We start from the raw sequence: 144,179 nt of genomic DNA, 5'->3' as shown, positions 1-144,179 counted from the left end.
CTCAAAAAAGGTGGGACTTTTTGGTGGAGTTGTGATATTCCACACACCCTGGTAGCAAGGTAGGTGTGCCCATGTATCGTGTAGGCAGTTGATGTCAGCTTCAGCCAGAAATGCAAGTGCTGCCTTACTTTGTTGGGTCTTGGTGATTCCAGCCACATTCCAGGTCACTATTTTAGTTGTTCTGACTGGCATTTCACTCTCCCCACCTCCATGTAATGCATGCTAGGAATGTCACAATTTCTCTCTTGCTAGATTAGTAGCAATCGCGACCCATGCATTTATGTTGTTTGGATGATCGAGAGAAATGCCCTGTGGCGTCATTACCCATCAATCTCCGGCTGGACTTTCTGTCTGGTACTGGATATTACAATTTGTGTATCTTGAATTGACTTCCCCACTTTTTGTTCCCATTAGGATCCCATTCTTTGTACTATTTTTGGTCTGATCTTTTAAGATATGAGGATATTTTTCTCGTTCCAACATATGTACTTACAAACTGCTCTTTTTCACGGATCACTTTTTTTGACAGGCTAGCATCGCGCCACGTTATAATTGTCGAGTCTTTTGATTTATCTTGACCTATGAGGTCAAATTTTACTCTCCCTATGTCTTCACTATTAATGGATGGCAGTGAGGGGAGGAACTGCAGAAGTTTTAGTCTGTTAGATCGGTTAAGAATGTCCAAGGTACCTCTTGATGATACATCCTGTGAGGTGAGCCTAATTTTAAGTAATCCAGCCCCTTCTTCTGAGTTGAAGCTGGCTGTTTCATGTAGCTGGGGGTGGTCGATTAATAGAAGTGATTGGGGTGAGGCAGTTTTGCGTGCATGACCCATCACTGGCCTAGTATTTGTGTATGGTGGGATAGTGCCTCGATCTGCGTACCCCGGGGTTAGTACGCGGTTGCTTTCCTCCAGCCTGTCGATTGTTGTGCATTTGGAGGGCTCCATGGTTTCTTAAATGTTAGACGTCCTGTGTGGACCTACTGCGCTGCCTCCTTTAATTTCTTTATTGGTTGTTAGTTTTGTGGCTTCTGTATATTGTATTTCCCTATTTAGACTGAACTTAGTTGGCTGTATGTTAGTCACCTGCCTCTCATGTGATCTTGCAAACTGGTTTTTCAGAATTGCTCCTGGAGCTGTGGCTTTGGGCCCATCTGCCTAAGTGGGGATTTCCCTGCGTTTGTCCAATTGACAGCTCATCTTGGACTCGTGTTATTGACTGCTGGGTCTGCTTATTGGTGTCTGGTGTGTCTATGGAGTTTATTGATTTGTTGCTTTCCCTGGCCAGCTGTTGAACGGCCAGGGCATATGTGATCTAATTTGTAATCATGGAATGTGCATCGTCCCCTGCTGGTCCATGTGTAGCATTCCATTTAGGAATATTGGGTGTAAGACTGTGTAAGATTGATTTCTTGGGCTTCTTAAGGTGTTTTTTGCTCTTTGAGTTAACAGTGCAAATGTGTAGTGTTTTGCCCCATCATATACACAGTCACTAGTTTCCCTTTGCTCTTTAGGGTGTTCTTTTATGTGTTTACTTGTTCTAGGGTGTGCTCTTTGGGCTGCCCCCTCCTCCTCCGCCTGACAGTTTTTTGTTGTTGTTTGTCCGAAGTCATGACTAGGCCCGGGCAGAGTTTGTGGAGTTACGCATACCGGAACTCCTCGAAGTGACCAAAAGCTTCTGTTGTGCTAACCAGAGTTCTGCAAGCGGTGGAGTTGGTAAGGTCGTGCACGTTCATGTTGATTTGTAGCACCGGGTGTTGGTCCCACACTCAAAAACCAGCTTGAACGGCACCATGCACAGTGCAAGAGGGTGTTGCTTCCAGTAAGGCGCCTGGAGGGAGTGCTGCTGGGTGGTAATGCAGAGCAGGGGAGGGGGAGGGTGGGGGTAGTAAAGTCCGGATTATGACCATACAGAGGTAAGTATACAAATAAATAAACAAAACACATTTCATTGCGCTCGCTGCATCGCATTTGGTGATGTAGCATGCGCAACAAATTTCATTTTATTTATTTGTATACTTATCTCAGTAAGGCCATAATCCAGACTTTACTACCCCCACCCTGCCCCTCCCCCACCCTACGTCACCGTCCTGCAGCACTACCTCCAGGAGTCGCTACTGGTTGCTTCTTTCTTCCACCCGAGTAGATTTTCTACTCAAGCGGCAGCTTCTCAACATTAACAGATGATTTCCAACATGAGGGGTCGCAACCATCTGCCACCATCCGCGTTGAGAAATGTCACTGGGATGTGGTCTAGCATTGTATTTGTCTCACTCGCACTTGCAGGAGCAAGGAAAAAACTCTGCTTTGTGCAGCGGAGTTTTTCAGAACTCGATGTGCTTTGTGGAGCGGGAAAACTCAGCAAACGGAGCACAGTTTATTGCCCAGGCCTAGTTATGACCTGCGTGTACATCTTGTATGTCCAACCTAAAATTACCCCAGTGCACTGCATGCCTCGACGAGTTTTGTTAATTTCTTTCAGGTCGAAGACCAATGTGGCCTGAACGGTGGTTAGCATGGACCAATTTTCCACAATGTCTTGGCAGGCACAGGCTTGTGTGGATGTCACCTTTTTGTTAATGTCATCGATTTTATTGATGTTCCTGGCCATATCTGTCATGGTGAGCACCATTACTTGTAGGGTTTCCATCTGTAGTTCAAGTTTATGCGACTGCCATGTAGGGCATTTGAGGCTGCCATCAGTGAGGAGTTGATGGACCTTAATAGATTCTCCTGCTTATGAGCGAGGTCAAGAGGAGAATAAACTGTGGATCTATGTAGGGACTCCGACAACTCTGGGTGGGAAGTTTATTCCTGGTGTTTTACTTATGGGGAATTCCGGATATTGGGGTGTGCCACTCATAGCTGATCCTACAATTTGACTTGTGTCCCCTAGCAACCTACTCACCCCTGTCTCGTGCCCATGATCATGATGGAACTGCACAACAGTTGGCTTCCTGTATTGGGCTAGGTTATAAGCGGTGGATCCATGCACCTCATATTCCATATTTTTCAATGGCAGTAGGTATAGTATTATTGATGATAGCTCTATTATTGAGCTTATATCCCCCAGTTTTGGACATGAAGTGTCCTTCTGCTTTTTTCATGGATTACCAGGCCCTATGTCTTGGTCTGGCACCAATTGGACTGGCGTGAGTGAACACAATGTGGAATCCTTGTTCCTGGGTGGTTGTACCCCTGTCCTTTTTCACAAAGCATACTGTAAATCCACTGACTGCTTTTGTGCTTCTGCGCATGTTACTTCCCTATGTGACAGAGGGTTTTCCTAATCCCATTTGCTACTGCTCTCATGAGTATGGGATAGCTTCCATTATCAAAAAGGGAAAGTTCCTCGTGATCCTTATGCTGTGTTTGTTTATTTGTGTATTATGCTGTTCTTGCTCCTGGTGGATTGGGTTTCTCATTTGGGCCATGAGAGAGTTTCACCAAAGGTCAACAGGCTTTGCCCCCTGTTTGGGGCTCATTGGGGAGATTAAAGCGGTGGCAGGTGTCTTTTTAACAATTGTGAATAATGATGTCTGGTGTCTGAAATGGTGATGTCTCTGATTTTGTGACCAGGTCAATTTGCAGCTAGCAAGATTTTATTTTGTTTGATACGCCCAAGTTTAAGTTGGTTTAAGTTGGCTCGAGGTCTGTTAAAGTCTGTTATGTTATGTTATGTTATGTTACAAAAATTTTAATACCGCGCTCATACACCAATTGGTTTCTTGGCGCTCGAAGACAGTGGGAATATGGCACGGGGGATGTGAACAGCTAACCGTGAGCAAGACGGAACAAATGAGTTTTTAAAGATTTGCGAAAAGTGGGGTAGTCAGGAGTGAGCCGAATAGGGAGGGGAAGGGAGTTCCAAGTGAATGGGGCAAGGAAGGAGAAGCCAGCACCACCGTGCTTCTTACGTCGAAACCTTGGAATGACCAGCAGATTGTGGGCAGAGGATCTGAGGTGTCGGGAAGGAGTGTAAGAGTGTAGACAGGAAGAAATAAAAGCAGGAGCAGAAAAGAAAAGAGATTTGAAAACGGTGCAACCAAGTTTGAAAATGCATCGTTGCGCAACCGGGAGCCAGTGCAAGGTTTTTAACAGTGGAGTGACATGTTGATGTTTTGGTTGCTGGAAGATTAATCTAGCAGCCTGGTTTTGCACCAGTTGAAGGCGTTGAAGGTGGTAGGCTGGAATCCCCACGTATAGACAGTTGGCATAGTCTAAACGTGAGGTAACCAGGGCCAAGATGACAAGAATGAGAGCCTCTGGAGACAGGTACCTTCGGATCTTCCCGATCCTGCGGAGATGAAAGAAGCAGGCCGAGGTGACAGCATTAATGTGCGGCCGCATCGAGAGATCACTGGAGATGACAACACCTAAGCTCTTCACGGAGTCAACTGGGCAAGGGGAAGGGCCGAGGGCAGGCGGCCAGAAGTTGGAAGTCCAAGGATGAGGGGGCCCACCGATCAGGACCAGCTCTGTCTTACTAGGATTGAGCTTCAGCTGACTGAAGTTCATCCACTCATAGATGGAAAGCATGGTGGATTGGAAGTTAGAGCGGGAGAGAGGGGAAGAGTCAATAGGAAAGATAAGTTGCAGATCATCTGCATAATTAAAAGTGGTAACAGAAGAGTGACGGAGGGAGACCAGAAGAGGCTGCATATAAAGATTGAACAGAAGGGGAGATAAGGCAGAACCCTGGGGGACACCACAAGAAAGTGAAGTGGAAGGGGCAGAAAAGGAGGATAGGTGAACAGATTGGGTCCGGAGTTGGAGAAAGGACACAATCCAAGACAGGGCCAGGCCCGAGATCCCAGCATTTCTGACACGGTCGACCAAAATGTCGTGGTCGACCGTGTCGAAAGCGGCCGAGAGATCAAGTAGTACCAGGGCCTGGGCCAAGTTCTTATCCGCCCCCTGTCTCAGCGTGTCCATGACCGCTGTCACCACTGCCTCCGTAGAGTGGGAGGGTCTGAAACCTGCCTGTTGGTCATCGAGGAAATGAGTCTCCTCGATGAAAGAGCTAAGGCAACGGGTGACATAGGTTTCCAAGACCTTCCCGAGATATGGGAGAAGGGAAATAGGTCGGTAATTGCCCAGTACCGCGGGATCGGAACCGGGTTTTTTCAAAATAGGTACCACCACAGCGCTTTTGAAAGCATTGGGGACAGAGCCTATGGAAAGTGAGCGGTTTAGGAGGTCCAGAGGAGGGTCAGGACATGCCATAAAGGCATCTCTAAGGATTTGGGGGGGACAGCAATCCTTGGGAGAGCCTGAGCCCACAGCCGAGAGTAGAGAGCGGAAAGTGTCTAAAGAAATCGGGGGAAAAACATTCAGGGAGTGAGGAATGTTGCAAATTGAGGGAGATGTAGAAGTGTGTGGGGGGGGGGGGTGGGGGGGGAGGAGCAAACATTGTGCACGTGAGCTTCTCCGCAGCCTAGCTGGCCGATTCCTTGTGTCCGAGCTCAACCCAATGTGGTGCTCCTAAGCAACCACCCTTGAACAGCACTACCTCTGCTTGGAATTCTGACTCTCCACTCTACAAACTGTTGCCAGCTATTCCACTACTATCACCACCTAGGGTCCCATACTGCCTCTGAAAACCCAGTGCATTCTTTGTCGGTGTCTTTGTCTTGTTCTTTTTGCCCCACCCCAAGTTATTGGCGAAGTGAGTTGTTTTGTTGTTGATCAGATATTTGAAATTATTTAGCAATTAAATTGGTGAATTATTTCCCTTGTTATCCAGTTATCCCCTTCTCCTACAGGGGGGTCTCTTTCTGCCTATATACGAAGTCACCCTCTGGTCAGGGCGAGCAGGCATACATGAATATGAGTAAGGTGGAGCTCCAGCACAGGGAAGATTGCAGGGGTTTTCCAAGTAATTGCTGCTTTGCAGTTTGTTGGTTTTCTAGCTTCTTGCAAGCCCTAACTCGACTCTCACCCAGGCACGCACAATGGGTGGCCAGTGGGCAACTAGAGGTGTGGGGGGCTATGGTGCTAACCTCAATGTCACTTGTCACCAGGGGGTCTTCTGCTGGTTTAACCACCAAGTCCAGCCACTGCTTCTCTTACCATCCCTTATTTTTGGCAGTGTTTAGGGATATTGGTGGTGTCCCTTGTGTACTGGACAATGCGGCGGTGGGGAGACTAGCACCAATGAACCAGCCAAGGACCTGGAGCATCCAACACCAACTTTCACGGGGCTACTTTCATGTGTGCAGCCTAACTTTCACTCATAGCAGCTCTCTCCTGTCTCCTTTTTGTCTGTTGTGGTTCTCTCAGTGGCCTCTCCCACACGTGGCTTTTCCTGCCGCACTCCTTGATGTCATGTGACATTGAAGGTTCAGATGCTCAAGAGAATTATTATTATTACCACGTAGGCCAAATCAAGAAATTTAGATTTTGGTGAAACCGTTCTGTTTCTCGATTTCACTGGACTAAGCAGGATGTAGAAAACATACCTTGACTTCAAGTGACTGCCTCCTGCTTCAGAATCTCTCATGAGGGACACCCTGGTTCAGGGAATGGAGCTGCAATACCCTCTGATCTCCGATGGGAAATGTAGGGTGGGAGGCACAAGAGGGAGCAGGGGCTGTCTGATCATTGTAGCCATAGAGCGATAATGGAAATAGACATGCATGTATTGCTTGGCCAAAGGCGCTGCACAGAAGCAATAAGACATGACTATGCCCTCACAAGAGTGGCCTTGAGCGGTCCACCTCCCATTTATTTATTTACTCAGCTGTGCCCTGCCAAGGGGTGATGTGCTGCATTGGAGATGTGATTTTAGCAGTCTATTGATCCACTACAACCCTTCTCATGTTCGTTTTTGGACACCCCTACATAGCAGGTCTTCCCCAGTACTTTGACCTAAATGACGCACAAATCCTTGAGGGAGCTGCTTGGTGCTGGGTTTGGCCCAGGTCGTATTGTTGGCTTTGTGATGGGTAGTTCCCCTAGTCCTCCCTCTCTGTCACACTCCCTTCTGTTTGATTGGGGAACCCCTCCAGGGTTTAGTTGGGCCCATGGAGGGGAATTGCTGGTGGGACATGATGCTGGTGGGGCCTCATTGCCACCAGCTTCTCCTGTGCCGTTCCCAGTCACCTCCTGTGCCCTCCTCTGGGAGTGGGATTGCCCCTTCAAAGTTCTTGAACTGGGACACATTCCAGGGTAAAACTTTGGCCCCTTTCCTGGTGGTGATCATGGTACACCGGACTTGCGTGTCAAGTCAGGGCCTTGCAGGGATCTCAGATAAGTTATTGGTTTACAAAAGGAGATACCACCGTCTAAGGGAGAATGTTAGAAGAATGTAAGGGACACTGTTAGAATGATGAACCTTTGATATTGAGTGAGATTAATCAGGAGCTGTACATCACTTGAAATTATAATCACTAATATATTTCAGATTATAATGAAAGTTTGGTATGAGTTAATGGGTTTTCTTTATCCTCACTTTTTGTAATTTATTTTTATTAAAATCAACATATAAATAAATTAATATTGATCATTAGTATTATCAATAATCAAAAATATTTATCAATAAATCATATTAAATGTTCAAAGTTCAAAAAGTACTTTATTCGGTTAATAGACAGTAACCATAAAAGCAACAACATGAAATTTCAAATTACACAGGGATATTTAAAAGAAAACAATTAAAATTAATCCAAACCAATATATTTCCGCAATTTAAAAACACATTTAAAAAAACCTAAAAGGACTGCAACAGTTAAAACAGTGTCCATTCTTTGTAGTTCTAAAAACGCTGGGCGACATCTATTTAAATTAATTTCTTTGAGGATTGGGATAATAAATTTCCTACGTGGTAACATATAAAATTTACAAAAAAATAAAACATGGATGTCAGATTGAGATGAAGATTCATCACATGGGCACTTAGGCAATTCACACGACCATGAATTCATTTCTTGGAAGAACAAAAGTCTAAAAACAATATTTAATCTAAAATGGGTCAAGAGAAATCGATCATAGTTGGACATCGGCAGGGTTAAATACGGCTGTAATTTATCACCAGGTAATAACAGTAAATGCGAGGTAACTGTCTTTTTGTTCACTTCCTCTCGGATTCTTTTCTCCTCGAGGTATTCCATACACAATTTTTCAGCAATTTTCTGGGTATGTCAACCATTGTGAGTGGGTCATCATAATAATGTTGGCAATTGATTTCTATAAGAAAACATTTAACATAATTTAGCCATTTGAATCTACTCACATTTTCCAATTTTAAGACGTCCCGTAACATAGCCCGGTTCACGGCACACTCATTTGTTGTCCATACCCTGTGCCACAAGAGAATGGGCTGCGTTCTAATTATATCTGAAATATGCGGTTTTCCGACTTCAGTATGGCAGATATAAGTCGCGACACTTTCTGGTATTGTCAGAATATGCCTCATGAATTTATTTTCGGCTATTTGAATTGAATTTGTGTTGGTATAGCCCCAAAGGCCCGAGCCATACAAAGCTACTGATGAACACGTGGCATTGTATATAGTTAGGATTTCTCTTATTGGTTTTTTACCCAACTTTCTTATAAAATTCTTTAAGGCCATTATTGTTTTTGTGAACAAAAGAGTTCTAGCCTTTACAGCACTTGTCCAGGACCCAGTGTCATGGAACAAAATGCCAAGGTATGGGAAAGTGGAGGTGTTTTCTAGGGGACTATCATTTATGAACATTGTTTTCATTTGCTTCCTAGTTCGTGTACCACAGTTCATGGAGAAGGTTTTACTGCAGTTAATTTTTAAATCCAAGCTCAACATGAACATATCAAAGGATGTTATCAAATTCTGTAGGGCCAAGGGGTTCCGGGCCATTAGAACTGCGTCATCTGCATACAAGAGTGCAGGGATAGATCTTTTGCCAACGCTGGGCATATGCCTGCACTCTTGCAACAGATGAAGCTCAAGTCCATTTATATAGACCAAGAATAAAAATGGAGCCAGGACACAGCCCTGGCTACCCCACGTCCTACCCCAAATGATCTGGAACATTCACCTCCCTTTCCATAACAAACCGTTGCTGTGGCCCCTGAATATAGTTCTCTTAAAAAGCAAATAATAGGATCTTCCACACCCAACCTTTTTGAAATTGCCCATAATTTACCATGGGACACACAGTCGAATGCCGACGTAAGGTCGACAAACGTGAGGTACAAGCGTTCACCCTTTACCCTGGTGTATGTTTTGTGAACAATAAACAAATTTAAACCCTGTTCGATTGTTCCTATGCCCTTCTGAAATCCAAATTGCAAGTCACTTATTATCCCGTTATCCTCTGCCCAATTTTGAAGTCTGGCTAGGATGACTCTTCCAAGGATATTTATAGAGGAGTCTAAAAGGGAGATTGGTCTATAACATGCACAATTTTGTCTATCTCCCTTCTTATATATTGGGACAATGACCGAGGTAAACCATGAAGGATTTAATCCCCTCGCTAACGTGGCATTAAAAAGCTGTACCAGCATGGAGCCCCAGATCTCAATGTTTGCTTTGTACAAGTCGGCTGGGATCCCATCAGGACCTGCAGCCTTTCCCCCCTTTGTTGCTTTCAGAGCCATCATAACTTCTTCCAGAATTACCACAAGCTTCTGAACCCCTACCCCTATATCGGGCGTTGTACTAGGACCTATATTAGATCTTTCATCTTGGGATCTGTAAAGGTTGAAAAAATGTTCGACCCAGTCGTCCTCAGCAATCGCCATCTCTATGCGCGCCCTGGTGTTATCATAAAGAAAAGGGGCGTTTACGGCCCTCCGAAATGCAGATGCATCTTTAGACTGTGACGCTGCGCATAGGACTTCCCAGGCCTCCCTTTTTATAAAATGTTTCCTATTTTTTAATGCCTCATTGTATATTTTCCTTAAACCCCTTATTTGTAAAGGGTCACGTGGTATCCTGTGGATGGCATGTTTCAGGTCGGTCAGTGCCCTTGTGCATGCATTGTCGAACCATCTCCTATTACCTTTTGCCCGTTTGTTTGCCTCCACCCACAGACTATTTCAAAATGAGGATGCTATGATGTTAAAGTGTTCTATTATCTGCTCACTGTCAGAGTGCTCCCCTAGGCAAATTGTGAAACTATCAGAAAAATTTTCCAACAGTTTGCCTAAGAACTTCTGTGGAACCACCTTACCCCATCTGAGAGTATACCCATTTTGCCTCCCAAGAATTACATCAGCGGCTATACGCGTAGGAGACCCATCGTTATGCTGCTCACAAAATGGGTTTTCGTTCTCCATTATTTGTGGCCGATGGTCACTCAATGGCAACTCTACGGTCCTACGCTTCTTAATTTTGCGGCCATAAATGTTCGAAGAAATAATGAAGTCAATAGTAGTCAGAGCTCCTCTGCCAATAAATGTCAGGACACAGGGAGTTGGTTTTTGGGCAATTTCATTTACATATCCCAAGTCATAAGTGAACAGTATTTCATTTAGTAAGTCCCCGATCATGGAGTGGTCAAAGTGTGTAAGGTTAATGTCCTGCTCTAACATTAAACCACATATGCCTTGTTTGCCCTTTTTACAAAGTGGACAATTAAAATAACCCCCCCAAAAATTATTACTTCCCCTTCATTTTTATCTATTTCATTTTGTATATCATCACTCAGCATCTTTAAAGTGGTTAGAGTTTCATTTTTCGGGATATTATTATAAAAATTTATGACAATAAAATTAGTTCCCTTCCTGCTATCTATCATTACTACCTGATAGTAGCTGGACTTTGACGAGAAGCGTACCTGCTCATACTTGAGCTGGTTTGAGAGGTACATGATTAGCCCGCCCTTTGCTCTCCCATGTGCGCCCCCCACTGCCGGAGTAAAAAAACTTCTATAACCATTTATATGCACTGGGTCAATTGACCAAGCTTCTTGCAAGGCCAGAATATCAAGACCATTTATAATACTTTCCCAAGAGGGGTTTTTAATTTTCTGCCTCAAACCTGCCACGTTCCAAAACAAAAGAGTGCAGGATTTCCTATTCTCAGACACTGCATACTCACACAAGAACGCATTACCCAAATCCTTTGTACGTGTCGGGGAACTAACTTCCCCACATTTTTCCCCCTTCTTTTGTTCAAGGTTGCTATTGATCTTATAGTCTTCCTCATTGTTGGGGCAATTGGTCTCTACAGAGGTAACTTCAATTAGGTTAATGTCTACATTACCCTCACACAGCCTTAGGTCTTCTAAGTTCCCCTTAATTTTATTAGGATTCTCCTTTATTCCTAGGGTATTATTGGGAGGAGTATCCTTTGTGCGTCAATCCATATTAAATGCATTAAGTGCGCTCAATAAATGAAATAGTCCCTATTCTAGGACTGGGGAGAAAAGATGTCAGTCAGAACCCATAAAGAGTTCCAGAGAGAGAGAGAACAAGCTTTAGCAACAAAAGCAATTCAATAATCAATAATCTATCAAACAGTTATATCATAAAGAGAGGTCTAAGAGAACTCAGTAGAGTCTCAGAGTACAGTGGAACAAGAATAGGGTAAATGGCAAAAAGGGTCTGTGGTAACCTACTATAGAAACACGCACTCTCATAGACAACATTTTATTAAAGTTGCAAGTTGTCGTTTCTTCTTTCTTCAGCCAGTCAAACATCTTTCAAAGGGAAGCATCCTTTACAACGCAACTTTTACCACGCAGTGCCTTTACGACGCAACTTTTACAACGCCAACCATTACAACGCATTGCGCTGGGGGGCGCTCTAAGATAGGGAATAGGTTTAATTTACTATCCAACACCTTCCCTACTATCCACGGGGACTGGAGTTGGAATAGTAAATTAAACTATTCACTATCCAGCGCCCCAAAGCACTATGCATTGTAAAGGCATGCGTTGTAAAAACCGTGTTGTAAAGGCATGCGTGGTAAAAGCATGCGTTATAACGTCATACATCCATCTTTCAATGCTCTCATCGGGAAAAAGGATCACTCATCATCTTTTCACAGGAACACAATGACACTACATAGCAGCTTTCAATGGCGCAACTATTTCTTATCATCTAACGGTTTCATCTGGTCTACTTGTGATTCACTTTCTTGTTCAAAACTACTCTACCATGAGGGAATTTTCATATCTGTCTTTCTAAATAACAAACTTAGAGCCTGATTTTGATTTTTATCGTTGCTGTATTATCGTCGTTACTTCGTGGTGGAGTGTTCAAGCACTACGTCAAGTTGATGGAATCCAGCTCTATTTAGATGTAATGAATGCTGAATCTCTGTCCAAGTCGACAGAATTCTTCCTGTCACATAAATGGTCCGCTGCTACCTCCGCGGCGGACTTCTGTTCTGGCTAACATACTCCATCGCTGTCAGGTTGGTGGTATTGCACCAAGCCTATTTAGATGTCACAGTTGTGCTGGTGGTGTTCTAGTGGCGGGTTGATGACAGAGTTACTCTGTAGCAGGACGCGGTCAACATTGGACTATTCCTGTGACTTTAGGATGAATGCTAGTGATAGAGCTTCATGATGTTCTGAAAATTGTAGGGGTGCATTATAATCATGGATAGTCCGCTACTGCATATATATTTTTGTGTTGAGCTAAAAACTGATCATTAGAAGGTAAAGGTAATAACAAAATGTGTAAGAGTATTGGTAGAAAACTAGTTTGTGCTAGTTGAGAAAGGAAAACAACATTTACAATGTAAGCCCCTATTGCAAATGCCTAATGAATTAGTTTGTGTGTAATGTAATGCATTAGATTTAAACGTGCACAATTTAAAAGTCTGCACGTATAGGAATGACTATTAATATATGTAATAAAATGTAGTGCTTGCAGACGCAACTTTTATTAATGTGGGCAATTCTTGCTGTGTAAAGGTCTAAAATAAAGCTTCAGGGTTTGCTATGAAAGGCCTATTCGTAACCTTTTATGTTAGCTGTATTTTGTAGGCCCGAAATGTGGTTTCCTTGGTAAAGCTCACATTTGGAGGTAGTCAGTGAAATTCATGTGTGTGCAAGGTTTTCCTGTTCTCATGCTTCTGTTGCAGGTGCAAGGACTCCGTTCTCATTGGTTAGACTGACGTCATTTGCTTTAGGAGTCAGGTATGGAGGATAACTGCAACAAAGTAGCCTGTAATGCTGATAATTGGGAGCTCACTGAAGAAGTCTGAGACTCAAGGACATATCAACCGTTGCTGGACGAAGTACAAGTTTCAGTGGAAAATTACCTACAAGAGGTGTCTGACTAGAGGAGGTGTTGCATGGGGCGTGTTCTAACAATGGTGAATTTTGTATTAGGGACAGTGCCCCGAGGGATGAGTTAGCAGAGGGCCGTGAGGAGGATAGAAGAAGGGATCGATTCTTGGAAGGAAAACTTATCTTTGACTATTGATCCTTACAATATGAGTGTACGTCTAGGGAAGTCTTCACGAGGCGACAACTTTTCTTGATCTTGCCTGGGAGATGCTAAATAGAGATGCGCCTTTAGTGATGGTGTGGGGACAGATTTAACGAATTTCTTTTATAGCCACTAATGAAGACTGATTTAGATGTTGGAGCAGTTATTGCCTGTTTAGTGGTTTTAGAGTTGCTCATTCTTTTTATGCTACACCGGATCAGACTGGTGCATAGGATGAACTTTGTATTAGTGCCCATATATTTCTTCAACCTTGTCATGAGGTGCTTGTATGTTTAGTTATTTTAGGCTTTGTATTAAAATCTCTCAATTGTAAATCGGAGTCAGTGGTCCTTCCAGAGTCTAAGTTGATTGGCCCATATTGGTTATATTTGAATGAATTGGGTTTCTCCTATTCACACAGCAGATTAAAAGGTCCAGTCGGCAGAGGATTCTTAGGAGTGGTAAGATAAGATAAGAATCTGGCACAATCAGTTGGTAGCAGAATAGGATGGTTAACTTTGGAGTTAACGAGCCCGTAGAGCCCAAGGGAGGATTGTCCGGCGGATCGTGAAATGAGGACGACGGCATTTGATGAAAACCGATGGAGAGTGACGGTGCGGCGGAAGCAGCAGTTTGTGGGAGAGTGAGTATGAACAGGGATGTGTGTTGTTAGATTGCGGTGTTGTTTCGATTGTGTGATGTCTTGTGGATTTGGAAGGAGAGTTGAGTGACTGTGGTTTTGGTACGAACACGTGCGGGTCATGAGATTTGATTTTGATATCCCGGGATAAGAGATTGTAATGTAAAAGACATCCAGAGTTTAAATTGTCTGACCAGTGATTGTGGTAGTCATGAGACATCATTGACTAACCCACCAGTGATAGGGAAACGTGTGTGTGAGTGCGTGAGTAATCGATGCAGGCAGTGGGTTACCGTAAATGGATATTTGAGCAGGTGGATCCTATCAATTAAGTACATGACTGTCCCATCGTTCTTGGGCAGATAGTCTGAGGTAGTTGTCCAGTCGTTTCGTGAACAGATGGTTGCCAGAGTTGAGGTCGACAATTACATGAGACTGTCTATTCCTTTGGTGGACAGACAGTCAAAGAAGTGACTGTTCAGTCGTTTTTGTGGACAAACAGTTCTGTCATTGTATTAAAGAGACACATGAGTGTGTGAGAGATGTATTGTAAAGGAGGGGTACTGGTGCAAGTGAAGGAAAAGTGACGTGAGAGGGTGCCAAGATGCAATAGGTCTGTAAGTGTAAAGCCACGCTCGGATTGATGGTTTATCATCAGGAAGTAAAAATAACACTGTGTGTAAGAGAAAGTTGATCTCATCATGAAAAGTTTTAAAGTTTTACGAGATATGTGTAGAGAAGATAGAAGGGTGGTTACGCGGGGAGGAGAAGAAGCCCCGCCTGAGGATACCCCAGCCCATTACATGGCTACGAATGTGAGATTGCATACTATAATTTGGCTCGAAAATTGGCATAAAATGACTGAAGGAAAGGGAGAATTTACTTTTTCGCACTATGGTACTTTAAGGTTTGAAGTGTTGTATCAATTGAAAACATTGATCTCTTCCTTACGACCTCAACCCAGACCAACACAGTTTGAGGTACTACATGCATGAATTAGAGCAGCACATGATAGAAAAAGAGATCTAAGTCAGGAAAGGGTGAAAAAGTCGATCAGGGCATTTAAAGATGCGCGATGGGATGCATTGGAAAAGAGATGGAGGGTGGAAACTTTTGAAGGGGATAGGCTATTCCAATTTATGGTAAAAGTAGGAGACACCCAGAAGCAATGTGGTGAGAAGGATGATAGTGACACCGATGACAGCTTAATAGATAGACTATTATCAGAAAGACCACACCCATATAACCCAGACTCAGAAGAGGGAAAGTCGGTGCCGACAGAGGGGATTGGGGATCATAGGCTCAACCTATTGCGAAAGTAGTTGGGAAAATCTCAACAGAACAGAAGTGATAAGAATGCAGACACCAGCAAGTTCTGAGGCTAACGGAGCTACTACAGTTACAAGGTTACCAGGCGCTCTTACCGTGCCGGTTACCAATGGTCCCATAGTTTCAGTATATGACCTACATCGGATGAGAAATGGGAGGCTGGCATGATCAGCGGTAGGAGAGGGGACTAGATCAGAAGGGAATGGTACAGTGAGTGGAATAGCTCACCTTTCAAAACCTATAGAATCAAGCAAGCTGTTAGACCTGGTACCAATGGCGTGGGTCTCCCTTCCATTTTTGCTGTTGCCTCATGTTGGACTTGGCCCTTCTGGCAGGTTCGCCCCCGGAACTTTTTGCCTAGTGTTAATAAATAGTTAGAGTTATTTCTGGTCTTTGCGCACTTTGACACTGTGGCGCAGTGTAAAGTGCGTGCGCTCCCTGAGTGCATGTGTGAGATTGGCCTGCCCTCCCATAGGAATGCATGGGGAATGTCTGTGTCCCTGGTAGTTCCTGATGCGTGAGGCGTGCATGCTCAAGTTTGGTATGTGCAAACTCGTGAGAGTGAATGCTGCGCAATGGTATGTGCGGCGTGTATGTGTCTAGTGGGGAAGTGCTACTTCAAGACATGGCTGCGTGTGTGCTGTGAAGGTGCTGGCGTATGATTGGCAGGAGCTGGCTGGGATGCCAGGCTCCAGGAGTCTGTGTGGGTCTGCCCCGGTGGTGAATGGAGAGATTAGCATGCTGATGTGAGTGAGGGGCTGCGCCTGTGTCCTGAATGAGGCTGGGTTTTCCCCACACAATGTTGGCTCCACCCCCTTTGGTGCGACTGATGACTCTAGCCTGCCTGATGAATGAAAGGGGTGGTTGAGCCATCAAGGGTACTCCAAAACCAGCTGCGACTGGTTCTCCCCCACCCTGCACCTGAAGACAAAGGGAAAAGGTGTATAAAAGAGGGGCTGTGACCCCATGAAAATGTTCTTGTTGACACTTGAATCTGCCAGGGGCATTCTGCTGCTGGGGCCCAGGGAAAGGCTTGCCCTCCCTGGGCCCTGCCCAGCCCCTGGACTACTGAGGTCCTGGACCCCTGAAGGACTTTGCCGTTTTCCTGCGTGCCTAGCGCTTTCCTTGGGCCCCCGGCGCTTGGGAGCACTGATTCTTGCCCTCTAGCGCTTGGGAGCGCTTCATTCCTGCTACAAGCGCTGAGAGCGCTTTGTTCGTCAAGCCGGTGCCCACCCAGCATTTGCCCCGTCCTGGTGAAGGTCGCTGGGCCCCAGCGAGTGCCTACCTCGCTTGATTTCCTATTTAATTGATTCTCGAGGGAGCATACCCCTTGTTATTCCCACGAGTTCACCGCCGCTGGCCCGGGACCCTTCGTGATGTCTTCCCCGGGGCCGCGCCGTGATTGGCTGCCGGCCGGGGATTCCCTGGTGACGTCCGTCCCCGGGCCGCGCCGTGATTGGCTGCCGGCCTGAGGAGATTGCCAGGTCCTGCCCACGGAGCAAGATGAAGCAGGGAGCGGCGGGAGCCTACTCCGCGCTCCTGCATTGCCCCAGAGAATCTGCTGATCCCCCCGGGGCTCCCAAGAGCGAGGGAGAGCCCCGGAGAGCGAGAGGAGGCCGTCAGAAGTAGATGTCCGGTCCGCCACCTGGTTGTGGACGGGGCCGGGAGGACGTGTTTCCGCTTCCCCTGCCTGGGGGAAGCCCTTGCTACTGTGCCGGTCTGCCGGGTCAAGAGGGAGACCGGAGATGTTACCGCCGCCGAGGAGAGCCGCAGACCGCCCCAGAGCCGGTGAGTGTGTGCGGGAGGAGGGGGGGCTTCAGGGCACATTGCCGGTGCCCGCCCCCCTCCAGTGTTGCTGAGTCCTTGCGAGGGGCGCTGAGAGGTCCCCGCGAGGCCCCATTTGCTGTTTGAGCCCCGAGAGGCTCGTGGGGGACGTTTCTTTAGTTAGAGCCCACGGGAGGCTCTTGGCTCATTTCTGTTTATGCAGAGTCCGGGAGGGACTCCAACCAGGGGCATTTGTTCATTTTGAGTCCCCGGAGGGGGGATTCCAACATTGGGGCCATATCTGAGCCGAGCCCACGAGGCTCACAGCGCCGCATCTGTCCTCGAGTCCAGGAAGGACTCCGACGACGCCCCAGTTGTTTGCTTGAGCCCAGAGAGGCTCCAGGCGCCCCAAGTGTTCTCAGGTCCCCCGTGAGGGACCCCACCGCCCAGTGAGGCTGCAAAGGAGGCATATCTCTTTTGTTTAGAGCCTGCAAGGCTCCCCCATCGTGTTGGCCCCATCATATTGTTCTATCAGCTGCCCAGCACTTCGTGGGCAGCTGCCACGTTTAGGCCCCTGACTGTGGACACAGGGCGTCCTAGCCCCAACAAGGCCAGAGGGTCTAGGGACTGTCACCAGTGGTGACTAATGTGAGTTTGGCGCAAATTGTGATTTACTGGCTTATGTGAGCTTTGCCCTATTGTGCTCTCCTGCGTTACACCTCTGAATGGGTAGATTATTCATCATGTGTTCTCCTGTGCTGCACCTCTGAATGTGTTGTTGATGCATCATATGCCTTGTTCCTTACACCGCTGAACGTGTGTTGATGCGTCATGTGTTTCTTACACCGCTGAATGTAGGTTTCTGCATCATGTGTTTTCCTCCCCTACACCGCCGAATGTATGTTTATGCATCATGTGTTTTGTCCCCAGGTCTATGCCCCTACTTGTATTGTGATACTTAGGTGGTTGTTCTTTCTAGTACAGGTGGTGCTAGTGAGGTCCTGGTTCCCTGCGTGACCTGTTCCTAAGGTGGTTAGGATTGCGTAGGTGGTACTTAACCTTTACCAGTGATCACTGGTTGTGTACTTTATGTTCTATTTTTGTGCTACAAGTATTGTATTCTAAGTTCTAAAAGTGCTGATTCCTGACAGTGGTCCATGTGGCCCTGTCTTGTACATATGCCCTTGTAAATTCTGCCAGTGCCTGTTGGCACATTGTAAAGTGTGTGTTTTATCTAATGTGTTTTGGTGTAATACAAAGGCTATTGATATATATAACCTTGTGTGGAGTTTCCTTTGTGGTGGGCCTTGGGTGTTGTTGCTGGGGTGCGTGCGCAAATACTTAACTCACATCGCCTCCAAGTTTAGCCTTGCTGCTCGCGCCACGTTACCTAGTGTGTGAGCAGGGGTTATCTTGGCGTGTAACTCCCTTGCCCTGACTTAGGAGTGGTGGTCTCTGACTGACTTTGGTGCAAGCCCTGGCCAGCCAGGGATCCCATTTCTAACACCTCATGTGTTTTTGCTGGTGTTAGATGATTTGGTCACTGTGCCACTGCTGACCAGTGCCACAGTGTGAGCGCTTCCTACTGTAAATTGATGTATTGATTAGTGGTTCCATGATTGGATATTTGGTTAACTTGTCAGACCCTAGAACAGTGCACTGAGTGTGCACAGAGCATGTAAATCCAAATGCTGCTAGTGGGCTTTCAGCACTGGTTGTGCCACCCACAGAAGCGGCCTTGTAAAACGTGTCTAAGGTCTGCCATTGCAGAGCCTGCGTGCAGTCTAGTACTGTCATGCTGACTGGGCAAGTGCACCCACTTGCCAGTCCCTAAACCTTCCCTTGACTTCATATTAGTCACCCCTATGGTAGGCCAAAGGGCAGGGTGCATTGTAAGTATAAGGTAGGACAAGCCCTGATGTGTGTGGCATGTACTAATGGTGAATTACAGCCCTTTTCGTGTTTCACTATTGCAAGGCTAGCTGTTCTCCATAGGCCAGAATGGGCTGTTAGAATTATTACATTTTATAATCCTAGCTGACTAGGATAAACATGGTAGAAATTCGAGTTTAGTATGCCTGGACTCAGAATAATAAAATACATCTTTTAGTGAAGTTTATTTTAATATTATGTGCTTACAAATACTACTTTTAGAAAGTAGGTATTTGCTTGCCTAACCATTTGAGCCTGCCTCTGCAAGGTTGTGTATTCCTTCGTCTGGTTTTGTGAGTGACAGGGCTGGGGGATTCCAAGAGACAGGCTGGGGCAGCCCGGTGGTGGTTAGGACGATCTGCATCTAGATGGGAGGAAGGAGTTGCACCTGGAACCTGAATAGGACTGTGCCCGCCCCCACAGTGCTGGCTCCACCCTTGGTGTGCGTCTGATGTCTCTGCCCTGCACACTGAAGAAGAGAAGGAAGACTGCCAACAAAGTGCTCCAGGACTGTAATTGCCTTCCACAATGCTGGCTCCACCTCCTATGGGGCGTCTGATGTGCCTGCCCTGCACTGCGTAAGGAAAGGAGAAGTCTGGTAAACAAAGTGCTTCAGAACTGGTTTTGACTGGGCACAGGCCCCTCTCCCCTCAGAGAACAAAGGATTTTGGGGTATAAATATTGGGACCCAAGAAATTAGATCACTTTTGGAATACAAGAAGAAACCTTTGCTGGGGAGAGGAACCTGAAGAAACTGAGGAGAGGCTATTCCCAAGCTGAAGTGCTGCTTGGGGGATTGGCCTGCAGTGGTTGCCTGACTGCCAAAGAGAGGAGAAAGAACTTTGTGGACTTTACTTTCAACTTGTGCAAAAGATCTCCAAGGGCTTGGAAGAGAGCTTGCCCCCTGACGGAAGTCCCAGGACCAGTGGACTTCACCAGCCTTTGTGAATTGTTGCTGGAAACGCTGTTTCACTGGCTACAGAGGCAGGGAGCTGTGACCGACTCTCACGACCGGCCATGTGTCCTTTAGGCACTGCATCAAGCAACGTCCGCCTCGAACAATGCAAGCTCTGCGCTCCCCAACTCCGTCCTGATGCCGTCACTGCTGCTGACTTCAAGTCCTGTAAACGCACCGGAGTTGGGCACCACCTAGCACACTTCGCGATGCACCGCCCGACTCGCACCTCTGTCCAGACTGATCAACGCCAGCTCCCAAACTCCGGCTCTGTCGCTGCACCGCAAGCAGCAAGCACCGAAACGAAGCACTTTCTCACCCTGCAATGCAAGCCTTGGATCCAGAGTGTAATCCCCCTTACTCTGACTAGGGGAGAGGGTCCCTATTTGTCACAAGTACCTACCTGTGCCAACTAGAGACCCCCAATTCTAACACACGCTATTGTCAGCCACCGCAGGTGGATGTAAGAACGGCATGACCATGATTCAGCAGCACCTGAATTGGTGGCTGAACAAGTCAATGGACGAAATACTGTGGTATGCCATGTACTGCAGTGAAGAAATGGACTTGAAACATAGGAAGCTGAAAGATAAGCTGATGCTGGTCCAAATGCAAACCGCTGATGGAGAATTTCAGACACAGCCCATTCGGGGGACGCTAGGGAGAAGACAGGAAAACTATCAAGGAGGGACCCAGAATGTGCAGGGTCACGGAAAAGGGAAACCTGTAGACCCCAAGACAGGGATGGATGTGGCGACTCTCAAAAAGTATACTGCACGTCACCTGCATCACAAAATCGGGCATTGGAAGTGCGAGTGTAGATTAAATCCAGCTAACCAGGTGCAGCAGGAGGAAGAGACAGTACAGGTATCTGAGGTTGCCAATACAGTGACGAGACACAGGTCCATGCAAGGGGGGACATTAGCCCCGCAGGTGCAAGTTCCGCAACCTCTGAGAATTCCGCATGGAAATAGAACATACCAGCAGATGCCCCTTTTTGAGAATTATGATGAGTACAGCTCAGACCCGTTGAAATGACGGTGCCTGAGGGGGGAGGAAGACTGAACTCTTGGGGCAGTCCTAGAGGTAGACCAGAGGGGACTGTTCGTAGAGGCGGATGTTGACGGTCATCCCACCACTTTTCTGGTTGATACTGGTGCTACACGTTCTACTGTGAGATCTGCAGTAGTTCCCTACCTACCCCTCTCGGGACAATCATTCCAAGTTGTAGGAATGGCAAATAAGAAAATGACTATTCCATTGACTGAGCCAATTCCTGTGAGAATAGGAACTTTCAGAGATCAACACCAGTTTGTGGTGTGCGACTCAAGTCCAGCCTGTTTGCTAGGACGTGATCTTTTGTGCAAGCTGAATTGTACCATCTACTGCATGCCCAAGCGAGTGAAATTACATACGAATGATGATGATGCCACCTTTAAGGTTGCCAATCAGCACTTGTGCATTGAGATGTATCCTGTGTTAACAGTGGAAGAGCTTCCACTTGACTTGAGAGACTCTGGGGCATAGTATCAAGGGGGTTTATCTCTGCTTTTTTGGCTTTAAAAGCCAAGAAAGCGGAGATAAAATTATCTCCCTATTACCTAGCTGTCGCTAACACCAGTTAGCGACAGCTAGTAGGAGATAGCGACCATCTTGGGCCCCACTTTGCATGTCAGTGATATTTATCACTAATGACATGCAAAGTGGGTGTGCCAAGATGTTAGCAACTGGAAACAGTTGCTAACATCGCTATCTCCTATTACCAACTTATGGAGATATTTGCGCTAAGCGGAGAAGTGTGGCTCAGGGGTTAGAGGCGGCAGACCCGGAAGCTGAGATCGGTCCTGGACCAGGGTTCAATTCCCAGCCCCGACGGGGGTTGGGCTCATTAATTCCACGGACTTGATAATTCTCACTCCGGTGCCTACTCGACTCACGGGTTCACACTCTGCGACTCTGGGCAATAGCTTGCTTAATCTCCACAACGGCCCCTCGCGGCGGGATGCCTGGCTTTCACCTTGTGGATACCCTGCCGGGGTATCTCACAGGGGAATATCAGGACGGGTTCCCTAAGCAAGCGCATAGATGCCTGCGATGTGGGCGATTTGCGCTATATAAATACATGTACATTTACATTTACATTTACACTTGAGACGAACTCAAGTGCCTGCAGGATGAGGTTTCAGAGCAGGAAAAGGATGTGTGGATCAAATCAGGATGTGAGAAAGGGCATGTTGACATTTGGGTTTCAAGTGATGGTCGGTCAGTGTTACCAGATGACCTATTGAGTCAGATGGCAAGGCAGATTCATGGTGCTGTGCACCTTGGAAGGAATGCGATGGTGCGAGTGTTCAGACAAACGTGGTACAATCCACGATTTTGTGCGGTTGCTGAAGCAGTATGTCAGAGTTGTGTTACCTGTCAACAAATGAATGCTGGAAAGAAGACTGTGGTCACGTTGAGTCTCATTGGGAGGTCGGGAGGACCTTTCAATAGGATACAGTTAGATTTTATTGAGAAGCCTAAGTGCAATGGGTTCAGGTACATTCTAGTGGTGGTGTGTGTTTTTTCACGGTGGGTGGAAACTTTCCCAACACGAAGATTTGACACCCTCACTGTAGCAAAGCTGCTATTGAGGGAGTTGATTCCTAAGTTCGGTTTGCCAACCTCGTTGTCGTCAGATAGAGAAACACACTTCCACAGCAAGATCATGAAGTTGCTGGGTGCTGCTTTAAATGTTGATCAGAGACCCCATTGTAGCTATCGACCAGAGGCTTCTGCGATAGTGGAGCAGATTAATGGAACTTTGAAGGCACGTATGGCAAAGGTATGTTCGTCTACATCTTCAAAGTGGCCTGATGCAATGCCTTTGTTGTTGATGAGTGTTCGCAGTGTCCCAGATAGAAGGATCGGTCTTTCCCCGCATGAAATTCTGATGGGGAGGGCGATGCGATACCGGATAGAGAGTACAAGGGTTCCTCATGGGTTCGGGGGTAGTAGGGAAGGGCACGGGAGGGTAAATAAGAAGAAAAAATCCTCGTTCGTAACCATGCTCCTATTAAGGTTTTTGTTTTTAATGGCAGTACTTAACCTGTTTTCGGTAACTGTTCAGAGTATCCTTTTCGAGGAGGGTGAATGCTGCCAGATATCTAGTTACCACCAATTTTTAGAGAATGGGTAAGCTTAAGATTTTCTCCTGGAATGTGAATGGCCTGCGCACCAAACCTAGGGCGAGTAAAATCTTGCAATATCTTCGAGATGTTGATGCGCGGGTCATGATACTCCAGGAGACCCACCTAATTGAAACCGAGATGGATGATTTGGTTAAAAAGAATGGGTGGCTAGATTCCTCAGTCTCCACTTCACAAAATCTAAACATAAGGGGAGTGACGATTTTGTTCAAAAAACCCATGAGTTTTAAAATCATTAAGAAAAAAGCAGACACAGGAGGGAGGTGGGCTATTGCAGCGGTTGAGATGGACGGGTGTGTATTAACGCTGGTAGGATATTATGGTCCTAATCGTGATGACCCTGCAGCACTTGAAGCCTTATTCTCTCATTTGTTGCATTTCCCAGAGCCTGTAATTATAGCAGGAGATTTTAACATTGTCTTAAGCCCTCAGTTAGATAAATCTCCGACAAGCAGGCAGCAGGTTTTGTCAAAGTCTAGGAGTGGTCTCCTTGGTTTCATGAGCCAATATGGCTATGTAGATATTTGGAGGGTAAGGGCAGGTCAGAAACTGGGATTTTCTTATAGAAATCTTAAATATCGGCATCGATCAAGGATAGACTTCATCTTAACTAGCCGTTCATTGGTGACTCCGTTGCCAATGTGAGCTATGCTCCCTCCCATCTTTCCGATCACTCTTCTATGATGCTGGACTTAAACTGGGGGTCTAAGCAGCCCGATAGAAATTGGTCTTTTGATAGATCCTTTCTTACCTTCTCTGAGGACATGGAGTTTATTAAATCTGAAGCCCGTGAATTGTTTCTGACTAATGTAGGCTCCGCCAAACTCGGTGTTGTTTGGGATGCCTTTAAATGTACAATAAGAGGGCTGATAAAAAATAAAACGGTCTACAGAAGAAGGCAATACCTGGAAGAAGTGTCCTCTATTGAGGTTAGAATGTCAATAGTGCAAACAGATATTGAGGGAAGTAGAATCGAAGATGGTAATGATATATCCCTGAAGCTCGAGGAGTTGGAGGAATTAAAAAATAGGTTATCATCTATTTTGGACAAACGGATCCTGCAGAGGTGGGAGGCCAGCAAGTTGTCTCACTTTCAGTATGGGGAGGGTGCAGGCAGGTTGCTGGCCTGGAAAGCCAAAACTGACAGGGTAAGAAATCATGTAGAGGTAATTACTGTGGGAGGAAATTCCTTTACAAGAGATGAGGATATCAGGGCCACCTTTAAAGATTTCTTCAAGTTAATATACCAGGAGGACCTTAATATAACAGCAGAGAGTATTACAAACTGGTTGGAGGCCATCTCGCTACCATCACTATCAGCCGAGCAAAACCACTTCCTAGACAACGAAATAACAGGGGCAGAGGTAGAGGAAGCTATTCGGGGGAACTAAGGGTAATAAAGCTGCAGGGACAGATGGTTTACCGTCCGAAATCTATAAAAACTTGATGGTTGAGGTTGCTCCTATTCTGGTGTCTTTATTTAACCAGATATTAAGGGAGGGTGAGGCACCACCAGCCTCTTGGGACAACGCCTCAATAACACTTATTTTGAAGCCTGGGAAGTCTCCGGCTGACTGTGGCTCGTATCAGCCTATTTCGATACTGAATGCCGATTACAAACTTTTTGCTTCGATTTTAGCGAAAAGGCTTGGTCAAGTGGCCCCGGACATCTTGCACCTTAACCAAAAAGGCTTTGTGAAGGGGAGGCAGATGTTTGAGCTCATTTATGATCTTATAGGCTCCATCGATATTGCAACAAAGGAAGGAATGCCCCTGTCAGTTCTCACGTTGGATGCCACCAAGGCCTTTGACAGGGTTAATTGGTTGTACCTGTCGGAGGCCCTGTCGAAGTTCAACGTGGGCAAAAAATTCTGTGGAGCGATAAAGTTGCTGTACAGAAGTCCATCAGCCTCTCTGTTGGTCAACGGGGGGCTATCTGAGTCGTTTCCGGTAACGAGGGGGACTAGGCAGGGTTGACCCCTGTCTCCCCTATTATTCGATCTACACATAGAGCCCTTTGCCCAGAAACTAAGAGAAGCCATCTTAGTTGCACCATTTACCTATTGCAATTGGATGAAAAAAGTAGCCCTCTACGCAAATGATGTTATGATCTTTACATCTGATATAAGTACGGCGTTCCCTGCAGTCATTGACCTAGCCTTGGAATTCGGTAGAGTTTCAGGGTACGAGGTCAATGCCTCCAATACTGAGTCTATGTCATGGAACGTTGCCCACAATATTCATGGTGAAATATCAAGAATCAATCTGCGGTATCTGGGTGTTTCAATAGTTAAAGATATAGGGCTGATTGGTCCTTCAAATTTTGATATGGTGGCTGCACAGTGCCGAAAACAGATGAGAGCATGGGCACATCTCCCGATTACCATCTTAGGGAAGGTAAATCTAGTTAAAATGTGCATCTTGCCAAAGGTTACATTTTTATTTAATTCAATTCCGTTGTTTTTTGATCCCAAAACTATATCTAAGTTACAGGGTGAGATTTCCTCATTTATATGGAGTAACAATAATCCGAGAATGGCTTGGAAAAAGATAAGGCTTCGCAGGGAGAAGGGGGGACTGGCAGGTCCGGATCTCCAAGCTTATGCGTGGGCCTTTCAGTTATCCCACTCACGCATGTTGCTGAAAACACCTACCGAAACAGGTGTGGGTGGCATGTTTTCAGCTTTGCTGAGTTGTGAGGGAGTTGGGCAGAGCAGCTTCTTGTTCAAATTTGGGGATCCCAAGTTTAAAAAAAAAACTGAAGGTGTTGCAGGGGATGGCCAATACCTGGTACAGACTGAGATTTTTGATTAAATTGGGGTATTATTCTAACTGTGCCCCAATCTGGGACCTACCTGCACCCCCAGCCTGGACAGAAGATGCACTTGCTTTACCACTTAGAGAGGCTGGAATTAAATCTTGGGGACATCTATTCATGGATGGATCCTTACTACCATGGAATTACTTGGTCAATAAAATCGGGCCGAGATTTTCAAGATTTAAATATGTGCAAATAGCAAGTTGGGCTCAGACCTTTCAAGGACAGTCCACACGGAGTAGAAATCTACCTATAGGAGTAGTAAGTGAGTTAGAGGCCGGTCTGGTCAATAAACCCCCTGCAAAAAAGGAGATCTCACTCTAGTACAAAACAATCTTAGAGGAAACCGACGGAAACTTCTGTCTCCCATCACAACTATGGGGCGAGTTGATTCCGGGGAAGGATGTGGAGGAACTGTGGGGAGCCCCATGCGGGGTGCTCTGGGACTTGGTTAAACCAGCTTGGTTGCGAAGAAATCATTTATTCGCCATGCATAGGGCCTACTATTCCCCGCAGAGGCTGTCGAAGTTTTCCTTGACGGGACCGGTCTCTGGCACAAGATTCGGCTTGGAGGCGGCATCTGATGTGCATATGTTTTTTGAATGCCCGCAAATCGCGGCTTTCTGGAACTCTATAGGCGAAAAACTGTCCTCATGTCTGGGTTGTCCAATATCTATAGATTTGGGTCTTGTTATTTTTGGCCTGAGTGAAAAATCCCGCTCTGCTGCCTCGAACCTTTTGTTTTTCTCTGTGTTGGTGGCCCGCAGGGAAATCTGTAGGTATTGGAAGGATGCTCTGCCTCCCTCTTTTTATGAATGGCGCTCCGCAATGCTCCGAATATCTAAATTAGACCTGGCAAGGGGAGGAAATCAGGAAAGGAGAGCTTTCTGGTACCAGCTGGACTGGTGTCGTTGAGCCTGGGTTTATTTGATTATTTATTTTTTCCCCAGGTCCAATGATTAAGCATTCATGGTTCACCCTTGGGTTGGTCCAGAACGAAGATATTTTCAAGGGAGCCTAAATAGGCCAGACACTATCTTTTGGCGGTCTTAGCCCAGAGGTCGAAGGATTGTGGCCTGCCAGCAGGTGTTGTTGGGATATTGTGGCGTCTATTCCACCAAATTATTCCTGCCAGCGGATGCTGAGACATCACCAGGCACTGCCTACCTTCTTGCTTTGTGGAGAGATTGCTAGTAGATGGATTGGAGCCATGGCGCGAATGAGGATAAAAAAAAAACACAAAAAAAAAACATCACTGATGACTCAATCCTTGATTACTGCAAAGGACCAGCTGATGAGGTCCATTCTCTGTCTCAGCAGGTGCAGGCTGCCGCTGCTCCCGCTTCAAATGATCTTTGCCAAGACCTGTGCCCAGGGGATTGGTTGCTTGTCGCAAGCACTGGAGGAAGAGCTGCCTGGATGCTCAGAGGTGAAGCCCTTATCAGGTGTTACTGGTAATGAACACAGCAGTGAAGTGCGGAGGATTGCCAAGTTGGGAACACTCTTCCCACACCTGCAGAGTTTCAGCACACTTGGAAAAAACAGCTCCTCTCACGAATGAAAATCCAGCTGTGGCAGTAGGGCCATGAGAGGGGACAAGTCAAGCTGTGAGGGTTTCTGGTGAAGCTGGTCACTCACCAGACCAAGCTGAGGAGGGTTACGCTGCCAATAATGAATCCTGGGGAAAGCACTACGCTACGCTCGCGTAGTTTGTGAAGTTTGCGCCCCTTTGCACTACACAAACTGCACGTAGCACAGTGCAAACACGCGTAGCGCAGTGCAGCTGTCATTTTTTGCTTGCTTGCGGTCCTCAACATCAAGTTGGCGGCACCGAGCAAGCAAAATGACATCCCGGCGAGACCTTTTCCTCGAGCGTGGAAAATAAACCTCCCGGCGAGATTCTCAACGCGGGGAGGTCAGGTTTCTTATTGCGAGTGGTCGCGGATGCTCGCAACCGCTCACGATTAGAAACTACCAGTCCGCTTTGAGAACACGAGTAAAAATCTACTCGAGTGGCAGAAAACTACAGTTCACACTGTGCAAGATGACATTTTTAATGATTGCTCTGTGCCAGATGCTTGTCCGCACTGTTCAATCATTGTAAACGGCGTCTTGCACATTGCGAACAGGGTACTACACAGTTCGCGTAGTGCTACGCGTAGCTCGCGTAGTGCAAAGTGCACTTCGCGTAGCTATGCGTAGCGCTACTTCGCGAATTACGCCCAACCCTACCAATAACCCAGACATTGACTGAGGAAGAAAGTGATTTTGGGAGTGGTATAGAGTCAGACTCAGTGGAAGGAAGTAGTGCGCAGAGTGATCGAGAGGAAAGCAGACAGGTTAGAAGCACAGAAGAGGCGTGGCCTGATAGACAGAAAAGGCTGAATTTGAGACTTGCTCCCGAGAGAGATCTTGCTCTTGTTTCTGAGGTCTCTGAATGGGAAGAGAGCAAAAAAGAGCAGATTCAAGGCCTGAGGATATTAAGCAGGACAAGGGTGCCTTGCCAAAGATACACTGCCCCAGAGTGGACTTACTCAGTAACTGATGCCGGGAGTAGTGAGTTTTGGGAGGCTGAGGTCCGTGACAGTAATCAGCAGGAATCCTCTACTGAAAATCAATGTGGGACTGTTAGTTCCAGGACTTGAATAGAAGGGGTGTTGACCATTACGGTTCTGAAACCTCCAGCTTTGAGCAAGGTGCGGATCCTGATCTTGCACAGATTAGATTTCCCAACATTTGAATTTGAACCATCACCTCATGAAATGGTAGATGTTCGTCTTGAAATTTTGCAACATGTTTTAGCTGCAATTAGATCTGAACTTATTGTAGATTAAGAATGTACTGTGTTTTGTAAATAGGTGTTTAAAGAAGATAACCTAGGCCCGAGTGGAAGAAGAATAAAAGTAGGGACTTTCTGTAGAAGAAGAAAGAGGGTTTATTTATTTATTTTATTTATTTATTTAATTTCTTATAAAGCGCAGGAATCAATCCCGAAGGGGTATCTCCGCGCTTTGCCAGCTAAGCCAGTTTATTTTTTAGGTAGAGCAGCCTGAGGTTTATGCGGATGAAAATGCTTCTTGGAAGAGGAGGGTTTTTAATGCCTTTCTGAAGGACAGGTGGTTTATAGTGGTTCTTAGGTTAATGGGAAGGTTATTCCAAAGGGCAGGTCCAACAGCGGAGAAAGCACGGTCACCCTGTCTGGTCTTCTTTGTGATGGGAGGTTTTAACAGGGCTTGATTGCAGGAGCGCAGGGACCTGCTAGGCTGGTACAGTTCAAGAGATTGGGCTAGGTATTTGGGGCTTACTCCATACAGACATTTGTGTACCGTACAACAGATCTTAAAGTGGATGCGCTGTCGTATGGGAAGCCAATGCAGTTCCTTCAGCAAGGGCTTGGAGGGAGTCCTGGCGGGTGCACCCATGACCAATCTGGCTGCCGTATTCTGGACCACCTGCAAACGGCCTACTGCATCCGTACTGGCTAATGTCAGCAGGCCGTTACAGTAGTCCAGGCGGCTGGTTACCAGGGCCTGTACAAGTGTCCTTCTGCATGTGGCAGGAAGGAAAGGAAAGACACGTCTGAGTAAACCAATGGTGTGAAAGCACAGACCAGCGATGTAGTTGGTGTGTTCTTTCATGGTCAGTTTTTGATCAAACTTCACTCCAAGATTTTTAACGTGTGTTTTGGGTACCGGTACTGGGCCAAGGTCGAGTGGCCACCAGTCAGGGGTCCAGAGGATATTTGCTTTGCCAAAGAGCAAGACCTCAGTCTTTGTTACATTGCACTGGAGGCAGTTCCTCGCCATCCAGTGTGACACCGCTCTCATACCCTCCGCAAAATTCCCCTTGATTTTAGGGTCAAGGGAGCTGAAAGGGTAGAGAAGCTGAGTGTCATCAGCGTAGGAAACCGGTATGAACCCGTATACCCGGGTTAAGGAGGTCTTGTTTTGGACTGTGTAAATAAAGAACTAATGTACTGTTTAGGGAATTACCAGCACTTCTGGAGTGGTATCTGAACTCGTTAAGCAGCAACTTGTGGTGAAGAAAGAGACTCTAAGTGTTCATCTGCTGCAGACCAACTAAACGGCGAAAATGGAGGCTGGAAATCCGAACCGTATGTCCAAATGTATGATAGGTACACTCATAGAAGTGGAAGAGGTGTGGCACAGCGGCCAGGGTGCCTGTCTCCGGACTACAGGGTTCACGGTTCGATCCCCTGTCCCGGAGGCAGGTTAACCCAGCATCATGTGACTCTGGGCAATAGCTTGCTTAATCTTCCTGAGGTCCCCCAGCACCGGTCCACCACTTTGGACGTAGCTGTGCGCTTTACAAATGCAGGTATTTCATTTCATAGGGGGAGTCATAGTTTTTAATATTCATAGTTATCATAGTGTCAGTTGCTATTCCACACGAGGTAGAAGTCATAGAGGTAAAGGGAGCACCTACACCTAGTACTACAACCAAGAAGGAGGGCTACATAGGATATGAAAAGGCTAGGCTAGATCAGAATAGTCGTAGGATACATGTAGATTTGTCTAGAGGTGATTTTAAGCTGAATGCATATGCCAAGCTGCTGTATGAATATGTTGAAGCGATGGATGCGAAACATTGTTATGTGTGTATGCAGTTGCCTGCCTCAGTGGATGTGGGTATTAAATAGCATAATCTTCCACTGACTTGTGGATTTTCATGTAGTTTGTGGCTTAGTATATTTTCTAGGAGAGGTCACTATGAGTCTTTCTTGTCGAATTATGTTGCAGTGCTTTCAGAGGTACCAGCTTACAAACATCTGAACAAGTATGATTACTATAAACAGGAGGATATGATTGGAAAGTATTTCATTCCAACTGCAACGTTAGATACAGCTTATGCCCATAGACATAACCTGACGTGCTCGCTAACAGGCGTAGAGAAGAAGTTTGTATATCAAGTAGAAGATAGATGTAGACAACTAATACAAACATGCAATACCGGAGAAAGTTCAGTAGATTGGACGGATGAGGAGATAACTCACAGAGCAAAGGGAAGCTATGGCCCTATAGCATTGGATTTAGTGCAGAAGGGGAATTTGTGAGTGAAACGTGTGCAGACCTATTATGATAAGATCTATGTAGGACAAAGTATGTGCGATCATGTTTTCACTATGGAAGAGTCCGCAAAGAACTTTCTGCAAGGTTCGGTACAGATGGTATCTCTTACAAAAGATTGGGACCCCAACGCCCAAAAGGGTAGGGTGCCAAGAAGACAAAATGTCAAAAAAAGATTCCCTTTTGGGTGCAACCTTATATAATAGACACACTTTCTAACCACACAGCTCATTCATACAGGAGCAGAGAGGAAGAATTGATCAAAAAAGCAGGTTATTCAATTAAACTTGTTAAAAAAGGCTTATCCTATCTTGTCATCAGATATATTTAAAATAATTTTTTCATTCACAAAATTATACACAGTAAAAACTCATTACAGTATACAAGTGGGAAACAGAAGCCAGAGGAGTTGATGAATCCTATTGGCATGAGGTAAGTACATTAGCTGTCAAGCGTTGGTCCACAAGATTCCATGTACTCCGTCTTGAAGTGACTAGTCCCAGTACCTTTGGAATCTAACTGGCGTGTCAAGGAAATTAACTCTTGGCACCACCAATTAGTCCCAAAAGGGAAGGGGAAGTGGAAGAGAAACAAACAAACAACACAGGATCTCTTCTCTGGAGATAACTGTTTCTGTTTCCCTGGAAGTATTCTGGGCTTTTCTCCAATGCTGTCTCTAGGTTGAAACCGTTGCAGTATTGTCCGAACAACAGTAGCTACATTACATTAAATAGAGAAAGAAAACATGTAATCGACAATCCTAGAAATAATACCTAAATATTACTTGTATTCTTGTAGATTAACTTCTAAACATACCACAGTATGAAAAGCCCATTCAAATACTTCGTAGTTGCAAGGTTTTCAGATATTCAGAATTTCTCTGTAAACATTTTCACATTAAAAAGGAAAAGAAGTAATCACAATTGTGGTGAGATTTGAAATTAAATGAAACAGTTTCCTTGAAGTGGAAGAAACAACTACAGATTAATGAGTTAGTTTAACATTGAGTTTTCATGCAAACACTGCACTCTCCTACCTTGCTTTATGAGAGTTCTCGCAGCAACTGGGATTCTGTGATAAATAAAACAAGTAGAGAAAACACAATCTACGGGCATACACCTAGTCTCAATGCAGTTGAAAACGCCTTTTACATTTACAACAAGACCTAGAACCGAACAGTTGTAGTCACTGTTATAATTATAGTAATGTCCAGGAAATATATTTATTTTGCAGTCTTTATATTTCCCCTCTTGATGATACAAACAAGATTCTGCTTTTAAAAGTTCAGTTTGCCTTTGCCAAGGATTGTTTGTAAAGTTTTACTAAACACTAAAGTCTTACTGTCCTTTAGTCCGCAGGAAGAGGAAATGATGGGGACCGCCTTGCTGGAACACGAGTCCGCTCTGTTTGGGGTCCGACGCTGGAAACCGGAAGTTCCGATCTCGGCTTGAGCTCACCCCGACTGAAGGCGGGCGCCGATCTGCAGCCGCGGAGATCCAGGTAAGAGGAGATGGAAGAGGGAGCACGAAACGGGTCAGTGACTAAGGATGGAGACTGGGAGGACAAGGAAAGAACTAAGGGAGGCGACGTGCGAAGGTCTGGAGGCGCTTCATGGAATCCTGTAGAGACGCCGATTCGAGCCGAAGCGAAGCGTCTTTCTGGTTTCCGAAGAGGCTTTTATAGTCTTTCTCATCGGAGCTGCACGTGGTGATTGCTTTTCAGTTAGCGTACGTTAGCACACACGTTCCACGTGAGAAACTAATGAATATTCATGCTTGGGCTACAGTTTGTCTTGAATCTAAAACCAACAAGCCTTGGTACAACAAGCCTTGGTACATGTAAATCAGAACTAAATAATAATGAGGCATACTTCGACACTTTAGAAAGTTTCAGGGACTATATATTTACAGGTAAAGAACAAATAAGGCACACATTGGAGAATAAATAAGGCAGAGTTCAGGTACTTATAACATTAGCAACACATATATTACCGCTATGATATACAACTAAATTTTTCAACCAGAGTTGTTATCACCAGGACTTAAAGTACTTCAACTCAGAAAAAAGGGCATCAACGCGTTTCGGTGGGCACAATGTTTAGAAGCCAACACCTCCTTCAGGATATAATGATTGAATCCCACATAATAATTAAAAACATCTTATACGGAGACAGCTCAAGGTCTCAATTATACCAGATATGAAATGAAATGAAATGAAAATGCGTTTTGTAAAGTGCAAATAGTTGCCCGGAGGTGTCCAAGCGCTATGACTAAAAGGTGTTCTTACAGCAAGGAAGACTTGGGGCCTACTTATTAAACAGAAAAGTTTTCAGTTGTTTCCTGAAGGAGGTTAGGTCTGGATTGGACCTTAAGTGGGGGGGAGAGTGTTCCACAGCCTGGCCACATTTAGGGGTGAAGGAACGGCCTCCCACTCTAGTTCTTTTAACCTTGGGCACAACAGCAAGAAATGTGTTAGCTGAACACAGCTGTCTGCTGGGGAGGTAAGGGGTAATTAAAGGGAGATTAATTGCTGGACCAGTTTCCCAGAATGACTGATGGGCAATGCAGAGGGACTTGAAGCTGATCCTGTCCCTCACAGGGAGCCAGTGCAAGCTTATTAGTCCAGGTTTGGAAGAGAGCCTGCGGGGAATTTGAAGTAGGGTGCGGGCCGTGCAGTTTTGAATAACTTGCAGTTTCCGCAATGTGGAGTCAGGGGCTCCAAGATAAAGTGCGTTTCCAAAATCCAGCCTAGAATGGATCAATCCCTGTACTACAGTTTGTTTGGCCTTGAATGGTAGCAGACGGAGTATCCTCCTTAAAATTCTGAGAAGGCCAAAACAGGTGGCAGATAGCTTGACGGCCTGATAGTTTAACTTTAGGGACCTATCCAGCCAAATGCCCAGGCTTTTAATGGCACACAGGAGCTGGAGCGGGACCCAGACAGGCTCGCGCCTTAGTGCAGTTTTTATACCTGGGCGGGCGGGAGGCGTCCAACAGCTCGAGCGCAACCCTTAATCACCCCAATATGGCGTCCTAGAGCCCTGCCTCCCACAGCGTCAGCACTAGATCTGATGCGCTGGGAGCGGGATCGAATGCGGCAAAAACTGGCTAGAGACTTCAAGATTATTTAAAAGGTTCTAAGGTAACAAATGTGTAAACAGAAATAAAAATGCACACAGCTTAAAACATACAGCCCCCAGCTTCCGCCTCAGAGGTACGCAAACGCTAGTAATCAGCGCGCTCGGGCCTTAGTGCAGTTTTTATACCTGGGCGGGCGGGAGGCGTCCAACAGCTCGAGCGCAACCCTTAATCCCCCCAATATGGTGTCCTAGAGCCCTGCCTCCCACAGCGTCAGCACTAGATCTGCTGCGCTGAGAGCGGGATCGAATGCGGCAAAAACTGGCTAGAGACCTCAAGATTATTTAAAAGGTTCTAAGGTAACAAATGTGTAAACAGAAATAAAAATGCACACAACTTAAAACATACAGCCCCCGGCTTCCGCCTCAGGGGTACGCACACGCTAGATATATGTATTGATGCCACTAAAGTGGCTATCTGACTTTCAGTTTAGCGCAGTCCTAGCTCAATAATGCTTTAAAGGCCACTCTAGCATCCAACAAAGATGTTTTCATCTAATCTTTCACACGACGAATGGACAATTAGCCGAACTTTTGAAACATTTGAAAGACCGTATTTTGCTTGCTTCATCCATTGTCGGGCTACTTAGTAATACCCATTCACAGCTGCCAGCGGTCTGCTGTTCTTAACACAGGTTCCTTGTCAAGGCACATGCTCCATATATTTGATCAAATATATGGAGCGTGTGCCTGTATGAATGAGCTGTGTGGTTAGAAAGTGTGTCTATTATATAAGGTTGCACCCAAAAGGAATCTTTTTTTGACATTCGGTACAGATGGTGCCAGCAGTATATTATGTGTGAGATAGAATGCTTATGTGAGATTGCCTGCAAATTGCTATGGTACGTGTTATCTGGGAATTAGTTTTCCTAAAATCTACCACGCAGAGGAATTAGCACTTTTGGAAGGTGAAAAGCATCCTAGAGCGAGGAGATATGCAAGTGCAGAAGCAGTGATTGGAGATATCTTTGGAGCAGTAATTCCAAGTTTGGAAGTGATTTTGAATGATGTGAAGATTAGAAAGTTGGCGACTGTTGTGGACAGATTGTCAACGAATACAGGTAAGACTTTATTGCTTATGGATGCAGAGATGTTGTCAATAAGGGCAATGATGATGCAGAACCGTCTTGCTTTAGATGTCCTATTGGCAAAAGAGGGTGGGGTCTGTAAAATGTTGATGGTTCAAGAGTGCTGTACTTGTATACCAGATAACAGCAAAGATCTGGAGAAATATATAAGTAAAATCACTGTGATCCATAATGAGATATAGGATCTGACCAAAGAGGGTGTTTGGGAGAAGGTTGGTAAGGGTTTTGATAAAGTGAGAAATTGGTTTGCGAGCTTGGAAAAAGGGTATCCTTGGTTATATTCTGAAGCCCATCATTATCATTGTGGTTTGTGTGGTTTGCTTGTGGGGATCTGCTAGAGCTTATCAGTGGTACAAGGCTAACAAATTGAGAGATCCCTTAGGGAGCAAGAAATAAGGATGGCAAGACTGCCGGACAGTCACTATCAGAATATCCAGAATTTGGAGACGTTCTGACAGATAAGAATGGCTACGAGCTCTATTTCTTTCTCCAGGGAGTTTTTATTTTGTAATTACACTAGTCATCAAAGGAGAAAACTTATAGAGCTTCATGATGTTCTGAAAATTGTAGGGGTGAGTTATAATCATGGATAGTCCGCACCCACAGATATTCTAGTGTTGAACTAAAATTTGATCATTAGAAATGTGAAGGTAATAATGAAATGTGTAAGAGTATTGGTAGAAAACAAGTTAATGTTAGTTGAGAACGGAAAACAACATTTAAAATGTAACTGCTTATTGCAAATGCCCAATGAATTAGTTTGTGTGTAATGTAATGCATTAGATTTAAACGTGCACAATATTAAAGTCTGCACGTATAGGAATGACTATTAATATATTGAATGTAATGAAATGTAGTGCTGGCAGACGCAACAATTATTAATGCGTATAATTCTTGCTGTGTGAAGGCTTAAAATGAAGGCTCACGATTTGCTATGAAAGGCCTGTTTCTAACCTCTTATGTTAGTTGTATTTTGTAGGCCCAAAATGTGCTTTCCCTGGTAAAGCTCTCATTTTGAGGTAGTCCGCGAAATATATGTGTGTGCAAGGTTTTCCTGTTCTTATGCTTCTGTTGCAAGTGCAAGGACACCGTTCTTGTTAGTTAGACTGACGCCTTTTGTTTTAGGAGTTAGGTATGAAGGAGACCTGCAACAAAGTAGCCTGGAAGGCCGACTATTGGGAGCTCGCTGAGGAAGCCTGAGACTCAAGGACATATCAACCGTTGTTGGTCGAAGTACAAGTTTCGGTGGAAAATTACTGACGAGAGGTGCCTGGCCAGAGGAGGTGTTGTAGGGGCTGTTCTAATAATGTGAATTTTGTATTATGGACAGTGGCCTGAGGGATGAGTTAGCAGAGAGCTGTGAGGAGGGTAGAAGAAGGGATTGATTCTTGGAAAGAAGACTTAGCGGTGACTATTGACCCTTACAATGTGAGTGTACTTCTTACGAAGTCTTCACTAGCCCACACCTTTTCGTGATCTTGCCTGGGAGATGCTAAATAGCGGTGCTTGTATGTTCAGTTATTTTTGGCTTTGTAATAAAAGCCCTAAATTGTAATTCGGAGACAGTGGTCCTTCCCGAGTCTAAGTTGATTGGTCCATAATGGTTATATTTTAATTAATTAGGTTTCTTCCCTTTACACTTCACAGCAGATAAAAAGGTCCAGTCAGCTGAGGATTCTTAGGAGTGGTAAGATAAGATAAGATAAGAATCCAGAGCAATCACTAGCATCACGCACCTGATGTGTTTTGCCTAATTGTTTGCACATGCATATCACACTATAAAACCCTCACCATTTCAGACTATGATTGTTGGACTTGGCCCATTTGACAGGTTCACCCCAAAACTTTTTGCGTTCTCCTAGCCTGTTTCTGTAACCTGGTGTTGGTGATTTTAGGCCTCTGCGCAGTTTAGCACTGTGGCCAGTGTAAAGTGTATGCACTCTCTGTGCATGTGTGGTGAGATGGGCCTGCCCTCCCATAGGATTGCATGGGGGATATGTGTGTACCTGGTAGTTCCTGGTATGAGAGGAGTGCAGGGGCGAGTTTAGTATGTGTGGACTCATGAGAATAAATGCTGTGCAATGGTGTGCCAGATTTTTTGTGACTAGTGGAGAAGTGCCACTTTTAGAAGTTCGCATTTCTGTGTGCAGTGTGTCTGACTGCCTGATGTGAATTGCATGTCTGGCTTCTGATTTACAGGGGCTGGCTGGTGTGGTTGGCTCCAGGATCCAGGATGGGTATGCCCGGTGGTGAATAGGGAGATCTGCGTCTAGATGGGAGGCAGGAGTTGCACCTGGGACCTGAATAGGGCTCTGCCTTCCCTCCACAATGCTGGCTCCAACCCCTGTGGTGCGTCTGATGTCCCTTGCCTGTCTTGTGAAAGGGAGAGAGGAGGAGCTGAGCAAAACAAAGTGCTCAGGAGCTCCCCTGAACCAGTTGTATCTGGTTCTCCCAGTGCCTGCACCGTGTAGACAAAGGAAAATGCTGTTTAGAAGATGGGGCTGTGACCCCAGGAAACTCTTCTCTTTTGGATTCTGACAGAGGGGGGCTTGCTGCTGGTGGGGCCCAAGAGGGACCGCCATGAGGGCTGCCTCCCTGCCGGAGGGCCCTGTGTGCTGGCTCCTGGGCCCTACATTGACCCCCTGATGCCTCTAGGACTTATGAGACATTTTGCTCTTCCTTTTCCTTTGTCCCAAGACCCTTGCGCCCCCTGAGAGCGCTGTGCTCTGTTTCCTCTAATTTCCCCAGCGAGAGTAGCTGGGACTGTGCAGAGTCGCACTGCTGGAAGGGAGAGAGAGGGAATCTCCAGCTAAGGGATTCCCCCCATGATGCGGGCCGTGCGAGTGCCCACCCCGCTTATTTTGGTACTTAGAGCGGGTGCCTACCCCGCTTATGGCCGCTTATTTACATTTAATTGCGTGGGTGCCCACCCTGCGACATTGCCGTTATTTGTGTGTCGGGTGCCCACCCGCATCTATGCACGAGGAAAACTCACTGCCGGGGCCGGGAGGAAGTCAGGCAATGTTTTGCCTGATGGCCGGTTGGACTTCCTGTTTTGCAATGGAAGTCCCTCGCACGCCGTTGGCACAAGAGCAGTGAGGGGAGACACCAGTCGGGAGCCCACCCCGCGCTGGACTGACCCGGGTGGGGAGAAGAGAGGCAAGATGTATTGCGGCTGGTCGGCGGGGCTCCCATGAGCGGAGGGAGCCCCGCGGTATTCGGAGAAGCCCCGGGTCGCAGGAGGGGGCCAGGGTGAAGAAGAGGCTGCCGACTGCATTGGATTGAGGGAGAGGGAGTCCCCGAGGAGCAAGGCCTCTCCAGTGCATGACGCGAGTCCAGAGTCCTGCCGGTGAAGAGAGGGAGCCGGTGAGTGGCGAGCAGAGGGGCTGAGGCCATTGCCTTGTTATTCATGATGGGTGCCCCCAGGGCACCCGGGCAGCCATGTGGGTTGGTCTGAGTGGTCCCGCCGTTGCGCAGCGCTCCAACATTAGGCCTGTTGACTTGGAGAGCCTGTGTGGCTCCAATGAGGGGCACAGTAGTCTTTGGGCCCCAATGCGGGTCCTGAGGGCCGAAGGTGCCTGGTCAAGGCACAATCCATGGTGCTAAGCGGCCCCGTCTGGCAGAGGGCTACTCCAATGATGGGCATAATTATTTCCTAGAGGGCCCAGAGGGGCTCATATCTTCCCTGTGGTGTGGCACAGTGGTGCCCATGTTTTTGACGTTATTAGAGAGTCCCTGAGAGATACAGAAGTGGCACAGGGGTGCCAGGCCTCATGTGGAGATCCCCAGCTGCCCAGCAAGTAGTGAGCAGCTGAGACGTTTAAGTCTCTCTTGACTTTGGGGGCATGTCTGAGTTAGGAGTGAGTTGCACTCCTTTGCCCCTGACAAAGCTGCGCAGCACTGACTTTTTTGGACACTGGGTATTGTAGCCCCTTTTCTGAGATTGCCAGTTGGCCAGGGGGATGGTTAGATTTGTAGGGCGCCAGGCCCTAATGCGAAGTGGTGCTAGGAAATGTAATGCATTTAGTATGTTTTACACACCCTGTTTGATACCTTTAAATATGGTTTATGATTATGAGGTTGTTTTGCATATCATTGTTTATGTTAGAGAGATTATGTTTCACTGTGTGATGTACGCCCCTAATGTGAGTTATGCTTAGGAGGTTAGGGTCTAATGTGTTTAGACTTATGAGGTGATTGCATAATATGTTTATGCTGGTGAGGTTGGCGCAGAATGTAATTCGCGCCTGATGTAACTGTGCATAATGTAATTTATGTTACAGGCTGATACTAAGTACAGTGATTACCAGTGTTTACTGGTTGTACGTTTATGATCTGTTTTACTTTTTCCAAGTTCGCTTTGTGATGGTTCTGACAGTGGTCCATGTGGCCCTGTCATGTGTATATAATCCCTTGTAGATATTGCCCATGCCAGTTGGCACAGTGTGTGTTATGTATTTACTATTTTAATGTGCTTTGAGAATATATAGGCTATTTTTGATATAACCTTGTGTGGAGTTCCTTTTGTAGTGTGCCTGGGATGTTGTTGCTGTGTGTGTGCACAAATGCTTTACACATGGCCTCCGGGATAAGCCTGACTGCTCGTGCCAAGCTACTAAAAGGGGTGAGTGGGGTTATCTTTGGCGTGTAACTCCCCATCCATGACTAGAGTGGTGGTCTCTGCCTGGCTTTGGCGCAAACCTTAGACAACCAGAGATCCCATTACCAAAAAATGATCATTTGCCATTCCAGCACAGCACAACATTTCCAGGAGAAGTTCTGTCAATGTTGCCAGATTTGTTTTTGCTCCCTCTGTATCTTGTGCATTTTACATTTTAATTTTGTTTTACTTATGGGTTCACAAAATCATTAAGTTTAATTTCATTATAATGGCAGGGAGGAGAAATCCCAGTTTTACAGAAAGAATGTTCAGTCATGGTGGATGAAATTATAAGAGTAGAGACACAATTGTATGGAGTTCAAGTCCAAAATACATACTTATCTCAGAAATGGCAAATGTGGCCACAATAGTTGACAGAGTCAATGCTGCAGCAAACAACCTGCACGCACAGGAGGAAATTAGGATGAGGTGGAATGGCCTGTGAGTTGGATCACTTTCCCTAGCCTCCAAGCTTCACCTGGAGGCCCAGGGCACTGTGGAGCTTCTCCCATCCCCCTTTACAACTCTTTCTTTGGAGAAGGCCTTGCAGATCCTACATCCTGAATGCTTGACAGGAATCCCTGGTGGAGTGGAAACTGGTAAGTCATACTTTTCAATGTGTTACTAAACCTAAATGTTTTTGTTTTCTTTAGAAAGTAGATTTTGCTAATGTCTTCAGCTTATTTTATTGTGCATAGAAACCTAAATATATCAGGAAGTTTTGTTGGGCTTGTTTGCTTGTATGTATTGTGTTGTATTTAGGATAACAAGTTTCAATTTTCATTACATTTCACCTGATGTCATGATTCTTTTAAGTATTTCTACACCAAAGTATAAATAACACCTATGTGCTTCATACATTCAATGACTGTTTTCTTTTTACTGCAGATTTTCACTAGGTATGTTCAAGTTAAAATTTTGCAGGTGTTGTGAATGTTTCATTGAAATAACTACTACTGCCATGATGTCTTGTTTCTATTTTGTGAAAATAATGGTGCAATGTAATTTTGCTCATTCTCCTTTTTTCTATCATATGTCACATATGGTAAAGTGTCATTTGTTGATCAATCTCTATTTAATGCTCTCTTTCAAAGATTGTGTTGATTTTTTTATGTTGTTCTTTCCTTGTCATGTAATTGAATTGATGGCATCACTGTCACAAATCAAAATATTTTGACCTAAATACTTTAAGGTATGCAAATTTGAATGCTAAATATAAGTGGTATATCTGAAAAATGTACTTTGCACTGTCCATATGATGACTAATACTAAACATCCTTCTATGTTGTGGAAATGTCTATTCCTTAGCTTGCTAGGCCTTGGAATGGTTACTTTCACATGTATCCTCTCTACTGTGTTGTGTTTAAATGGTTGGTAAGATTTCATGTGTAATTTAAAAAGAAAAAAACAGCATTGGACATCTTTTTACCTGTTAAATTGAAGTAGTCTTGTCTGAAATGTAAACTGTTTGTGTAATTAAATACAATACCACTGAAAGCCATAATCATGATATTAAATTAATTTTCCATTTTAGGGTTCTAAGGGCCAGATGTAGGTAATTCATATTTACCGACTCTTAAATACCAAATTTTCCGATTCGGTATTTAAGAGTCGGTAAATATGAAGGGGGGAGATGTAGGTATTACAGATTCTGTAAATACGGAATTGTTAAGATTCGGTAATGCCCATTGATTCCTATGGGCATTGAAGCCCATAGGAATCAATTGGCATTACTGAATTGGTATTTACCGATTTGGTAAATACCGAATCCTGCAAGGGTGCAGGGGGTGTCACTTTGACACCCTCTAGCACCCCAATTCCGGACTTGTGTGCCATGTGGCACACAGACATGCCCTAAGGGCATGTCTGTGTGTTACATTGCACAGGTGTGCATGCACACATGTGCATGCACACCTGAATTCGGTATTTTACCACCCAATTGGATTGGGTGGTAAAATACCGATTCTGTAAGGCGTTTGGGACTCAGAAGAGTCCCTTCTACATCTGGGTTTTACCGAATCAGTAAAATTACTGATTCGGTATTTTACAGAATCGGTAAATTTACCGATTCAGTCATTTTACCGAATCTGTAAAATGGTGCCTCGACATCCCAATCACCAAATACCGGTCGGTAACGGCCGAATTCGGCCGTTACCGACCGGTATTTGGTCTCCTACATCTGGCCCTAAATTCTTTGCTTGAAACCCATTGGGTGGGTAATCCAGAGTTTTTACAATATATTAATTTTTTAACATTCATAGTAGATCCAACAGAAAGAACACATGGCAAAACATCTGTCACTAAGGAAACTTCCACTCAGCCCAGGATCAAGCTTCCAGGGAGGACTCGACTTCTGAAAGTCCAGTTGAAGGGAAGCAGCCTGGTTCATCTGATCTTACTGGGCAGACGGCTCCAGTTAGTCTCACTTGGCCCACATCTACACCTCCCACCCCAGATGTTACAACACCTCAGCTTCTGGATACCTCCACTTCCTGTGTAAAAACCAACATTACACCAATCTTGTGCCCTCCAGTCCTGGATGCTGTTTAGACAACACCACCACCACCACCTCTATTTCAGCCAGGAGCCAACAGAATGGGGCACACTGAGTCAAATTTGCAGGGTAGTGGGGGTAGGGGTTGTGTGATGGAATCTGTGGATCAGGCTTAGTGAGGCCACTGGGTTCACTGTCACCCCGGCCACTATCACCCACATCTTGGGATCCCTTCAGCTGTCCAAAGACATAATGTTACAGAGCACAGGGAGATGAAGCAGTTGAATACATTGAGTGTATGCAATGTACAGATGAATAATCTGAATTCCAATTTGTACTCCCTAACTGGGGTGCTGCATGGCATTTACACAAGGCATGGGTGGAGCTTGTGGTGTTGCACTCCACGAAATTCTGCGGAGTTACTAAAAACTCTGCCAAATTCCACGGAGTTCCATGAGCAGGCAGAGTATTGTGATGAGCATGTTCTGTGGCTTCTTCACACCCCTCTATTCCTACACAAGCATATACTATGTGTGTATACAGATTATCTTGCAATCTCTACTGTCTTCTAGGACTTCAGGGATAAATGCTGCCATTAACCTGTTTCCAACCTCGGGAGGATAGGAGCACAAGTGACTCCCAAGGGCCTCAACAGCAGGTGGTCAATTTGCTGGGCTAGGCGGTGGGTGGGTGAAGTCACTAATACAAAATGTACTGCCTGGAAACCCTTAAATAGAAATACCTGAGTCCAAATGGCTCAATGTTTTCACTTTTCAGTCAAATAAAATATCAACGCAGAAGAACACAGGTGGGCACATGGACAATTGATCCTCCATAGGGCAGCCTTGTCCGCTGATTTACTGCTACATAAACTGACACTATTCTGGTGTAATTTATATTTAGTGAATCACAAAATAGAATTTGCACTTGTAAGTATTGCTAATTGTGCATTTATGTAGCTCTTGGGAGTGCACTGTGCATATAGCTTTGGGGATCCATTCCCCTGGCACATTCATATCGCAAAGCTGTAAAGTGCAACATCTGATAATAATCACTATCCTACGTCAGGCAGTCCACGGCTGCAGCCTGCTAATATGCTTGTTTGTTGTGAAAGCAACCTTTGAATGCCCATTATTCTATTGCACAAAATATTTTCTTTTCTCACCTTGGAAATTCCCAGGTCATCCCTGCCAGTGAGCAGAGTAGGCGCTGGATCTGCTCTCGCTCACTTCTCTAATGCACTCCGCAGTACTGCCTTCCAAGGTCTCCCTGTGGGGCACCAGTACTGCACTCCTGGCGCACCGGAGAAGCACTTGTCAGTGAAGCATAGTACTGTTCTATCCATACACTTAAAGAGGCAGCAGTAGTGTTCTACCTGCGCTTTTATCAGGGCAGCACTACTCTTCAGTGAGGTGTGAGTACCAGTATCTAGTAATACAATAGTACTGCTCTTCCAGTGATTATGGAGAGGTGCCAGTACTCTACACTCTTCCTCTTCCAGTACGCATAATGAGCCAAATGCACTGTTCCACCAGTGCTGCTAGTATCACTATTCAGGTGCTTCCAGTGATGTACCAGTATTATTCAACCAGTGGTTGCCGTAAGACGTGATTCTATTGGTTGCAGTAAGATATCATTCTATAGGTTGCAGTGAGTACCCAGTACTGTTTTTCCAGAAGCTCCAGTGAGGCACCTTTACCGCTGTTTGGGTGTACACTGTGAGGCATCAACACAGCTCTTAGAATGGTTGCAGTAGGGTACCAGGATTTCTCGACCAGTACTCAGGTGATGCACAGGTACCACTATACGGTACAGACACCAGTACTGCTCTTCCAGGGATCGCAGTAAAATCATTTACAAGTAAGAATTCAAACCTGTGAAGTTTGAGGGCAAAGGCTTGCAAATATGTCTTAATTGTAGTTACTACTCTTAAATCACAACATAACATAGGAATACATAGAGACAGTCCTCATTGATCTAGCTCTCATGTGAGTTACAAGGTTAGTAGTACATTGCCTTTCTCCTCCAACACACTCAGCAGTCCACAGTACCATCTCCAAGAGGAACAAATAAGTGTCTGTGCGAAGAAGTCAGCCTCTAGTGCATTCAATTCCTCGTCGGGGATAGACAAATGGAATTTCGATTTCAATGCTTGAGGACAAACAAAGCACAGAGCAACTGCTCAAATCTCTCACCACCACATGTAAAATGGACAAGTCTTCAAAATCACTCGGAAAGGGTGGGCACACACACGGTAACATTTCTCAAAAGTGGGCATACGCAGGTGGCACACAAACAGCTTTCAATTGTGATATTTACATGATGAAACCTGTCCAACCTTTAACAGGCACACTATTACATGTGAATACATAGCATAGTGCACTGGGTGGCAGTCATTCCAGATGTGAACGACAGATGGAGATTCACTCAGTTCTGTAGAGGTTTCATTTCTAGAAGCACATCACTGAACTGTCCCCCCGTCCATTTTGGTGACTTTGTAACCCATCTTTGTCTGAACACAGGACGACCGTTGGAATAAGCGCTTCTTTTCAGAGCTTCAATGAGCCCATCCTCTGGAATTCTTTCAGCCTGATTTTTCCCGCTGACTCACGATCTGGTGCTCTTTCCCATTCATTCCTGATGAAGACCCCGTACTAAGGACTTACTTACCTTGAATATTTGAAGGGGTCAAAACGTTGACTTTTCTCTACGACAAGCTTTGACTACTGAGATTTGTTATCAGGGTCAGCAGCACTATGGTTTCATCATGTAAATATAATGTATATATGGCACATTACCTCTCCTTTCCGTACTACCCCCACCAACACACTTTCCCCCTGAGCACTTCATTCTCTTGTTATCCTGAGCACCTTTATCTTAAGCTTAAGTATATAAATGATTATGATGTCTTCAATAATCAGTTGTTGTGTTGATAAATACATTGCATCGGTTGCATATACATTAATGTGATACAGTGAATTCTCTTATCTCCTTTTTATTGAAATTGTCACTTCTGTGACCACTTTTTTACTGTACTGTGAAGCCAAAGCAGAAACAACCTTCAGAAAACTAGTGAGCCCGAAGTCTAATGAGACAAAGGCTTCGGGTATTTCAGGGTTGATTGTCCCACAGACAGAAGCAGTCTTGTCTTCTCCACGTCATTTCTTCCTATCCTCCCACCTGATATGGGAACAACATGTTATGGATATTCAGATAATGGTGGATTCCGGTGCCACTGGCAAATTTATGGACTTACGTTGGGTACACCGTAAGAACATTCCTCTGGTGTCCAAAACTTCTTGGGAGGAAGCCACAACCATAGACTGCAGTAATCTTAAATCTGGTCCTATTACACATGCTACTAGGGACTTAACATTGGTTATTGGGGAGAAACGTCAAGAAACTATTGCATTTGATCTTTTTCAGTCTCCGCAGTTTCCTAGGGCTGCCTTGGTTGTGCCAGCACAGGCCCCTTATTAACTTTATTTACCCTTCCAGATCACTGGCCTCCTCTTATATCTTTTTTAGACCTAAATGAGAAGGGGGGTCTTAGGTGTGGTATAGACTATAGAGCACTAATGATGTTTCAAATAAGAACCAGTACCCTCTACCACTGATATCCCCCTCTTTCATCAAATAAATAATGCCAAAATATTCACCAAGTTAGATTTGCGAGGGGTCTTGATTGTGAGAATCAAAGTGGGGGATGAGTGGAAGACCGCTTTCTGTACCAAGTTTGGCCTATACGAATATTCAGTGATGCCTTCAGATTATGTAATGCCCCCATCAGCTTTTCAGTTTTTTATCAACAAATTACTAAAGGATATGTTGGACCTCTTTGTTATTGCTAACATTGATAATATTTAGATGTATTCTTCATTAATACAGAGCATGAGATCCATGTTAGGAGAGTCCTCGAGCGCCTGCAAGACAATCATTTATACTTTAAGTTAGTGAAATGTCAGTTCCATACCTCTCATGTATGCTTCCTTGGGTTAATTTTGTCACCCCAAGGAATCAGTATGGACCCACAGAAAGTCGAAGCTATTACACATTGGCAGGCTCCAAAGATTGTTAAAGACATTCAGAGTTTTCTTGGCTTTGCCAACTTTTACAGGCATTTTATTGGTAACTACTCTGATTAGCCTCCCCATTACCAAACTCTTTAAAAAGGGGGGTAGGTTTCTGTGGACCCCTGCTGCTGAGGAAGCTTGTTGTAAATTGAAGGAAGGTCTCACACAAGCACCCATACTGAGACATCCCGATCCTTTTTGGTCTTTAATTGTTGAGGCTGATGCCCCACAAATTGTACCGGGCATTGTGGAATCCCCAGCAGCGGACGCGCTACTCGGCAAGCGCCAATCGGTGCCGACTGGAACAGTGTCCCTCCCAGAGAAAACAAGTAAACAATTCCACGAGTGATTGCCGAATAAGAAACTTAAGTGATTACCGGTGTCTGGTTGTGAGCACACTACCCGAGTAAACTTTCCAGTGAGTGATGGCCACGTAAGACATGACAAGTAACTGACAGTGTCCGTTTGTGAGCTGTGTCTGCAACCAAAAAGTTCTGGAATTGGCCTCCCCTCCCATTTTCTGTTCACGCCCAAGATTGACCGCGACACGCATCTATCCCCAATTTAGTTGGTGTGGGGCATACAACGGTCAAGGACATACTTCGTTCATCCAGGTGTAGGAGGACCAAGGACACCCCCTAAAGACATTTTTTAGGTTCACAATTTGAATAGCTACGGTATGAAGGTTGTGTCATACATGTCCTGAGGAAGACCCGCAGGTCGAGGTTCCCAGTTACCCCTGTACCCCAAGACGGGTCGAAACGTCGACGCTTCTTCTTCTTTTTTAAAAAACAGGACCACTATTTATTGAGAAATTTCATTATACATGCCAGTTGAGACTGTATAAAGGATAAAAAGACTAACAAACAACAGTGGCCTTATTATTATATAACCAGCTGGACTTTTTACAGCTTTGTTTTTCCATTTATCCTAAACCTTATGTCACTTTTACGTTGAGGCTTACACCCTTTTCTTTCAATCACCAATTTTCCTTTTTCTGGCACCCCCTTTTAGAAGCAGGTTGCTCTCCTTTTTACCGTTAGCATCTAAAATGCAAAAAATGTACATAATTAACTTTGTTGTGATGGAGTAATCTATTAAAAACTCCTTTGTGGAATAAATCCAGTTTTTCAGGTAGTTGCTTTATTGTATTTGAAAATTATATCTCACTGATCAATTCTACAGAGTAGATTAATTCAAAATACTCATTGAACAATGAAAAATGTATAACTGTGAGCGCATCATTGATTGATTTAATGAACAATTTCGGTTTGGACCATTGTTTTTTCTGATATATAGATAGATGCCCCACAAATGGCTGCAGAAGGGGTTCTTTCTCAGGTAGACTCAAATACAGGATGCCTTCATACTGTAGCATATTACTCACACAAACTAACACCTGCTGAGTTAAATCATGTGATAGGAAACAAGGAACTGTTAGCTATCAAAATGGTTTTGGAGCAATAGAGGCAGTATCTTTTAGGAGCCAACCAAAGAATAACATTCCTTACAGATCACCGTAATTTACAGTTCTCAAATCCACAAGAGCTTTGTCCATGCAACAACTGCATTGGCCGCAGTTCTTCAGTGATTACGATTTCATTATACAAGTCCAGGCAGGAAAGAAAAATGGGAATCAGACGCCCTATCCTATTTAGGTTACAACCTTGAGGAACCTCAGAATGAGCCCCCTCCTATTATAGCTAGGGAGCGCATAATAGGTGCTATTTGTTCTGAAGATGAGTTCCTGAAAACAGTTAAAGAGGCACAAGGATCTGTAGAAATGGAAGAGGTAGTTAAAACTCATGATGTCACTAAAACTCAGGATTTGTTTTACATCCAAGGGGGATTGGTGCTTCCTACCCATAGTCTCCAGCAACAAGCATTAGAGTGGGTTCACACCCATCTTCTTTCTGGACATCCTGGATATAAGAAAACTATGGAAATACTGAAAATATCCTTTTGGTGGCCCGGTATGGGGAGTGGTGCCAGAAAATACATTCAAACCTGCCATGTGTGTGCACAAGGGAAAGCTTCTCATCAGGCCCACGTGGGATTATTAATGCCATTGCCCACTCCACCTAGCCCTTGGCATAGAGTGTCTATGGATTTTATGATGGATTTACCAAAGAATGCTCAGGGAAACCCTACTCTCCTTGTCGTGTCTGATGTATTAACCAAGATGGCCCACTTTATCCAGTTGAAGGCAATCCCAAAGTCTGACATATTGGCGTCTCTGTTTGTTCAACACAGTGTACGCTTACATGGCATTCCCTCTGTTCTTCTATCTGATAGGGGAGCTGAATTCATTTCCAATTTCTAGGGAGGGATGGGTGCCTTGTAACTTCAAACCTCAGTATATTGGCCCTTACAAAATATGTAAGGTTATAAATCCTGTTGTTATGAAATTAGACCTCCTTGCCACATTAAAATTGTGTTTCATGTCTCTCTTCTGAAACCTGTAGAACCAGGCACGTGTATCCCTGACACTCCAGCCCCCATGAAAGTAGATGATGAACCTGAATAAGAATTTGCGGCAATTATTGACTCGAGAAGGGTGAGACGTAAACACCAGTATCTAGTACATTGGAAAGGATATGGTATTGAAGAATGTACCTGGGAACCAGCTAGCCATGTGCTTGCCCCTCGACTACTGCATCTGTTTCATAGAAGATGTCCTAATAAACCCAGGCCGGTTGGGGAGACTATAGATGGGGTGTACTGTCATGTTTGCGGGTCACACTCAACTGGCAAACTACAAATATGTCTGGCTCCCCCTAACGCACATGCGCGGGAACTGTCTGGGGAGCTCAAATACTCGCTGATTTCGAGCAGAGGCACTTCGCGTTCCTGCTTCTTGTAAGTGTAGTCAACTTCTAGGTCAATTCCCTGTATTTCTGGGTCATCGTTCATTCTGTGTCGGCATCCTTACGTCGAGACGGTATTTCATGGACCAGCGTTCCTATTCCTGGCTTCTTGAGTCATCTCTGGTTCCCCACTGTAGGATTCAGTCCCCTGGGGAGTTTTTCCTAAAACAAAGAGACAAAACAGAGATAAAGCTGCATAAACTCAATCACGGTAACACCACTGTTGCGCTGACTTTACTATCTATTATGTAAATCCTTTTATTACTTATCTGACATGGGCTCCGAGTTCATGCAGGTCTGCTCTTGCTACTGATTATCATTTAAAGTCCTGTAGATTCCTAACACAAATAAGGAATATGGGGCATATTAGCAAGGGCGACAATATCGCCACTTTAGTAGGACTTTTTTCCACGAAAGCGGCGATATTTTTATGCCCCTATTAGCAAACTGTCACTAACAGCAGTTAGCGACAGCTTGTAGGCAATAGCTACAGGTTTGTGGCTCGCTTTGCATGTCAGCGATATTAATCGCTAGTGACATGCAAAGTGGGCTTACCCAACCTGTTAGCGACTGAAAGCAGACGCTAACACAGCTATCGCCTATTAGCAAGGCAGGCAAAGCGATAAAAAAACGTGCGCTATGCGCGCTTATCGCCAAAACCTAACGCCTGCTCAGACCACTTCTTAAACTGTATATCCAATGGGAGGTGAATATTCAGGTCAAGTCCCCATTAGCGATGATGCCTGAATATCGCTGGATTTCCAGCGATATTCACGCATTGAGCCGCTATCGCCAGATATTTTATCACTTTGGAGATAATCGTTGCTAATAGCACGTTATCTCTGCGATAATATCCGGCAATAGCCTGTGATAAAAAAATGCGCTAAGCACATTTAGCGATACTTATCGCTAATTGTTGCTAATATGCCCCTCGGTTAGATCTGCCTGAATTAAGGTGGATATCATACGGTGCATTAAAGAGCATCCCGGTGAACCCTATGTTATTTGGAACAACTCCGGTCAGTTGTTGCATGTCTTTTGGTGTTTTTTTGTCCAGTTTTTCCTCTATATTTTTTCCTATATTTTGCTCTTCAACTCAGAACACTTTATTACTTATATCTTTTTCCCTTTCGCTCCACCGGTTACCAGAATAAACGGAAGAGGGGGAGTTATTCAGGTAGATGCAAACACAAATAGAAAAGACTTCATTGTAGGATTCGAAAAACCATGTATACTTACCACTTCTTCTGTTCTTTCTCTTAACAGAGATTTCTTTTGGTTGACTGGTTCTGTCCCAGAGTGGGGTGCAACTTTTGTTTTCCTCCTTGTTTTCTCCCTACTTCCCCGGGTTGCTGTTGGTACTTTGACTCAGTTGGGTACAATAGGTGACAGGAGAGGTTGAGGACCTTTTATTATTTGCATTACATTCCCGCGGAAACGTGAGAACTTGTCAATACACTCCTTATTCAGAAAATTTCTATGTGTTGTTAATTTTCTAATTTTCTAATTTATTGTAACACTACTTACATATAACTTGCCGTATGCTCAAGCCAAAGCGTTCTTCTACAAATAAATACACAGCTAACTTTTGCCAGTTCTACAAATAAATACACAGCTAACTTTTGCCAGTTATCATTATTTACATTTTCACTTTTTCAACACAAGTCAACAGTCTGTGTTGAAATCTTCTAGTGAGTGTGCCGACAACATATACAGACATATTCTGTTTTTTATACCGCACTGTCTTAAATTTTGTAATCTCTTCTTCAAAATTATCAACTGTAATACCTGTGCCCTGTTTTACAACTCCTCTTAACAACTCCTCAGCCATTAGGGATGACATTTGAGCTAGAATCAAGGCTTTTTTTATTCACTCTGCAGGTTAGGGAGCAGATGATGGATTATGTGACTAATGCTGAAAACGTATAATTGTGCGAAAGTCAGAGCAGCCAAACAGTCTCATAATTCCAGTGGCCCTGCTCATACCTCGTAGTAGGTCCACAAGTGCTCCTCAGCGATTCCTTCTTTTTTTGTCTCATGGAGTTTATGGTTAAGCTTTTATGGAAACAAGGATGACTATACGACATAATTACTCACCATAACACATAATCCCACTCACATAATTCCTATACAATAAATACCACATACTTTCTATCCATATAATTTCACTGCACAACATACCACATAATTCTACTACACACAACGTACATCCACTCCACTCCAAAAAACATTAGTAAAAAACTTTTACATTTACAACGCCAATATCTCTAACTCTCGCAAATTTCGCGTTTAGACGAAACAAAAATCTCAAAAACCATCTGGTCAAAGGTAAACTACCTGAAAAAGGAACCGCCATCCAAAGCTCCCTAACTGGACCCAGCCCTGTGGTTGGTAACCACCAATGTGGTTCCTGCCAAGCCTGCCCCAATGCTATGACAGGCCCCACCATCTCCATCCCTTCCCGCACCAATAACCTCAACAAAATGACTAACTGCCGCTCATCCAATTTAGTGTACATCATCCTCTGTCCCTGCAATCTCCCATATGTTGGGGAAACAGGTAGAGAGATCCGATTCCGCATTGGGGAACACAAGTCGAATATAAGAACTGAAAGGAGGGCTGTTCCCCTGGTGGAACATTGGATCACTAAAAACCACATGGAAAAAGACCTCAGATGGTCTGTTCTGGAGAGAATACGAGCGGATCCTGGGGTTAACCCCACCTCCTTACGGAAAAAAAAGAGAGGTTTTCTGGATTGTCTATCTCAACAGCGTAACCAAGGGCCTGAATGAGGAATGCCCCTGGGTTAATGCCCTCATGTAGACTACTGGTTGCCCCCCTTTTTCCTAAAACCCCACCCCCCATTTTATTGTTTCCCTTAAGAGCTTTGAGACGCCCTATCTGAGTCCACCCTGGGCTAAACGCCCTGTCTTTTTCCTCCTAGTGAGGACGAGTATTTCCCCATCCCTCTGAGACGGTTTAAACTTCTATATTTGACCATACGCGGGGTCCTTCTGATTTTTTGTTTTCTATCGTTAGTCCCCGATCTGCCCTGTCCATTCATGAAAAAAAACGCACCTAATCTAGAACTGATCCGGCTTTACCCTGTGATCCTTATCCATTTTTATCAGTCCATATAACCGCTTCACTACTTATCCTTTTTTGATATCCCATTCCCGTTTTGTTTCTTCCCTTATTCATCCTTGAGTCTAGCCTGCTTTATACGGAACTCCCCTGGATACCCCACTCCAAAATGGCCGCGTCATTATCCACTCCCGACTATACCTCCAGTCCGTGGCGCGTACCAGCCTACTATCTCTTGGTTCCATTTGTGCTATTTCCCTTCCGGGTTACTCACCCGGTGTTCCTATAAACAGTCCCTCCTAACCATTCCCAGCCACCTGTCCTGCCCCGGGTACCTGGTCTGCATATCGAACCCAAAGGAACGCGCCGTGATATAATCTACAGGTAAGAGAGCCCATCCCCTCGTTCCCCTGCAGCGCCCCTATCTTAGCGCCTAAATCCAGTCTGAGCCTTATTTGTGGCTATGTTTCCCTCTCGTTCTATCCCCGTAAGAGACGCCACTACCTCTCCTCTTGATCCCGTCGGGAACCTGTAGGAGAGTGGTCTCCTCTCTTCGGGACTTTATTGCCCCTGACTGCGCTAACGTTGACGGCCTCTGAAAGTTCCTCTCCTCAAACAGGGGAGCCATATAAAACACGCACTTTCCATCTGCCCCCCATTCTCCTGAAAGTGTTTACTCCCGAAAGGTTTCTCTAAGCTATTCATTACATAGCCACTAGATAAGTTTAAAAGATCCGCTCACTATCTTTCTTACGCCTGTCCATGTACTAATCGAAAAAAAACTTTGTCTAAATAACCCCCCCCTGTTCGAGCCGCGTTGTCACGATACTCTATCCATCTAGTATAATTGATACTTACACCCTTGCTTTCAGACTCTTTATTCATCTTGAATGCGGACACTGAATACGGACATAACCGGTGGACGGCCTACTATCTGAAGCTTCGTAGACCTATATAGGTACGAACATGCCTTCTATTTTCTTTGGCACTATAATCTGAAAGGTATTCCCCCATTAATCTTAGACCTTTGCTTTCAGCAATCCGAAACTCTTAAAAAAGTGGACATTGAATACGAACATATTTGCTGAACTGCCCATTGGCGGAAGCTTCACAGATCTATCTAGGAATGAGTATGCCTTTTAATATCTTAGGCATTTTAATCTGAAGGGAACTCCCTTACCAGCCCTGAGACCCCCTTTCTCACCCCCTGTTTAATTTTCCCAGAATCTGACCCCCCAGCGAACTGGGAGACTTAGCTAGCCCCTTTTCCTTTTCCTTTTCCATCCAGGTATAACTCCTGTTAGAAATAGGATTCCTTTACCCTATGAATGTGTTAATGCTCTATGTATATAATACGTCACTATGTCTGTCTTGGCCATTCTGATCACTGGAACTCCCTGGTTTTCTTTGCTATGATATTATGTATCTATCTTAAAATATCCCTGTTTGAAACCTTGCAACTCGAAAATATCCTCTTCTGGATATTCTCTCAATAAATGTTATTTTAAATTTTCCTTACAGAGAACTATCTTCCTACTGTGGCCTCAGTTTCCCTCCTCTTCACCTCCGCCCTGATGAAGGTGTAGCCCGTCCTGGGCTATACACCGAAACACGTGTCGGCATTTGTTCCATCCTTGGAACCTACTTAATAACCTGTTTGGGACGTCATGCCATCTGTCCCACACTCTTCTACGGCAATTGTGTGAAGCAAAGTGTGAATGATTGTGAATGACTGCCTGTATGCTTGGTGATAGTTTGTGTGGAAATATGGGCCCTGTTTAGGAAACAATCCTAATGTTTTAGAATATATTTATAGTTGCCATTGTTGCACATGTTTACTTGTATTTAAAAAAATACTAAAAAAGAAAAAAATGAATTATAACAACCCATAAAAAAGATTTTTGTGATATAATTCTATTTGTGATTTTTTTTTGAGATATCCACATAGGGTTCAGAGGGCTACTTATAATATGGACCTGTTATAGGCCTATCCTTTAAACCTTTGGGCAGGTTCCTTTCTTGCTCTGTCTCGCAAATGTGAAACCTGTTACACTGCTAATGCCTAGTAGTCGCGTTTGCAGAGTCGTGGAGAAATGGGGCTGGGCCTTCGACCAGTGCTCAGGAGTTCCGCTGTGTAGCACTTACAGGAGGAACCAGGAGGGCTTCTTGGCCCCAAAGTCCATCAGGAGTAAAATGGACTTCATCCCCCATGCTGTAGTCTGCCTGGAGGTGCGTTTGCAAAGTGGTGGAGAGAGGGAGCGTGGCCTCAAAAGACATCTTAGCAATCCCACTGTGTGGGACTTACTGGAGATAACAAGAGGGGTAGTTGGCCCCCAATGACATCCTTGGGGGCCAACTACCCCTCCTATTACCTCCAATAAGTCCCACACAGCAGATTGCTAAATTCTCATAGCAGGCCAAGCTCCCTTTGCCCACCACTCTGCAAACACACTCCCTGGTGCGTTCTTGGATGGGGATTGAAGTCCCCTTCACTGTTGGGGGTCCTTAGAGGCCTTCTGGCCTACCTCTCACCTCCAGTAAGCCCCAAACAGTGGGATTGCTGAGAGTTGGACACAGGTCCCGTCCCCTTTGTCCACCACCCTGCAAATGCGCCTCCTGGTGCGTTCTGGTTTGGGGCATTGAGTTCACGTGCCTCCTGAAGTGTCCCTGGGGGACAACTAGCCCACCAGGTACCTCAGGTACATGCAGCTCCCCTTGTCCAAAAGCAATACTGCTTTGCTTTTTGGAAGCGAGAGCAGGTACTCTGCTCTCGATTCCAAGAAGCAAAGCAGCGCTTGTAATGACAGGGTGGGAGCAGCACAGCAATGTAGCCGCCCTGGGGGGTGGCAGGGCCATCGAGGGCTCCAGGAGGGGGGCTCCATGGCCCCCCCATTGAGTGCAAAGCCCCGGGGAGGTGGTGGTCCCCGGAGCTTGGGGTGGCATGTGAGGCACCCTCCCTCGTTAATGAATGAAGCCCCGGGGCGGTGGTGGTCCCTGGGGTTTGGGGGACCCGCGAGGCCCCCCTCATTAATAACAGAAGCCCCGGGGAGGTGATGGTCACAGCGGCCTGGGAGGGCCCATGGGGCATCCCCTCATTCATCAAGGAATCCACAGGGAGATGGTGGACCCCAGGGATTGGGGCCCGGCGAGGTCCCCCTACCTCCCATTATAATAAAGCCCCGGGGAGGTGGCTGTCCCCAGGGCAGCTTGGGGGGGTGGGTTGGGACCTCCCATGCATTTAGTTTTCATGCCCTGGGGAGGTAGTGATCCCCAGGCCTGCGGAGGGCGCGTGCCCCCACTTACAATTAACTAAGCCCTGGGGAAGTGGAAGCACCAGGGCTGCAGGAGCCCCTGCAGGCCCCTGCTAATTACTTAGGCATTGCCCAACAGACCTGGCCCACCCAGGGGCTTATAGAAAATGAAGCACGGGAGCCCACGCTTCAGTTTAAAAAAAAAATTCAGCGGGATTCGAGCACCCTGTGCGAATTCTGCCTTTTTTTATTTAAAAAAATGTTTTTTTTGGGCCTGTGGGTCCTTGTGGGACCCCCTGAGAAGGCCTATGGGGTCAGGGTGTTTCTACCCTACCCCTTTTCTTGTTTTTTTAACTTTGTTTACCTTTTACTTGTTACTCGGTTACCGAGTCACAAGATGGCTGCCAACACATTCTGGTTTAGAGTGATGCCAGCCAATCAGAGTGAAGCTCGTGCCCAGGAGGGTTTGCGAATCCTCTTCGGTGCTCAGATATCGATAATTTAATTTTTTTAATTTCTCAGCAACTACAAAATGGATTTACACCATTTTAGAAACAGCACGCTTTCCTAACGAAGACGAACAGTTTTGCCAAATTTGATGTAGTTCTGTTCAGCAGTTCAGGCTGTAGCTTTGTCTAAAGTTTCCTATGTAAATTAACATGGAGAAAATGCATTTGGGACCCTCCTATTTTTTCGGTCCCCACTTTGCGAATCACCCCGAAAAATTTAACACAGGAGTTCACTGGAGTGCCCCAGTAGTTTTCAATCAATCAATCAATCATCACTTGTAAAGCGCACCACATACCTGCGAGGGTGTCAAGGCGCTAGGAAGGGGGGGGCGCTACTGATCAAACAGTCAGGTCTTGAGTAGCCTCCTTAAGGTCATCAGCTTTTGGGTCTGTCATAGGCTCAGTGGGAGGGTGTTTCATGTCTTTGCGGCGAGGTGGGAGAAGGTGCTCCCACCGGTGGTTGTTCTTCGGATGCAAGGGACTGTGACAATTGCGAGGTCGGCGGAGCGGAGCTAGCGGTTTTGGGTGTAGAAGGAGAGTCGTCTGTTGAAGTAGGCTGGGCCGGTCTTGTGAAGTGCCTTGTGTGCATGGATGAGGACCTTGAAGGATATCCTCTTGTAGACGGAAAGCCAGTGCAGGTTTCTCAGGTGGGGGATGATGTGGCAGTGGCGTGGTACATCAAGGATCAGTCGTGCTGAGGCGTTTTGGATGCTTTGGGTGACTGTTTTTCTTGTATCTGTCGGGATCCACCTGTAGATCTTGCGAAGCATGCGGAGGGTGTTGAAGTAGGAGGATGAGACGGCGTTGACTTGCTTGGTCATTGAGAGCGTTAAGTCGAGGATGATTCCCAGGTTGTGTGAGTGGTCCTTGGGTTTCGGGGCTGCCCCAGTGTCGCCGGCCACCAGGAGTCATCCCAGGCTCAAGGGTTAGAGTTGAGGATGAGGACCTCTGTCTTGTCCGAGTTCAGTTTTAGAAGGCTGATCTTCATCCAGTCGGCGATGGCCTTCATTACTTCGTGGAGGTTGGCTTTGGTGGTGATGGGGTCCATGGTGACGGAGAGGATCAGTTGAGTGTTGTCAGCATAGGGGATTAGGATGAGGTCATGCTGTCAGGCGACGTGAGCGAATGGGGCCATGTAAATGTTGAACAGTGTTGGTCTGAGGAAGGATCCCTGGGGTACGCCGCAGATGATCTTGAAGGCTTCGGATCGGAATGGGGGAGGCGGACACTCTGGGTTCTGCCGGAGAGGAAGGAGGAGGTCCATTCCAGAGCCCTGTCTTGGATTACTGCTGCGTGGAGGCATGCGCGTAGTGTGGGGTGGCAGACGGTGTCGAAGGTGGCGGAGAGGTCCAGGAGGATGAGGGATGCGGTCTCACCATTGTCCAGCAGGGTCCTGATGTCGTCTGTGGCGGTGATGAAGGTGGTCTCAGTGCTGTGGCTGCTGCAGAACCCTGACTGGGAAGGGTACAGGTCAGGATTCTCTTTTCTTCTAGGTATCGGGTTTGCTGTCTGTTAACAATCTTTTCGATGACCTTGGCTGGGAACGGGAGCAGAGAGATGGGCCGGAAGTTCTTGAGGTCTGTTGGGTCTGCCTTGTTTTTTCTTTAGTAGGACCTTGATCTTGGCGTGTTTCAAGCTCTCTGGGAAGGCAGTGGTTTTGAGGGAGAGATTGATGATGTTGCGCAGGTGGGGTGCAATGGAGCTGCTTGCTTTGTTGAAGACGTGGTGCGGGAAGGGGTCTGACGGGGAGCCCAAGTGGATTGTGCTCATGGCCTTGATGGTGTCATCTGTGCTCACACTGGCCAAGGCTATCAGGGGGTCGTGGTCAATGGTGTGCAGAAAATCTGTTGTGTTGCTGTCTGTTAGGGCTGTCTGGGTGTTAAAGCTGTCGTGGATGTCTGCTATCTTGCGGTGCACGAAAGTGGCAAGGGAATCGCACAGAGGTTGCGACGGCGGGATGTTGTTGGTGTTGGAGCGGGGGTTGGAGAGTTCCTTCACGATGTTGAAGAGCTTCTTGCTGTTGTGTGCATTGTTGTCGAGGCGGTCTTTGAAGGAGGTCTTCTTGGCAGTCCTGATGAGGTGATGGAGGTTGCGGATGGCGTCCTTGTGGGCTGTCTGGCTGTCTGTGGTCTGTTCACTGTGCTACATCTTCTCTAGTTTCGGGCAGGCTTGCTTGGAGGTTAGGAGCTATGGGGTGAACCAGCGGGCCCTCTTGCTGGTGTCTCTGTGGGGGGGTTTCTTTAGCGGGCGAGGGTGTTGGCACAGTCGTTGATCCAGCGTCTGAGGCTGTGGGTGGCATTGTTGGTATTGGAGGGTTCGGTGGGTGGGCTGAGAGCGAGGTTTGCATGTAGTTGGTCTTCGGTGACTTTACTCAAGCACCGTCGGGGGATCTGTTGCGTGCAGTGGTGTGAGGTGGGTTTCTGGAAGGTGAAGTGGATGCAGAGGTGGTCAGTCCAGGGGAGTTCGGTGGTGTGGTTGAAGGAGACGTGCGGGCTTGAGAAGAAGACGGGGTTGAGCGTGTGGCCGGCAGAGTGGATAGGTGTTGTGATGTGTTGCCTCTGTCTGAGGTTGGCGAGGTTATCTATCAGAGTTGTGGAGTTGCTGATGTTCTTGTTCTCAAGGTGAAAGTTCAGGTCTCCAAGGAGGATGTAGTAGGTGGAGGTCAGGGCGTGCCTGCTGATGAGGTCGGCGATGGAGTCGGTCAACTGGGGGTGGGGTCCGGGGGTCTGTAGATGAGGGTGCCTCTGAGGGTGGAGTTGGGGTCTGTGTGGATCTGGAAATGCATGTGTTCGGGGATGCTGAGGGTGTCGTCGATGCTGTTCCTGGGGATGATGGCGATTCCTCCTCCAACTCCATTGGTGCGGTCTCTGCGGGTGATCTTGTAGCCGTCCGGGATGGCTATGGCAATGTGGGTGCGGAGGAGTCGTTCATCCCAGTCTCTGTCAGGATAGTGATGTTCAGGGATGTTGTGTCGAGCAGGTCCCATAGCTCGACGGCGTGTTTGCGCGCGGTGGGTGTTCAATAGGATGCATTGGAGGTGGTTGCGGACTTTCTTGGCAGGTGGTTCATTGGCTCTGAGGCTGGTGTAGCTGCCATTCCGGCAGGTGAAGGCACAGTGTGTGCGTTTCCGGGGGTCTTGAAGAAGGTGTGGGTCTGTCCAGAGTTGAGATCGTGCAGTGTGCTGGCATCGTAGTGGCAGCAGTCATCGTGGCGGGTGCGAGGACCAGGGGTTCTGGCGCAGGGCGCGGTTCACGCACCGAAGGGCTTGCCTTAGGCACACCTTTGGCGAGCCAGTGGCGCGGGCACACAACGGCTGGCGTATATGGGGAAGAGGGAGGGAGGGAGGAGAAGCTGGAAGGCGGGAGGTGGGGGAAGCGAATGGGCAGTCAGGGGGGCGGGCCGCAGGGCTACAGTGGGAGCATCGAGGGACGGCAAAGGGAACAGAAGGAAAAGGGCAGAGAATTACAGGGGCAATGAAGGAACAGAAAGCAGAAAAGAGCACAGAACAACAGGGGCAACGGAGGAACAGAAAGCAAAAAAGGGCACAGAACAACAGGGGCAACAAAGGAACAGAAAGCAAAAAAGGGCACAGAACAACAGGGGCAATAGAGGAACAGAAGGCAAAAAAGGGCACAGAAAAACAGGGGCAACAAAGGAAAAGAAAGCAAAAACAGGCACTGAATTACAGGGCAACGACGGAACAGAAAGCAGGAAGGGCACAGAGCCAGAGGCAACGGAGGAACAAAAAGAAAAAAATGGGCACAGACCAAGCACCGGCAGTAAGGGAAGACAGATAATGGCAGTCACAGACACTGAGACAGTGAAGGCAATACAATGGCACTGACTTATGGCCTAGGGCCTCGAACTCGAGCTTCCTCAGCAGCGGCGGCTGGGGCAGGGATACACAGGTGGTGCTGTGCGGTGAGGGAGCGACCTACCTGAAAGGGTCAAGTTTTGAAAATATCACAAAGATTCGTCAACTGGCGCCAAAGATATTGACAAATCAAAAAACGCTTTTCCTATAGAAACTAGGTCCTAACTATAACTCTATATATAAACTTACCTTCTGCATTGGGGAGAGAGGAGGCAATTCATCATTGCCAGAGAACGGGATATGCAGGTGGCCTGGACTTCCTTCTCATCACTCGAGCTGGTGTGAGGTCCATAACCAACATTGATTGGGACATCACTTGATGTTTGGACTTTCCTTTCACTGTATAGGCAGCCATGGGACTTCAACTAAAAGCATGCAACTGCCTGGAAGGGAGAGAGTGAGATGACCACAGACCCATTGATTGGAGGAGGGGCAAGAAATTACCTGATTGGGAGCGGTCGAGATAACATCCTCACTCCGTCTGACCCCCAGAGAGAAAGAGCAGCCCATGGAACTGGCACTGATGAAAGCCAATTAAGGCTGAAACGCCTATGCCAAAGCGTTTCAGGGACTACTAGCACCACGCCAATAACAGCAAATAAAGCCATATACAGGAACCGGGGCTGTGTTGTGCTTTTGAATTGTTTGAGGAGAAAGCAGTGGTTCGCATATCAGGCCAACAAGCAGGCGCTGGCTCAAGACACGCCCTCTCGGTAAAGAGCAGCGCGGTAGACCTGCAACAACTTGGTGTGACATAAAACTGTAACACTCTGGTCCCCCAGCTGTTTCAACCTAATTTGGGACTCACCTTCTGCAATGGGGAGAGAGGAGGCAATACTCCTTGCCTGAGAAGGGGATATGTAGGTGGCCAGGACGTGTTTCTGGGCACTCGAGCTGGTGTGAGGTCTGTAACCAACATTGATTGCGACATCACCTGATGTTTGGACTTTCCTTTCACTGTATAGGCAGCCAAGGGACTTCAACTACCAGCATGCAACTGCCTGGCAGGGAGAGTGTGAGATGGCCATAGACCCTTTAATTGGAGGAGGGGCAGGAAACCACCTGATTGGGAGAGGTCGAGATAACATCCTCACTCTGTATGACCCCCAGAGAGAAAGAGCAGCCCATGGAACTGGCACTGATGAAAGCCAATTAAGGCTGAAACGCGTATGCCAGAGCGTTTCAGGCACTTTTAGCACCACTCCAATAACAGCAAATAAAGCCATCTACAGATCCTGGAGCTGCGTGGGAGACCTGCAACAACTTGATGCGGCACAAAACTGCAACGTGCTGCCGCCCCAGCTGTTTCAACCTCATTTGGGACTCAACTTCTGTAATAGGGAGAGAGGAGGCAATACTCATTGCCTGAGAAGGGAATATGCAAGTGGCCTGGACTTCCTTCTGGGCACTAAGAGCTTGTGTGAGGTCCGTAACCAACATTGATTGGGACATCACCTGATGTTTGGACTTTCCTATCACTGTATAGGCAGCCAATGGACTTCATCTACCAGCATGCCACTGCCTGGCAGGGAGAGCGTGAGATGGCCAAAGACACTTTAATTGGAGGAGAGGCAAGAAACCACCTGATGGTAGAGATTACATCCTCACTCCGTTTCACCTCCAGAGAGAAAGAACAGCCCTTGTATCCAGCACTGATGAAAGCCAATTAAGGCTGAAAGGTGTGTGCCAAAGCGTTCATGGACTACTAGCACCACGCAAATAACAGCAAATAAATCCATCTACAGATCTCGGAGCTGTGTCGTGCTTTTGAATTATTTGAAGAGAAGGCAGTGTTTCGCATATATATATATATATATATATATATATATATATATATATATATATATATATATATATATATATATATATATATATATATATATATATATATATATATATACATATATATTCACTGAAACAACCATAGGTTTCACAGACGTTATAGTTAGGAATTAGCATTTAAAAAAACCTTGCACATTCATTGAAAAAACCATAGGTTTCACATGTTATAGTTAGCTGAACATTTCTCTCATCCAAAACCTTTGAAATTCCTCTGTTATAGTTAGCTCAGCTAACTATAACTTGCGCGCCCGCAATGCACAGCTGATGACGTCACATATTACATCACTCATGACATGGTCAGTGACATCACTCATGACATCACTGATGACATCTCAAATGACATCCCTGATGACATCACTGATGACATCATCCTTGTGGCACACCTCCTCTTACTGTAATATAACCTTTGATGCACACAATCAAAAATAGAAACTAACGTTTTCAAAAAAATGGAGATACCAATTCCAGTTAGAGAAACCTATTGAGTAATCCCAAAATGTACATACACATCCACTCATTCACCAACAGTTCTATATAGTCACTCATACATGTACTGACTCATTATATGTACTCATATTGTTTTTCATACATATATTGTTCCCTGCTTGAGTGCATCAAACTGGCCGTTTTTACTATCTGATGGTGTCTGGATAAGCGCTGGGATGCCCAAGGGTAACTGCGCGCTATATAAAATTTTAAATAATAATAATAATACACCTATATATCCTGTTATACACCAACACTCACCTATAGAATTAGTCACACATATACTCACACATGCAAATAAACTATCAAATATCCATTTACTTGCCTATACTGAATTTCATTGGTTTTGTAAATGATACTTTATAAATGTATTAATTATAATGTCTTTCTTTTTGTACTAATTTCTTATATTTTTAATATAAATATTTATATTTATTTTATTTTTTAGATTATATTTCATATTCTTATTATAAAATAATAACAAAACTAAATTGCAAAGTAATTTTTGAATGAATTATTGCTTGACATCGGTTGCAAGTATAACACAGCTCCAGCAATTCTCTTGCTCACAATGCTGTATCAATTCTTACACCTGTTTCAAGCACGTGCAAGGTTTTGACGCAGCATAACCTCAAAAGTCACTGAATAAAATGTTATACATTTCACTCAGTCCCTTTTAGGAGGCCTTGCTGCACCCCCTTCTGCACAAGAAAGCCTCTTCTGGCGCAGCGCTTTAAAATGTAATGCAGCTTCCAGATGCATCACATTGTTAATAGCACACACCTTGGCACATCTTTTGCACCACCGCTGTGTCATAAAAGTGACGCAACGGCTGTGTAAAAGAGGCACAAGGGGATTGTAAATCCGCCCCTAACACATACAAATTCACAGAGGCACTTTCACCAGCAGCGCAAATTGAAACATAGACTAGTAACATATTTATGTAAATATGATACATCCAAGTGCTTCGGACATACTACAGTATACTATAAACACCTTATAGATTTATGCTGTAGCAGTTCCTTATAGTTCTGCACTTTCACATTCTCCATACACTAGTAACATATTCATTCATTCCTTTATGAACTACACATTCATTCTGACAAACTTTTACACACTAAAATAGAAATATAGGGCCAGATGTAGGACACCAAATACCGGTCAGTATCGGCCGATTTCGGCCGTTACCGACCGGTATTTGGTTTTTGATTTGTAGGGGGACTAAAATTGACAGAATCGGTAAATTTACCGATTCGGTAAGATACCGAATCTGTAAAGTTACCGAATCTGTAAATCTAGATGTAGGTGGCACTGAAAACAGCGCCATTGGCCCTTAAGAATTTGTTATTTACCACAAAAAATTATTTGGTGATAAATAACGTATTCCTGTGTACATGCACATCTGTGCATGTACACCTGTGCCATGTGGCACACATACATGCCCTAAAGGCATGTATGTGTGACACATGGCACACAAGCCAGAATCAGGGGTGCAACAGGGTGCTAAGTGACACCCTGTCCCCCTTGACAATTCGGTAATTTTACCGAATCGGTCTTTACCGATTCGGTAATGGACATTGATTCCTATGGGCCTCTAGGCCCATAGGAATGAATGGCAATTACCGAATCGGTAAATACCGATTCGGTAATTACCGAATCATACTGATTCTGTAAAAATTACCGAATTTTTTCCTACATCTCATTTACCGAATCTAGAATACCAAATCTGTAAAATTCGGTATTCTAGAGTCGGTAAATGAGATTTACCTACATCAGGCCCATAGTTCTTTCTTTCATCAGTGAAAGTAGTTCTAAAAGGAACTGATTTTTTTGTTTTGTATTTTTTTTTGTGTTTTCTTAACAAATTCCAAACAGGACAAAAGAATGAAAAAAAGAACAACTAATGTCGGGACAGCAATGATCCTGCATCCTGCGTTTCATCAAGTCTATAGACTGTTCCCCATAACACAAAAGTTTATCGCAATAAATGCATAGAATTTTAACTTTAGCAAAGTCAGAATCAATATGTGGGTGTGTACTGCTTGATGAAAATCCTGCTGCCGCAGTTAATATGCTTGGTGTTGCAGCAGGTAAGGTCTCGCGCAACCTCCGTCTTGCAGCTCGAGCAAAGTTCTTGGGGTGCAAATTCTTCACGTGTCGTACCATATTTGCTGTGCCAAAGGAGTAGTTTTTTACATGGATCACCCCTTTACAGAGTTGTTTTGCAAATTTTACAGGTTACTTTTGGAGCATTAACCTTTTTTTGACCTTCCGGAAAAGTGAAAAACTTCCAAATTAGAGCTTCTTTCCTCTTCTTTGGAGGTTCTTCAGGAATGAAATTTCCCTCTGAAGAACTGCTGGAAGATGAATCCATTGCTCTTATTATTGTGATCTTCCTTCTATTTGAGAAGATTCTCAGAACAAATGCTTCTTCTTAGAAAGTCAAAGTCGAATAATTATAATGGGACGGAACTTTCAACAGTCGCAATAGGAAAAGTTATGAACCAATCAAATCTCTACGTTTTAAGTCACATGGCTTTGCGTACGCTTATGATGCGCTTGCGCAACTCTTTCAATACGAGTACGCAAGATGTTCTACCGCCATTTGTGATATTTTTTTTTTTAAAGTAATAAATGATTATTACAAGTATTTAAAAAAATCATATTTATCTCAAATGTCTGCCCTTAGTATGTACATTAAATACATACATGTTTTAAACCAAGTAGAAACATTGCCCCCTTTCGCATACAGAACGCCATACATGACGTCACACCGAAGCTTTAATGCGAAGCGTAACCTCAAAGCATATTGGTACTGTATGCACGGGTACACGCTGAGTATGATAAGCAGTACAAACTATGGTGTGATCACCTTTCAGTGACAAATCAGAGCTCAGGGTGCGCTAAGGAGAATGATTAGAAGTGCTGACTCATTGCAGATCCGATTCTGGGCCTGCCTCTGCATACATTATAACACCGCTCCCATCTCTCTCTGTTGTTAATTGTTAGTGCAAACACTCATACTTGCACATGCGCGGTGCACGCCCGCCCACACTAAACACATGCTACCACCAAGCATGCTTGCTATCATTTAGCCTGGAAACCAATACATTAGCCAATGGGATGTTCCCCAGGGCCATCATTCTTGCAGACCGCGAAAACGCTACCAATAACGGCCCAGGGCTTGGTTAGGTCAGCCCCCGCAGTTCCTATATAATGCGGGCACCGACGTGAGCATGCCCTCTTTTGCCTGCCTCTGCTGCGATGACACACAGACTGTTGAAAACACCCCAGACTCAGCGAAACCACAGCCTTTCAAGACACGACAAAAGACGACAAAAACAAAGGTAAGAGAAGACGTCACAATATCAGCCTCCACTGTAAATTGTAGATGCATAATACTATTTTTTTATCCTTCTTATGGCTTTCCTACCCCTCAATGGTTTTAAATTGTACATACATAATTGAAATATTTCTTTATAGGTCACGAGGTCCTATATACCTCTAATCTTAAAAATTGTGCGTGCATACATTTCTATGTCGTATTTCTGTTCTACGCCAAGTGCTTAGGCCTCTATTATTATTAATTAGGTGTCCATGATAGTATTTTTTTTTCTGCGTCACGAGCCGTCCCAGGCCTCCATTAACTTTTTGATCTTCCTTTGTTTGCTGGAGCTGCAACAGTCTTAACTATGGAATATTAGGAACCCACATTAAAATTCACTTTTGATAGTAGTTACGCAACTCAGTTTACGATGACTAATCAAAATGTCCTTTTGTTTTCTTCAGCAAACATCGTTCACAAGCAACCACTGCCTATCGAGCAACAGCAATGGAATTCTCTGCAACTTATTGAATATACTTTGACGTATAGAAGCAGAGTTCAAGTGGAGTGGTGAACTCTGGTGGCCGCAATCTTTATACAATGTAAGCACAGCAGCCTAGATCTCCAAAGCCTTCATAGGAATGCATTAGAAATAAGTCGGCAAAACGGGTGTCAGTAACGCAGTAGGCACTTCCATATAGACACCTCTTGAATGCGGCACTATAACAAGTAAAATGTACCAAGTACACTGCACTCGTAAAACTGTAGTGTTGACTTTATTTGTGAAACGAGAGAGGGCCATTTTATCAAGCCTTGGTGACCAAATTATCGCCACTTTATCGGAAGCAAACTGCCGCTAAAGTGGCTATAATGGGTTTGATCTATAATTACCTCCGAGCAATGACAACAGATAGGTTACAACAGTCTGACAAACATATCCACAACCTTATTACGCTACTTTTGAGTCACTTTTAACATGAGTAAAGTGAGGCAAGGAAAAAATCTCAACTCCAGACTCAGTGACACAGTTTTAAGGTTGTTTTCTCTCTCTTTCTCTCTCTCACTCTCTGTGACATCATTTCTCTTTCTCTCTTAAACTTAGACACTGCTGTCTTTGATGTGTAGACGTGTAAAAGAATTGTTCAGAATAAGTTGTGACACCCAACTGCCTGAAATGTTTACCCGCAAGGTTTATACAACGTTAAGCACAGAGGCCTAGATCTACAAAGCCTTCACAGGAATACATTAGAAATAAGTAGCCATAACGGGCGTCAGTAATGCACTAGGCACTTCCTTATAGACACCACTGGAACGCAGGACTATAACAGAACTGGAATGTACGAGTCACAGTGCACACGTAAAACCGTAGAGTTAGCAAAACTTGTAGGGGCATAGTATCAAGAACGGTGATAAAATGATCGCCGTTTCAGTGACAAGAAACTGCTGCTAAAGCGGCGATAATGAGCTTGATAATATGCCCTTGTAAATATTATCAAGCCATTTATCGCCGCTTTAGCTGCAGTTTCCTGCCGCTGAAACGGCGATAATTTTATCGCTGTCCTGGATAATATGCCCCGTAATGCTTCAGCTCATTTACATAATTCTAAACTCTAATTTTCTTTTTTCTTTTGCAGATTACCAATCGGACACCTTTTGGAATCCATTTCACAATTTGTTTATAACTTTGTTTAAGTTTTTTTTCCAGTTCTAATATACTTATAATTGAGTTTTGTTTATATTTAGTGTTTAATAAAAGTTAATTTTAAAAAACTACATACTTCTTTTATTTTGTGGGGGAGGGGTATGACGGCCCACAATAAAAGTAATGTTGAAATACTATAGTAAGATATTCAAGACTAGGATTCTAACTAACAGATATAATAAAAACAATGGTGAGAAACTACAAAATGGCAATGGATGGAGTACGTAATTAACGTTTGGTGCCTCGGCACTACCTTTCAAATAAATATATAAAAAATATGACTATTAATACTGTACAAAAGTACAGCAGCGGATGACACACACGAACCGGGAAAAGAAAGCAACAGATTTACTAACTGATACAAAGAAAGGTTTGCTTGTTGAACTTGAAGAAAAAGAAAACGTGGGCTTCGAAACAACGCTGAGTATGCGCAGAGAGTACAACTGCTACACCAAAAAAAAAGGAAAGCTTTACATACTATCATAGAAATGAAAATTGTAACACCGGTCTTTGATAAAATGCACCTAAGTTTACTGGTCAAAAAAAGAGCAAGAGATAATAGGCCCTTGTAACCCCCGTATTAACCTGGCCTCCTATGGTTATTCACAAGGCAATATGATCAAGCCCATTATCGCCGATTTATCAGCAGTTTCCTGCCGATAAAAACGACGATAATGTATCGCCTTTTGTGGATAATATGACTCATTGCTCTTTTTTTTACCAGTAAACTTAGGTGCATATTATCAAAGACTGGTGTTACAATTATCGCCATTTTATTGGCAAGAAACTGCCGATAAAACTGCGATAATGAGCTTCATGATACGGCCTTGTTATTTCCCATAGAAGCCCATGTTAACACCAGAACATAGGCTTTTATGGGAATTTACAAGGACATATTATCAAGCCCACCCTCCCAACATTAATAAAAAACTCCAGGCAATGCAGGTACCAGGAGCTGAGAGGTCATTTTACAGATCACAGCCCCAGAAATCTGACGTTCCCCGTGACGGGTACGGGGACAGAGAGAGAGAGTGCTCAAAAAGACTGATGTTACAATTATCGCCGTTTTATTGGCAAGAAACTGCCGATAAAACGTCGATAATGACCATGATAATACGTCCTTGTTAATTCCCATAGCCACCCATGGTAACACCAGAACATAGGCTTCTATGGCAATTAACAAGGACGTAATATCAAGCCCACCCTCCCAACATTAATAAAAAACCATAGGCCCTTCTAAATTCCCATAGCAGCCCAAGTTCTGATCTTAACCTGGGATTCTATGGTTATTCATAAGGGAATATTATCTAGCCCATTATCGCCGCCTTATCAGCAGTTTCATGCAGATAAAAACGACGATAATGTATCGCCTTTTGTGGATAATATGGCCCATTGCTCTTTTTTTGACCAGTAAACTTAGGTGCATATTATCAAGGACCAGTGTTAAAATTATCGCCGTTTTATTTGCAGGAAACTGCCGATAAAACGGCGATAATGAGCTTCATAATACGGCCTTGTTATTTCTCATAGAAGCCCATGTTAACACCAGACATAGGCTTCTATGGGAATTTACAAGGACGTATTATCAAGCCCACCCTACCAACATTAATAAAAAACTCCATACAATGCAGGTACCCGGAGCTGGAAGGTCATTTTACATATCACTGCCCCAGAAATGTGGCGTTCCCATTGACGTGTACGGGGAGAGAGAGAGAGAGAGCTCAAAACATATTTTTTTTTTAAAAAAGACCCGAGGTGTGCCGCTCACGGAGACTGCGGGGAGTAGGAGCGTAACCCCCTGCATACTTCAAAATAAAACCAGAGGAGTGCCGTTCCCCAGTGCTCGGGCCACCTTACAAGCCCCCATTATGCAAAACAATTGCCCCCGTAATTTGACACCTAATGAATAAAACTGACTTCTACTTTTCTCCACCTTTTCCACCTCGTACAAGTACTGCACGAGTACCCCACCATTTTTTATTTAAAAAAATAAAAATTGAGCCTAAAGATCCATGTACCACCCCTGACCAAGACTATAGCCTCAGAATCTTTCCAACCTGCCCAGTTTCCTTATTTCTCAAATTTGTTTTACTGTTTTCTTGTGACTCTCCTCTCCTGACAAACAACATGGCGGCCAACACTTCCTGGTTTGGAGTATTGACAGCCAATCAGCATGCAGCTCCTGCTCGTAATTGTATGTATTTCCATACATGTACGCCGCAATTTTTCTTTAAGAAATAAAATTAAAAAATAGAGCCTAAACATCCATGTACGACCCCCTGAGCAAGCCTAGAGGGTCAGAATGTCTCTAGCATACCCCCTTCCCTTATTCATCAACTTTGTTTTACTGTTTTCTTGTGACTCGGTTCTAGTGAGGCACAAGATGGCCGCCAACACTTCCTGGTTTCGAGTGTTGACAGACAGTTCACAGCCAATCAGCATGCAGCTCTCGCTCGTAATTGAACAGATTTCAGTACGCGTGCTGAACTCCGTCTCTAGATATCGCTATGATTTTACTTGCAATTTTCTCAGAAACTACTGAACAGATTTACACCATTTAACAAAAAGTACAATCTGCGACCAGAACTCTACCTTTCTGCCAAATTTCGTGTAATTACGTTCAGCCATTCGGGAAGGAGCGGAACCGAGCAGACCATTTTCTTGGAGAAATTCGCGAAGATTCGTCCACCGGCGCCAAAGTTATTCCAAATAGAATGTTGTGGATTTCCTTTTTTTTAATTATTTTTTTTATTACTTTCAGGTTGCAAACACACAGAAATTAACACAATTACATATTACGTATATCAACACAACATAGCCATACAGCAGAAATTCTACATAAATGAAAATTTTAAGTCGTTTTCACTTGGATCCACTGTTGTACCGGAGCCCAAATTTTCATCCCTAATTGTCTTTTCTTCCTTCCCTTGGTTGCATATATAGCTGATTCAAAGTTATATTTTGCTAACAAGCGGGCCCTCCACATAGAAAACGATGGTGGAACTGAGTTGATCCATTCCTGTGTAATGCATGCTTTATATTCAGCTAATAAAATATTGTTGTTCACTTACTACTGTATCTAATGATAGTCCGAATAAAATCAGTTCTGGTGTAAGAGTTATCGTTTTCCCTGTAATTCTTTCAATGAAAAATTGTATTTGCTGAATAAATCCATGTAATTTGGCGCATGAAAAAAACATGTGTATTGAATCTGCACCCATCTGTGTACATCGATTACAGTTTATACCAGCAGTATCCCCCCATTTCATGATTTTTGCTGGAGTATGATAAAGATCAAACATAGCCATATAGTGCTGAGTTCTTGATCGTCCTGTAATTAGAATAATATTAGCTATTATAATTGATTCTTTCAACAACAAATCATCTACACACAACTTTTCCTCCCATTTGTGTTGGGTTACTGAAAGATCATCTGGGAGATAAGTTATAAGAAGATTATAAAAATAACCTATTTTTCTTTTAACAAACAGACTCTCTATCAGCAAAATCGATTTTAACCCTTAATATTCATTGGGCCTCGATGAATTTAAAAAACTAGATATCTGTAAATATTTAAAGTAGTCCTGTGGAGGAATTCTAAATTTTTGTTGAAGTTCAGAAAAGGATGATACAGTATTATAATTAACTGAATATAAATCACTCAAGTAAAGTATACCACTATTATTCCACCTTTTCATCACCGGATCTCTGAATATGGGAGGGAAGCAATGTGGAGAGTTTAGGGGAGTGTATCTTGTAATCCTTGGAATCCCCACCAGTTTTTTAATGATTCTCCATGCTTTAAAAGCTGCCGATATAATCTTGAATTTTGTTTTTTTGTAGTAGCTTGGTTCTATTATTCTTAGAAATTGATTATCAGAATCCAAACCTAAGACTAATTCATAAATCGAAGGGGAATGTGCGTTTGAAATGGGAGTTTTTTTGCCCATAATTAGTGGCGATATGCACGGAAATATTGCAGCAAGATAATAAAATGAAAAATGTGGAACAGACCATCCGCCTCTATCCCTTGGTAGTATCATTTTTTTGTAAGCTCTTCTAATACCCTTGTACCCCCATAAGAATCTTCCTGTAATTCTTTCAAGTTGTTTAAAGTATTCCAGCGGGAACTCCAAAGGAATTGTTCTAAATAGATATATGAATTTTGGCAATATCAGCATTTTTACCACATTATTCCTGCCATGTAGAGATAGGTGCAGATGGTCTATTCTCTCCAAAGTTGAATTGACCTTCCTCAAAATCGGGGCAAAATTAAGGTCTGGAATTTTTGATATGGGAGTAGTTAATTTAATTCCCAAGTATGTTGCTTCACAGACTATATTATTAAGGGGCGGGGGATTTTGACCCACATAAATTATTTGCGTCTTAGATAGATTTAATTTATATCCTGAAAAGGAGCCAAAATTTGTTGCCAGTTCTTCAATTCTAGGGAACGCTCTCTCAATATCACTAGTAAGTACCACTAGATCATCTGCATAGGCAAGGGCTCTATAATTTATACCACCCACGACCACCGGAGAAATATGTTCATCTTGATTTAATTGATTAAGAAAAATATCAATATGTATAGCAAAGAGGAGAGGGGAGGATGGGCAGCCTTGGCGTGTTCCACATTGGATAGGAAATACAGCTGATTTATTAGCCCCAATTTTAACCGATGACATTGGATTTCTATATAAAGCTTTGGAAGCGGTTGTAATCCCTGGGCCAAATCCCTTTATTATTAACAACTCCCAGAGATAAGGCCATGTCACCCTATCGAATGCTTTTTCAGCATCCAGTAGGGTGACCCCCACTGAAGTCTTAGTGCCCTCAGCCCAGTCCATAATAGCAACAACCCTCCGTACATGATCTGCTGTATCCCTATTTGGGATAAACCCATGTTGCCGATGGGATACAATTGTTGCTATTATTTTTGATAGTCGTGTTGCCAATATTTTTGAAAAAATCTTGCTATCTGTATTTATTAAAGATATTGGTCTATATGACGCGGGGTTTAGTGGATCCTTATCTTTTTTTAAGAATGTCATTATCAGTGACTGGGCCCATGAGTCCGGTGGAAAACCTCTCTGTGCCTCAAGGAAGGTGATAATTAGGTCTTGTTTTATAACATCTCTTAAAACCCTATAAAATTCCAATGGGATGCCATCAGGTCCAGTGGCTTTTCCTAATGCTAAAGATGTTATTGCATTTTCGATTTCCTCCCAAGAGATTACTGCTTCTAGAGATAACCTTTGCTCATAAGACACAAGTGGTAAAGCGTTAGCTCTGGCAAAATCCATATATTCTTGTGATGAATAACCGTCATCATTATATTTATATAGATTTTGATAAAATTGTCGAAAAGTTTCAAGGATCGCCTCAGGATTATTGTGTATATATCCCATTTCATCTTTAATTGTATCTATTGTATTATATACTTCTTTTTGCCTAATTCTTTTAGCCAGAATTTTCCCTGCATTCTCGGACGTCTCGTACAATTGAGTTCTATGGGTCGCTATTATTCCCGCCAATTTTAAGGCAAAAGATTCATATAGAGCAGCTTTATAAATTGCTAAATTTGTTTCAATGTCTATAATTGGTTGTTTTTGAATAATAGCACTTGATAATTTTTTTTCCCATGATAGTAAATTTTTAAAACCTTGATCTACCCTTTCTCGTATTATTTTTTGTTTTTTAATGACATAAGATAATGACTCCCCTCTGATCCCCGCTTTGAAAGCGTCCCATACATTTTGAACCGAGGCCGTTCCTCTATTTATATCAAGAAATTCTTTTATCCATTTTGTCATCATATTTAAGTACTCGGGGTCCACTAACAGTTTTCTGTCAAAGGTCCAGGATCTAACCTGAGGAATCAACGTATTGAGTTTAATTTCGATTACTATTGGATTATGATCCGAGATTATTCGCGGGTAGAGATCAAATTTTGTATCACCTAATAATATTTTATTTATAAAGAAATAGTCCAGGCGTACAGATTTTTTATGGGGAAAAGAAAAGTATGTGAATCCGGATATTGGAGGATTTTTTTCATGAGCAACATCAAACAAACCGTGATCCATTATCCAAGTATGTAGGGATTTGAAGGATTTTTTTTTTATCCCTTGATAATGTAAAATGTTACGTACATTTGTATTAATATCTATATGGAGATTGAAATCCCCACAGAGTATTAATGATGGCGACCAATTAGCTAATTCTAGATTTAGTAGGTTCAATATACTCGGATCATCTAAATTTGGGGCATATACTGAACAAATAGTCCATATTTTCTATCAATTTTTAACTCTACTATTGCCCATCTACCATGTTGATCAGCCTTGTTACGAATTGGGATCCCCAAACCTTTTCTGATTAGGATTGCCACTCCTTTCGTCGTTGTGCCTTGTGAAGTGCAAACTAACAATTTCATCCCCAACTCCTCATACATTTTTCTATCATTCCATGCAATATGTGACTCTTGTATACATAAAATATCCAGTTTCATAGTCTGTATAATCTGTGTAACCCTCTTTTTTCTATTATTAATCCCACAAATGTTCCAAAAACAAATTCGTAATTTTTCCATTTAATAGATATATTTTTTCCCTTCCATCTAACAGGTATAACCTAAATATAGAAGTAATTAGACCATTGATTACATTGTTCATCTCGAATCTCTCTGTGTGTCTCAAACCTTTCGAAAATTTTGAGCAACAAGCAGATACAACAAATAAAGAAACAAAGATTCCAATATACACAACCTTAATGTAGTTTCTGCTTTTGTTTGCAACCCTTTTTTCCCCCCTTCCCACCCATCCTCCCCACCCAGAGCTCAACCAGAGCCCACCCACCCATTCTCCCTCCCCAAGCTATCAGGGCAAAGGGACTGATTAGTCCCTCTCATGATGATGTGATAGGCGCTGTGAGGCTCTCATCCCATGGCTCCACATCATATTTGTTACTACCCAAAGATCTTAACGAAAAAAAAAAGAAAGAATCACATTACCAGCATCTAAGACATTTGTGCTGTCAGTATAATATATCCACTTTTATGTTAATCATTGTAGAAAGATTCAGCAAAAAAAAAGAGATCCCCCAACCAAGTTTGATGCTGATAAGGAGATAAGAAAAGAGGACTCAATACAGATACCAAATAATGCTAATAAGTGACAATTTTCTCGATTAACAAGATAAAGTATAGTATCTGTATCTGTATATACACTGAGCTATATACCCTGAGTTAATTGGTGTAAGTTAAATCCTTATCTTAGAGACCCCCTCTTTTCCCTTTTACAACTAACATATCAAAATAGATGATTTTCCCCCTCTCTCTTTTTTTTCCCTTCCCCCCCTATTTCTTTTTTCTTTTTTTTTTTTTTAACTCACAGCGAGGTTAGTAACTCTTTAGCCGCCCCCTCTGAAATTAAAAAAAAAGTACGCTCTTTATGAATTTTTTTAAGTTTTGCAGGATTCAACAAAAAGGCCTGTGCTCCTTTCGCCTGAAATTGGGGTATGAGCTGGCGTAGTTGCCAGCGAAGTTGTACTGTAGCGTGACAAAAGTCAGGACGCACAAAAAATTCAACATCTTTGCCTTTACGCTTTCTATTTGGCCTGGCCAGATCGTAGAGGGCCTCCCTAGCCAGGAAGTTATTCAATGAAATCAGGATAGCTCTAAGTTTTGAAGCCGTATCTTGCCGATTTTTTTGAAAAGGGAATCTATGAGCCCTCTGGATTTCCGTGTCCCATCTCCATTTTTTTTAAATCAGGAAAAGCGTCTGTAAAGAGCTCTATCATATATTGTCTAGGGTTAGAACCTTCATTTCTTTCAGGAACACCAGGGACTCGAAGGTTGTTCCGACGTGATCTATTTTCCAAATCAACCATCTTCCAGTTGATATCTTCCTTTATCCCTTCCATTGCCTTTATTTGTGAATTTTTCTGAGCCATTGAATCTTCTAATTGAGATATCCTAGTTTCTGTCTAAGCAACTCTCGCAACTGTATCATTAGATACCTTCATTACTTTCCTCAGATTATTTTGCAGTTTCCTTACTGCCCCTTGAGTACGGAGGTTCTCTGCTCTTGTCTTCTCCCTATGATGTAGCATAACCTGATACAAAATTTCCAATGTTATTTCTGGTGTTTCTGGTGTTTCAAGACCCTCTTTATTTATACTAGATGGATTAAAGGTAGAGGTAGAGGGTAAAGTAGCTCCATTGGCTCCATTGGCTCCATTATCATCCTGTCTTAGTTTGTTAGGAGACTCTTCTAGATCTGAGTCTTCAGATTCATTTAACTCATTCTGCTCCAGATCAGAGAAAGATTTTTCAAAATCCTGCAGCGATTGACTCCTTCTTTCCACTACCAGTTCTTCTGTACCATCCGAGTCAAGGGCTTGAGACAAATCGGTCATGGAATAAAACTTTCCAGCAGAATCTATAGATTCCAAATTCTCCCCTAGGTTAGAAGGTCCTGAGCCCATTTGATCTGGTGCGGCCTCCAATTGCACCGATTCATCATTTATCAAAGTATTTATATTGGTATTAGCTGATTCCATGACAGGCGCTTTATCTCTAATTACATTCATGATATCAGGGGCTTTTGGAGAGTTAGCTGCACTGCCGATTTTTTTTGTAAACATCCCTGGTATTTTTGGAGTTGCACCCTGCCTACAACTCCCAGAATTCGCCATATTTGAGTCTTGTTCATTTATTACTATTGGTACTTCTGAGGGGGCCATGTTGCAGAGGGTACCTGTTTCAGTCATATTTTGGGATATATTCCCACACGAGGCTCCAACAGAGACTGTGCCAGTTGTACTCACTGTGCCAGCTGCTGAAGATACTGTAGGTGCTGCTCCCCCGTGGGCTGGATAATCTCCTGTGTTGCCGCTGTTTTTGGCTTCTGCTGCCTTTGTGCGCCAATATTGGGATTGCACAAGATGGCCGCCAACACTTCCTGGTTTCGAGTGTTGACAGACAGTTCACAGCCAATCAGCATGCAGCTCTCGCTCGTAATTGAACAGATTTCAGTACGCGTGCTGAACTCCGTCTCTAGATATCGCTATGAATTTACTTGCAATTTTCTCAGAAACTACTGAACGGATTTACACCATTTAACAAAAAGTACAATCTGCGACCAGAACTCTACCTTTCTGCCAAATTTTGTGTAATTATGTTCAGCCATTCGGGAAGGAGCGGAACCGAGCAGGCCATTTTCTTGGATAAATTTGCGAAGATTCGTCCACCGGCGCCAAAGTTATTCCAAATAGAATGTTGTGGATTTCCTTTTTTTTAATTATTTTTTTTTATTACTTTCAGGTTGCAAACACACAGAAATTAACACAATTACATATTACGTATATCAACACAACATAGCCATACAGCAGAAATTTTACATAAATGAAAATTTTATGTCGTTTCCACTTGGATCCACTGTTGTACCGGAGCCCAAATTTTCATCCCTAATTGTCTTTTCTTCCTTCCCTTGGTTGCATATATAGCTGATTCAAAGTTATATTTTGCTAACAAGCGGGCCCTCCACATAGAAAACGATGGTGGAACTGAGTTGATCCATTCCTGTGTAATGCATGCTTTATATTCAGCTAATAAAATAAAGATCAAGTATTGTTGTTCACTTACTACTGTATTTGATGATAGTCCGAATAAAATCAGTTCTGGTGTAAGAGTTATCGTTTTCCCTGTAATTCTTTCAATGAAAAATTGTATTTGCTGAATAAATCCATGTAATTTGGCGCATGAAAAAAACATGTGTATTGAATCTGCACCCATCTGTGTACATCGATTACAGTTTATACCAGCAGTATCCCCCCATTTCATGATTTTTGCTGGAGTATGATAAAGATCAAACATAGCCATATAGTGCTGAGTTCTTGATCGTCCTGTAATTAGAATAATATTAGCTATTATAATTGATTCTTTCAACAACAAATCATCTACACACAACTTTTCCTCCCATTTGTGTTGGGTTACTGAAAGATCATCTGGGAGATAAGTTATAAGAAGATTATAAAAATAACCTATTTTTCTTTTAACAAACAGACTCTCTATCAGCAAAATCGATTTTAACCCTTGATATTCATTGGGCCTCGATGAATTTAAAAAACTAGATATCTGTAAATATTTAAAGTAGTCCTGTGGAGGAATTCTAAATTTTTGTTGAAGTTCAGAAAAGGATGATACAGTATTATAATTAACTGAATATAAATCACTCAAGTAAAGTATACCACTATTATTCCACCTTTTCATCACCGGATCTCTGAATATGGGAGGGAAGCAATGTGGAGAGTTTAGGGGAGTGTATCTTGTAATCCTTGGAATCCCCACCAGTTTTTTAATTATTCTCCATGCTTTAAAAGCTGCCGATATAATCTTGAATTTTGTTTTTTTGTAGTAGCTTGGTTCTATTATTCTTAGAAATTGATTATTAGAATCCAAACCTAAGACTAATTCATAAATCGAAGGGGAATGTGCGTTTGAAATGGGAGTTTTTTTGCCCATAATTAGTGGCGATATGCACGGAAATATTGCAGCAAGATAATAAAATGAAAAATGTGGAACAGACCATCCGCCTCTATCCCTTGGTAGTATCATTTTTTTGTAAGCTCTTCTAATACCCTTGTACCCCCATAAGAATCTTCCTGTAATTCTTTAAAGTTTTTTAAAGTATTCCAGCGGGAACTCCAAAGGAATTGTTCTAAATAGATATATGAATTTTGGCAATATCAGCATTTTTACCACATTATTCCTGCCATGTAGAGATAGGTGCAGATGGTCTATTCTCTCCAAAGTTGAATTGACCTTCCTCAAAATCGGGGCAAAATTAAAGTCTGGAATTTTTGATATGGGAGTAGTTAATTTAATTCCCAAGTATGTTGCTTCACAGACTATATTATTAAGGGGCGGGGGATTTTGACCCACATAAATTATTTGCGTCTTAGATAGATTTAATTTATATCCTGAAAAGGAGCCAAAATTTGTTGCCAGTTCTTCAATTCTAGGGAACGCTCTCTCAATATCACTAGTAAGTACCACTAGATAATCTGCATAGGCAAGGGCTCTATAATTTATACCACCCACGACCACCGGAGAACTATGTTCATCTTGATTTAATTGATTAAGAAAAATATCAATATGTATAGCAAAGAGGAGAGGGGAGGATGGGCAGCCTTGGCGTGTTCCACGTTGGATAGGAAATACAGCTGATTTATTAGCCCCAATTTTAACCGATGACATTGGATTTCTATATAAAGCTTTGAAAGCGGTTGTAATCCCTGGACCAAATCCCTTTATTATTAACAACTCCCAGAGATAAGGCCATGTCACCCTATCGAATGCTTTTTCAGCATCCAGTAGGGTGACCCCCACTGAAGTCTTAGTGCCCTCAGCCCAGTCCATAATAGCAACAACCCTCCGTACATGATCTGCTGTATCCCTATTTGGGATAAACCCATGTTGCCGATGGGATACAATTGTTGCTATTATTTTTGATAGTCGTGTTGCCAATATTTTTGAAAAAATCTTGCTATCTGTATTTATTAAAGATGTTGGTCTATATGACGTGGGGTTTAGTGGATCCTTATCTTTTTTTAAGAATGTCATTATCAGTGACTGGGCCCATGAGTCCGGTGGAAAACCTCTCTGTGCCTCAAGGAAGGTGATAATTAGGTCTTGTTTTATAACATCTCTTAAAACCCTATAAAATTCCAATGGGATGCCATCAGGTCCAGTGGCTTTTCCTAATGCTAAAGATGTTATTGCATTTTCGATTTCCTCCCAAGAGATTACTGCTTCTAGAGATAACCTTTGCTCATAAGACACAAGTGGTAAAGCGTTAGCTCTGGCAAAATCCATACATTCTTGTGATGAATAACCGTCATCATTATATTTATATAGATTTTGATAAAATTGACGAAAAGTTTCAAGGATCGCCTCAGGATTATTGTGTATATATCCCATTTCATCTTTAATTGTATCTATTGTATTATATACTTCTTTTTGCCTAATTCATTTAGCCAGAATTTTCCCTGCATTCTCCAACGTCTCGTACAATTGAGTTCTATGGGTCGCTATTATTCCCGCCAATTTTAAGGCAAAAGATTCATATAGAGCAGCTTTATAAATTGCTAAATTAGTTTCAATGTCTATAATTGGTTGTTTTTGAATAATAGCACTTGATAATTTTTTTTCCCATGATAGTACATTTTTAAAACCTTGATCTACCCTTTCTCGTATTATTTTTTGTTTTTTAATGACATAAGATAATGACTCCCCTCTGATCCCCGCTTTGAAAGCGTCCCATACATTTTGAACCGAGGCCGTTCCTCTATTTATATCAAGAAATTCTTTTATCCATTTTGTCATCATATTTAAGTACTCGGGGTCCACTAACAGTTTTCTGTCAAAGGTCCAGGATCTAACCTGAGGAATCAACGTATTGAGTTTAATTTCGATTACTATTGGATTATGATCCGAGATTATTCGCGGGTAGAGATCAAATTTAGTATCACCTAATAATATTTTTTTATAAAGAAATAGTCCAGGCGTACAGATTTTTTATGGGGAAAAGAAAAGTATGTGAATCCGGATATTGGAGGATTTTTTTCATGAGCAACATCAAACAAACCGTGATCCATTATCAAAGTATGTAGGGATTTGAAGGATTTTTTTTTTATCCCTTGATAATGTAAAATGTTACGTACATTTGTATTAATATCTATATGGAGATTGAAATCCCCACAGAGTATTAATGATGGCGACCAATCAGCTAATTCTAGATTTAGTAGGTTCAATATACTCGGATCATCTAAATTTGGGGCAAATACTGAACAAATAGTCCATATATTGCTATCAATTTTTAACTCTACTATTGCCCATCTACCATGTTGATCAGCCTTGTTACGAATTGGGATCCCCAAACCTTTTCTGATTAGGATTGCCACTCCTTTCGTCGTTGTGCCTTGTGAAGTGCAAACTAACAATTTCATCCCCAACTCCTCATACATTTTTCTATCATTCCATGCAATATGTGACTCTTGTATACATAAAATATCCAGTTTCATAGTCTGTATAATCTGTGCGGCGACTCCCCTCTTTTTTCTATTATTAATCCCACAAATGTTCCAAAAACAAATTCGTAATTTTTCCATTTAATAGATATATTTTTTCCCTTCCATCTAACAGGTATAACCTAAATATAGAAGTAATTAGACCATTGATTACATTGTTCATCTCGAATCTCTCTGTGTGTCTCAAACCTTTCGAAAATTTTGAGCAACAAGCAGATACAACAAATAAAGAAACAAAGATTCCAATATACACAACCTTAATGTAGTTTCTGCTTTTGTTTGCAACCCTTTTTTCCCCCCTTCCCACCCATCCTCCCCACCCAGAGCTTAACCAGAGCCCACCCACCCATTCTCCCTCCCCAAGCTATCAGGGCAAAGGGACTGATTAGTCCCTCTCATGATGATGTGATAGGCGCTGTGAGGCTCTCATCCCATGGCTCCACATCATATTTGTTACTACCCAAAGATCTTAACGAAAAAAAAAAGAAAGAATCACATTACCAGCATCTAAGACATTTGTGCTGTCAGTATAATATATCCACTTTTATGTTAATCATTGTAGAAAGATTCAGCAAAAAAAAAGAGATCCCCCCAACCAAGTTTGATGCTGATAAGGAGATAAGAAAAGAGGACTCAATACAGATACCAAATAATGCTAATAAGTGACAATTTTCTTGATTAACAAGATAAAGTATAGTATCTGTATCTGTATATACACTGAGCTATATACCCTGAGTTAATTGGTGTAAGTTAAATCCTTATCTTAGAGACCCCCTCTTTTCCCTTTTACAACTAACATATCAAAATAGATGATTTTCCCCCTCTCTCTTTTTTTTCCCTTCCCCCCCTATTTCTTTTTTCTTTTTTTTTTTTTTAACTCACAGCGAGGTTAGTAACTCTTTAGCCGCCCCCTCTGAAATTAAAAAAAAAGTACGCTCTTTATGAATTTTTTTAAGTTTTGCAGGATTCAACAAAAAGGCCTGTGCTCCTTTCGCCTGAAATTGGGGTATGAGCTGGCGTAGTTGCCAGCGAAGTTGCACAGTAGCGTGACAAAAGTCAGGACGCACAAAAAATTCAACATCTTTGCCTTTACGCTTTCTATTTGGCCTGGCCAGATCGTAGAGGGCCTCCCTAGCCAGGAAGTTATTCAATGAAATCAGGATAGCTCTAAGTTTTGAAGCCGTATCTTGCCGATTTTTTTGAAAAGGGAATCTATGAGCCCTCTGGATTTCCGTGTCCCATCTCCATTTTTTTAAAATCAGGAAAAGCGTCTGTAAAGAGCTCTATCATATATTGTCTAGGGTTAGAACCTTCATTTCTTTCAGGAACACCAGGGACTCGAAGGTTGTTCCGACGTGATCTATTTTCCAAATCAACCATCTTCCAGTTGATATCTTCCTTTATCCCTTCCATTGCCTTTATTTGTGAATTTTTCTGAGCCATTGAATCTTCTAATTGAGATATCCTAGTTTCTGTCTCAGCAACTCTCGCAACTGTATCATTAGATACCTTCATTACTTTCCTCAGATTATTTTGCAGTTTCCTTACTGCCCCTTGAGTACGGAGGTTCTCTGCTCTTGTCTTCTCCCTATGATGTAGCATAACCTGATACAAAATTTCCAATGTTATTTCTGGTGTTTCTGGTGTTTCAAGACCCTCTTTATTTATACTAGATGGATTAAAGGTAGAGGTAGAGGGTAAAGTAGCTCCATTGGCTCCATTGGCTCCATTATCATCCTGTCTTAGTTTGTTAGGAGACTCTTCTAGATCTGAGTCTTCAGATTCATTTAACTCATTCTGCTCCAGATCAGAGAAAGATTTTTCAAAATCCTGCAGCGATTGACTCCTTCTTTCCACTACCAGTTCTTCTGTACCATCCGAGTCAAGGGCTTGAGACAAATCGGTCATGGAATAAAACTTTCCAGCAGAATCTATAGATTCCAAATTCTCCCCTAGGTTAGAAGGTCCTGAGCCCATTTGATCTGGTGCGGCCTCCAATTGCACCGATTCATCATTTATCAAAGTATTTATATTGGTATTAGCTGATTCCATGACAGGCGCTTTATCTCTAATTACATTCATGATATCAGGGGCTTTTGGAGAGTTAGCTGCACTGCCGATTTTTTTTGTAAACATCCCTGGTATTTTTGGAGTTGCACCCTGCCTACAACTCCCAGAATTCGCCATATTTGAGTCTTGTTCATTTATTACTATTGGTACTTCTGAGGGGGCCATGTTGCAGAGGGTACCTGTTTCAGTCATATTTTGGGATATATTCCCACACGAGGCTCCAACAGAGACTGTGCCAGTTGTACTCACTGTGCCAGCTGCTGAAGATACTGTAGGTGCTGCTCCCCCGTGGGCTGGATAATCTCCTGTGTTGCCGCTGTAGCTGCCCTTGTTTTTGGCTTCTGCTGCCTTTGTGCGCCAATATTGGGATTGCACAAGATGGCCGCCAACACTTCCTGGTTTCGAGTGTTGACAGACAGTTCACAGCCAATCAGCATGCAGCTCTCGCTCGTAATTGAACAGATTTCAGTACGCGTGCTGAACTCCGTCTCTAGATATCGCTATGAATTTACTTGCAATTTTCTCAGAAACTACTGAACGGATTTACACCATTTAACAAAAAGTACAATCTGCGACCAGAACTCTACCTTTCTGCCAAATTTCGTGTAATTACGTTCAGCCATTCGGGAAGGAGCGGAACCGAGCAGGCCATTTTCTTGGATAAATTTGCGAAGATTCGTCCACCGGCGCCAAAGTTATTCCAAATAGAATGTTGTGGATTTCCTTTTTTTTAATTATTTTTTTTTATTACTTTCAGGTTGCAAACACACAGAAATTAACACAATTACATATTACGTATATCAACACAACATAGCCATACAGCAGAAATTTTACATAAATGAAAATTTTAAGTCGTTTCCACTTGGATCCACTGTTGTACCGGAGCCCAAATTTTCATCCCTAATTGTCTTTTCTTCCTTCCCTTGGTTGCATATATAGCTGATTCAAAGTTATATTTTGCTAACAAGCGGGCCCTCCACATAGAAAACGATGGTGGAACTGAGTTGATCCATTCCTGTGTAATGCATGCTTTATATTCAGCTAATAAAATAAAGATCAAGTATTGTTGTTCACTTACTACTGTATTTGATGATAGTCCGAATAAAATCAGTTCTGGTGTAAGAGTTATCGTTTTCCCTGTAATTCTTTCAATGAAAAATTGTATTTGCTGAATAAATCCATGTAATTTGGCGCATGAAAAAAACATGTGTATTGAATCTGCACCCATCTGTGTACATCGATTACAGTTTATACCAGCAGTATCCCCCCATTTCATGATTTTTGCTGGAGTATGATAAAGATCAAACATAGCCATATAGTGCTGAGTTCTTGATTGACCTGTAATTAGAATAATATTAGCTATTATAATTGATTCTTTCAACAACAAATCATCTACACACAACTTTTCCTCCCATTTGTGTTGGGTTACTGAAAGATCATCTGGGAGATAAGTTATAAGAAGATTATAAAAATAACCTATTTTTCTTTTAACAAACAGACTCTCTATCAGCAAAATCGATTTTAACCCTTGATATTCATTGGGCCTCGATGAATTTAAAAAACTAGATATCTGTAAATATTTAAAGTAGTCCTGTGGAGGAATTCTAAATTTTTGTTGAAGTTCAGAAAAGGATGATACAGTATTATAATTAACTGAATATAAATCACTCAAGTAAAGTATACCACTATTATTCCACCTTTTCATCACCGGATCTCTGAATATGGGAGGGAAGCAATGTGGAGAGTTTAGGGGAGTGTATCTTGTAATCCTTGGAATCCCCACCAGTTTTTTAATTATTCTCCATGCTTTAAAAGCTGCCGATATAATCTTGAATTTTGTTTTTTTGTAGTAGCTTGGTTCTATTATTCTTAGAATCCAAACCTAAGACTAATTCATAAATCGAAGGGGAATGTGCGTTTGAAATGGGAGTTTTTTTGCCCATAATTAGTGGCGATATGCACGGAAATATTGCAGCAAGATAATAAAATGAAAAATGTGGAACAGACCATCCGCCTCTATCCCTTGGTAGTATCATTTTTTTGTAAGCTCTTCTAATACCCTTGTACCCCCATAAGAATCTTCCTGTAATTCTTTAAAGTTTTTTAAAGTATTCCAGCGGGAACTCCAAAGGAATTGTTCTAAATAGATATATGAATTTTGGCAATATCAGCATTTTTACCACATTATTCCTGCCATGTAGAGATAGGTGCAGATGGTCTATTCTCTCCAAAGTTGAATTGACCTTCCTCAAAATCGGGGCAAAATTAAAGTCTGGAATTTTTGATATGGGAGTAGTTAATTTAATTCCCAAGTATATTGCTTCACAGACTATATTATTAAGGGGCGGGGGATTTTGACCCACATAAATTATTTGCGTCTTAGATAGATTTAATTTATATCCTGAAAAGGAGCCAAAATTTGTTGCCAGTTCTTCAATTCTAGGGAACGCTCTCTCAATATCACTAGTAAGTACCACTAGATAATCTGCATAGGCAAGGGCTCTATAATTTATACCACCCACGACCACCGGAGAAATATGTTCATCTTGATTTAATTGATTAAGAAAAATATCAATATGTATAGCAAAGAGGAGAGGGGAGGATGGGCAGCCTTGGCGTGTTCCACGTTGGATAGGAAATACAGCTGATTTATTAGCCCCAATTTTAACCGATGACATTGGATTTCTATATAAAGCTTTGAAAGCGGTTGTAATCCCTGGACCAAATCCCTTTATTATTAACAACTCCCAGAGATAAGGCCATGTCACCCTATCGAATGCTTTTTCAGCATCCAGTAGGGTGACCCCCACTGAAGTCTTAGTGCCCTCAGCCCAGTCCATAATAGCAACAACCCTCCGTACATGATCTGCTGTATCCCTATTTGGGATAAACCCATGTTGCCGATGGGATACAATTGTTGCTATTATTTTTGATAGTCGTGTTGCCAATATTTTTGAAAAAATCTTGCTATCTGTATTTATTAAAGATATTGGTCTATATGACGTGGGGTTTAGTGGATCCTTATCTTTTTTTAAGAATGTCATTATCAGTGACTGGGCCCATGAGTCCGGTGGAAAACCTCTCTGTGCCTCAAGGAAGGTGATAATTAGGTCTTGTTTTATAACATCTCTTAAAACCCTATAAAATTCCAATGGGATGCCATCAGGTCCAGTGGCTTTTCCTAATGCTAAAGATGTTATTGCATTTTCGATTTCCTCCCAAGAGATTACTGCTTCTAGAGATAACCTTTGCTCATAAGACACAAGTGGTAAAGCGTTAGCTCTGGCAAAATCCATACATTCTTGTGATGAATAACCGTCATCATTATATTTATATAGATTTTGATAAAATTGACGAAAAGTTTCAAGGATCGCCTCAGGATTATTGTGTATATATCCCATTTCATCTTTAATTGTATCTATTGTATTATATACTTATTTTTGCCTAATTCATTTAGCCAGAATTTTCCCTGCATTCTCCAACGTCTCGTACAATTGAGTTCTATGGGTCGCTATTATTCCCGCCAATTTTAAGGCAAAAGATTCATATAGAGCAGCTTTATAAATTGCTAAATTAGTTTCAATGTCTATAATTGGTTGTTTTTGAATAATAGCACTTGATAATTTTTTTTCCCATGATAGTACATTTTTAAAACCTTGATCTACCCTTTCTCGTATTATTTTTTGTTTTTTAATGACATAAGATAATGACTCCCCTCTGATCCCCGCTTTGAAAGCGTCCCATACATTTTGAACCGAGGCCGTTCCTCTATTTATATCAAGAAATTCTTTTATCCATTTTGTCATCATATTTAAGTACTCGGGGTCCACTAACAGTTTTCTGTCAAAGGTCCAGGATCTAACCTGAGGAATCAACGTATTGAGTTTAATTTCGATTACTATTGGATTATGATCCGAGATTATTCGCGGGTAGAGATCAAATTTAGTATCACCTAATAATATTTTTTTATAAAGAAATAGTCCAGGCGTACAGATTTTTTATGGGGAAAAGAAAAGTATGTGAATCCGGATATTGGAGGATTTTTTTCATGAGCAACATCAAACAAACCGTGATCCATTATCAAAGTATGTAGGGATTTGAAGGATTTTTTTTTTATCCCTTGATAATGTAAAATGTTACGTACATTTGTATTAATATCTATATGGAGATTGAAATCCCCACAGAGTATTAATGATGGCGACCAATCAGCTAATTCTAGATTTAGTAGGTTCAATATACTCGGATCATCTAAATTTGGGGCAAATACTGAACAAATAGTCCATATTTTGCTATCAATTTTTAACTCTACTATTGCCCATCTACCATGTTGATCAGCCTTGTTACGAATTGGGATCCCCAAACCTTTTCTGATTAGGATTGCCACTCCTTTCGTCGTTGTGCCTTGTGAAGTGCAAACTAACAATTTCATCCCCAACTCCTCATACATTTTTCTATCATTCCATGCAATATGTGACTCTTGTATACATAAAATATCCAGTTTCATAGTCTGTATATTCTGTGCGGCGACTCCCCTCTTTTTTCTATTATTAATCCCACAAATGTTCCAAAAACAAATTCGTAATTTTTCCATTTAATAGATATATTTTTTCCCTTCCATCTAACAGGTATAACCTAAATATAGAAGTAATTAGACCATTGATTACATTGTTCATCTCGAATCTCTCTGTGTGTCTCAAACCTTTCGGAAATTTTGAGCAACAAGCAGATACAACAAATAAAGAAACAAAGATTCCAATATACACAACCTTAATGTAGTTTCTGCTTTTGTTTGCAACCCTTTTTTCCCCCCTTCCCACCCATCCTCCCCACCCAGAGCTCAACCAGAGCCCACCCACCCATTCTCCCTCCCCAAGCTATCAGGGCAACTCCCCAAGCTATCAGGGCAAAGGGACTGATTAGTCCCTCTCATGATGATGTGATAGGCGCTGTGAGGCTCTCATCCCATGGCTCCACATCATATTTGTTACTACCCAAAGATCTTAATGAAAAAAAAAGAAAGAATCACATTACCAGCATCTAAGACATTTGTGCTGTCAGTATAATATATCCACTTTTATGTTAATCATTGTAGAAAGATTCAGCAAAAAAAAAGAGATCCCCCCCCAACCAAGTTTGATGCTGATAAGGAGATAAGAAAAGAGGACTCAATACAGATACCAAATAATGCTAATAAGTGACAATTTTCTCGATTAACAAGATAAAGTATAGTATCTGTATCTGTATATACACTGAGCTATATACCCTGAGTTAATTGGTGTGAGTTAAATCCTTATCTTAGAGACCCCCTCTTTTCCCTTTTACAACTAACATATCAAAAGAGATGATTTTCCCCCTCTCTCTTTTTTTTCCCTCTACCCCCCTACTTCTTTTTTTTTTCTTTTTTTTTAACTCACAGCGAGGTTAGTAACTCTTTAGCCGCCCCCTCTGAAATTAAAAAAAAAGTACGCTCTTTATGAATTTTTTTAAGTTTTGCAGGATTCAACAAAAAGGCCTGTGCTCCTTTCGCCTGAAATTGGGGTATGAGCTGGCGTAGTTGCCAGCGAAGTTGTACTGTAGCGTGACAAAAGTCAGGACGCACAAAAAATTCAACATCTTTGCCTTTACGCTTTCTATTTGGCCTGGCCAGATCGTAGAGGGCCTCCCTAGCCAGGAAGTTATTCAATGAAATCAGGATAGCTCTAGGTTTTGAAGCCGTATCTTGCCGATTTTTTTGAAAAGGGAATCTATGAGCCCTCTGGATTTCCGTCTCCCATCTCCATTGTTTTAAATCAGGAAAAGCGTCTGTACAGAGCTCTATCATATATTGTCTAGGGTTAGAACCTTCATTTCCTTAAGGAACACCAGGGACTCAAAGGTTGTTCCGACGTGATCTATTTTCCAAATCAACCATCTTCCAGTTGATATCTTCCTTTATCCCTTCCATTGCCTTTATTTGTGAATTTTTCTGAGCCATTGAATCTTCTAATTGAGATATCCTAGTTTCTGTCTCAGCAACTCTCGCAACTGTATCATTAGATACCTTCATTACTTTCCTCAGATTATTTTGCAGTTTCCTTACTGCCCCTTGAGTACGGAGGTTCTCTGCTCTTGTCTCCTCCCTATGATGTAGCATAACCTGATACAAAATTTCCAATGTTATTTCTGGTGTTTCTGGTGTTTCAAGACCCTCTTTATTTATACTAGATGGATTAAAGGTAGAGGTAGAGGGTAAAGTAGCTCCATTGGCTCCATTGGCTCCATTGGCTCCATTGGCTCCATTATCATCCTGTCTTAGTTTGTTAGGAGACTCTTCTAGATCTGAGTCTTCAGATTCATTTAAGTCATTCTGCTCCAGATCAGAGAAAGATTTTTTAAAATCCTGCAGCGATTGACTCCTTTTTTCCACTACCAGTTCTTCTGTACCATCCGAGTCAAGGGCTTGAGACAAATCGGTCATGGAATAAAACTTTCCAGCAGAATCTATAGATTCCAAATTCTCCCCTAGGTTAGAAGGTCCTGAGCCCATTTGATCTGGTGCGGCCTCCAATTGCACCGATTCATCATTTATCAAAGTATTTATATTGGTATTAGCTGATTCCATGACAGGCGCTTTATCTCTAATTACATTCGTGATATCAGGGCCTTTTGGAGAGTTAGCTGCACTGCCGATTTTTTTTGTAAACATCCCTGGTATTTTTGGAGTTGCACCCTGCCTACAACTCCCAGAATTCGCCATATTTGAGTCTTGTTCATTTATTACTATTGGTACTTCTGAGGGGGCCATGTTGCAGAGGGTACCTGTTTCAGTCATATTTTGGGATATATTCCCACACGAGGCTCCAACAGAGACTGTGCCAGTTGTACTCACTGTGCCAGCTGATGAAGATACTGTAGGTGCTGCTCCCCCGTAGGCTGGATAATCTCCTGTGTTGCCGCTGTAGCTGCCCTTGTTTTTGGCTTCTGCTGCCTTTGTGCGCCAATATTGGGATTGCACAAGATGGCCGCCAACACTTCCTGGTTTCGAGTGTTGACAGACAGTTCACAGCCAATCAGCATGCAGCTCTCGCTCGTAATTGAACAGATTTCAGTACGCGTGCTGAACTCCGTCTCTAGATATCGCTATGAATTTACTTGCAATTTTCTCAGAAACTACTGAACGGATTTACACCATTTAACAAAAAGTACAATCTGCGACCAGAACTCTACCTTTCTGCCAAATTTCGTGTAATTACGTTCAGCCATTCGGGGAGGAGCGGAACCGAGCAGGCCATTTTCTTGGAGAAATTCACGAAGATTCGTCCACCGGCGCCAAAGTTATTCCAAATAGAATGTTGTGGATTTCCTTTTTTTTTTTTTTTTTATTACTTTCAGGTTACAAACACACATAAATTAACACAATTACATATTACTTATATCAAAACAACATAGCCATACAGCAGAAATTTTACATAAATGAAAATTTTAAGTCGTTTCCACTTGGATCCACTGTTGTACCGGAGCCCAAATTTTCATCCCTAATTGTCTTTTCTTCCTTCCCTTGGTTGCATATATAGCTGATTCAAAGTTATATTTTGCTAACAAGCGGGCCCTCCACATAGAAAACGATGGTGGAACTGAGTTGATCCATTCCTGTGTAATGCATGCTTTATATTCAGCTAATAAAATAAAGATCAAGTATTGTTGTTCACTTACTACTGTATCTGATAATAGTCCGAATAAAATCAGTTCTGGTGTAAGAGTTATCGTTTTCCCTGTAATTCTTTCAATGAAAAATTGTATTTGCTGAATAAATCCATGTAATTTGGCGCATGAAAAAAACATGTGTATTGAATCTGCACCCATCTGTGTACATCGATTACAGTTTATACCAGCAGTATCCCCCCATTTCATGATTTTTGCTGGAGTATGATAAAGATCAAACATAGCCATATAGTGCTGAGTTCTTGATCGTCCTGTAATTAGAATAATATTAGCTATTATAATTGATTCTTTCAACAACAAATCATCTACACACAACTTTTCCTCCCATTTGTGTTGGGTTACTGAAAGATCATCTGGGAGATAAGTTATAAGAAGATTATAAAAATAACCTATTTTTCTTTTAACAAACAGACTCTCTATCAGCAAAATCGATTTTAACCCTTGATATTCATTGGGCCTCGATGAATTTAAAAAACTAGATATCTGTAAATATTTAAAGTAGTCCTGTGGAGGAATTCTAAATTTTTGTTGAAGTTCAGAAAAGGATGATACAGTATTATAATTAACTGAATATAAATCACTCAAGTAAAGTATACCACTATTATTCCACCTTTTCATCACCGGATCTCTGAATATGGGAGGGAAGCAATGTGGAGAGTTTAGGGGAGTGTATCTTGTAATCCTTGGAATCCCCACCAGTTTTTTAATGATTCTCCATGCTTTAAAAGCTGTCGATATAATCTTGAATTTTGTTTTTTTGTAGTAGCTTGGTTCTATTATTCTTAGAAATTGATTATTAGAATCCAAACCTAAGACTAATTCATAAATCGAAGGGGAATGTGCGTTTGAAATGGGAGTTTTTTTGCCCATAATTAGTGGCGATATGCACGGAAATATTGCAGCAAGATAATAAAATGAAAAATGTGGAACAGACCATCCGCCTCTATCCCTTGGTAGTATCATTTTTTTGTAAGCTCTTCTAATACCCTTGTACCCCTATAAGAATCTTCCTGTAATTCTTTCAAGTTGTTTAAAGTATTCCAGCGGGAACTCCAAAGGAATTGTTCTAAATAGATATATGAATTTTGGCAATATCAGCATTTTTACCACATTATTCCTGCCATGTAGAGATAGGTGCAGATGGTCTATTCTCTCCAAAGTTGAATTGACCTTCCTCAAAATCGGGGCAAAATTAAGGTCTGGAATTTTTGATATGGGAGTAGTTAATTTAATTCCCAAGTATGTTGCTTTACAGACTATATTATTAAGGGGCGGGGGATTTTGACCCACATAAATTATTTGCGTCTTAGATAGATTTAATTTATATCCTGAAAAGGAGCCAAAATTTGTTGCCAGTTCTTCAATTCTAGGGAACGCTCTCTCAATATCACTAGTAAGTACCACTAGATCATCTGCATAGGCAAGGGCTCTATAATTTATACCACCCACGACCACCGGAGAAATATGTTCATCTTGATTTAATTGATTAAGAAAAATATCAATATGTATAGCAAAGAGGAGAGGGGAGGATGGGCAGCCTTGGCGTGTTCAACGTTGGATAGGAAATACAGCTGATTTATTAGCCCCAATTTTAACTGATGACATTGGATTTCTATATAAAGCTTTGAAAGCGGTTGTAATCCCTGGACGAAATCCCTTTATTATTAACAACTCCCAGAGATAAGGCCATGTCACCCTATCGAATGCTTTTTCAGCATCTAGTAGGGTGACCCCCACTGAAGTCTTAGTGCCCTCAGCCCAGTCCATAATAGCAACAACCCTCCGTACATGATCTGCTGTATCCCTATTTGGGATAAACCCATGTTGCTGATGGGATACAATTGTTGCTATTATTTTTGATAGTCGTGTTGCCAATATTTTTGAAAAAATCTTGCTATCTGTATTTATTAAAGATATTGGTCTATATGACGCGGGGTTTAGTGGATCCTTATCTTTTTTTAAGAATGTCATTATCAGTGACTGGGCCCATGAGTCCGGTGGAAAACCTCTCTGTGCCTCAAGGAAGGTGATAATTAGGTCTTGTTTTATAACATCTCTTAAAACCCTATAAAATTCCAATGGGATGCCATCAGGTCCAGTGGCTTTTCCTAATGCTAAAGATGTTATTGCATTTTCGATTTCCTCCCAAGAGATTACTGCTTCTAGAGATAACCTTTGCTCATAAGATACAAGTGGTAAAGCGTTAGCGCTGGCAAAATCCATACATTCTTGTGATGAATAACCGTCATCATTATATTTATATTGATTTTGATAAAATTGTCGAAAAGTTTCAAGGATCGCCTCAGGATTATTGTGTATATATCCCATTTCATCTTTAATTGTATTTATTGTATTATATACTTCTTTTTGCCTAATTCTTTTAGCCCAAATTTTCCCTGCATTCTCCGACATCTCGTACAATTGAGTTCTATGGTTCGCTATTATTCCCGCCAATTTTAAGGCAAAAGATTCATATAGAGCAGCTTTATAAATTACTAAATTCGTTTCAATGTCTATAATTGGTTGTTTTTGAATAATAGCACTTGATAATTTTTTTTCCCATGATAGTACATTTTTAAAAACTTGATCTACCCTTTCTCGTATTATTTTTTGTTTTTTAATGACATAAGATATTGACTCCCCTCTGATCCCCGCTTTGAAAGCGTCCCCTACATTTTGAACCGAGGCCGTTCCTCTATTTATATCAAGAAATTCTTTTATCCATTTTGTCATCATATTTAAGTACTCGGGGTCCACTAACAGTTTTCTGTCAAAGGTCCAGGATCTAACCTGAGGAATCAACGTATTGAGTTTAATTTCGATTACTATTGGATTATGATCCGAGATTATTCGCGGGTAGAGATCAAATTTAGTATCACCTAATAATATTTTTTTTATAAAGAAATAGTCCAGGCGTACAGATTTTTAATGGGGAAAAGAAAAGTATGTGAATCCGGATATTGGAGGATTTTTTTCATGAGCAACATCAAACAAACCGTGATCCATTATCAAAGTATGTAGGGATTTGAAGGATTTTTTTTTATCCCTTAATAATGTAAAATGTTACGTACATTTGTATTAATATCTATATGGAGATTGAAATCCCCACAGAGTATTAATGATGGCGACCAATCAGCTAATTCTAGATTTAGTAGGTTCAATATACTCGGATCATCTAAATTTGGGGCAAATACTGAACAAATAGTCCATATTTTGCTATCAATTTTTAACTCTACTATTGCCCATCTACCATATTGATCAGCCTTGTTACGAATTGGGATCTCCAAACCTTTTCTGATTAGGATTGCCACTCCTTTCGTCGTTGTGCCTTGTGAAGTGCAAACTAACAATTTCATCCCCAACTCCTCATACATTTTTCTATCATTCCATGCAATATGTGACTCTTGTATACATAAAATATCCAGTTTCATAGTCTGTATAATCTGTGCGGCGACTCCCCTCTTTTTTCTATTATTAATCCCACAAATGTTCCAAAAACAAATTCGTAATTTTTCCATTTAATAGATATATTTTTTCCCTTCCATCTAACAGGTATAACCTAAATATAGAAGTAATTAGACCATTGATTACATTGTTCATCTCGAATCTCTCTGTGTGTCTCAAACCTTTCGAATATTTTGAGCAACAAGCAGATACAACAAATAAAGAAACAAAGATTCCAATATACACAACCTTAATGTAGTTTCTGCTTTTGTTTGCAACCCTTTTTTCCCCCCTTCCCACCCATCCTCCCCACCCAGAGCTCAACCAGAGCCCACCCACCCATTCTCCCTCCCCAAGCTATCAGGGCAAAGGGACTGATTAGTCCCTCTCATGATGATGTGATAGGCGCTGTGAGGCTCTCATCCCATGGCTCCACATCATATTTGTTACTACCCAAAGATCTTAACGGAAAAAAAAAAGAAAGAATCACATTACCAGCAGCTAAGGCATTTGTGCTGTCAGTATATTATATCCACTTTTATGTTAATCATTGTAGAAAGATTCAGCAAAAAAAAAGAGATCCCCCCCAACCAAGTTTGATGCTGATAAGGAGATAAGAAAAGAGGACTCTTGCTAATAAGTGACAATTTTCTCGATTAACAAGATAAAGTATAGTATCTGTATCTGTATATACACTGAGCTATATACCCCGAGTTAATTGGTGTAAGTTAAATCCTTATCTTAGAGACCCCCTCTTTTCCCTTTTACAACTAACATATCAAAAGAGATGATTTTCCCCCCTCTCTTTTTTTTCCCTTTCCCCCCTACTTCTTTTTTCTTTTTTTTTTTTTAACTCACAGCGAGGTTAGTAACTCTTTAGCCGCCCCCTCTGAAATTAAAAAAAAGTACGCTCTTTATGAATTTTTTTAAGTTTTGCAGGATTCAACAAAAAGGCCTGTGCTCCTTTCGCCTGAAATTGGGGTATGAGCTGGCGTAGTTGCCAGCGAAGTTGTACTGTAGCGTGACAAAAGTCAGGACGCACAAAAAATTCAACATCTTTGCCTTTACGCTTTCTATTTGGCCTGGCCAGATCGTAGAGGGCCTCCCTAGCCAGGAAGTTATTCAATGAAATCAGGATAGCTCTAGGTTTTGAAGCCGTATCTTGCCGATTTTTTTGAAAAGGGAATCTATGAGCCCTCTGGATTTTCGTCTCCCATCTCCATTGTTTTAAATCAGGAAAAGCGTCTGTAAAGAGCTCTATCATATATTGTCTAGGGTTAGAACCTTCATTTCCTTCAGGAACACCAGGGACTCGAAGGTTGTTCCGACGTGATCTATTTTCCAAATCAACCATCTTCCAGTTGATATCTTCCTTTATCCCTTCCATTGCCTTTATTTTTGAATTTTGCTGACCCATTGAATCTTCTAATTGAGATATCCTAGTTTCTGTCTCAGCAACTCTCGCAACTGTATCATTAGATACCTTCATTACTTTCCTCAGATTATTTTGCAGTTTCCTTACTGCCCCTTGAGTACGGAGGTTCTCTGCTCTTGTCTCCTCCCTATGATGTAGCATAACCTGATACAAAATTTCCAATGTTATTTCTGGTGTTTCTGGTGTTTCAAGACCCTCTTTATTTATACTAGATGGATTAAAGGTAGAGGTAGAGGGTAAAGTAGCTCCATTGGCTCCATTGGCTCCATTGGCTCCATTATCATCCTGTCTTAGTTTGTTAGGAGACTCTTCTAGATCTGAGTCTTCAGATTCATTTAAGTCATTCTGCTCCAGATCAGAGAAAGATTTTTCAAAATCCTGCAGCGATTGACTCCTTCTTTCTACTACCAGTTCTTCTGTACCATCCGAGTCAAGGGCTTGAGACAAATCGGTCATGGAATAAAACTTTCCAGCAGAATCTATAGATTCCAAATTCTCCCCTAGGTTAGAAGGTCCTGAGCCCATTTGATCTGGTGCGGCCTCCAATTGCACCGATTCATCATTTATCAAAGTATTTATATTGGTATTAGCTGATTCCATGACAGGCGCTTTATCTCTAATTACATTCGTGATATCAGGGGCTTTTGGAGAGTTAGGTGCACTGCCGATTTTTTTTGTAAACATCCCTGGTATTTTTGGAGTTGCACCCTGCCTACAACTCCCAGAATTCGCCATATTTGAGTCTTGTTCATTTATTACTATTGGTACTTCTGAGGGGGCCATGTTGCAGAGGGTACCTGTTTCAGTCATATTTTGGGATATATTCCCACACGAGGCTCCAACAGAGACTGTGCCAGTTGTACTCACTGTGCCAGCTGCTGAAGATACTGTAGGTGCTGCTCCCCCGTAGGCTGGATAATCTCCTGTGTTGCCGCTGTAGCTGCCCTTGTTTTTGGCTTCTGCTGCCTTTGTGCGCCAATATTGGGATTGCACAAGATGGCCGCCAACACTTCCTGGTTTCGAGTGTTGACAGAGAGTTCACAGCCAATCAGCATGCAGCTCTTGCTCGTAATTGAACAGATTTCAGTACGCGTGCTGAACTCCGTCTCTAGATATCGCTATGAATTTACTTGCAATTTTCTCAGAAACTACTGAACGGATTTACACCATTTAACAAAAAGTACAATCTGCGACCAGAACTCTACCTTTCTGCCAAATTTCGTGTAATTACGTTCAGCCATTCGGGAAGGAGCGGAACCGAGCAGGCCATTTTCTTGGAAAAATTCGCGAAGATTCGTCCACCGGCGCCAAAGTTATTCCAAATAGAATGTTGTGGATTTCCTATGGAAACTAGGTCCTAACTATAACTACCTACTGGCGACCGCCAGTAGGTATATATCTATATATATATATATCTTCGCAAATTGGCCTGCTCCGCTCCGCTCATTCCCTGAAAGCTTGGGGGTGATTCGTCAAGTGGGGGCCGAGAAAAAAGGGGGTCCCAAAACGTGTTTTCCCCATGCAATTTTCCATATAGACCTTTAGCCAGGGCTGCAGCCCGAATGGCTACACTGAAGTACACGAAATTTGGCAGAGAGGTAGAGTTCGGTTAGCAGATTGTGCTTTTTGTTAAATGGTGTAAATCCGTTCAGTAGTTCCTGAGAAAATCAAAAGTCAAATCATAGTGATATCTAGAGACAGAGTTCAGTACTCTGTACTGTACTCTGTACCTTCCCGAGCACGAGCTGCATGCTGATTGGCTGTCAACTTTCTGTCAACACTACAAACCATGAAGTGTTGGCAGCCATCTTGTGTCTCGGTAGAACCGAGGCACAAGAAAGCAGTGAAACAAGCGTGCAAAACACGCAAAGGGGGTAGGGTAGAAACACCCTGACCCCTAGGCCTGCTCAGCGGGTTCCACAAGGACCCCCAAGGCCAAAAATAGTATTTTTTTTAAATTGCAGGGTACGAGGTACAGTACTCTGTACTGTACTCTGTACCTTCCCGAGCACGAGCTGCATGGTCATTGGCTGTCATGTGTTGGCAGCCATCTTGTGCCTCGGTAGCAGTGAAACAAACATGAAAAACACGCAAAGGGGGCAGGGCAGAAACACCCTGATCCCCAAGGTCTGCTCAGGGGGTCCCACAAGAACCCCCAAGGCCCCAAAAAAAATCATAAATAATTCAATTGCGGATTGCAAAGTACCATACTCTATACTGTACTCTGTACATTCCCGAGCGCATACTGGAGGTTCATGGTGGGCTAGTTGGCCCCCAGGGACCTCCAGTATGCAAGGGGAACTAGTTCCCCCTCTGCAAACGAGCCAAGGGGCTGCGTTGCAGAGAGATGTAAAAAGATGCGTGGCCTCATTATACCTCTCTGCAAGGCAGCCCCCTGGCGCATACTGGAGGTTCCTGGTGGGCTAGTGTGCCCCCAGGAAACTCCAGTATGCAAGGGGAAATTAGTTCCCCCTCTGCAAAGACACCACATTCCTGTAAAATCAGCCGAACTACGAATTCCGATTAACTCACCTGTTATCACAAGAAACGTCAGTGCTGCATCTTTGAGCGCACTACTGATCCTGAAAAGTAATTCTAACCATACTTACAGTAACTTGAATTTCCTTCCATAGGCTAACATTGACTGGTTTCACTTGGAAATTATTTTACGTGTTAAGTTTTGGAACTTTAAAAAATTCCTGTCAAATCAGCCGAACTACGAATTCCAATTTACTCACCTGTTATCAGGAGATACCTCAGTGCTGCATCTTTCAGATCACTACTATTCCTGAAAAGTAAATTTAACTGTACTTACCAGTAACTTGAATTTCCTTCCATGGGATATCATTGCCTGTTATATCAAATATATATAAATTAAAAAAATATTACATTAAAAAAATAAATATTACAATTTCAATATATTTTTTTTTATGTTCAATTTATATAAAAAAGTCATGTAATTTAAAAAATAAAACGTCTAAAAATATATACTTTAAAACAATGTAGTAAATTAGTAAAAAATATATATCAATTAATACATTTAAAAATTATAATTTACAAAACCTTTGAAAGTCACTGAAAAAGCCATAGGTTTCAGCCACGTTATAGTTAGGAATTAGCATTTAAAAAACCTTTGAAATTCACTGAAAATACCATAGGTTTCAACCACGTTATAGTTAGGAATTAGCATTTAAAAAACCTTGCAAATTCACTGAAAAAACCATTGGTTTCACACATGTTATAGTTAGCTGGACATTTCACTCATACAAAACCATTGAAATTCCCCCGTTACAGTTAGTTCAGCGAACTATAACCCGCTCGCCCCCATTGCACTGCTGATGACGTCACATATTACATCACTCCTGACATAGTCAGTGACATCACTCATGACATCACTGATGACATCTCAAATGACATCACTGATGACATCATCCTTGTGAAAGAGTGGCAGACCTCCTCTCACCCTAATATAACCTTTGATACACACATTCAAAAATAGAACCTAACATTTTCAAAAAAAATTAGATACCAATACCAGTTAGAACAACCTATTCAGTAATTCCAAAATATACATACACATCCACTCATTCACCAACAGTTCTATATAGTCACTCATACATGTACTCACTCATCATATGTACTCATACACATATACATCCTGTTACACACCTACACTTATACATAGAGTTATTCACACATATACTCACACTTGCAAATAAACTATCAAACATCCATTTACTTGCATATACAGCTCCACACACACCGCTACACTTATTTCTTTTTTTTTGTCCTCATTTACCATTACCCCCATGCAAGAGACCACCGACCACCACTGTGTGCCAGTATGTCCAAGCCCTCTGATCGAGATTAGAGCTCGGACCCAAACACAGATATCTTATTGGCGGAAGAAGGAAACCTGCACCGCACGGGGTGACCTGCACAACTTCATCAAGGTGTATTACCACCTGTTGAACCTTGATGTAACTGAGGGGGTCCTTGTTTTTGGTCCATGGAACAGGAAAAGGCATAATCATAGGACCCGGGGGAAAAAAAAACAACCTGGAAATCCTACCTCCATTGTACCAAGAAGTCCCAAAAGACAGGCTTTTTCCTACTGCAAGATCTGGCCAAGTCCACCCTAGAAACTTCATATATGGACGTATTGGAGGTATTGCGTCAACCCAGAACCTCCAAATATGTCTTCTTGCCAGGCGAATTGCGTAGAAGAGAAAGGATTTAGCATGTCCGTAGATGTTTTCGTCAGTCCCAAAGATAATCAGGGGAAGATTGATGCTCAGTTTGATGTTAAGAATAGAGCACAGGTCATCCTTCACTTCCCCCCAGAAGAGACTGATGGCGGGACAATCTTTAAACATGTGCACATCCGAAGCTTTGGGCAGGTCACATTTGTTGCATTTCTTTCCTGGCTGGAATTTGCCAGCTTTTGGGGGAGAGAGATATGCTCTATGTAATGTAAACAGGTGGTTTCGCCTCAACCATGTTGGTTTCACGATCTTATGTGAAAGACTGAAAGAATCCAACCACTTCTGCTCACATTGGGAACCCACCTCCCTTCCTCATAACTCTTCTGGGAGTTTAAAGTCTCCATCTATCTCTTCCAGAATCGCCTCAATAACCACTACACTTATTTCTACAGAAATGTACAGATACTTACTCTCTTAAACAATCAGTTATAGAAACACATACTTATTTATACAGGAACTCTTCCAATCTGTCACTGTCATATATCTTTACTTATATACATTAATACTCACATATACTAGTTTAAAATATATTTACTTATTCATAAAGACACTATTTAGGCAGTCATTCATTCACTAACACACCCATACACACACTCATCCACCCATACAGTCCGGCACACATGCTGTCTTCAAAACACATACAAACAGTGAGTCAGTCATTCATGCATCTGTGCGCTAAGAAATACCACCCACCAAACCATACAGATACTCATTCTGATACTCAAAAAAAACAACTAATAACCCATATAGACACTCATGTATCTACTCCCTAACCCATGCAGCCACTTATACACAAAGTGAGACACTGATACAGATATTTACATATTTAAACATTACTCACTAATACATGTATTCACTAAGATATACTTAATAAGTCAGTTATATAATCAATTTTACAAAAAAAAATTTAGACACATATTTACCCATTTATTCTTCCATCAACCTTTAGATATACATATATATAAAAAATATTTATTTTTCAGAAAGACACACATTCACTGGATGATGTCATCAGTGATGTCATTTGAGATGTCATGAGTGATGTCATGAGTGATGTCACTGACCATGTCATGAGTGATCTAATATGTGCCGTCATCAGCAGTGCATTGCGGGCGCGCAAGTTATAGTTAGCTGAACTAACTTATAACGGGGGAATTTCAATAGTTTTGTATGAGGGAAATGTCCAGCTAACTATATCATGTTTGAAACTTATGGTATTTTGAGTGAATATATATATATATATCCAAAAGTAGCGCTCCTTCCGGACCCCTGGCGACCCTTGAAGAGTGACGTGCAAGACAGCGGAGTCACCCGGCAATCCAATATTCCCAAAAATATAAAAAAACAGTGCAGCACGCTCTCAGGACAAAAGACAAAGCTTCCCAATCTTAGTTTGTGTTGATTTAATTCACAACGCATTTCGCCATGACACTGGCTTGATCACGTGAACAGATATATATATTTTTTATATATATATATATATATATATATATATATATTACCTATGGCGGTCGCCAGTAGGTATATATAGTTAGGATTTTTTCTCTATGGAACTTTTGAAAATTCTATGTCTAATAACTTTGGCGTTTGTGGACGGAATCGGCTGAAATTTTCAGGAAAATGGCACATTTTGTTTCTGAGAAGCCCCTGAAAATTTAGGGGGGTTCCGTCAAGGGGGGGCCGAGAAAAAAGGGGGTCTCAAAACGCGTTTTTCCCATTCATTTTTCCATAGGGCGTTTGGCCTCACTTTTAGCTCGAACGGCTGAATGGATTTGCACGAAACTTGGCAAAATTGTAGGGACTGTTAGCCCGATGTGCCTTTGCTGGGTCTCAATATATGTGCTCCAGTGGATTTTGAGAAATTAACGTTTAAAAAAACAGATATATCTGTGACAGCATCCCGGATAGCGCACCAGTTCGCGTACTTTTCGCGTAACGGAGCTTTGCGAAGCGAAGCTGATTGGCTCTCCGGTGTCTGTCAACATTCTAAACAGTCCGGAGCGGCCGCCATCTTGTCTCTTGGTAGGATCGAGAGACAAGAACAGGCCAAAACGAAGGGGGAAATCAAGGAAAGGGGGCAAGGTAGACCCCTTCTGACCCCCTAGGATTGATGAGGGGGATATTAAAGTGCCATGCGGGGCCCAAAAAAAAAATTGCGATTTTTTGTCGTAGAGGCGCAAATCGGTACGTGAACCGGGCAGCTAACCGGGCAGCTAACCGGAAGCGTAACGGGAGTCTGCGGAGAAGCTGATTGGCTGTCAACATTGTAAACAGTCCGGAGCGGCCGCCATCTTGTCTCTCGGTAGGATCGAGAGACAAGAGGTGGTGAAAAACAAAGGGGGAAATGAAGGAAAGGGGGAAAGGTAGACCCCTCCTGACCCCCTAGGATTGATGAGGGGGATATTAAAGTGCCCAGCGGGGCAAAAAAAAAAATTGCAATTTTTCGCCGTAGAGGCGCGTCCCGGTACGCGAACCGGGCAGCTAACTGGGCAGCTAACCGGCAGCGTAACAAGAGTCTGAGGAGAAGCTGATTGGCTGTCAACATTGTAAACAGTCCGGAGAGGCCGCCATCTTGTCTCTCGGTAGGATCGAGAGACAAGAGGTGGTGAAAAACGAAGGGGGAAATGAAGGAAAGGGGGCAAGGTAGACCCCTCCTGACCCCCTAGGATTGATTAGGGGGATATTAAAGTGCCCCGCGGGGCAGAAGAAGAAAAAAAAAATTGCGATTTTTCACTGTAGAGGCGCTTCTCGGTACGCCAACCGGGCAGCTAACCAGCAGCGTAACGGGAGTCTGACATCTTGTGTTTTTGGAGCATCCGGTTTGCGTACCGGGTAGGGTTCCAGTCCTTCCCTTCCCATCCATTTGTTCTCGTGTCACGTTTTCCTAAGAGAAACAGTAAAATAAAATTTAAAGGAATAGATTTCCACCAAGCTTGGCAAAATTGTAGGGACTGTTTGTTTGATGTGCCTTTGCAAGGCCTCAAGATATGTGCACGTATGGATTTTGTCTAATTAAGGTTAAAAAAATATATATATATCTGTAAGCGTGCTCTGGCGCGCTTACGTTACGGATTTTGTTTGCGCTGCAGAGACGATACGTCACGTTTATGCGACGCGTCATGAGGCTTCTCACGTGGCTACGTGATACGTCACGTAATAAAGAATATATTTTACAGCTATAGATATTAGCTTTTAAAAAACCAATGAAATTCACTGTAAAAACCATAGGTTATAGACCATATATAGTTAGGAATTTGCATTTACAAAACCTTGAAAATTCACTGAAAAAACCATTGGTTATAGACCATATATAGTTAGGGATTAGCATTTACAAAACCTTAATTTACTCGCACAAAACCATAGAAGTTCGCATATATAGTTAGTTGCAATAACTATAAATCGCGCACCCGCAATCCACTGCTGATGATGTCACATATTACATCATTCATGACATGGTCAGTGAAATCACTGATGACATCTCAAATGACATCACTGATGACATCTCAAATGACATCACTGATGACATCACTGATGACATCTCAAATGACATCACTGATGAGATCTCATTTGACATTACTGATCACATCACTGATAATATCATTCATGTGATAATACGATGAACCTCTTCAGACTCTAATATAACCTTAGATACAATCAGTGTAAACAGACACTCACAGATTGTCACTCATCCATGGAGTTACTCAAACATCTAGTCAGTCATGAAAAGAATCAATCACTCCTCCATTTCCTCAACTATACAGTTATACACACCTTACTAATTCAAACATATTCTAACACATATTTAATCTCTTATACAATCCCTGATACAAGTAATGATTCATACAGCCACTCTCACATTCACTGGCTCTTATGCTCAGTTATTTATATATGTCAACTCTCACATGTACTGTGTTTTACATATGTACTTACTTTGACATGTAGCACTGAGATATCCATTCACTCACCAATACACTCATGCACACAGTCAACTGCCCATACAGCTGTTTCCACATGCACGTTTGAACCCATACATCTAGTGAATCAACTGCTCACACATCTATGCACAGAGTCATACACCTCCCAGCCACCCACACACATACTCAGTCTCCCATACAAATACTTGGGCAACCAATCAATAACCCATATAGTTACTCATAAAGCTACTGATTAACACATGAGGCAGTTTACAGAACAACAGACATAATGATGCACAAATTAAGACAGTTTAGTCACTAACCCATGCACTCAGTGAGACACATTTAATCACTCTCTCATACAGTCAGTCATGCACCTACTAAATCCTTCATCCAGACACTTATACATCCACTCATTCTTTAATATGTAAGACATATTTTAACTTTAAAGAAACATACAGTCACTGGATGATGTCATCAGTGATGTCATCAGTGATGTCACTGACCATGTCATGAATGATGTAATATGTGACATCATCAGCAGTGGATTGCGGGTGCGCGATATATAGTTATTGCAACTAACTATATATGCGAATTTCTATGGTTTTGTGCGAGTAAATTAAGGTTTTGTAAATGCTAATCCCTAACTATATATGGTCTATAACCAATGGTTTTTTCAGTGAATATATATATATATATCCTCCGACTCTCTCCTCACAGAACTAAACGAGCAGCACTCCAGCGGTGAAGGTAAATCTCTTTATTTGATGGTAAAATGTCTCTAGGCAATCCTGACGCGTTTCAGTCACTCTTGACCTTTTTCGAAGGTGAAGCCTTGGCATCAACACACCACAATGCGAATGCTGCCATTTATAATTTTTTGGCCCCTAGTGGCCGCCCTGATGGGACATTTGCACAGCATGCTGGGACTTGTAGTGTGCAACAAAACGTTTTTTAAACCCGCCAGTGGGAGATGCACATTTGTTCTTTGTTTGTTCTTATTTATCACGTCCATATTCAAATAGAGTCTATTTTTGGTCACTGCTGCTCTCTTGCAATCCTATTTTCGAGTTTGCTGGAGTAACATGCCAAAGCTGTGTCCTGCTTTTGAATTATTTGAGGAGAAAGCAGTGGTTTGCATATATATGCATTTCACTACAAAAACAGAAAAAGTTAGTTATTATTGTGTCTCAAACTCAACATGATTCCGGCTTAAACTGACATTTATGGTTGCTCTTTTGTGTGATTCTGTACCTTTGCCAAATTTGTGTTTAGACTATAGTGGGCGATGCAAGTTGCGACTTGTTTTGTGTGCATTGCTAACCCTAACTGGCCGATGTCAGTGGTTTAATGAATCTGAGCTAGAAAAATAACTCACTTATATTTGGGTTTTTTCAGTAAATTTAATTTATTTTTATGATTTACTCAATTTTCAACTATAGCTGCACATGACCTTTATTCATGTGCAGTGATGCAGCCTGCCATGGCCCACCAACCCACAGCGAGTGTCCTTTGACTGTGGTCTACAGGATTGGTTGCAGGGCTGCAGCCCTCACATAATAGTTGTCCAACTCCGGCTGCAGTCGGCATGCCATGTTCACATAAGAGGTGAGAGGTGATCACAGAGTCTCCCTCTAAGAAATCCTGCGAAGTTACATAAAAACTCTATGAAATTCAATGGATTTCTGCAAATGGAGGGTCCTCAGCTGTCACATTACTTTAGCTGATGTTTAGCACTATAAGCTTGTTCTGTACTGTAAAATCAGCATGAATGGCACCACGAATTGTGTCAGATGGTGCTGCTTGTTTGCTGCCACTCACTTAGATTTTCTACTCAAGTGGCGGCTTTCTTACAGAGAATAGCCCCGATGGCTGTCAAAGGCCTGTTTTGAGAAAATCTCAAAAGTTGCACTCCAATAGCCAAAAATCTCAATGGGGCACATCAATTCCTGCTGGCGCTCGCCAACATAATGGTGGAGAGCCGCATGAGAGAAAAAACTCCACCAATTAGCGGTTGGTGGAGTTTGACCGGAACTCTGCATTACAAGAGTAATAAGGAGTGGCCAAAACTCAGGAAATTCCACCAGCATTGCAGAATTTATCGCCCACAAATGATGTGCTGTGTACAGCTATTAGCCAGGCCCTGTACTCAGCCAATTTCAGCTGGGCACTGAGGGGGTTGGTTGCAAGGATTGCATGCCTCTGCACTGGGCTTAATTTGCTAGTTGCCAAATTTCAGGTAAATTAATTGAACAGCGCCAAAGTTAGTAGTAAATCTAACTATAATGGACTGACCACCACTGCGTACACTTCACAGTCAAGACACCCGAGACACCAAAACCAGCCCCACGCCCACCACGAAGGAACTGGAGCAAGGTCATCGACGAGCAACTGAACTCCGCCCTCACCCAAGACAACCACACCTCGGCATCAGAAGCCAATGTCCCAGCCACGGAACTCCACACATGGATCTCCAACTGTGCAGACGAATTTGCCCGCTACACAACTCTGACAAACAGCGCCTCACGAAAGCCACCTGGTTTACCACCGATCTGCAAGAAGCCCGATGCACCTGTAGACACAGGAGAAAAACTGGAGAAACAACACCAACACACCTGAAAACCATGCCACTTACAAGAATTCCATGACGGACTACCACAACCAAATCAGAACCACCAAGAGGACTTTCATCCACAACAAAACCCTCACCAACTCCACCAACTTCAAAGAACTCTTCAGTGTCATTCAGGACTTCACCAACACCCGCAGCGAAGCCACAGACATAACCTCGTCCCAAGACCTCTGTGACAAGCTCGGAACCTACTTACACCTTAAGATCAAAAACCTGTACGGCAACTTCATCGCCCATCCACCGGACACCACAGACGGCACCCCCCAACACACCAGCCAACCCGCCATCTTCTCCTGGATGCCTATCACGTCCAAAGACATTGCCTTGACATCCACTGAGGAGCCCCCACTGACCCCAGTCTCCACACATCTACCACAGAGCTGCAATCACAGCAGAACTACAATGCACCATCAACACCACCCTCGAAACAGGCACCTTCCCAGACTACTGGAAACACGCAGAAGTCAGGACCCTACTCAAGAAACCCACAGCCGACCCGACTGACCTCAAGAACTCCCAGGCCATCTCGCTCCTCCCCTCCGCAGCCAAAGTTGCTGAGAAAACAGTCAACGGGGAACTGACATGATTCATCAAAGACAACGCTGTTCTCGACCCATCCCAATCCAGATTCCAAAGCAACCACAGCACTGAGACAGCCCTACTTGCCGCCAGAGACAACCTCCGCACCCTCCTGGACCCAGCCACTTGCAGCCCTCATCCTACTCGACCTATCAGCAGCCTTCGATACCGTCTCCCACCGCACACTTGTCGCCAGACTATAAGATGCCGGCATACAAGGTACAGCCCTAGACTGGATCGGATCTTTCCTCACCGGAAGAAGCCAAAGAATTAGACTGCCACCCTTCCTTTCCGCTCCCAAGGAAATTACCTGCGGAGTCCCACAAGGGTCATCACTAAGCCTGATCCTCTTCAACATCTACATGACCCCCTCGCCGCCATCATCTGACAACACGGCCTCAACATCGTATCCTACGCTGACGACACCCAGCTCATCCTCTCCTTCATCAAAGACCTCACCACTGCCAAACTCAACTTTCAGAAAGGAATGCAGGATGTCGCAGTCTGCATGACCAACAGCTGCCTAAAACTCAATGCTGAGAAGACAGAAGTTCTCGTCCTCAGAACCAAACCTTCAGCATGGGACTACACCTGGAGACCAGCACCCTCGGAAGCCCACCAACCCCCTTGGACCATACCAGAAACCTCGGTATCGTACTCGACTCAGCCCTCACCATGAACCGACAGGTCAACTACGTCACCTCCAGCTGCTTCAACACCCTCTGCATCCTCCGCAAGACCTTCAAATGGATACCCCCCGAGTCAAGAAAGACAGTCACCCACACACTCATCATCAGCAGACTTGAATATGGAAGCACATGCTACGCCAGCATAAACAAATCCCTACTCAGCAAACTCCATACTATACAGAATACCACCGCCAGATTCATCATGGGCATCCCCCGGTACGAACACATCAGTCTACATCTATGAAGGCTCCACTGGCTCCCCGTGGAGAAAAAAGTCTCCTTCAAAATCCTCACCCAGGCCTACAAATGCCTACACGACACTGGACCCAAATACCTCAACGACAGAATCAACTTTCACTTACCCAAAAGAAAGCTCTGATCCTTCAACCTCACACTAGCCGGAACCCCGTGTATCCAGAGAACCGGGGCAGGTGGAACATCCTTCTCTCACATTGCGGCCAAGGCCTGGAACCAGCTCCCGGCAGAAATCAGAGGCTTTCCCTCCCTGAGCACCTTCAGGAAGACCCTCAAGACCTGGTTCTTTGGCTAAACAGATCTGCGGACCCCACCCCCCATCCCCCAGCGCCTTGAGACCATTCCGGGTGAGTAGTGTGCTTACAATCCCCTAATTGATTGCTTGATCATTTACCTCCCATTTAACTGCACCCCTGACAAATCTGCTGAAAGCTTTATAGAACTAACAGTATTATATGCCCACTAAACATATGCAAACTTTTACGTGCAGTCATCATGAAGTGCAAAATTTATTAGCAAATGAACACGTCTTTCAGTCCCCTTGAACGCTCCTCCACTTCTGCATGAAATTGAGAAAACCAAGTGAAGGATAAACATGGAAAGTCAACTTTTATGCAAATCCATCCGACTGTTCCTAAGTTAGCAACTGAAAAAGGTTTGACCCCTTCTTTACCTCCTCCCCATATTGGATCTGAACAAAACATGAAATATCTGCACTTGGTGTAACTTGCTAACTGCCTAAGACATTTCATATTCAATTGATCAAGCAGTCCATAACGTTATCTATCTATATCTGTATCTATACTTCTATACTACTATTATAAAGAGAGAACTGTGTCCTTTGAGGCAAGGTAAACTCGAAAAGTACACCACCAATCCAAACACCCAATACATCTTTGAAAACGTCAGGGCAAGCAGATGGACATAGGCTATATAAGAAAAAAATATATCTATACTACTATTATAAAGAGAGAACTGTGTCCTTTGAGGCAAGGTAAACTCGAAAAGTACACCACCAATCCAAACACCTAATGCATCTTTGAAAACGTCAGGGCAAACAAATGCACATAGGCTATATAGGAAAAAAATATATATGTTAGAAGGGAAAAGTAATTTTTAAGGAAAAGTAGTCCCTTCGAAGTAGTGCCAGCTAACGACGTGCGTGCTGACATCACGGGTCGGCGGCCAGGAGCGCGGAAGCAACACCCTGCGAGGGCCGGAGCGCGGAAGTGACACCCTGCGAGGAGCGGACAGGAGCGCCGAAGCAACATTCTGCAAGGTTCGGAGCGCAGAAGACACACCCTGCGAGGGGCGCCCAGGAGAAAGAAAGCGACACCCTGCGAGGTCCTGAGCGCGTAGGAGCGGCCAGGAGCGCGGGGAGGACCGTTGACATCGACATGCCCAGGGGAGCGCGGAGTAAAAGCGGACAGGAGCGTGGGCAGAAGCAGCCAGGAGCAAGAAAACAGGAGCAAGGAAATAACACCTGCGCACGTGATGCTGGTGAGTACGCTGTGCTTCTCCCGCTGCTGGCCGCTCTGCTGCGCGTCTCCTGCTGCGGTGCTGCCCCCAGTCCCCTTCTTCCCCGGACAACGTCGGGACGGACTGCTAGTACGTAAATAAAAATGAAATTACCCCACACAACTTTAGCTTTGTCCTCTCCTCGAACAGACATAAAATGTGACATTGCAATCAAAAACGAAACCTCGAATGCCTCTGCCAAATTTGCAGATTCCTCACAAAGTGACAAAGTTATAAGCAAATGGTCACTTTTTTGCTCCACTACCATTTTTAACTCACCGCCCCCCTACATGGACCGAAAAATACTAAAGAATGAAAACGTTCGACATGCTAAAAAGACCCTGCCAAATTCTGTACAGATTCATTAAACTGTAAACAATTTATAAGTAAATCAAAAGATTTATTGACCCTCCCCCATTTAACTTTGTCCCCATTCGATTTTCAGAAAACCTAATATATCTGCTCTGGGTTTGACTTGCCACAATTGCCACAGATTGATCAAACAGGGCCAAATTCATAAGCAAATAAAACATGTATTTGGCCCACTCGCTTTTATTTATGGACCTCTTTATGGACTAGGCAAAAGCTTGCCGTACCAAAAGACAAATAATTCTTCTGTGCTTCTGTCAAAGTCTGTGTAGATAAATCACGCAGTACCAAAGGTATTAGCAATTGAACGTTTTTTTCTTTCTCGGTTTTGTAGCTGGGCCTGCCCTTTATGGTTTTGCACAAAATTAAAAACAGCAATAGTAATCTGAACTTAATACGTTTTTGTCAAATTTCAGGCACGGTCATATGGAGCCAAAGTCATAAACCAATTAACAAATGGCTTTTTCAGCTGACAAGATATTTGAAAAATAACCATTTAAATCATGCAGACACCATATTAAAATATGAATATCTCAAAAACCACTAAATGGATTTACAGCAAAGCATGACTTCTCAGTAGATTTCTAAAAGTTTAGTTTAAATCCTTTCAGCTTTTCCCCCTCTATCTTTCAAAGCGAACAACTCCCCACACACACACACACACCTTGCCCCCGGGGTTAAAAACGTTTTTTTTTCTTTTTTTAACAGTATCATTGTACAGAGTTAGTATCGCAGTAACATTTTTTTACAGGACAGGCTGTGTCCTTTTCTATTTGATTGCCCCCCTCCACCCCGCATTGGCCAGGAGCCATGAAGTTGCTGCGTTATAATTAGAAGGGGAGGAGGCGTATGCCCCCCTCCCCAAAACCATTGAACAGTCCTGGGATGGGATCCATCCTCTGGCGCTATAGGATTTGTTTTTTTTTGTGATAAAGGGGAGGGAGGGGGTGTGAAGTCATAAACGCCCCCCCCCAACCATTTCATACCCCGAGTAACTCATCCTCGGGGTCACAGGAAATCAGTGTCTTTTTAAGGGGAAGTGACGTCCACCCCTTCCTCCACCAAAACCATGTATTGGTCCCCAGGACACCACCAAACAAAACAAAGCGGCGGAAAAATATATGAATGACACACTAAACAACGAATGGATGACGATGGCTTGGGGAAAGCTCCTGTAAGAATGTATATTTTAGTCAAAACCAAATTGTCTTGACTAGCGCCTAAACTAATTCCCACGATTTACAGTTAGAGGAATTCGCGAACCTTTCAGGTCAGGTAGCCTCTCATCCTTCTCATGTCAATAACATCTGTAAGAGTGACTTGATTGGCAGTCACACCTGTTGTTAGAAAGCTTTGAACCTCAGGGAACAAAGCGATGCACAGGCTCCTGTAATTGTTACTTCTTTCCTCAATAAAAGCAAATCAATGTAGGGCTTTCACGAGATAAAGAAAACCGTAAGCAGTTATTGACATTTTTTATATATAAATACAATCTAGTCATTGTTTTAAACAAAATCAGCAGGGAGCGTCAAATGCATATGAGGAACTGTGAAAACCCCGAAAGACGCACACGATTCAATCAAGGAAAACGTGACATGAGAACAAATGGATGGGAAGGGAAGGACTGGAGGCCGCGCGCATCTGAATGTAACCAAACATTAATAGCTGATTAGATTCCTTGTTGTTCTCTTACTCGGTACATTGTGAGCAGGGGAATATGGTTCACCCAGATGTTACGAGAAAACAATGGTTCAATAACGAATGAGGCGCTCTCATTAACGATGACAGGGCGGAATACACATAGGATGGGACAGAGGAATCGCAGCGAAAACTTGTTAGCATTCATGCATCCACAGCTGCATTGCAAATTAGAGGGAAATCAGTCGCTTCCGGAAATAGAAAGGAAGGCAGCATGTCATTCCATTCTATGTATGAGACATGACTGCTGCAGCAAAATAAAAATAACAACCTCCTCCCCCCAAACACGCGTGAATGTTATTAATACCACACATTTCGGGCAATGATGTTTTATGAGATATTGGTTTATGGCGACTTGAAACAATATTTCAATTGTGGTAAATGCAGCATTTTATTGTAATGTATTTGCAAGGGTATATAATTAAATACAAGGCCAATAACCATAGCAAATTGTCGGCTCTGTGGCAAAAAACCTACGGAGTTCCCTGCAGTAACAGTTCTGCGAATGGACGTCCCACCCGCGCAGGGGCGCGTTTCAGGAGACTAGTGACAGACCGAGGGACGCCCGTGCTTTATACGTGTCATACACACGTGCCCAACTGTCACTTACTGCTGTGCCTGTACAATGTGCGCGGTAATGACAGGCAAAGTGGGCGATTTGTTCACAGGTCCAAAAAGTGTACACGTTGCTAAAATATAAAACACGCACATTTCAAAATTATTAACAGATTCATAATTATAGTATAATACTTAACCAATTTCTGAGAGTCTGAATATAACTTTAATCGTAAAAAATTGTGACATGCTAGCATGTTGGGGAAGCGAGGGCTTCATACCATAGGCAGTTCCAGAAACATACAACTGCTCTCCGCCGGGATAACCTAGAAGGTGATAGTGAGCTTTACAAACACACATAGCATAACCTAACGTAACATAACAGAGTTACTCCAAACTCAAAACATATATATAGAGTCACAAATTCCAAAATGTAATCACGTAATAAGAATTTGAGATTAGTCCCAACACTAACTCTCACTTAATATGACAGCAGTAGTTTCATTATAGTAATTTGAAGATTCTGTGTCGCAAAATCGATAATCAGATATATTTGGGACATAACTATTTCAAGATGGCTACCGGAATTTTTCAGTGAGTTGGGAATTTGGCAGTTGCTAGGACACTACAGAAGTCTCAGTAAGTAGCACCATAGTGCTCTATACCTGGGTGACAAGGCATCTCTAAAGCAGGTTTGATGGAGTCATGGACTCAGAAATGACCACGGTGTCTTATACAGTTCATATGCATGCCCCCCCCCCCCCACACCATAGCTCATCACAAGCACCTCTCGTCCGTTGAACTTCGTAATACAACCCAAGCATATCTTTATGATTAATGAAAAAGTGTTCAAAACTGAATATGCAGTACAGATTAGTGAGTGATGTTGAAAATCTACAACTACAATAAAAATTACTTTGCGATGGGACAAATATGTACATCCACCAAGGTTTACTGAGTCAGGAGACACATTTAAATATGCAAAAAGAAATAATAGGAGCTGGTGCAACTCTGGTTAAGCAGTACAGATTAATGATTGCGGAAACAAATCTGAATGGACTCTAAGATCAACGAGTAATGGTGCAAATCTGAACAAGCACTAAGAATTAATGAATAATGGTGGAACAGATCTTCAGATCAAAATAATATTAAATATATACAGACATACAAATGTACATAAAAAATATATACATAACACGAATCCTAATATAAACAACTTAGTGTTACCAATACCCTGAAAATTGTTTATCTCATTAGTGTCTGCCCATTTATTTGAGGCTGTCCACTTGGAGGTAGCCAAATGATGTGCCCACAGAGGCAAAACAACCCTTATCCTGTAGCTCTCTTGTGTCACAAAACAATAACTTATGAAATATTCAATAAGGACTCCTCCACAGTTGTATCGTCGACGCGGACACGTTTCAGCCTCTGATATTAAATCGGCCTCCTCAGGACGAGGGCAAAGGAACAGTGATTGCCTGGTTCCTCTAGGAGGTTCAACAATTGAAAACCTCAAACTACGCCTCTATGGCACCTGGTAGGTGCTGGGATCAGAAACGCACTCCCTTATATTTCACATTGCGCTTATTCTCTATTTGAAGAACAAAACATCCAAAACGCAACCACCTCCCGGTCAGCTAGAAATAATCAAGCCGTTCACAAAAGCCAGCCTGCAGTAAATGCCTAGGTTCCATCATGTATGTGTTCCCTATATTAAATTAAGTGAGACAAGTCCAATAGGATTGAAGTACTAAGGTGAGGGTAATTGATTGTTCCCTACACTTGAATAAAAGTAACATATCAATTGTTCCGTATCATTGTCCTCTGCATTTGGCCAGGGTGCATTCGTCGTGCTCCGTTGATGATGATTTTTGTTCAGTCGCATTTTTGGTGTGCTGGTCTTCTGCTATTTTCCCACATTGCGCGTGAGTATTGTTGCCCTCGTGCTGGTTGTTACTTTTTTCTTATCGCACTTGTGTCCATAGCAGGTTTTGTCATGTTGGGGATTCTGTTTTTAGCTCCATCGCGGTGGTTGTTTCGCAGACATTGTTTGCTGTGTTGGCAGACTATCGCATTCTAACGCCATGTTGTGAATTCCACGTTGTTATGGGGTTATTTTCCCACGATGGGCTGCGATGCTGAAAGTTGTGTTACGCTACTCTTGCGGCCATTATCACACGTTCTTGTGAATATACCCATAGGAATGGTGGTGGGCACCCAAGCGTAGTGATATTTTCTATAGAACCTGGGCTTTCTTGGAACTTGTACACCTCTTGCCCTAGTTTAGTGGTAAATATAGGCATTTGTAAAAAATTATTGGTACTACGGTTTGAGGCCTCGTCGTTTATGTCAAGTGTTACTTGACTAATACACAAATGAACTCAATCATTTATCTAGTCAATGCAGGTGCTCATTAATTTCACCGTTTATCCAGTCACTGTCCTATTCTTCTATTAGAATTATAAATTAAGAACAAATGTCCTTTATCCACAAATAGAGCTTCCAAAACAATACTTTTAAGGTAACATTATTAAATTCTCTGAATAGCTTGAAAATAAATATACAATACAAATAGTTCATTTAGATATTTTAATCTATTACTTACATGGCATGTTAAAAAAAGAGTTTTTCTCCGTAAACTTGGCTATACAGGTTTTATATGCTGAAGTATGCAATCCATTCTTGTTGAAGAACACTTGTTTTTTTCTAATGCATTTTGAATTATATACATTCATCTTTAGCAAATGATTTAATAATATTCAATTATCAAACTTTGCATTTACAAAACTAAAATGGATACATTATTCAAAATATGTTAACTGAATAATACATGTACTTTAAATATGGTTTGTATATAAATACAATTCATATATAATTTATTTGTAAGTTCCCGATTATGTCGCTCAGGCAAGTATTAATCAAATAAACAATCATAAGTCTCTTCTTGCTTTACATTTTGACTAGCATGATCTAAGGACGTCTTCCAGTCTTTCCTCCAGAATGTTATCACCCCTTCAAACTGCTTTGTCCTGGACACATTGCAGTAGTGCCATTAGGAGTACACACCACTTGTCCCTTCGGTAGTTTTTCTTCTATTATTATTTAAGTGAAAACCAAGATCCACATCCCACGTTTCCACACTTGAACATTACTTGCACTTCGGTCACTTCGCTCTAAAGCCCATACTTTTGATTTCCTTTCAATTATCACCACTATGAGAAGTCTTGTCCTGTGCAGCCCTAGTTTCAATAATGATTAAATGGGAGCTAGAGTAAGGTTTATGGTTGCTTTAAAAAAAAAAGTTTCTTCATAGAAGCACATCATACTTTCTTGCTCGCAAAGCTCCCTGCAATTAAGCAGGTCATCGCCATGTCAGGCAGAATCACTTCCACCCGGCACCACATCAGTTATAGGACTGACCAAAACCCGGTCAGCGGTCCCGACCACCTCATTAGGATGCGACCGAATACTGTTCGGTCGCATACCTACATTTTACTATGACAGAATGCATTCCGGCCGTAAACAGGCCATACTGCATGTTTCCATAGTGAAATGGGAGGTGCAGTTCATGCATGCACCTCAAAGTGCCTGCCACGAGGTTCAGGGATCAAAAGGGGGGTACCATAGGTTCCCCCTAAGCCTTGAACAGGAGGCTGTGCACCAGAGGGGGCCCTGCTGGGGGCCTTCAAAGATGCTTTCCAACATGGTTTTCACGTCGGACAGGCCAGCATGAAAATTATGTCAAAAACTGTCATTGTAGGGGGCGTGGCTTGCGCGCCGCTGCAGCATGGCGTGTCGCGCTTGAGCTCCGAGGCGAGAGTGTCCCGTCTGAGTTTAACCTCCGCTTCCTGACTGCCCCTTCTCGAAGAAACGGCATTTCTCTGTGTCGGAACATGCAGGGAGTTGATTGAAGGCATTTTCGGCGAATTCTGCAGACGGCTGCATGTCTTCTCTGCTAAGCTGCTGTGACGCTCGATTCCCTCACGGGCGGCCGCCATTTTCCCGCTTCTGACGGAGCCAGCTTTTCTCTTCAGAGGTGCCGCTTTGAATACATTATTGCCGGCTGTGGTGGTTTTCCAGGACATTTTCTCTACGGTGTCTGAAGTTGGTAACATTTCTTGCTTTTTTCTGCTATTTGTGCTGCTTGGCTGGATATTATGTTGCCCACGCTCTGCTTTCCTCAGTGCAGATGTCTATTGCTGGTGCTGCTTTTTTTCTTACGATGTCTTTGATGTGACCTCCTGTTGTATATGAGGCTCTATCATTCAATTTGGTGCCTGCCCTGCATATAAGTCCGCCGCTGTCACTTAGTTGGCGCTCATTACGCTCAGTGTGCTGTATTTTACTTTTTTGGTGCAGACTACGCAGTTTTTTTGTCCTCCTCTTTTCCTCAAGTGGCTGTGTATTTTTTCTTGAAGACTGTTCCTTCATGGCTGCAACTATGGGCCGTTCCTCAAATAACAAAGACTCAAAGGATGTTGGCACTTCGCTTAAAAGACTTAAGCCATTGTCCCCTACGCCTGAGTCTGCTCAGTCAGATACTAACTCCACTCTTGACACAATATTAACGCGCCTTAATGAAGTGCATGATATTGCGCAGTCAACAAAGACTAATACAGATTTACTGCAAGTGGAGGTGTCTGCTATTAGGAATGATTTCAAAGCCCTTTCTCTTCGTGTGTCGGCCACAGAGTCACGTATCAGTTGTGCAGAGGATGGTATGCAGAAACAATCCAGGTCCCTCAGCCACTTGGAGCGCTCAATGGCGGCATTGCGAAAAGATCTCACTGAGCAGAAGGACCGTAATCGTAGATCTAATCTGCGCATTTTTGGTCTGCCGGAGGATGCAGAGAAATCATCTTCGTCTATGATTGATTTCTTATATCATTGGCTTCCTGACACCTTACAAATCTCATTCCAGAGAGAATTTGAGATAGAAAGAGCACATCGTGTTCCAACGTTTCGTTCTAAGTCGGCAACCCAGCCAAGAGCAATAATTTTTAAGCCACTGCGGCATCAACATACAGAACAAATTCTTTCTCATATGCAGAAGGCTAAAAATGTCGTCTGGGAAGGACATCGAATTTCAATCTCTCAGGACTTTGCCAGGGATACAGTCATAAGGAGAAAGGGCTTCCTTAATCTTCGGAAACGTCTTTCTGAGATGAACATTCCCTTTTCTTTTTCTGGTCCATCGAAATTCCGCATTACTTATAAGGGACGTTCCAGAATTTTCGATGAGCCGGCTGATTTAGCTACATTCCTGGACAACCAGTTGGAGATACAGATGGAGATTCAAAGAGCGACATCGCAGGATCCTGGTGCCTCGGGCACTTGAACTGTCTCCTTGGGTCTCCTTGAAGGTGGTTTTCTGTATTCCTATGTTTCCTCATCTCTCTCCTGTTGATCCTATATTACGGTATTGATCTCTAACTCCGTTGCTGGAGTTTTTCCGTTCTCCTTCATGTCTGCACTGTCTTCTCTTTGTTTCCCCTTTCATTAGGTTTCTCCTTTTAGATTTCTTGTCTGCTTTTCTTTCTTCTATTGTTGCTGGTTATTTTTCCATTGATTTCTCTGTCTTCCATTTCACTCCTCTCCTTAGCATATCTTCTTTCTCTATTCTCTTCTTCTTTCAGAGTCATGCAGTTTACTCTACTTATCTATTTCATTTTCTCCTCTTTGTACTCTTTCTAATCTATCTCTATTGCTGGCTTTTTAGTCAGTCATTCTTTCAGTTTCATTATCTTGTCTTCAGCCCTAGTAGTCTATATTCCATGTCAATATTCATCTCAGAACAGTTTTTCCTTGTTTAATGCTTGTCTATTAATAATAGTTACCTTTTTTCTGATCTGTATCATTTCTTTTCTTTCTTTTTCGTTTTCTATTCTCTTATTCTCTTCCTTTCTTTTCTTATATTTTTATATGTCCCTGCACTTTCAATTTCAATTTACATATTGTAAGCTTTATGCAGTTAAGGATTGTTCATTAATTGAATGTTTCTTTTTAGGATTTACATAGTTATCTTCATGGATTTATCTATTTTTCATGCTTTACCACATTGTTTTGTTTCGTTATCAGACTGTCTAGTATTAATACATAGTATAGGTATGACTCTTGATATTGGTTTATTAACTTAGTGTGATTGTACGGATTTACTTGTTGCATTGTTCTTATTTATAATATTATGCTGATATTCGTTTCTAGTTTGATTGTTCCCATTTCCTACTTTAATGCCATCAGTTAGGTATTTTATTGGGGCTATTGATATCAAGTATTATTCCTCCTTGTATGGGTCCCTTGCTCGCCTTTCCACATTCTCCCTAGTATGAATTTGGTCTTTTTTAGGCCTCCCCTACTGGTTCTTCTCTCTCTTCTCTCTCTTCTCTTTTCTTCTTTTCTGTCTTTTTTTCTATTTCGGATTCCCCACATGGATTCTCCCTCTTCATTCCCTATGTTTGCTGGTTGGTTCCTTGTCTCTGTGAGGTTGGTTGTTTCTCTGTCATCCATGGTGTCTTTTTTCTTTTTTTATGTATTTCCATGACGGGTTTGAATGTATTATCCCTTAATGTTAAGGGTTTAAATAATCCGGTGAAGAGGTCAAAAGTCTTAGATTATTGTAAATCTCTTTCTTCGGACCTGATCCTTTTTCAAGAGACCAAGGTCTCTACCAGAGAGGCGTTATTTTTGAAGAAGGAATGCATCTGGCAAACGAAATGGGGTCGTTACATTAATTTAGAAGAATTCAGGTTTATCTATAATTTCTTCTGATCATGATTCTGAAGGTCGTTGGTTGTTAACTAAATTGTCTGATGGACATAATGATCTTTATGTGATGAATATCTATGCCCCTAACATTGATGATCCGACCTTTTGGAAGTCGATTACTAAAAAATTAAATGATACCCCGCATTCTGGGAATCTTATTGTTGGTGGTGATTTTAATTTACCGATGGATCCTATTTTGGATAGAAATTCAGCTTTTCAGTTTCGTCCTCCAAAATCCCACAAACAAATGCTTAACATGTGTTCCTTCACTCAGCTTCAAGATATATGGCGTCTTCACAATCCCACTGGTAGTGACTTTTCTTTCTTTTCTTCACCTCACTCTTCCTTTTCTCGTATTGACTATCTCCTTGTTTATTCTTCTCTTGTTTCGTCCTCCTCTTCTCCGCTTATTCATCCCATTTTGATTTCTGATCACGCTGCGGTTACTTTTACTTTGTCATCCTTTGCTCCTAAATCACGTGCTCGTTCCTGGAGATTAAATACAGAAGTTTTGCATGATACTACTCAGGTTACTGAATTCTCTAAGGCTATAGAAACTTTTTTCCATGAGAATGAAGGTTCAGTCTCTTCCCCAATCGCCCTCTGGGATTCGTTTAAATGCACTTTCCGTGGTCAGGTTATTAAATGTATGTCTAAACGGAATTCTGCTATTAAAAAAGAGCTTACAGATTTATCAACTGAAATTAAAACTCTGGAAGCCTCCTTTAGGCAATCTAAGGATGCATCCTGTTTACAGTTAATAAAACAACTAAAATACAAATATAATACTATCGTTACCAAAAGAGCCCATATTGGAGTACAAGAGCAGAAATCCAAAAAATTACTGTTAAAGAATCGAGCCGGGAAGATTCTTGCCGCTACAATAAAATTTCAAGATTTCTCATTTAAGTCCTCTCAAATCTCTTCTATTACTGACCACTCGGGATCTAAAAAATTCCAAACTGGGGAAATTCTTGAAGTTTTTTGTGATTTTTATAATAAATCATATACTCCTTCTAATCAATCCTCTTTTAAGCAGTGTCAGGATTTTTTAAAATCGGTTCCGGTGCAGTCGGTTTCGGAGGATGATCGTACTTTTTTAAATAGGCCGATTTCCCCTGAGGAAATTGTTACCGCAATTAAAGCTACTCGTTCTGGCAAAGCCCCGAGCCCTGATGGTTACCCTATTTTATTTTATAAAACTTTTCTCCCTGCGCTTGTTCCCAAATTGCAATCTGTCTTTGATTCTTTTGTTAAAGATGGGTCTGTCTCTGGTACTGCGGCTGAAGCTACTATTGTAGTGATCCCAAAAGAAGGGAAGGATCATTCGGATCCCAAAGACTTCCGTCCTATTTCTCTTCTCAACATGGAAGCTAAGATTTTTGCCAAAATCCCGGCCAAAAGATTGGAATCCTTTATCCCTCATCTTGTTCATCCCTCTCAAACCGGTTTTGTGAAAGGTCGTCTTGCGCGTGACAATATACGCACTTTTTGTCATATTCTTGGTTCAGCTAAACGGTCTCAACTCTGTGCCGCGGCCTTGGCCCTTGACGCTGAAAAAGGCCTTCGACAAGGTCTCTTGGCCGTTTCTTCGTGCTGTCTTGTATGCACACAACCTTGGTGACTCCTTCATTAATATGGTAATGTCCTTATATTCTCAACCTAGAGCTAACATTAGAGTTAATGGTGCTACGTCGTCATTTTTTAATCTTCGTCAGGGCACTAGACAAGGTTGTCCTTTATCTCCGCTTTTGTTTTTACTATCTATTGATTCTCTTCTCAGACTAATTGAGTTACACCCAGACATTAAAGGCTTTTCTTTTGGGCCTCATTGTATTAAAACTGCTGCCTACGCAGATGATGTTCTTATTTTTTCAGACGATATCGCCTTGGCAATTCCTGCTATTTCAAATACCATATCCCTCTTCTCAAAGGTTTCAGGTAATACCTTAAATAAAGATAAGAAGGAAATGTTCCCTTTGAATGCCTATTGTTTCCCTTCCCATATGGGTTCTGCGGGTTTTAAATGGCAGTCTACACATCTGAAATACTTAGGTATTTATTTCTGTTCTACCTTATATGCCACTACTGCCTATAACGAATCCCAGACTCTTCTTAAAGTGCGTAGTCTTTTGGATACATAGACCCAAAACATATTTCCTGGTGGGGTCGCCTCCAGACTCTTAAAATGATGATCACACCCATTATTAATTTTGTTTCATCCATGCTTCCAGTTAAGTTATCAGATTCCTTTTTTCATGAACTTGACGTTCTGACCTCTAAATTTCTGTGGAATGACAAACGTGCTAGAATTGCATACAAATTCTTGCGACGACCTTGTGATATGGGAGGTTGCAATTTTCCTGATTGGGAAAAGTACCAAACAGCCTTTTTGGCCTCTCAAGGTGCTTTATGGTTCTCTCCTCCACCTCTTCATGTTCCATCTTGGCTATTAATAGAACAGGAACTAGCATCTCCTTTGCCAACTGCCTCTTTTTGCACCACATCTACTTTGCATATTCTGTTCTCTTGTTCTATAATTCTTGATACAATTGCTGCGGTCAGGAGAATAGACAAGAAAGGGGCAATCCCATTACATAAAACTAGGTGGTCGTCTATTTGGCGGAATTCTAAAATTAAACTCAATATTACTCCCACCCTCGTGTCCTATTGGGCAGCTAAAGGGATTTCTCTTGTTAAACATCTTTATGGTACTACTGATGAGCCATTACCCTTTTCCACCTTGGCTCAAAAGCATTCTTTAACTAATCTTGATTTTTATACTTTTCTTAAAATTAAAGTTGCCCTTGCTAAGGTACATTTTCACCCTACCTCTTCGACCATTTCTCTTTTTTATATCTGGACTAAATCTGGTCACGTAGCCTCCAAAATGTATAAGTTTTTATCATCTGTTTCACTATCCGCACATATACAGTTGCTCAACAAAAATGGTTACACCATTTTGATCATGGAGTTACAGATCATATTTCCTCAGATACTTGGCAATTGATTGGTAAACTTTCTCTTCGCAATAAAATCGCCCCTTCTTTAATGCAGTCTGAATTTTTCTCTGTCAACCTCCTTCATTGGACGCCTGTTCGTCTACATTCGCTCAATCTTAAAGATGACAATTTATGCTGGAGCTGTGGATTGTTGATGGGCGATTTTCAGCATATGTTTTTTGAATGTTCCCTTCTTCAGCCTTTTTGGAACCTCATTCATAAACATCTCTCTCTCATCTTTGGTATTGAGTTCCAACCCTTTTTTCCTTTAATTTTATTGGGTCCATTGGCTGCCCCTGCCCCTCTCCCCTTAGATCCACTGGAATTGCAGTTGATGGATCTGCTTTTGACTGTTGCGGTGAAAGTTATACTTATGGAATGGAAATCCTTTTCCTCGGTTTCTTATCATACATGGTGGGCTTGGGTCTCCTTTTTGCGCAGTACTCACACTTCGGTTGATCAAGCTCACCTTTCTCCATCTATCTCTAGTGGGGTTTGGAAAGCCTTGGATGATTCTATGGATTTGTCATCAAAAGGGTTGGTTGCTCAGTTTCCTTTTGATGTGTCTGTCTGATTAGTGTCGTGTGTTTTCTACGTGCTGGGTTAGTCCGGTGGGAATCCTTCTTTTTTCTTCTTCTTCTTTCTCTTTCCTGTCTTCTGTCCCCTTCCATCTTTTCTCTCGTTCTCTCTTTCTTTCTTCTTTCTTTCATTCTATATCCTTCCCTGACCCCGATTATAACAACTGATAGTGATACATTTGTTTATTGCTTTGATGTTAGCCTTTACCTAATTAGTTCCTTTATTTACAATGGGCTACTTTTACTTTTGAATGCATTTACTATGTTTACACTTCAATTTTAGCCTCTGATTGTTTGTCTATCTTGCCTCAATTGTATCATTTTTATTATATTATGTACCTTTTATTCTTTGTCACTTCTTTATAAAATAAAATGCTTTGAAATCAAAAAAAAAAAAAAACTGTCATTGTAATCTCAAGGGCAGAAATTCTTGCCCTTGAGATTAGAGGCCAGATTCCAAGTGGCGGACGTCGCAAGCCAGCATGAATGACCGTCCGGTTTCCTTTCGAACCCCCTCCATTGAAATGAGGTGGCCGAAAGTAAACCGTACAGCCCATTTCGATGGGGCTGTAAAGCTGCATCGTAATCGGCCCCTGTGTGTCTAATTCATTGAGCTTTAATGTTTCTTTCTGTGGTAATAAGATGTTTCTATCACTCCTTCTAGGTAGGAGTGGTTAATATCATCTGTGATACACAGTGATTGTGTTTCATGAAATGCTGTGAAACTGATTGCTGTATGCTTTGGGATCCTGATATCTTATCTATGCTAGGACAACTATATCCCCTCTCTTTTATTTGTTTGGCCTACCTAGTAAAGCCCACAGGCGCACATTTTAGTCTTTGTTATGAGGTTGGAATTGCTTGTTCCATTGCTATTGTGAACGCAGATTCCACAATAAATATTTTTCTCACTAATTAATATTAAGGCGGCGTAAATGCAATGTTAATAGTCTGTTTATAATGTAGTTCAGCAGCTCAGCTACCTTGACATGAGTGAGGCTTTAGGCCTAATCTTGTTTTTTCAGATTTGCAAATGGTAATGCTCGTGGTTTCCAGTGCTTGACACAAGTTCATCTTCCCCTCCCTGCCAGTGCACTGTGGAACTCAGATACAACAGCCATTGTTCATTTAATAATATGAAATTCTGTTTAGTTCTATGGTCTAGCTCACTCTGTAGCATTTATAAAATGCAATACTTTGTGTACCTGATGATTCTGAACAGGACAGATTTTACAATTGTATACAGCTGAAGGCCACCTCCTAGACTAAACAAACGTGTTCATATTTTCAAAGTAGTTTGGCTGCAATTGAAATGTGGACATTACATGTTTCCTATATGATATGATTTTTATTTCTTGATTGTATATGCAACTTTCTTTGTCACACCACATTGACTGCACAATTTCTATGTCTCGAAATGCATAAAGGCTAAGAAATTCTGAGACAAGCCATTGCTTTTTCCCGACTTCCATTTAGGGAACATTCATGTCAGTGCTTTATTTACTTTAATACTAAGAATATTTTCACATGTTCCTGCTCTCCCACCTTACTAAATAGTTCCTATGACAAATGCTTATTGATTATCAATTGCCTTCGGCTAGACCATCTTTTGTGCTAGCTATTGACTAGATTGAGAGGCCCCCCCCCCGCGCCTAGGGGAGGGGGGCCTTTAGTGGCATTACGGGCAAGAGGCGGCAAGAAAGAGGCTGGGCCATTAGGCATGTGGTCAAGGGTAGTGGGAGGGATTAATAGGAAAAGCGAGAATGTAGGGCGAGCCATCAGTGCGTCACCTAGGGGGCGCAGGCGATCCCCTCCCCCAAGGAAAAGGATAAGAGCACAGACCACGAGGCAGAAGCCCTCTTTGTCTTCTTGCCTCGGGTGCCGCGGGTCATAGATAGAAGAAAGTTGCGAGTTGCGGCGGTCACCGGGGTGAGGGGGCCTCACAGCGTAGCAAGCAGGCAAGGTTCGTATTGACTCAGGGCTTTTAATTTTGGCAAGTGTACGTGATTATGTTGTTAATCCGGAATGCGCAGGGGGCCGTCGGGAACTGTTTAAAGTATTTTGTGGAATAACTGTCGAATGAGAAGGATCGTTAAAAGGCATGATAGAGTGCGATGGTTTTAGGGCAGAGGTGATCGGGGAGTAGGCGGTGTTAAGCAGCGTTTTGTAGAAATAATTTGGAGCACACTGCTTCGCGCGGAGCTATTATCAGTGATGTCTCTGAGGAGAGGGCGCAACAGCCAGGGGAGCTACACCAGGAACAAATGACTATGTATACACAAAGAAGTTATATTTTGAATTGTATATATGTAAATAAGCTAGTGCACAACGTCCAACATATAGCAGTGACTTTAACAGATCATGGGGAAGGATAACCTCATAGAGGAACAGCTGCGTCTTGTAGGAAGAAAAATATGTTATCATCGAAGGTCAGGGAAAGGACACTGGTGCTGGAAACAGGGATATCTAATTACTGTGTCTCAATAGTACGAAAGAGATCAGCAAGTTAGGACCGCATTATGTTAGCAAGATTATAAACTATCCAAGTAGATGAGAACGGAACCGGTTAACTACATGTTGAAGTGGCATAAGGGGGTATCAGTGCAGGGCAACCGATGGCAGGCGCTAGGAATACAGGAAACATACACAGATCAGAGGGTTACAGTGGGTCCCCTCAAAGCCAATTCTGACAGGATCGATGGAATAATTTATCCCCGACCTTACATTAGACTAAATTGCAATGTCCTGCACAAGGTACAGAACAGTGTTTCGCCGTTCCTGTGGGTGGTGTGCCACATCTGGGACCCGGACTGACATTTTGTCCGTGTTTGTTTCCCCGGTCCTGGCGGTACTTTTTCTCGCTCTGTACTTTATCTGGGAGTGAGCCTCTTTCTATTAGGAATAGATTGCGGTTGAAATTAGATTGCGGTGGGGGCGTTAGTTCGCTTTATCCTGATGTAGCAATGATTTTCTTGTTGTGGGGCGCTTGAGCACCTTTGGGAAGGGTTTTGTGCTGTATGGGAATGCGTAAAATAAAAACCTGTTATGTACAGTATTCAGCCGAGGGCGACATTTCGAATGCACTCGGGGAGATAGTGGGGCGAAGCGCCCGCTTTTTGCAGGGGAAAGGAAGCGGGAAACTGAGGGGCTTAGCTAAGGTGCATATCTGAGGCGCGGCGCGCCGGAGTAGAGGCTGGAATGTGAGGAACGTGGGCCGTGGGGGCGGCAGGCAGGGCTGCGAGCGCTCCGGCATTTTTTGTGTGGCGCGGACTTTACCTGCAGGGGTCAGAGCGCACTCCGGGGGGTAGTGGGGCGAAGTGCCCGCTTTTTACAGTGGGAAGGAGGCAGGAAACTGAGGAGATTAGCTAAGGTGAATATCTAAGGCGCGGCGCGCCGGAGATAAATAATAGAGGCTGGTATGTGAGGAGCGTGGGCCGTGGGGGCGGCAGGCAGGGCTGCGAGCTCTCCGGCGTCCTTTGTGTGGCGCAGATTTTACCGGCAGGGGTCAGAGCGCTTCACGGTGGGAGCGGAGTTGTTACATGAGTACACTACAAGTGGGAATACATTTCGGGGGGTAGTGGGGCGAAGCGCCCGCTTTTTACAGTGGAAAGGAAGCGGGAAACTGAGGCGATTAGGTAAGGTGAACACCTGAGGCACGGCGCGCCGGAGATAAAAAATAGAGGCTGGAATGTGAGGAGCGTGGGCCGTGGGGGCAGCAGGCAGGGCTGCGAGCGCTCCGGCGTTTTTTTTTTTGTGTGGCGCGGATTTTACCTGCAGGGGTCAGAGCGCGTCACGGTGGAAGGGGAGCGGTTACATGAGAACGCTACAAGTGGGCAAATTACAAAAGCAAACGTTATATTGCATGAGGCAAAAGTGAAAATCGTGAGCCAACCAATACAAGAGCTAGCTAACGGTGCATTACATGGGGAAAAGGTGACATGTGCGCAGGTTAAAAAAAAAAAAAAAAAAAAAAAAGCGTACAAAGTAAACATAAGTATAATACTGCAATATAGGGGGGACACTCAAACACACGAACAAACGTTACGTAGGCACTGGTGGCATTTGTGCAGGTATTGAAAACAAACAAAAGGTAAGAGATAGAAAAACAGTGTTACAAGAGAAAGGTGACTGGTGCATGTCACAAACGAGTACCAAACACAAGTAGAAGGATAATACTGCAATAAATGGCAGCCTCTTGAACCACATGCGTGGTCTGCCTTTGTGAATGCGTTAGTGGTTGACGCAGCTATTAGGTCATCTGGGTTCATAGGTATTTTCACTTACCAGTGTGCGTGCTTCATTATTGGGATGCATTTACTTAACTCACGGTAATGTGAGTCTGGAGTTTAATGGGCTGGTGCAAAGAAAGGAAGAGCCAGCACAGCGGGAATAGGGAGCAGGGCAACAGGGACTTGAAAGCAAGACCGGTAAAGGGACTTTGACAGAAGGAGGAAGGTCCCACCCTCGGTCCAGGGTTTTACTCCTGCTTAAATACAGCCATGGCTTGTCATGCAGGCCCGATTCAATTGGTACACATAGAGGGCTGATCTTCAGTTGATTCAGGAATGATTAGAATTGTAAGTTGCTGACATTAGGCGGGAGGATTTCTTTTTGTTTTGCCCTTGGGTCACAGATGGGATACAGGTAAGAGCCCCTGGTTTGCAGAGCTGAAAGGATAATGCAAGCGATGGTTGTCAAGGGTGCAAGAAAAGTTTAATGTAAGGGGCCTTTTTTATACATTATTTCGGTCACAAGTATGTGGCTAGAGAGCACGGTGTTGGGCTTTTCACTTTGAGTAGCCACTTTGTTAAAGGAATGGAGGGTCAGTGCGGGCGAGTCTGTTCCCGGGGGGCACAATTTCAAGACTCGCACATTTAAAGAACAGGGGAGGTAATGAGTCACCTCAGCCGCGTGGTTAAGGTCATTGACACTCAATCTAAAGATTATGCGTTCTAATCATGTCTTTTGAGTTCAGTTTTGGTATTTCTGTGAAAGTGACTACTGATTGAAAAGGGACTACTGGTGGCATTTTATGGACAAGTAAGATTGTGAATGAATGGGGTAGCGGGCTAAGGTTTTGGGGATGCATAGTCGTATATACTGCGGCATGTTTTGGCTTCGGATTGCAGATGCCCGATGAGATCTGCGGCACTTCTCAGTTGTCTCAATGAAACAAGTTGACAGGTTCACTCTTTGGTGACAGGCGCATTGGGGTGGCAGACGATGGCACAATTAATCAACAGTGTTCAAAGGAGTCATGGGGGGCTCATGGTCAAGAGCCCGGATTCTTACATCAAGTTATGAGTTCAGATCCTGTCATTTTGGGTTCACATTTTTCAATGTTACGGCAAATGGGGTTGCTGGTTACAATGGTATGAACAAAGGAAAATTCTGTACGGGTGGTGTAGCAGACTAAGGGGCGGGGATGCAACGTTATGTACACATCTGCATAGTTGGTAGGGCAATAATTGTAAGCGGCGTCAGATTACGGGGGCCATTTAGAACCTGTTGCACTCCTAAGTTGTTTGCAATTAATTGGTGTTGTTGTCTTTTTGTGATAGCATGACAGTTTTATCACTGCCTTTGGAAACGGAATTGGGTGGTTCCGGTAATAATCAACAACATTATGTTCTGCATTATAAGCGGTCATATGTTGGGTTCACTCGTGGGTTTTTTGGTGCTGAGTAGCAGCGGTTGTCATTACCCAACTTAAGGGTTCTCAGGTTGGCAATTTGAGTGGATGAAACGGACCCGACAGACCAGGTTTAATGATGGCTGGTGTATCTTGCGACAAAATTGACACCCAGACTGGGGAGGTTAGATTCTATTACTCGAGGCGAAGGGCGGGGCTGGGCACAGACAATAGACGTGTCAGTCTTTGCTAGTGGAGTAATTTAGTAATCCGTGTTACTCTGGAGTTAATTGGTAACATGTCATGGGTTTGCCAGGTGGGAGCTGAAAGGTTCAGTTGGATTCTACTTGGTTTAGCAATAGCTGTTTGGTTATGGTGGGCTAGTCAACAGGCTAATCTCAAAAGACAAGTTGTGCACTTCCCTTAAATAGCTGGCAGGTCTGCACATTACTATAATATTAGTGGGGGCAGTGACATTAAATGGCGGACAGCCCGGCAGGTTAGACATGGGGCCAAAAAGCATTTTGGAACGAGTACCTTTGTCGCTGCTATGCAGGAAGCCATTATCATCTTGCTTGCCAGGGAATGACTCATGGGTTTATATTAATGTACTGTTGGCTATATATTTATAAATGCTCCTTCAAGAAGGTGGATCTTCAAACGCTGACTGTTTTCTTTTCCTTTTTTCCACATGCTGGTGGGAGGCGCATGGCTCTGACAGGGCGTTAACATGATCTCCGGATGGCAACTGGCAGAAACTTCAGGATAGCCAGCATACAGTCCCGGCACACAATGGTGGATGTCTTCGGGTTTGGTGCGGTGTGCTGTAACAGTTATGTGTTTTGTCATGGGCCATAGTTCAGTCTCCATCCTAAGGGAGCAAAAGAACAAAGGGTAGCGCTTATCATCAGGGGCGTAAGGAACGCTACAAGGTACCCACTTGGGGCATAGCCACATGTAGGTAAATTTGATGGATATGGGGCATATGCGGGAGCTTCCCCCTGGGCATTGACACAGTGACGGTTCTGTGCAGGAAACACTGGAGGGGGCATTCGCTTTGGGGCACAGAGGGGGAACCAGGCTCAGTTATTCTGGTATTGGGGATTCGGAATTACCATGGATGGAGTAAATGCCAGTAAGTAAATTTTGCACTCAATTGCAATTTCTACTGATTTTAGGCAGTGCTGAAGGTGGAAAGCCCGTACAGGGGGCTGATATGATCTGGATCAATTTCACACATGTTACCTGGTTGCATAATTTTCTAGTAGGGTGATGTCACTGCTGGTTTTAACGGGCGAAAAAGAAATAAATAAATAAAGCGTCTCCTATAAGCAGCAGGGGGCAGTTTTTGGGAGCAGGTGCCCCATCAAGGGATATAAAACATATGCATTGCGTCGCAGCAATATGGCATGCCCCATAAATTAACCAACAATAACAGATTGGGGCGAGTACAAAAATGTTTTTGCAGTACTCTCCGGTGATGAGGAATGCTGGGTTGGTTAATTCAACCACACTAAATTGGGGGCCGTAGAGCCGGAAATGGGAAAGGAGCAGCTACTGGGGGGAGGGCGAGAGCGCCAGTTGGCTCCTCGCCCTGTGGCGGGGTCCCGGCCAAGAAAAATGTCGGGGACTCCTTTTTGGCGGGCACTGGCTCATCCTGGAACAAGGAGGGCAGTCAATGGGGCTCCGGGCTGGCGGGAGAGGGGGCCGTCCTGCTGGTGGTCCTGGACTCTCCGGCCCTACCCGAGATGCCAGTACTTGGAAGAAGCAATTTGGGGAAAGCTGGGGCGCAAGGAAAGGCGCAAAGCAGTACCAGGTGGCCGCGTCTAGGGGGTAGACGACTGGTGGTCACCTGGAATGGAATGGAAGCAATGGAGATGGGTTGTGTCCTGCTGGTACAACCCACATCCAAGGTGGATCTGGAGATACTGAATTGTAAATACAATTGTAAACGGTGGTCAAATGAATACTGCACAAATCTATGTTTATCAATGTGTGTTGGATTGTTTAATAAAGTTGGTCTAATGTTGACAATGCATCAACAAATAAAGAAGGCGTTATCTAAGAGAATTAATAAAGGCTACGCAGTGAAGACCAGCCACTTTGTATGGTGCCTTTTGTGGGGGGCAAAATATGGTGGGACGAATTGCACGTTATATGCCTACTATGAGAGGCCCCCCCCGCGCCTAGGGGAGGGGGGCCTTTAGTGGCATTACGGGCAAGAGGCGGCAAGAAAGAGGCTGGGCCATTAGGCATGTGGTCAAGGGTAGTGGGAGGGATTAAAAGGAAAAGCGAGAATGTAGGGCGAGCCATCAGTGCGTCACCTAGGGGGCGCAGGCGATCCCCTCCCCCAAGGAAAAGGATAAGAGCACAGACCACGAGGCAGAAGCCCTCTTTGTCTTCTTGCCTCGGGTGCCGCGGGTCATAGATAGAAGAAAGTTGCCCACCCACCCATCCCTGTGGTTAACGGTAGATCTGGCGGGGGCGGGGTCCCGGCCAAGAAAAATGTCGGGGACTCCTTTTTGGCGGGCACTGGCTCATCCTGGAACAAGGAGGGCAGTCAATGGGGCTCCGGGCTGGCGGGAGAGGGGGCCGTCCTGCTGGTGGTCCTGGACTCTCCGGCCCTACCCGAGATGCCAGTACTTGGAAGAAGCAATTTGGGGAAAGCTGGGGCGCAAGGAAAGGCGCAAAGCGGTACCAGGTGGCCGCGTCTAGGGGGTAGACGACTGGTGGTCACCTGGAATGGAATGGAAGCAATGGAGATGGGTTGTGTCCTGCTGGTACAACCCACATCCAAGGTGGATCTGGAGATACTGAATTGTAAATACAATTGTAAACGGTGGTCAAATTAATACTGCACGAATCTATGTTTATCAATGTGTGTTGGATTGTTTAATAAAGTTGGTCTAATGTTGACAATGCATCAACAAATAAAGAAGGCGTTATCTAAGAGAATTAATAAAGGCTACGCAGTGAAGACCAGCCACTTTGTATGGTGCCTTTTGTGGGGGGCAAAATATGGTGGGACGAATTGCACGTTATATGCCTACTATAGGTCTTAGTTTCCACTGCCAAATATGTTACATTAGTTTAAACTTTGAGCATTTTGCTATGATTTGACTAGCCAATACATTTTGACTTCTGTATTAATTCTTAATTTTCAATAAACCTTCATGATTTGTACTTTGAGCCATGTCTTTTGTGGATTTTCCTATTTAGATTTTCGTATGCCTTTCCTCTGGAATTACATGAGTTGGGTTTAGGGCTCTCGTCTTTAAAGAGTCACACATAGCCCCAATTCATCAATCAGCACTTACAAGTCTGGAAAGCGCCAACACTATAAAAAAATGTATTGAACATCTTATAGTATAAATTACACACATTCTGTTATATGCACAAAAACTCCTTACTCTTATTGAAAACTGAATTAATTACCACATTTAGAAACTGCTGTATTATAGCATATTAAAGTACCACGCCAAATTAGTGACAATATTTGACACAAGAGTAAGACTATGGACATTCAGCAGAAGTATCCAAGTTGCAAGTAACACACAAAGATAAAGGAAGCTAACATCCAGGTCAGACTTTTCAGGGTATGTATCCAGGACAAGTCATGAGAAGAGGAGAGAGTATTCTGGAGGAAAACCGCTATCCATCATAATGGTGTGGTACTCCAAATATGAGGAATCTAAAGACTCGTGAAACTTATTGAACGAGTTTCTATGGTGAATGATTAATATATTCCTAGTTGGATTTGGTGAGCAAAATGCCCGGTACATGAATATATTGATTGCAATAAATAATTGAGCATATCGAAAACTATATCAGAAAATCAAAGGAAAAATACTATATAAGGAACTCATTGAAAATTAATGAACATTCATAACATCTTTTTGAATCTTGAGTTTATTTTCAAGATATTCACTGAGGGGCACATTTTCTATTATTCCACACAACGCAGCCAGCAGGGGAACCCGCTGCCCTGCATCACGTAAAAAGAAGAGAGCAGAACTGGTCCATATTTGGAAAGATATGGCATATTTTTGCTCTCTCCTGGCACTGGCAAATTGTGTGTTGCCAAGTGCCAATACAGGCAGTTTTGCACCATCGTGAAAAAGTGGCTCCATTACAGACAGGATTGTTTTGTGCAGGAAGGGATACCTTCCCGCATAAAACAATGCTTAGAATTATATTCCTCTTTCTCTGTGTGTTGAAGAATGCAGCACACATGGAAAGGTGTCCTGCACAATGTAGCACACATGGGAAAAAGAAGTACTAAGGAGAAATAAAGATATTTTTCCACCTTACCCCTCTGCCAGGTATGCACACCATTTTGGCACAAATCCTGGTTTATAAGCCTTTATTTATCTGGGTTTGTGTCAAAATGCATGTGCAGATGTATGAGAACGCCCATGCTCTACCCATGTCACTCCTACCTGACACAAAGTAGCGCAAGGCAGTGGTTAGCAGTGTGTTGCATTACTTTGTATGTACTACATCACGCAAAGTGTGGCTTTGCATAACTTAGTAAATAACAAAAATGATTTTGTGTTGGGGCTGCACCACCAAAGTGACACAACCCAGATGCAAAATCTTAGTAAATTCGGGCCTGAAATTAACATGGTAACTCTAAAGGAATTGTTTGGTGGTGCTCCGTGAAAAGCATAGGGACTTCTCCTTCCTTATAATTATATATCCTCTCCCTGTGGTAATAGTAAGGTGCAGTAAAAAACTGTTTGAAAACGAATTCAGTTGTTACCTAAGCTATCTTTGGAAAATAATGAGTGAGGGGAAGTCAATGCTTTTTGTTTATGCCATTCATCTGTCCATCTATGACTGGACTGAATAGCTCCATATGAAGTTGAAATAGTCCTACACCATCTTCCCAATTGTAAGCCTTCCAGGGTGAAAGGCTACGGCTTGGAATTTCTGGAATTGTTTTGCAAACATTGATCAACACCTTTAAAGCACTATATAAATATATACTGATTGGAAGTAAGGTGCCCATTTCATGTAAAAAAAAGAACCTAGTTCATATTGCCCCATTACAACATTATAAACAGATGGTTATTATTGCTAATATTTTACTAGTTGTTGAACTCTCATTGGTCCTTCCCAATCTAAATGGATTTTTAATGGGTCATAACCTAGCCTAAAGTCGCTTGGCAGATTGAAACAGTTTAACCACATGGTTCACGATTTTTTAAAATTTATTAATAATGTCATCCATTTGTTCAGAATAATTCACGATTTTCCTCTTCTATATCCTTGCTTCTTAGAGTCGCCTTGTGGTAATGCTGGCCGGTACCCTCTGAAATAAGATCAAAAACACAGTTAAACACTTTGTTTGCTTTATGAACTTTTCTTTCTGTCCTTTCTCTTTGCTCTTGTTTCAAACTACTCTATTTCTGCTTCTCCCTGTGCTTTTAGTTATTATACAGCTCGTTTTGCCTTCCTCTTTTTCACTGCCTTTCCTGGTTATTTATACTTTTTGGGATATTGACAACTTTCTCAAAGATTCCCCAGTCTATGAAAATTCAGAGGTTCGTCTTCAATTAAATGTACCCAAAATTAGAAGATACCTTTGTTAAGGTCTCCTGGTATATATTAATCTTTGAAAGAAAAGTGCTCAAAGGAAATGGAGTACTAGCAACAACATAAAAGGAACCAATCGGTTAGCACATAGTCACTGTTTTTTATATAACGCTCCTTCTCCTACCCTTTACACTTTCCACCCACCTCCCTCCTACCCCCTCAACTGTTCTCATATCTGTGTAAGCCACGCTCCTGCTGGACCGTAGCAGAACAATGTGACTTGCCGGCCAGCCCAGTAGCTTTCTACATGCTCCTCGAGGGCGGCACACGTCTCCTCTCAAGAGCCGGGAATTGCCTTTGGCTGTCTTGGGCTGAAGCATTCTTTATTGGCTTGACGGTACTCCTTCTCCCGGATCGACGTGGCTAATACACTCCCGAAGTTGTGTGGGTTGGCGTCCTATTGGTCCTCTTTGTGGCTAACTCTCCCGAACTTAAAGCTGTCCTTGATCTCCTTAATACGGCTGTTTTACCCTCTAGGGGTTACCCAAGATCTCCCTGGCACCTCTAAGAACCTGCCTCAATGCGGCCGCCAGACTACTCACCGGCACGAGGCAATACGACCATATTTCCCCACACCTGAAAGCTCTCAACTGGCTTCCCCAGGAGGATTGAATACTGCTCAAAGTAGCTTGCATCACACACAAAGCTTTATACTCTAAACCCCATGCATATCTGGTGCAGAAAATTGTGATCTCCGGAGAATCAGAAACTCCCGATCTGCCCGAGACCTCCTGCTCCAACCTGCACGCTATTGGGAAAAAAAACTTACACCCGGGCTTCCTCTGGGGCTGCTCCAAGCATATGGAACTCTCTCCCACCTGACATCAGAAGAATCCCCTCTCTGACTTGCTTAAAAAGGGAGGCCAAAACCTTCCTTATGGGTACATTTCTAGCCTAAACCTGGCCTCCATCATCACCACGGCACAGATCTATGGTCGTCTATTGCCTCCCTTCGGATTATCTAGTTACCCCATCAGAAACTTGGAGCCTTGTCTTGAACATTTATAAATGTAATCTGTAATATGTTATTGTGTCATGAGTATTTGGATATGTAACCTGTAAATACATGCCATTATCTCCCTCACGTATCCTGCACCTTGTCCCCTACTACTCGATCCGTAACTGGTTGATGGTAAACCTGTTCTGTTTATTGCTATATTTTCCTGTAAAGCGCTCTGATACCCTAACGGGTCAAGTTTGCGCTCAATAAAACTCATAAATAAATAAATAATACTGATGCCCTAACTTTCTTGAATGAAGCTTTTGTAGTGACCGGCTGGTCACTCTTTTGGTCTTTCTCAATGTATGTATTTCCCAGCCACTCCCTGAGAGCTTGCTTCCACCATCAACCTACACCCATCCATTACAGGTCAATAAAAGGGGCTGGGTGCACGTGCCCTGGGCCGGTTCTAGATAGTATTCAACTGTGTTTGTGTGTCATTATAACTGCATGATGCCTAGGGCTCCAACTCTTTCATTGGTGATGAGCTGGTTGGACCCTCGTGTGTGTTTGTGCAGTAGCCCAAGAATGTTGGTGAGGGGGAAGGGTAGCCAGTGTCAAAGGCACCCCTGCCAACAAGCTGCACTCTGTGGGGAGGAAGACAATACCAGCTTGGACAAGGCACTGTATCTGCCACTGGCTATGAACCTGTGCCAGTGCACTGAACGAGAATGCTCCCTGAAGTTGAAAGGGGAGATGGCCGACTGTCTGGCACGGTGGGAAAACAATGATGCAGTGGCATACCAGGACGTGTTCCAGTGACCCACTGGGCGTTAGGTGATCCTGGGAGTTTGACAGGAATGAAACCGTGTCATCGGAAGAGCCTGCAGGGGAGAGGAGACTGCCCAAGGTGCCAGCAGTGAAGCAGATCATCCCCCCTAAAGTTTGAGTGGTGAGCTGAGGCTGCCGACAGTGGAGTGACCCGCCTTGTGTGGTGAGGAACAGTGGGTGAAGTTTCGTTATACGGCCCATGTAAGAGGCGCCTGCCTGGTACTGGCCGGTACAGAAAGAGATGACCCCTGCTAAGAAGTGAGCCACAGGGCACATCACGCACATAGAAGTGGCTGACAATGCATGGTGAGAAGGCAGACTCCCCTGGTAGATGAGCAAGTTGCGGCGGCCCGGCCTGGTGAGAGGAGGCAGCAACAGAAATGCTCGACAGTGGCAGGCCCGAATTGGCCTTCCCCAGCTGCCTGTGTTTGGATACCACCTTTAAGTGAGAGGAAGCATGGAGGACAGTCTTCCCCCTCTGGCCGTGAGAGCAGTGTGGCCTGCCCAGAACTGCTGATGTGGGTGAGAGGTACTTGGAGGTCCAGCATTGAATGAACTAAAAAAAAAAGGCAGGAGAAATTAGGCTGCTGGCCAAGATGTGGAGAAGCACCGTGCTGTGGCCTTACCTGACTGCTGATTTGCTGGGAGTAAGTGGGTGGGGCGCTGCAGAGCACAGTGCAGTGCGAGGGCCATGCAAGTGGAGGAAGGCTCCGCTGTGGGAGTGAGGCGTTGTGGAAGCTACTACCATGGCATGGGAAACAAGCATTTACAATGCAATAGTCTCGGCATCATTAAAGGTGGAGCTATTGGCATTGCTCATGACATTTCTTTTTTTTCTTTAAATCATAAATAGATGGCATTGTCATTTACATTGCCAATACACAGCACTCTGCACTCAACAGCACACACCACTCTGCACTCAACAGCACACACCACTCTGCACTCAACAGCACACACCACTCTGCACCTGCACTCACTGCTCTGCACACTCACTCTGCACTCACTACTCTGCATTCCGCACTCACTACTCACTACTCACTGCTCTGCACTCACTGCTCTGCACTCACTGCTCTGCACTCACTGCTCTGCACTCACTACTCTGCACTCACTACTCTGCACTCACTACTCTGCACTGACTACTCTGCACACATTACTCTGCACTCACTACTCACTACTCTGCACTCACTACTCTGCACTCACTACTCACTACTCTGCACTCACTACTCTGCAATCACTACTCTGCACTCACTACTCTGCACTCACTACTCACTACTCTGCACTCACTACTCACTACTCTGCACTCACTACTCTGCACTCACTACTCTGCACTCACTACTCTGCACTCACTACTCTGCAATCTGCACTCACTACTCTGCACTCACTACTCTGCACTAACTACTCACTACTCTGCACTCACTACTCTGCAATCTGCACTCACTACTCTGCACTCACTACTCACTACTCTGCACTCACTACTCTGCAATCTGCACTCACTACTCTGCACTCACTACTCACTACTCTGCACTCACTACTCACTACTCTGCACTCACTACTCTGAACTCACTACTCACTACTCTGCACTCACTACTCTGCACTCACTACTCTGCACTCACTACTCTGCACTCACTACTCTGCACTCACTACTCACTACTCTGCACTCACTACTCACTACTCACTACTCTGCACTCACTACTCAGCACTCACTACTCACTACTCTGCGCTCACTACTCACTACTCTGCACTCACTACTCTGCACTCACTACTCTGCACTCACTACTCTGCACTCACTACTCTGCACTCACTACTCACTACTCTGCACTCACTACTCTGCACTCACTACTCTGCACTCACTACTCTGCACTCACTACTCACTACTCTGCAAGTAGTGTGGCTCACTGGTTAGAGGCGGCAGACCCGAGAGCAGAGGACGGCCCGGGACCAGGGTTCGATTCCCGGCACGGCAGGTTTCTGGACCAGGGTCAGCGGACTCGATAATTCTCTCGCCTCGGTGCCCACTCTGATCAGCGATCACACTCGGCAACTCTGGGCATTAGCTTGCCTCATCTTCACTAACGGCCCCACCAGACTGCCTGGGATGCCTGGTCTCACCCTGGAGATACCCATTAAGGGACCATCTCTCAGGGAAGCCAGGAAGGGTTTCGCAGCGGTCGAAGCGCCTTGGGACCCTACGGGTAAGTAGTGCGCTATATAAATGCCAATACATTTACATTTACATTTACTACTCACTACTCTGCACTCACTACTCTGCACTCACTACTCTGCACTCACTACTCTGCAATCTGCGCTCACTACTCTGCACTCACTACTCACTACTCTGCACTCACTACTCACTACTCTGCACTCACTACTCTGCACTCACTACTCACTACTCTGCACTCACTACTCACTACTCACTACTCTGCACTCACTACTCTGCAATCTGCACTCACTACTCTGCACTCACTACTCACTACTCCGCACTCACTACTCTGCACTCACTACTCACTACTCTGCACACTACTCACTACTCTGCACTCACTACTCACTACTCTGCACTCACTACTCTGCACTCACTACTCTGCACTCACTACTCACTACTCACTACTCTGCACTCACTACTCACTACTCTGCACTCACTACTCTGCACTCTGCACTCACTACTCACTACTCTGCACTCACTACTCACTACTCTGTACTCAATACTCTGCACTCACTACTCACTACTCTGCACTCACTACTCACTACTCTGCACTCTCTATTCTGCACTCACTACTCTGCACTCAATACTCACTACTATGCACTCACTACTCACTACTCTGCACTCACTACTCACTACTCACTACTCTGCACTCACTACTCACTACTCTGCACTCACTACTCACTACTCACTACTCTGCAATGTGCACTCACTACTCTGCACTCACTACTCTGCACTCACTACTCACTACTCTGCACTCACTACTCACTACTCTGCACTCACTACACACTCCTCTGCACTCACTACTCACTACTCTGCACTCACTACTCACTACTCTGCACTCACTACTCTGCACTCACTACTCACTACTCTGCACTCACTACTCTGCACTCACTACTCACTACTCTGCACTCACTACTCTGCACTCACTACTCTGCACTCACTACTCACTACTCTGCACTCACTACTCACTACTCTGCACTCACTACTCTGCACTCACTACTCTACACTCACTACTCTGCACTCACTACTCACTACTCTGCACTCACTACTCTGCACTCACTACTCTGCACTCACTACTCTGCACTCACTACTCACTACTCTGCACTCACTACTCTGCACTCACTACTCACTACTCTGCACTCACTACTCAGTACTCAGTACTCACTACTCTGCACTCACTACTCTGCACTCACTACTCACTACTCTGCACTCACTACTCACTACTCACTACTCTGCACTCACTACTCTGCACTCACTACTCACTACTCACTACTCTACACTCACTACTCTGCACTCACTACTCTGCACTCACTACTCTGCACTCACTCCTCTGCACTCACTACTCTGCACTCACTACTCACTACTCACTACACACTACTCACTACACACTACTCTGCACTCACTACTCACTACTCTGCCCTCACTACTCTGCACTCACTACTCACTACTCTGCACTCACTACTCTGCACTCACTACTCACTACTCTGCACTCACTACTCACTACTCTGCACTCACTACTCACTACTCACTACTCTGCACTCACTACTCTGCACTCACTACTCTGCACTCTGCACTCACTACTCACACTCTGCACTCACTACTCTGCACTCACTACTCACTACTCTGCACTCACTATTCACTACTCTGCACTCACTACTCACTACTCACCACTCACTACTCACTACTCTGCACTCACTACTCACTACTCTGCACTCACTACTCACTACTCACTACTCTGCACTCACTACTCACTACTCTGCACTCACTACTCTGCACTCACTACTCACTACTCTGCACTCACTACTCACTACTCTGCACTCACTACTCACTACTCACTACTCTGCACTCACTACTCTGCACTCACTACTCTGCACTCTGCACTCACTACTCACACTCTGCACTCACTACTCTGCACTCACTACTCACTACTCTGCACTCACTATTCACTACTCTGCACTCACTACTCACTACTCACTATTCTGCACTCACTACTCTGCACTCACTACTCACTACTCACTACTCTGCACTCACTACTCACTGCTCACTACTCTGCACTCACTACTCACTACTCTGCACTCACTACTCACTACTCTGCACTCACTACTCACTACTCTGCATTCACTACTCACTACTCTGCACTCACTACTCACTACTCTGCGCTCACTACTCACTACTCTGCACTCACTACTTTGCACTCACTACTCACTACTCTGCACTCACTACTCTGCACTCACTACTCTGCACTCACTACTCTGCACTCTGTACTCACTACTCACACTCTGCACTCACACTCTGCACTCACTACTCACACTCTGCACTCACTACTCACACTCTGCACTCACTACTCTGTACTCACTACTCACACTCTGCACTCACTACTCTGCACTCACTACTCTGCACTCACACTTACACTCTGCACTCACACTCTGCACTCAACTCTGCACGCTACATTCACACTCTGCACACTCACTCTGCATGCACTCACTACTCTGCACTCACACTTACACTCTGCACTCACACTCTGCACTCAACTCTGCACGCTGCATTCACACTCTGCACACTCCCTCTGCACTCACTACTTCACACTCTGCACTCACACTCTGCTCACTCACTCTGCACTCACTACTTCACACTCTGCACTCTGCACTCACACTCTGCTCACTCACTCTGCACTCACTACTTCACACTCTGAACTGTGCGCACTCTGCACTCACACTATAATAATCCTTATGCAGAATTCCTCTAAAGTATAAGCAGCTTGGGTTTTTCCTATAGGCGCCAAAGTGTCAATGATAGGAAAAGAGGGCAGAGAGTGCTAACCGCATCACCCCACCCACAGACAACCAAAAATTATCTTCTGCGTTGCTTTGTTCTAATAATATGAATAAGGAATTTAAAGTATATGTATGGGCGAGTGGAAGGTGATCTATCGTATTCAATATATTTTAACACAATTGGTGTTCATGGTTACCTTTACAAACGTGAGATGAAGATGATGCTCACTTTTTAGTTATATAAGGATATTTTGTCAAGTACATTCAAGTTCAACCCACTGGCTGTAAGCAACAAGCTGAGGATCAACAGGCGCGAAACAGCGTGGCGGGCGCGCACGAGACGCAGCGTGGGCGTGCACATCAGCTGAAGATCCCCGGAGAAGACACTGAGTCTGCCTGCTGCCATGACTGACCCGCTGCGAGGGAAAGAGCCCGGTGAGTGGGGGTAGAGGGGGGGCGGCATAGAGGGAGTGGGCAGAGAGGGAGGGTGTGTGTGTGTGTGTGTGTGTGTGTGTGTGTGTGCGTGCCTGCGTGCGTGCGTGCGTGAGTGTGTGCTTCCGTGAGTGTGAATGTGGAGCAAGAGATGTGCACGGCTCCAGGAGGCTCGGCGTGCGCGTCCACGAGATGCAATCGGCGCTCGTTTACCGCTCTGGCTCCGTTGAGAGTGAACTCCGTGACAATAGGTCTCGAAGCCGAGACCTAAAAAAGTTAGCTGCAGTGCTGCATCTTCCTCCGCGGTGCTGGTGAGAGCAGCGAGGTCAGCAGAGTTGGGAAAGCTGTTGGGGCCCACAATTATTGCTGCACTGCCACCAAGTGGCCGTTTTGTGGTACCGCACCAGTAAAAGACAATAAAGAAAAGACAGTTAACTGCCAGTTTCCTTGCAACTGTGCACAGCTGCTAAAAGTGAAAGTAGGAGAAGAGCCTGCTGTGCATGAGCTAACTGCTGGCAGCAGCAGAACTGCAAAAGTACCAGAGTTTGCTGCCATTTATTCCCTAATATTAACTGCTCTCAATGTTGAGGAGAGACTGTTAAGTTCCAGTAATGAAGCCCCAAATAGCAGAGCATAAGGGAAGGTATAAGGCTGGCCAGTTGCCGAATTTGAAGTGGGGAAGCACCCCCGGGGAGCTGGCTGTGGTAGCGGGCAGAGTGGACTTTGTGCCTTCACCCATAGCACCACAGCAGCATCTGGTCAAGAGCATTGCCAGACATTTTGAAAAGGGAAGTACTATAAATCCCCGCAAGTACAGCCAGAGACGGGTTACTCAGGAGAAAAAGGTGGGCATTGAGCACCCTCTGCAGTAGTATACTGCCACTGTGTTCATAAGGAAAGCGATTACTGTGCCCCCAGTGGCAAAAGGACAACAACACAAGGAGGAACCAGGTGAGCAAGGCACCAGCAGAAGGTGCACCTAAAGTGAAGGACGGAGGGTGCAAAGTAAGAAGTGCGTCAAAGATCACACCAGAGTAGATGACAGTACAGGCAGGAGCTTGGGGGGTGAAAGCCCTATGAGGGAGAATGACAAATGTCATAAGAGGGTGTAACAGAACCTGCACAGACTGCCAGAGTGGAGGCAGAAGAGAGTGCTATGATGACGTAGCCTTGAGACGCAAGGAGTGCAGCCTCAAGTGAAGTTGGGGAGACCTGTGAGAGGTCGACTAAGAGACATGTGAAAGGCCGACAAAGAGACCTGTGAGAGGTCACTAAAGAGACCTATGAGAGATCAACGGAGGGAAGACCTGTGAGAGGTCAACAAAGAGACCTGTGAGAGGTAGGCAGAGAGAAGACCAGTGAGAGGTCGGTGAAGAGACCTGTGAGAAGTCGATGAATAGAAGGCCTGTAAGAGGCCCACGAAGATAAAAACCTGTGTGAGGCCCAAGAAGAGGACCCGTGAGAGGTTGTGGAAAAGAGAAGGTCACAATGAGAGGACTGGTCAGTAGAAAAGGGAAGGCCAAGACCTATAGGTAGCATGTGGCCAGGGAGACCCATGTGAAGAGCATGTCACATGGGAGGCCTGGTCAAAAGAAAGAAGAGTAAGGCATGATGGTCCCAGACCTTGTTGTGAATAGGAGGAAGACAAAACTGTGGAAGTGGTATGAGGCCACAAGTTTAAATCACAAGGAAAAAAAAAGAAAAGAGAAAGTGTTGCATGAGGCCACAGGACTTGACCGCAAAGGAAAAGAAGACAAAAACAGTGTTTAGTACTCACCTGGCACACCACAAAGTACAACATAAGAACTGTGAGTGTTATCAAAATCAGGTGCATCATGAGGACATCTAGAGTGGATCACTGTACCTATGAAACACCCAGAGGATAATAAGGCAGCTTGAGTGCCATGAGAGGCTGGCCAGAGGCTGGCCACTGAGAAATCTTTGGTTAGACCAAGTGAACCTGGAGCCTGCTGAAGAGAGCTTGATGGGGCATTTTTACCATCTACCTTTGGGGTTGCACATGAGACTTGGTGGTGGTCCTGTTCAGATGACTTGAGTCACCTCGTTGTGGGGCCTAAAAGAGGATCTGAGCAATCCACACCGGCCCATGGCAATCCAGGGGCAAAGACCTCAGGGATTGCCAGTGAGAGAGGAATCCCGACACGAGAGATGCGTCTGTAATCGTGTATTTCTCCCAGGATTGTTTCAAAAAGCTTATGCATTTGATCCATCGAAACCATCAGAGATTGGGACGTAATAATACTTCCTACAGCAGCTACAGTTATGCTTGTGCTTGCGCTTGCACCCCTCCCCTGGGTAGGTGGATCAGCCCAGGATTTCCACTGAAGACCACTGAATACAGAATGAGAGAGATGGCCAAGGTCATCTGGTGTCACTTGCTCCTGAATCGTATCACCGCCTTCTCCCAAAGCAGCCTGCATAGACTCCTCAGGGTTTCTCTCTCATGGAGCATGCCCATCCTGAACGGTGGTCCTAGCAACCGCCGTACCCAAGGTAATTTGTACGGACATGCCAGGAAAAACCTGGTTACACAGAGGGCAGTTTGATGACCACCCGAGTTCCCTTACGATTCTTTACAAACAGAGGATAGCCTTTCAAGGGATTAGCAGACACTGACATTGCACTCTTCAACTCAGTTACTGCCCCTATGACATTTTGCGGGCCTGGCCTTGCTCCCCCCACCATTACTCTCTCGATGCATGTTAATGAGTCGTGGAGTTTCCATACCTGCTACCCTGCCTGAGACCATAGTTTATTCTCCACCAGTGGTCCTGCCATTGATTGTGCTGGTGACAATTTCTGGTGAGGACCCTGAAGGGACTGAAGACCTCCCTGAGAGAGTATGCGCCGAAGGGGAAACGCCTGAAAGTGCCCACTCTCTTGTAGTACTCATTGCTTCACCTTTATTCTGTATGGCTCTTCCTCTATTAGCTGCCAGTAGACATGCTTGCGCTACTTCTCTCTTTGTTTTTAGAGTCAGTGCTGGGGGGTTAGGAGCCTTTGGCTTTAGCTCTTGCTCATGCTCTTAATCTTCTCTCAACCATCTGGAGCGTACTTAATGTCCCCGGCTCCATAGTGAATTGCTCTCAGCTACGGGGCTGCAGGGTCCTGTATTTTGGCTGGAGACCACTTTACAACAAACTGCTGCTACCAGTATACACCTGGCACACACCTTGACACATGAACCTCTTGGGCAATATAAAGAGGAAGCAAAGCCATAAAGAAGGTGTCACCTATTTTTACCCCTTGTCGTCAGAGAAGGCTCTCCAGAAAGTCAAAGAATGTCAAAGAGAAAAAAAAAATTCAAGAGCTGGAATGCATGAACGAGGCTACCTAAGGAGGCTCCCACCCAGCACCAGGTTACTTCACTGCCTCCAGTACATTGTACCTGCCATGACTTTCCCCCTTCTCAAGGGATCCGTAGCTCGACACAGGGCTCACAATCCTGGCAGTCCTTTACCGTCAGCGGGACAGCATGCGGAGCTCCATTCGGTGGTGCATTGGCGGTTCTCTGCTCCCACTGCTCACTCCCATGCTGCAATGGCACAGAAGACTTAATTCAGGATGTCATAGAAATCTGCAGTCTGCGACTCTCATTCGTGCTCCTGCAGCTGAAAGTGACCCAGAAGCTGCTTGTGGGAAGAAAGAAAGGGGAGCAGCTATGTGCCTCACCAGCGGTGGGCCATCTGGCTCACCCCGCCGCCCGAACTGTGA

Source organism: Lissotriton vulgaris, chromosome 4_1 (assembly GCF_964263255.1).
Source record: "Lissotriton vulgaris chromosome 4_1, aLisVul1.2, whole genome shotgun sequence".
Classification (NCBI taxonomy): domain Eukaryota; kingdom Metazoa; phylum Chordata; class Amphibia; order Caudata; family Salamandridae; genus Lissotriton; species Lissotriton vulgaris.
Note: the sequence above shows the minus strand (reverse complement) of the source record.